Below are 144179 nucleotides of genomic sequence, written 5' to 3' on the forward strand. Positions count from 1 at the left end.
GCTGGGGCTGGCGAAGCTTTTGACGCTGACCTGGAGGCAGGGGACAGGCTGTGGCTGAGCTTTGTGAGAGCTCAGAGCAGGTGATGTGACATCCCCAGAGCCTGCTCACTCCTTTTCTGGGATGGTCAACAGTCCCACAGGCTGGAAATCACTCCCAGCTCTGATTTCGCAGGAGGAGGAATTGATGTTCAGAGATGTTAACAGTGGATCCTGGCCTGTTTTTTTGTTTTTTTGTTTTTTTTCAGGAAGCAGACCCGGGTGCAGTGAGGAGGGTAGGTGACAAAGGGGAGGCCCTGGCGTCTCTACGCACATTCTCCTAAAGCAGCACACCCCACCCTTGCCTGAGAAGCAGCCAGACCAGGCCCTGTGCATTTTTATGGCTGAACATTAGGGAGCAGAAACACAGATTTATCTGTTCCAACTACTGTTACTACAGCCTAGATTGTAACAGGTCATCTTCCCAAGTGGACTCTCTTGGAGAAAATACTCCGAGATTCTGTGGATTAGGAACTGGGGTGTGGCAGCGGTAGGAAAGGCTGTCCTCTCTCTCTCTTGCCCCCAGTCATGTTGGGGGCTCCAGACACGGAAAATGACAGGTAGTGGCTGGACCCCACAAGTCAGCAGTGATGTCATCTGTCTACAGGATCTTAGTGGACACAGCTGAGTGCATTGTAGGGTTTTCGACCCAGAATACGGCAGCAACCTCAACTCTTGTCTCGCAGGAAAGAATTTTCATGAGGACACAGTTTAGTTTTAAAGCAGGATTTATTAGACAAGCTGAGAAAGGAGGCTTCCATCCTACTGACGGGAGGGAGATTTGAGCTAGATAGAAAAGACCCTTACTCCCGGCCACAGTGGCAGGAGGTGGAAAAGAAAGACCTGTATTAATGGTGGGGAAAGCGTCTTTTAAAGGTTCGCCTCAAAGATGCTTCTCCATACACAAAGCAGAATCCCTGGTTTCCATGGTTCCTGGTCTTATGATAAAAGGCCAGAAAGGTGTCACTAGCCAACTTTCTAATGATAAAGAGACCAGTCTGAGGCCCTCCCCCTTGGCAATGGCCAGAGACAGAACTGGGTTGACACTTCAGGTGGGGAATTGGTATGTTAATGGGGATGCATGGTCTTGATATGTTAAAATATGCACGTGTCTCGGGAGAGATGTGCTCTGGCGAATCCAAGATATGGTGGGGAAAATACCCTTTTATATTTGAGAAAAAAAAAGATGACTCAGGGACCCAGAATACCCTAACTGCCTACTGCCCAGTCTAACTCCTCTCTCAAGTGGAGCTCCCCCAAGTGGCTTCTCCAACACAGCAGTATCAGGTGTTTGGGGTTCTTACACACGGGCTGCCTTTCCCTCATTTATGGAATTAGAGTTGCAACAAGAGTATGTTTTCGATTATCTCGTCACCTATAAGATACATCTGGTGTAGTTCTTATAAAACTTCAGGAATGTTCCTGGGTCGTGGAACCCTCCAAAGTAGCAAGCAGGATTCTGGCAGGGCAGGAGCCTGGTGGGAGCTGGGAGTCAAGGGATGTGGGCTGCCTAAACAATGGTAGGGGTCAGAGGTCTGAAAGGCCTGAGAACCTAAGATGAGGAGAGGTGATCCAGGAGGGGAGGTGTGAGCAGTGGGCTGCCCTGGGAGCTGCAGCCAAGGAAGAGAGCTCTCAGCAGGAGAGTGAGGCAGCTTTGAGGAGACCGCAGGCTACATCCCTGGCCAGAGCAATAGGTGGATGGACTTATCTAGGTGCAGAGACTAAGACACAGTGTGTAGAGGAAGGAGGAGCACTTCTTCAGAGCCCTGGGCTAGAAGAAGGTTATTGACAGGTGTCAAGGCTATGGGCTCAGTGGAAATAGCAGGCAGGGAGGTCCCATGTTTGTGTGTGTGACCTATGCAATTCACTCAGCACCCTGCACTTAGAGGGTAGCACTTAACCCTGGCACCTGTGTTAATGCTCTGCTGGCACACTTCTGAAATTATTTATTAATGAAAGAGGGGTCTCGAATTCCCATGTGCACTGAGCACTACGCATTTTGCGACCAAGTCCTGCATGACGGCAGAGCTGAGTAAATCACAAGTTATGCAAATGTGGCCGGAGGCAGGGCCAGTGTGGATGGAGCTGGTCAGGCATGGTCACTTTGTGAAGAAGGCCTTCTCAGGCCAGGCTAATGCCAAGAGCACCCCTGGGCTGCCCAGGAGACAGAGCCTGGGCTCTGCGGCTGCATGGAGCCTGGCCCTTGCGTTCTCAGGTAACAACCCATAGATCTGTGAAGCAGTCTTTCACAGCAAGGCCACCACCCAGGGCACGTGTGACGCTCATCTCAGACAGAATGGCTCAGCTATGAAGTTAGAATTGCTTAGATCACATGCATGGATGGCCACCTGCTTTGTGTGGGGCATGCTCCTGGGAGCAACTCTTGGGCCTCCGAGCATCCCACCACTTCCCTCACAATTCCACACATACTCCTTACAGTGGCGCTGAGAGAGTGAGCCACTGGGAGAACCCTGACACGGAAAAAAAAAAGCTTTTGCCTGGGACAAGGGGTCTTGGGGATGCCTGTGCTTCTAGCTAGCCATGCAGGGCAGCAGCGACTCCTACTAAGACAACGCAGGAGGAGAGGGGAGAATTTTGGGTAGCCTCACATTAGGGGTGTGTGTGTGTGTGTGTGTGTGTGAATGGACAGAAGATGCTATAGGAGACTGTGAAGAGCTTCAGGTAGTAAGAGTCTGTGGTTTTCACCAACAGGCAGCCCAACCTGGCCACATAAGTGAGCCATAGCCAAACTGACATCTCAACTCAAACTTGGCAGGATGTGAGCCAGAAGCACCGAGCCAATCATCCTGGCAAGTCCTGACCCCAGGGCACTGGGAGAGAAGAGATGTTCCTTGCTATTTTAAGCCACTGAGCATTGCAATCATGTCTTACGCATCAGCAAATGACTCACCACAGACTGTTCAATGATGGGTCTCTCTCCCTCAGTCTCCAGCTTCCCAGCAAACGGCTCATCTACGCAGTGTCTCGTTTTGTCAGTCAGTCCCAAACCCGGGATCAGCCTTGGCTGTTCTCTTCCCCTCCCACCCTACTCCAGTGGAGCTTTGAGGGCAACTACTCCTTAATTATACATCACCTGCTCTTCTTCACCCTCACATCCACGCCCCACACCAAGCCACAGTTGCCTGATGCTGGGCTGATGCAACCGAGCCCTCACAAGATCTTTGTATTCCTACTCATCTGTAACACACGATTCTTCCAGCAGTCAGCCAGAAAGTCACTTTCTAAAGATCAGAACATACCACTCCTTTGCCCAAGCCCTCTAGTGGCTCACGCCACATTACAAGCCCAGTTGCTCCTGAAAGCTTAGACTTGGCACCTGCCTCAGCCTCTGCCCTTGCTTCTACTCTCTTGCTCACTCACTTCATGTTGGCTGCTAGGTCCTCCTTGCTGTTCTGTGAGCACCTTCCCAAATATTTGCATTGGCCGTTGTCTTTGGCTGAGGACCCAAGCTTGGCATCCCTGAAGACCTTGGTCTCCAGTAGGACAACACATTTACCCTGGGGGAGGACTCCCAGTTGGCAGCAAGTGAGTTTGCCCAGTGTGGGCATGTAGGGCAAGAGAGCTCATGGAGAAAAGGGGCAGTGGGCTTTGCAGACTGTTGTGGGGTTCCCTTGCTTTCTGTGGTTGTGAATGGAGGTGGCTAGCTGGTGCTGACACCATCCCAAAGCAACTGGCCTGGAGTTGTGGCTCAGCGGGGCTTCTCCTGACCCTGTTTTCAAGTACAAAATCAATGGATTCATCATTATCCTCACCACGGGCCCATTTAGAAATAGAACATTTGAGAAAGCTTGCAGGATTCAGGAGTTGTAAAGGATAAGCTTATCTATAAGTAATTACTGTTTCTAACTTCCTGGTGGGTGAAACACACTAGTTTAAGTATAAACATATTTTGAAATAAACAAAGGCTTATCTTATTTATTTTTAATACAGACAGAATTCTTTCATAAAACCATGCGAGTGTCAATGATGGTCATGGACCAACCATTTCAGATTTATAAACAGCATGACGAGATCTTTATTTCTACTTCTCATCTTCTCCCTGGGATTAGAGACAATTGTTAGCTTACAGATGAGGAAACTGAGGCACTGAGTCATCAAGCCCCTTACCTTAAGGTCATCCCTTGTCTTACTTCTAGGGTGACAGAGTCCTTACTTGTCCTTAAAGCTGTCAGAATTTCTGCATTTATTCCCCTGATATGGGATAGGCGGGTAGCTAGATTAGGGTCATCAGTTCAGAGTTACATCTCTTACCCTAACCCCTGCTCTAGGTAATCCTGTTTGCTCACCTGTCAGTCAAAAGGCCCTTTCCTAGGAGGTATACCCCGCACCTGGAACCTGGGAGCAATATCATAAACTTATGAGAAACCCAACAGTGGCGCCCTGCTCGCTTACTCTCATTCTCTCCCGCTCTCTTCCCCCGACACCCTCATGGACACAGAGGAGGCAAGGTAGAAACAAAACAATCTTTTACATCTTTCCCTTCGTGGTCCTGTTCTGTTCCTGAATATGGCTTGTGTGTGTGTGTGTGTGTGTGTGTGTGTGTGTGTGTGTGTGTGTGTGTGTGTGAGAAAGAGAGAGAGAAAGAGATTGTGATAATTATTTCCTTGTGTGCATTGGTTCCTTATATTTAAAATAAATTTCATCACACTGTGCATTGTATTTGTGCTGGTGCTAGGGATGCTTCCCTAAGTAAGAGATAAAAGCCGAAAATAGGGATTTTAGACTCATTCCAGCAGCAGCACAATTCCTCTCCCGCGAGAGACTCATGTTCTTACCGCAGGGAAGGGTAGACTGCTGAGGGCTTTGTCTGTAATGAAACCTCCCGTTGCCCCTTGCATCCAAGGAGATTAAATCTTAGGAGAGCTGAGTGGGAGCATTAGTCCCCTGCATACACTGCCCAAGGTCCAAGCAAAGAGAAATGGCCTGACCACTAGAGGGGTGCCGGTTCTCAGGCCATGAGGGAGCCGTTGAGAGCATCCAGTCAGAGACCACAAACCCACCGCATCATCTTCAAATAAACAGCGCAGAGAGGGTGGTAAGGCCTGTGGCTGACGGTCTCGCCTGCTCTCTGCCACCCTGGTGTAGGCCACTTGGTGGCAGTTCAACACGACTAAATTTTCTGAAACCTCCAGAGAAGTCAAATTTTCTTCCGTGTCTCATGCGATGGTGCCACGGTCTGATGTGATAGCCCATGAGGCCACGTGGGAGAAGTCCTTGGTCAGTTCTGGTAGTTGGGATTCCTGCAGAAAGCACATTCCACACTGGGCAACTGTAAGCTTGCAGTTGGTGGCAGATGCTATGCAGCAGCCCAGGGCCTGGCTGAGAGGAGACAGGGTTCTCCGTTCCTGGCTTTCCATTCCTGCTTGTACCTCATTCCTTGCCTGTCACCACCGTCACCACCTCACCACTATGTGGAATTGTCCATTTAAGTCCGGGGGATCACCTACTGTTTACTCAGGGCCCATTAACCCATTAAGTGAAAATGATGCCTTGGCAGGTCAGGAAGCTGCGTGATGCATTTTGTAGGGAGGGAAGTTAATTTCCTCTTGCTGGGCAGAAACAAACACCCTGGATACCCATTAAAATGTTCCAGGAATTCACTGCCCTGTTCCCATCCAACAGAACACACAAAGGTGCAACTGCTTCCTCCCCACCCCATGCCAGGCCCACTGATGGCCTCAGTTGTAGTGGGTCCCTGTGGTCCAGTCCCTACAGATCCTCTGCTCTTCCTGGACAGGCTGAAGCGGGTGGGGCCCTAGTATCCCTTATGTTGCCTGAACTGGAAGTTTTTCCAGGCTAGCTTGGCTGCTGTGGTGTTCAATGTCAAAAGTAAGAAGAATACACATGTATGCAGAAAACTGGATGAGAGACTAAACTTAAAGATGTATTCAGAGAGTGGGGCCCAGAGATACAGGCCCGCTGTGACTTTCAGCTACCATTCTAGCTCCCATCAGCTGCCGGAGTTCTGTCCATGCCAGAGCCAGCTTTAGTCCACTTCCCGGCTTTCTGAACTGCTTCCTGGAAATACAATTAAGGTACAGAAACAGTTACGTTGTTGGAATTTGTCTATCAGGTCAGGAAATGACAGTCACGGATCATAAGAATTTCCATAATAGATAGGAAGTCCAGCTTAAGAAAGGCTTGTAAACAGGCAGTTGATTGAATTAGAGTTTTTCTGAATTGGGAAGACAAGTGTGGAAGGGAACTAGATGGTAGCCCTGGAAACAGGGATCTGCCCATGACAGTGGCAGCCGCTGCCGAGGGTGGACATGGGTGGGCTGCGGTTTGTTCATCTGTGGAGGGGCAGGGTGCGAATGCCGCATCCCGGGCTCTGGCTTTGAATGGACCATTTCCCCCCAGGACATTAGAAATTGAGGCTCTGTGTAAGTTGGGGTTAAAACTGTGATGTTTCTATGACTGCCAGCATCCCTGTTATTGAATTACCCCCTGGTTATTGCTCTGGTGTCCTTGGATCCTGACATGGGGAAACCCCCCTTACGTCAGTCAAGGATGCCACTGCATTAAATAAATGAGATATTTCTGGGCCCCTCAAAGCTGAGAACATGATTCCAGATCTGACCTAGCCTATCTGTGGGTCCCCGCCTACCAGGAAGGGATGCCCTCAGGGAGACTTGGGAAACCCATGTCCCTGCTGGGACACGCTGGAAGTTGCTCACCGCTCTTCACTGCACGCCTCCTATCTGCCAGTCTCTCCCAGGCCTTTGGTTCACAGACTCCGAAAGACTATCTGGCCTGCCCAAGCTCTTGCAGTGGTGGTGCAATGGCTGAGGGGACAGTCACACTCGTCTGCAGAGGTCTGGATGTCTCACTGGGCTGCTCACCTCTCAAATTGCCTCTTGGATGGATGTTTTATAAACCACGTGGCCCTGGGAAGTAGCCACTCTTACTTGTTCCCACTCTTCTCCATGAGCCTAGTTCTCCATGGCTTTTCTAGGATCTGTGTAAGTGAATCCTACTCTTTCAAAGCAAGTTGGTAATCTTTTTATCAAGGACAGCAGGAGGAGAGGTTTTAGTTCTCACCAATAGAACTGAGACCTAAAGCCAGGGCTGCTGTTGGTGACTGCCCAGCAAAAAGGGCTGGTGGCTTCTCCAAGTGCTTCTCAGGCGTGGGGATAGGTGCTGAGCCCCCTACTCCATCCTGCAGGGGCCTGGGCTTGGGATAGGTGTAATACAGGCCTGCCTGGCATTATGAGCGGTGAACTTTCTGCTAGGTCTAGCAGAGATGGACTGGGGGAAGTTCTTGTGTAATTCTTGTAGGAGGCTTCCTGGTTTTTCCGAGCTAGGAATCAACCCACCTGTATATATTTACTTCACAGAGAATCCATTAGAATAGAGAAGAAGTCTTTTAAAACAATCGAGGTGACAGAGCACATACGTGTATGTGTGGGTGTGGAAACACAACGCACACTTGGCAGGGCCACAGCTGGATGCCTGTTGTTTTTTGAAGGCAGCAGCTTGGATGATCTGTGAAAGTCACAAAATGTGTGCATGCTTCTCTGTGTGTAAGTTCATGCCTGTCACAGCTCATGTGAGTGACATGTGACAGTCTGCAGAGAAAGAACCAAGGAAGTGGCAGCATCTGGAAGACTCAACCTATTTGGGATGCTGTGACTCAGCACCTGTGAGCTGCACATCTGGTGACACCTAGCAGGTGGGGTTCAAGCTGAGTCTGTGGGGAACTGGTCTGGGCTTAGGTACCATGGGGCTCTACCTAACACTGGGTTTCATTGTGCCGTGCCTGGTACTAGGGCCCATGCTCAGGTTCCTCTCATCTAAATCAAGAAGCCATTGTGCTGTGTGGGGCTGGGAATAAAGGGATGTGGCAGCTCTCTCCTTGCTGTCTTCTTCTGTATCTCTTCTCATATTGTACTAAAACCAGACCTGGCCATCTCTCCACTGGTTCTCATGGCTCCTGTCAAAGCAGACTAGCCCACAGCCAGCTATGTCAATTGGTGTTTCTGTAGGGAAAAGGTTAGTGACGGACCTCTCTCTGTTCCACCTTGCTCTGCCTCCTATATGTGCCATTTTGGGGACCTGAAGTGCTCCCTGCTAGTGCTGAAAACGGGAACAAGACCTGAATAATTGCCTAACCACTTCAGGCCTCCGTGCCTGTCCCTGTAAATTTCAGATATTACTTTGTACAGGGTCACAAGGTTGATACAAGATGAAGAGTCAGTGTTTGGAGGCTGGCATGGCTTTGCTTGAAACATCAAACATACCCAACAAATGCCAGCCACATATGTCGATGGTCTTCCTGTGTTATGCTCAGATTGTAATCCTCTAACCTGCAGGTGAAGCGGCACAGTGTGGACCTATCACCTGCACAGCCCACTGTGACCCAAACAGGATCAACCCCATTGCCACAGCAAATATATGTAAGTTCCTGTGTCCGTGTTTTGTGCTATCTGTAATTTCCACTTGAACAACGTGCTTTTCGCTCTACCTGCTGATTAATGGGTGGATGGGTCATCCTTGAAAGGAAAACCTGTGTATATCTTCTGCGGATGTTCTTTCTCTTGCTACCACTTCTTACCAGGAGTATTTGAGTAGTCAAAACACCCTCAGCTTCTTCTGAGTAGTAGCCCTATCCTAAATGCTTCCAGAAAGTTCTATTCTCTTTGGAAGAGCAGACATTTGCTGTCTATCTACGTGGGTGCCAAATATTGTCAGAACCTTCTGAGCTACTTCACCACAACCACCCCCTCAAACATCCCCATTATCGACACGGACACTGATTCTCAGTGCCAAGATGGCAGAGGGAACAAGACTCCAAGCCAGACCTGCTTCCTCCAGGCTGCAATGCTTCTCCTATCATCACCTCTGCACTGCGTGCGTGATTTGTGCCAGTTTTGTCTCACACACGTAACTATCAACTTACTAGTTTTATTTATTTACGTTGTGACAGTTTTTAATCTAAAACATACATTTCTCTTAAAAATTCACATCAGAGTTGCCCTTTACAAATACATCACAATATCCGTAAAACAGACCACAAACTAAAAATAAACATTGAAAAGTCCCGGAAGAAGAACAGTAGCAGCTGAAGAATATTATACCCAGCAAAGCTATCTTTCGAGAGCAAAGGAGAAAGGAAGACTTCCTGTGATGAGGGAAAATAGAGTAGCACTGAAAGAAACACAAAGGCAGCGTCCGAAGCGAAAGGATGACACCTGTTATCATGAGAGTCAGACCTCAACAGCACAGCAGACACACATGAACGAAAGAGGAGAAAAACCCAACAACCACACCTATGGATTTGATCTGCTACATATTTGATTACGGATTTTGTTCAGCTGCATTAATTAGGTGTCTAGTTCATAACCTTTCCCTCTTGTCTTCATTGGGTGTGATACCAGGGTCATGTTGGTCTCTTCAATGAGTGGGAACATTTGCCCCGTGTTATGCTATTACACATTTTTGAAGTGGTCAGAATTCACCATTGAAATTATTTAGGCCTTTTTACTTAAATACATACAAGACTACTGAAAAAATTCTTTCCATGTGAATTTTCTCAATTCTTGTTTCTGAGATAATAAAATTGCATCTCATGTAAGCTGCCAAAATGGTTGACATAAAATTGTCATTATTTACCTGTTGGAAGGCAGAGTGGTAAAAATAGAAAGGGAAAGACAAGGAGGAACAAAGTTACATTTCCTGGTTCTTTCCCCAAATGGCCATAGCAAGGCAGGCACCCTGAACTCTCCTGGTCTCTCCAATATGAGTGGCAGGTATCACGAGACTTGGTTCATCTTCTGTCTTCTCCGGCATGTGAGCAGGAAGCTGGGTATGAAGTAAAGCAGCCAGGTTATGAGCCAGCACAGTGATATGGAATGGCAGTGTCTCAGGGGGCAGTTGAACCTGCTGTGCCATAATAGTGGCCTCCCACAATTGTTTAACATCCTTAAAATCAATTATAATAGGGAGCAGCTCTATATACACATGATTAAGCCAATGCCTCTGACAACAGTGTTCCATATGAGCATGGGTTTGAGTCCCAGCTGCTCCAGTTCCAATAGCTCCTTGCTTATGTGCCAGGGAATGCACCAAAGAGTGGTTTAAGTATTTGGTATTCTGCCACTCACATGAGAGACCCATATGGAGTTTCAGGCTCCTGGCTTCAATCTGGCACAGCCCTGGTCATTGCAGTCATTTGAGGAGTCAACCAACAGACAGATCTCGGTCTCTCTCTTTCTCCTACTCTTTGTAACTCTGACTTCCAGGTAAATGTTTTTTTTTTGTTTGTTTGTTTATGTTTTTTTTAAAGAGAGCGTCCCTATGATGCAGCAGTTCCCTACTGATTCCAGCCAGCAGAGGCACTGCGTGTACATGTTTATTTTGACACTCTCTACAACAGCCAAGATGTGGAGTCAGCCCTCATGCCCAATAGTGATGAATGAACAAAGAAAGCATACATAGATGTAATGGAGTACTATTCAGCTATAAAAAGGATGGCCCAAATCCCTATAATTTGTGATAACATGGATAAACCTGAAAAACATTGTGTTAGCTACACTAAGTCAGGCACGGAAGACAAATGCCACAGGACCTCGCTGTATCTAAGATAAAAGAGCTGATCTCATAGACATAGTGAGTAAAACAGTGTTTTTCTGAGTGTGTATGTGGGTGGTTGAGGGAGATTAGGAAGAATGTATTCAAAGGTGCAATGTTACAGCTAGGTGAGAAGAGTGGTTCTGGTGAGCTACTGCATAGCAGGGCGACTGCAGACAGCAAATATGCATTGCATGTGCCACAATACCTGGAAGAGAGAACTTTTAGTGTTTATACAAAATAAAACTAATAAATGAGGTGACAGATATGGTAATTATCACCAATTTGATTATTATACAATGTATGAGTGTGTTGATTTAAACACCATACTGTGCTCCATGGATCTGTATAATTATGGGATTTTCTTTCTTTGGAATCACAAGCTACTCAGTTCTCTTGTGTTTAGCAGAAATCGTGGGGTTGCAAATGCAGGCTAGGAAATCTGATTCAGAGTGGTGGCAGTGGGACTTGGGCTGCTTGACACTGCAGGTCAGAAGCCAGTTTGGATGTTGTTAGGAGCATGACATTTTTTTCAGCTGCTCCTAATTACGCAACTAATCACACAACCCCATCCTTCAAGGGGGAAGGCTGTTGCTAGGAAAAAGGCCTGTTGACAGTTTTGAGCATTTAAATGAGATTGCACCTGGGCTAGGTTTGGGTAGAGAAACCAGAGCAGATGAAATAGTTCACATGTGGTTCAGATCCAACTCCCTGCTAATGCATAGCCCAGAAGGCAGAAGAAGGGGGCTCAAGTGTTTAAGTCCTGCCACCCATGTGGGAGACTCAGATGGCATCTGGACTGTGGGCATGGCCCAGCCCTGGCTGTTATGAGCACATTTGAGAAGAGAATCAGAAGACAGATTTTTTTTTCTCTGTGGGCGTGTGTGTGTGTGTGTGTGTGTGTGTGCGTGTGTGTATCTTTCTCTGCTACTCTTTCAAATAATATGTAAACATCAAACCCAACGTAAGTGCATTGTTTGAAACTAAAGAGTTCGGTGTCTTTCTGTAGTGATTACTGCTATATTAAGTTACATGATTATTCCTATCTTATGTTTTTCCATATTTCCTATTTTTTCATATTTTACATAACCTCTTTTTTAAAAAGTTCTAGTAAAAGCTATCTAACATGAAACTTAGAGTCACGAGTGTTTTTAAGTTTATAGTTCAAGCGCCCGGCGCGATGGCGCAGTGGTTAAGGTCCTCGCCTTGCATGCCCAGGATCCCATATGGGCATCGGTTTTAATCCCGGCAGCTCCACTTCCCATCCAGCTCCCTGCCTGTGGCCCGGGAAAGCAATCGAGGACGGCCCAGGACCCTGCACCCGCGTGGGAGACCCGGAAGAGGCTCCTGGCTTCGGATCGGCATAGCATCAGCCATTGCGCTCGCTTGGGGAGTGAATCATCGGATGGAAGATCTTCCTCTCTGTCTCTCCTCTCTGTATGTCTGCCTTTCCAATAAAAATAAAATAAATCTTTTTAAAAAAAGTTTATAGTTCAAGCGTATGAAGTACATCTATGTAGTCATGGTTGTATGACCAACCTCCTGATCTGCAAAACTGGGGTTCAGGACCAGTTCAACAACACTTCCCCTTTCCCCTCCAGGTCCCTGGTAGCCAGCACTCTATTTTCAGTCTTTAGAGCTTTTGACTAGTAAGATTATTCTGTATTGATCTTTTTGTGGCTGGCATCTTTCATTTCATAATTTCCTACAATTAGGTTCTTCTTCCTGTTATAATTTCCACCAATTTGCTTGAAAACAGCTATACAAATTGTGTGTATTTCTTCAGGAAGTTTTTTTTTTTGTTGTTGTTGTTATTGTTAACATGCATACACTACAGAGACAACTCTGTGGCACAGTGGGTAAAGCCGTCGCCTGTGACTCCAGCATCTCATATCGGCTCTGGTTTGAGCTTCCGTGGCTTCATAACCAATCCAGCTCCCCGTTTATGTGCCTGGGGAAGTGGCAGATGATGAACCAAGTGCTTGGGCTCCTGCATTCAGGTCGGAGACCCAGAAAAACCAACCGGGCTGCTGGTTTCAGACTGACCCCATTGGTCTTTGTACCCATCTGAAGAGTGAGCCAATAGCTGCAGGATCTTTCCCTCTCTGTGCTATTTTGCCTTTCAAATAAACCTTTTAAAAAATGTGTATACATGAGTCTAAAATCAATCAAACGGTAGGTTAAGCAGAAACTTGTGACTCCCGCATCCTAAATCAGAGTGTGGGATTGGATCCTGGCTGTCCAACTTCCAATCCCTTTGCTGTTAATGCATTCTGGGAGATAGCAGGTTGTGGCTTAACTGCTTGAGCTTCTGCCCCGACATGGAGATCCAAATGGAATTCCAGGCCTCTGGCTTCAGCCTGATCCAGAGAGAGGAAAAGGGAGAGAAACAGAAAGAGAAAGAGATCTTGCATTGACTTGCTCAATCCCCACGTGTCCCCACACCTCTGGCCAAGCCCAACAGCCCAACACAGAAGTTGGGAAATCTGGATTTCCCATGTGGGTGGCAGGGACTGTCAGCTGCTGCCTTCCCAGGTACATAAGCAGGAAACTCAACCAGAAGTAGGAGACCAGGGACATGACTGCTACTTAGAATGTCTGTCTCAAGTGTGGCAGTGAAACCAGCTGTACTGCAGTGCCCTCCCCTCTCTTTCCATTCTTTATGTAGAATATCACATCTTGTGAGCAGTAGCTGTCCTAGTTACAAGATACCAGAATCCACACATTTTCTCTGCTGTGGTTCAGTACCTACCATCTCTGTTTCTCTCTCCTCCATCTAATAATCGCTCTTAAATCAGAATTACACACACACACACACACACACACACACACACACACACACACACATACACACTTGCTTTCAGCTTCCACTTATGAAAGAGAAAACAGGGTATTTTTCTTTGCGTGTCTTGATTATTTTAGTATTGACTTCCAGCTGCATTCACTTCGCTGCAAGGATCAGGATTTCATTCTATGGTATGGCAGAACAACACTCCATTATGGACATGAACCACAGTTTCTTTAACCATTCATCTGTTGGTGGACACCCAGGTCAACTCCATATCTTGGTCGCTGCACATGTGTTGAAATGAATAGGGGAATGCCAGTAGCACCTTCAAATGCTGATTTCATTTCCTTTGAATGTATTCTCAGGAGTAGGACAGCCGTATCACGTGGTAGGTAGGTCAGACTTTTGGTTTCGTGAGGATGCTCCAAACCACTCCCCATAGCAACTATATGAACTTGTATTTCTTTTTATTTTTTCACATTTAAAAATATTTTATTTTGCTTTGTGATATAGTTCCATGGTCTCTGGAGTTGCCCATGCCCTTCATTTTCCCCACTGATTTCCCATATCGATATAGATATAGGTATATAGATAGATATATCTCATACATATCTCCCCCTGTCTCTGTCTCTCCTTGCATGTCTGTAACTGCCTTTCAAATACAAATAGATAAACCTTAGCTATGGTGTCTGAGATTGCTCTTATCATTTCTTTTTCAGTGAAGTTGCTGTTGGTGTATATGAAAGTTGCTGGCTTTTCAGTGTCGTTGTATCCCTCAGCTTTCCTGAATTTGACGGTTGCAATTGTCTCTTGCAGTCCTTTAGTTCTGCCACAGCTACAGCTGCACCCTCTCTAAGCAGACATGTTTTGACTTCTCCCCTTCCTATGTGTATGCCTGGAGTTTACTTTCAGGTCTAATTGCTCTGAGTAAAACTTCTTGTACTGTTTTGAATACAAGTCACATGAGGAGACATACTTGTCTGGTTCCACGTCTTAGAGAAAATGCTTTCAGCTTTTTCCCATTTAGTATGATGTTGACTATGGATTTCACCATATATAACCTTCATTGTATTGAGGTATGAACCTTCTATATTTAATTTGTTCAAGATGTTTGGATTATGAACTAAATTTCATCAAATGCTTTTTCTGCTTATATTGAGATTTGTACATTATTTTTATCTCTAATTTTATCTTGCAGTTTGCTGGTGTAATGGATTACCCTTGTTGAATTGCACATTTTGAGTCATTTTTGCATTCCCTAAGTTGAGTTTCACTTGGCCGGGGTGAATAACCACTTCTATGTTTTGCTGAATTCATTTATTAATATTTGGTTGAAAAATTTTGCAATTATTTTCATATACTTCAAAAAAATGTTTTTGACCAAAACAATCACTTTGAAAACACTACTTGAGGGCCTGGCGTGATGGCGCAGTGGTTAAGGTCCTCGCCTTGCATGCCCAGGATCCCATATGGATGCTGGTTCTAGTCTCGGCAGCCCCGCTTCCCATCCAGCTCCCTGCCTGTGACCTGGGAAGGCAGTCGAGGACTGCCCAAAGCTTTGGGACCCTGCACCCGCGCGGGAGACCTGGAAGAGGCTCCTGGCTCTGGATTGGCTCAGTTGCGGCCGCCTGGGGAGTGAATCATCAGATGGAAGATCTTCCTCTCTGTCTCTCCTCTCTGTATATCTGCCTTTCCAATAAAAATAAAAATAAATCTTAAAAAAAAAAAAGAAAAGAAAACACTGCTTGAGCTAAAGCCAGGAGCTGGGAACTCAATCTGACCTCCCTCATGGTTGGCAATGACTCAGTCAATCAGTTAGTCACTTAATGTGTCCCAGTGTCTGCAAAAGCAGGAAGATTTGATCAAGAGCTGGAAGCAGGAAACAAACCCAGGTACTCCAGTGTGGGCACTGCACATCTCAACCTGCTTCTTATCCACCAGGCCAAATCCCCAGCCAGCACTTACCCATCAATTCCTTGTTCCACACTTCTTCTATGCAGCTACAGTGCTGGCACTGACTTCTGAGCAAGCAGAGGCTGTGTGCCTTTAAACAGCAAGTTTGTAAAAAAAAAAAAAGTGTTTTCTCTTATAATAGTATGTATGTACTCAAAAGCTTCAATCAAAGGAGTTTGCTGGTTATAAACTTTTTCCTTTGATAAAGCTGAAAGTTGAATGTCTCTATTTGGAAGATCAAATACAAATTAGCATGTAGTTTTTTAAGCTACAGTCTTCAAAGTCACACGTGTGTTCTAGTTTGTAACACTCTTTCTCTACTCTGTAACTGTGAAAACGTTCCTTGAGAGATTTTGTTCAAACTACCCTGCAGTCGTGTGGATCTTGGCATTTGACTGCGTCTCCTCCTTAGGAGAGCTAATGCATGGCCAGCCTTCTTAACGAATTCTCATGTCAATGTGAGGCGTGAAGGCCTAGTATGGAACACAGCTCTTTATGTTCCTAAATTCCTTTCTTTGCGGATGATAATATCAGGCTCACGGTGCCTTCCTCTCCTCTCTGTTTCTCCGGGATTCTCAATTGAGACAGATCTAACAGACTGCTGTAAGCTGAATGGGGTGAAGAGCCTTTCCCTAGGCAGCCCCCCGTGAGTTCAATGCGCTTCCTCTGTCTTCCCAAGTGAATGGAGGCAGAAGCTGCACCTTAGCCCTTCCATCCCCTCTGACCCCTCCCCCACAGAGTGCTCCACAATTGGCAGGAACCAAACATATCAAAATCTGCTGGGGCAGCCGCCTGGATGACCTCTGTTTTTTAAGACTTATTTATTTGAAAGGTGGAGTTATAAAGAGGGGGAGATGGAAAGAGATCTTCTCCCTGCTGGTTCCCTCTCCAGGTGACCAGGGCCACCAATGCCAGGAGCTAGGCACTCCACCTGGCTCTCCCACGCGGGTATCAGGGTCAAGCACTTGTGCCATCATCTGCTGCCTTCCCAGGAGCATTAGCAGGGAGCTGGGGCAGAAGTGGAGCAACCTGGACTGGAACCGACACTCATATGGGATGCTGGCAACTGGGCAGGGCGCCACTCAGCCCGATGGGTCACTGGGCCACCATGCTGGCCCCCATCTGGGTTTCTTTAGACTAGGAGACAACTGAGTGGGCCTGACTGGTGCCTGGTTGATGTAAGTACCTCCAGTTCCCAGCAGGCTTCTCTGATATGCTCTCTTCATTGGGGAAGCCAAGTGTGGGCAAAGAGGTCCTGGCCCATAAGAGAGACTAGAGAGTGAGGCTCCTCGTGTCAGCTGCCTGCACACTGGCTCTGAGGTCCCAGGGCAGCTTCTTGCCTCAGAGCTTGCCCCTGAGGCTCCCACCTGCTCCAGGCAAGCCCAGCTCTGTGGCAGTTCTCCACAGCCTCTCCTTCCTTCCAATTAACTGTGCATAACAACAATGAGAGAAACCAAGTGGTTTAAGTAATAATTTATCATATTCAGTTCCCATTAACAGCCATCTCGTGTTTCCCTGGCTCTTTCAAATGAGCTTCAGCTCTTCGGTGTACTCCTTAACCTTTCGGTGAGCACTGCCTCTCCTCAGCTCCCTGCTTCTCTCTCTGGATCCCTCCCCCTGCCTTCCTCCAGCTTTGAAAGCTCTGTGTCCTGGAAGCAACCAACCCCTCCTGCCTTTCTCCCCCTAGAGTTGCAGGCTAGCTCCTGAGCATGAGCTGCAAGCTGGATGTTGGGACACAATGGGAACAGGACATGGCCTCTGCCCTGGACCAGTTCTCAGCCTCCTGGAAGATGAGGCTCATGCAACATTAGAGGCAGTGTAGAAAAGAAGGGATGCTACTCAGCTGCGGATGGACGCTAGTGCAGGCTGCGAGAGCCAGCAGAGGCCACACCTTACTGTGGGCGAAGGAAGATTTGAGTCAGTTCTGGTGTTGGCATGGACTGCAGGAGGCAGAGACAGGAAAGGGCAGGCCGTGCAGGAGCACAGGTGTGGCCTGGGGAAGGAGTCTCTGGCATGAGGGCTTAAGCATGTGCTGGTGTCCAGTGCCCAGTGAGGGAAGCTCCTCAGCTACCTGCTGCTGGCTGTTCTCTGTCTGTATCAGGATTGCCATGGATCCTGGGTAAGGGACTCCACAGCCTGGCAAGCCCTACAGAAGTTATACCCCAAGAGTGAGCCAGGAGTTCTTGGCTGCTTGCTCATGTCTCTACAGCTCTCACTCACTCCCTGCCTCTCCCCTCCCAGCCCCACTTCTCCCTCCTCAGTATGAATACACCCCCTCTCTATCCTCATCAGGCTCCGGTGTCTGGGCTTGTGGCTGAGCATTGGCGCGAGGGCTAGTATTGTTGCCAGCATGCCAGAACACACGTCTGCTCCTACCTCAAGGCCTGCTAGGCACCCTGGTGGTGGAGGACAAGTCCAGGGTGGAGGAAGGTTAGGAATCTTGGGCTTCCAGGAGAACACCTGGACAGGTTACACTGAAAGATGAAGTGGCCTCCTCCTAGCGGTTACACGGTGAAGATGCACCCACGTCCTACTTTGTCAGGAGGCAGCGCCAGGCCATGAGTTGTGAGTGATGAACCTCCACGGTCTTCTAAGGAGCCAAGACATCAGCACAGGACTTCCCAGGACACAGAACCCTTGGGAGTGAGCTGAGAACAGTGAGTGTGCAGGGAGATCTGATGTGGCCCATGCACTCACCTCAGTATGAGGGTACTCACCTGAGTATGAGGGTAGGAGCGCCAGGCAAATATTCACCTTCATATCCAGTGCCCACATTTAGTTTCTAAAAATTAAGCTTAAGGCTGACAGCAAACTGAACAGCACAGACAGCCTTCGATTACAAATTGTGGCAATCCAGTGAGCTGGAGATTCATTTCTTGACTGGCGTTGATTTTATTGAAGCATATGGCTTATTTAAAGACAGACGGGTGAGTTTTTGAGGTGGAACCCGGGGTTCAAGGAGCTCCTGAGGAAGTACAAAAGGGGGTGTCTCTGCACAAGGGTTCTGTTTGTTTTGTTCCGTAAGAGTGAGACGGGGGATGGGAGTTGGGGTGAGGGATCCAGAAGGAGTCCAGCAATCTCTGTGCTCTCCGGGTCAGCAACATGAGCGAGATGCACGTTGCCCACCCAGGCATTACTAAGAGCCCTTTCAGCAGAAGTGAAGGGCATCCGTCGTGGCTGCAGGCAGCAGTGCTGGTCAGGCAGCTCAGGACTTGTGCCCTGCCTTGAAGGAAACCGTCTTGTCAAGGGTGTCGAATGGCCCAGGGTCCAGCCTGGAATTGTGGGCTGGAACCTGGGAGGCAGCTGGCAAAGGGCTTGCCATCTCAGAACTGAGGGGTTTCTGCGTTTAGCCACAAAGACGAAGCTGAGAGAGGAACGGAGAGAAAGTTCTTCTGATTCCTCCTGGGACATCCGGGGCCTTCAGTCATCCTGAACTTGATTCTCAGCAGACCTTGTCTCTCTCTTTTCCATGCACATGAATGCGTCCAATTCATTTCCAGATGCCTTTCAATGCTTTACAAATAACCCTCAGCAGGCAGGAAGCGCAGGAAGGAAGCTGAGAGGAGCACCCAAAGCAGGCAGCAGACGCATAGGTTCCTTCTCCTTCCATCCTGGCAAGGCCCGCTGACCTGCCTCCTGCCTGGACAGCAGGTGGGACGTGGACTTCATGGGCAGCCCTAGCGTGCTTCTTCCTGTCTCCATTCTCAATGCAATTGCTCTGAGCGTCCCCTAGGAGGCGCCATGCTAGGACTGGGCCGCTGAGGTCTAGTTCAGAGTAGACACCCATACTCCTTTTTTTTCCAAACATGTTGTGGGGCAGCCCCTTTGAAATGATTTCTTCCCCTCTTCCAATCTCTCGGGTGAGGCAGGGCAGGCTGAGAAGAATGAGGCCAGGGTAAATGAGGAGAATATTTAAAGCCCATTAAATGTGGCAACAAGTTTATTGTTGCTTAAGTTAATTACATCTGTCTTGACTTCCAGCCAGTCCCTTCGCCAGGCTTCCATGTAGACTTGGCCAACTCTCCCTGCCTGGGGCTGGCGGCATGCCTGTCTGCCTGCTTTGCTCCTTTCCCTCCGCCCTCCCTCTAGCCACCTCCTCCCCATTCCCTGCCACCCCGGTGAGACAACACCCACCAGGACTGTTACTCCATGAAGGACAAATGAGGCAAAGGCAGTCTTCCATGCCAGTGCAGGGTCCCAAGGCTTTGGGCCATCCTCTACTGCTTTCCCAGGCCAGAAGCAGGAAGCTGGATGGGAAGCAGGGCTGCCAGGATTAGAACTAGCTCTCCTTTGGGATCCCAGCACAAGCAAAGCGAGGACTTTAGCTGCTAGGCTATCACTTTGGCTCCTGGACAATTCTTTTGCAACACCAGCAGTACCCTATCTCAAGGGCCTGCCTTGCTTCTCTGTTCCCATGCTTTCTCCAAAGCAGTGAGAGCTCTCACAGCCCAGGAGCAAGCACAGCCCAGGCACTTGGAGATGGGAGGGAATCCAGGCCCTTCCTGAGACCAGAGGTCCTTCTTCAGCGATTGTGTCTCCAAGGGCTAAGAGTTCTCACAGCATGGCAGCCAGTTTCCTCCACATGGGGCCACCCAAGACAGCAAGGCAGGTGCTGCAGTGCCTTTTAGCACCCAGCCTCAGAAGGCCCTGTTGACACTTCTGCAGTGTTCCATCGGCTATACATGCTGGCTCTGGTCAGTTAAAGATGGACCACACAAAAACTTCTAGCAACTGGGCATCAATGCCGACAGGGCATTCACCCAGAAGACAGATGTCCCAGCCCACACGTCCATGAATGCACCCTACCTGGCTCCACAGAGAGTCCCCAGAGAGACTGAGTCAGTTAGTCACCACATTGAGAATGAACCCCATAATGTAAAGGTAGGACCTTGCCTCTCATCTGTGTCCCTTAGCCAAGGCATTCTTGCCTATGCTTTAGGTGAATCCCTTGTCAAGAGAAATTCACTGAATTAAGGAGGTGGTACCACTGACCCTCCATAATTCTAATCACCAAACTTGAGGGGCCATTTGCTTCTCTGTGAGATATAACCCAATTGATCAAAGTTGTCCAGAGGGGTCTGTTCAAAGGGATTCCAGGGCTGAACAGGAAAATGACAGGTCTAGGGGCAGAAGGTAGCTGTCACCTGCAGGTAGCTCACCCCCCACCCGGACTTACTGAAGCCCCCTTGGGCAGCCATAAATGTTTCTTGAAGAGCGTGACATCGCTAATGAGTCACAGGAAGGGCGCAAGCCCCACTGAGCAACCAGGAACTTGGACGTGAGCGGAGCACGCACCTCTCAGCCCCAGTTTCCATTTATAAGGACGTTTACCCGAACCCCTCAGCCAGGAATTAAGTGATGACTGCCCTGCTGCCTGCTTTCTTCCACCAGCTCAGTGTCAGACATCGGCTCTCTTGTGATGGGACAGGCAGACCCAAGGTTTGGGGGCTCCACAGCAGCACCTCCAGCATGTCTGGAAGCTGTTCTGTACGGTACACCATTTGTTGGCTTCTCCTCTTCACTTTACTCATTTCCTGTTACCACCACCCAAAGAAATTCTTGTGAATCAGCAGGAGTTTAAAGACTGAGAAACTGGGAAAGGCAGCAAGACAAGAGGCCAAGCAAGAGCAGTGTAGACACATAGCTTTGGCAAGACTCAGAGTTGCTGTTGGGCATAGGGAACAGAGGAGAGCTCCGAAGATGTGGCTGGGGCAGGGGCCGTCGGTCTGTGGAGCAGCTACCAGGCTGGGGCAGCCCAGGAGAGCAGCAAGGAGGCCTTGTCCTAGGCAAGATGCAGGACACAGAGGCAGGAGTGAGTAGCAAGACCTGTGAGAGAGGGGCTGGCGGGTCCTCCTTCCTGGTTCCCCACAGCAAGGACCGAGAAGCCAGGTCTAAGGGGAGGCAGCTGTTCCTCCCCTGCTCCAGTCATCAGCAGCAGTGTGCACTGATCTCAGCCTGGAACCCCGAGTCCTCCATAGACACGTGTTGCCCGAGAGTCCACTGATTGGTCAGTGCCAGACCCCTGATGGCAATGCACTTCTGGAGAGCTGTATCCCAAGTGTGTCATTACCCCTTCTTGGGTTTGCTCATTGAGAGTTTTCCACACCATGCTGTGTTTATGTTGGTGCCTTCTCCTTACATCATAGCTTGGCATTGTTCACCTCCCTCACACGGACAGGTCATTGTCTTCTCGAGGGCAACAGAGATGCGTGTTATAACGGAAGACCTGGTGGGCACTCATCAAGTCCAACCCTTCAGAAGGTGCCAGGAGGTGTGTTTGAGTGATGAGCCAAATTCAAGCTCAAACTCCTTAGATATTCCAGGCCAGGAGCTCTGCTCCATCTGGCAAGTGCATGTTTGTGTTTCCTGCAGGAAAGGCAAATCTGGGAAGGAAAGCCTGTTGCAGACCCCGCTCTGCTCCAGTGGCCTGCGTGGTGTTTTAGTCACTGGAGTCCTTATATTGGGAAGTACTTGCATTTACCTTGAAGAAGGAGCTGGAAAGATTCTCTGAAATTGCAGGAAGTCTGACTATGACTTCACAGCCAGAAAAACAACATTTGCAAGGAAATGATACTGTAAAAGACGGGGGCCTTTTAAGATAATGGATCTAGAAGCTCCTACCTCTTCAAGTACACATGTGTTTTTAGTCATGTAGAGGATGTTCAGTCGCTCCGAGCCCCTCTCACGTTCTTTGTCTTCGTTTATTTGGAGATTTGCCATGAGGAGGCAGGGCTCAGAAGTTCTGATTTCTACTTCCAAAAGCCAAGCCAATTACAACATGTCAGACCCAAGGGCTAATACCCAGGGTGCCCCTTCCACTCCCACTGAAACTGGATCAAAATAGTCGATGTGGTGATTTACTTGCAGAATATACTTGCAGCTGGGTTTACCAAGTATTTCAATAATATTATCACACTTGCTCCTTATCAGGAGGAAGTTGTGAGGATATGATCCCATCTCACAGGGAGAAGACTAAGGCTCAGAGAAAAGAAAGAGTCTACTCAGCATTGCACAGCTCCTCAGTGGCACAGCTGACACCAGTTTGCCACATGCCAGGATCCAGATTTGCCTGTGAGTCCCACCCCTCACTCCTGGAAGAACCCGCTTCCTAACACCTGCTCCTACCTTGTACCTCTATGGGTGACAGTGGCTGCAAGCACCTGATGTTGACATTGAATTCTGCCCCCCGCACCCCGGAGTTCTGGGTTTGGTCACAGCAGGGGAGCAGGAGCTCCCCTGGGGGCCAAGGAGTCTTCTTGCCATCCCATGTGGTTGCCACAGTATGTGCGCATGCTATTATCCAACACCCAAACCCCAAATGTTGATGGTACAAGAGGGAAGAAGAAAGGCAATGCTGACAGGGTGCCTTTAGGCAACTGGACACTGTATGGGCCTCCACAGTCCTGGAGGGCAACATCCCAGGACCCTCACCCTCCACCCCAGTTAGCAGCCTGCAGGTTCAGCCAAATGCAGGAGCATAGCTGGGCTTTTCTGTGCTCCCCCAGCGACTCAGATGAAGCCAAAGGAAAAAACAACCTGTTTCTTTATTAATGAAGCTTCCTGCAGTTAGATTAAGCGCTGATTAAAGGCAAAAGCTTCTAAAGTATAAATGTAACTACCCTCTCAGTCACTTCTCCAGTTACAGGGTTTCCTAGGCGAGTCTCTAAAATCACTTTGGCTGTCTTCCCATTCGCCATCCTCCTTGTTCTCCACCCAGCTGCTGAGCTGCTCTCCCAGAAGGACTCCAGGCCACCGGCAGCGGCAGGAGCTCAGATGCTGGTGAGAGCCTAGCTCAGCGCAAAGCCGCGAGGGTCACTGCCATGCGCCTTCTGGAGCCACCTTACCAAGAGGACAGGTAACTCCTTCCCTGGGGCAGCACTGTGCTTCTGCTCTTGGAAATCTGGGACCTGCCACAAAAGAAGGACTGTGGGCTTTTGATTTCTTTTTGTGTTGGGGGTGGAGTACAGACCTTTCAAATCCTGCTCTGATTTGATGTGAAGACCAGGAAGAAGTCACATGGCTCAGGAGAAGGGGGTCTTTGGGGTGGTTCTTCCTACTTCCACATGCTCTGAGAAAGCATAGGCATATGGGGAGGTGGGGCGGGGAGAGGGGCTAGCCTGATTGATGCCTGCAATCTTGGAGGATAAACTTGTCAATAACCGGAGTTTTCTAGAAAAGAGTCCTCAGTCTTGATATGAGGCTAGGGTAATCTTGTACCAAATATTTTCTGAACTCCTCATGGCTAGTTAATAAAAAAAATAACAAACACAATTTCCATGTTGAGGAGCCAGGAAACACTTCTTGGGATTGGCTTTGTATTGAGATCACTGTGGTAAAGCCTGTCTGTGCTCATCTATTTTCTGATTTGATGGTGGTATCTATGAAAGGAGGAGCAGGTTACTTGGTAGCCCAAATTAATGAATATTAATACATCCCCAAGGGTAGGAAGCCATGGGCCACAACCCACAGGAGGCAGTCTGCAGGGCACACAGATGGCCATCAGGCCATCTCACATGGGTGGGTGGGTGGGCAAGAATGTCACTGTGGGATCAAGGGCATGTGTGATGGAGAGGTGGTGGTTAGGCTGTTATCCTGGGGGACGTGTCACATACAATGAAATACCACAGCCTCAGCCCAGCCCAGATGAACTCTATGCAGCGTTCTCCCCCAACGCCCTTCTCCCATGTCCTTGGGGATGCTTTAGCCTTGAGTGTGTAGCACAAAAAGACGACTGAGAAAATAGTCCTGGGAAGTGATTACATGAGCACAAGATCCTTGGGCATTTACTTTTGTGACCATAGGAAAGTTCCTCAATTTCTCTAAGCCCTAATATCTTCTTTTGTAAAATAAGGGTGATATAATAATGCCCGTCTAAGAGATTTCTTGGGAAATTATGATAGATGAGTCGCTGAAAGCATCCTACAGCGTTTGGCCCATCGCTCATAGCTCTTGCTAACTACAGGGTGGCCACCCAGCCCAGGTGAAGGGGTCCATTACTAGCTCCAGGCCATGTGCACTGAATCCAAGCTGTAGCATCTTGCAGAAGCAGTTGCAAGCCTTGTTGTGACCTCCCCAGCAATTCCCCTTGCAGTTAAGGTGCAGAATGAGGCACAGAGTGCCCAGTGTACCTCCTTACTGGAGGGAAATGGAAGTAAAACAATATTCAAAGAAAGTAGAAGGCTATGTCCCTTCAAAAAAGGCCAGAAATAACTAGCCTTATATCCACATAAGCACTTCCTTCAGAGGTCCCCAAAGATGTGTCTTGTGTGTTGTTTTGAGGATTCAATGGGAAATATGTGTGTCCAAACCCAGATTTTTACCTGGAGACAGACACTGTCAAATAGTAGGTGTTGTTGAGAAAAATTGAGCCTCAGGGTTCAATGAAAAAAGGAGAGGGAACCAACACGTAGAATTGCATAACAATGACAATGACAGCAACATAAAATATTCACAAGAGTGCTGAAAAGAAACGCAGCTACACACTCTCACCCAGGAGGTGACGGTGGCTGGTGCGTGAGCATGGCCGTATCAGCTGAAAGCCCAGGCAGGAATCCTGTGGCACATTTGAACTGGGTGTTCTCAGGACGTTTTACTGAGGTGTGAGCAAGGTCAGTAAGAGAACAGGCGATAGAGCAGTTCCCGGGTCTGGAGACAGCAGGTAGCCCTATGTCACATTAGAAGGGACAGGAGAAAAGGGGACATGACCAACTCCTAGAGAGAAGGGTGCGGAGAACTGCTGGTCCTCAGTCTCCCACCTTCTTCTGGTCTCCACTGTCACCTCCAACTGACCCCGTCCAATCAGTAGCCAGACAGTGAGAGATCCAGAAGCAGGCTCCAGGTGGGTGAGCCTCAAGGGCAGGGAGCAGAGTGGAGAAAGACAGTGAGCCAGCTGGGAAGAGGGAGTGACTTTTACATTTAGGGGTAAGGTCAGAAATCAGGGCCCAAGATGCTTGTGCTTGGCTTCGATACTTTCCCCAAAGCGACCTGTGTCCGGGATGCCTTCCTTTTATCCGCAGCATGTCTGGCCCCACACAACCACACCCTCCTATAGGTTTGCAGAGCCTCCAGTAGGAAGCCCTGGTGTCCAGGTTCTTCACACAGTTGTGAGGTCCATGGGTGCTGGGCCAGTGCCCATGTCCCCCTTCATTCCCAGGCCCCCCAGATGACCAAGCAGGCTCTAGCAGTTCAGGTCTGCCTTGCTTCTGTGAAGCTTGCAGATTTGCAGGAAGGCCCCGTGGGGCCCGATCATCACTGCCAGGGGCTTTCTCAGGAAGACAGTCCCTGGGGAAGTGTTTGCTTTCTTACTCTTCTGCAGAGAGTGGGCTGTGATCGGGAGGGACAGGACAGAACCCTCTCTGCCCTCCCTTGCAGGGCCAGCTGAGGCAGTACCTCCCAGGGAGTTTGCAGAGCCTCCTCTGGAATGTCTCACATCAAATCAAGTTGCTGGCCTCCTCTTGCAGAATGACCGGCCGAGATTCCACTTAGCTCCTTTGTGACTAAGGATGGCTGGACTTGCTGTATCAACGCTTTGACTCAGATGCTCTGACACCTTCAAGGGTTCTTACTGTCATTTTCTGGTCTTATAAAAGTAACACATGCATATGATTCAGATAGCCAGACAGGGGAATGCTGGGAAGGACAAAGCGTGAGAAATGACATGTCTGCACTTCTGTCTTTATGCACAAAGTCACTCCTGATGGTCTCAGCTCTGAACTGCTCTGGGCGCTGTTTAACTCAATGCACTCGTATTATCTCCTAATATTCTCAAGTCTAGGTAGAAGTTACTGAGTCATTTGCATGTGACAGATCTTTAGTTTTCTAACCACAATTCCACCACCCTCCCCACGACTTCTGGTTTTTGTCATTTCTGCTTCAGCTGAAGCACACTCCAGTACTTGACTACCTGTATAATTTTAAGGGATAGATACAGTTTATTGTTTGATCTGTGGACTTTCCATAGCAAATCCCAACTCAGTGCTTAAGAGGAAACAATTGATGCCATGAACTCATTTCTGCCTTTTCTCTTCAAATTCAGATGGCAATCCAAAAATGTTTACAACATTTACATTCAATTTTATAAATAAATTCCATCTTCATAGGATAACTACCAACCTCAAAAATTGATAGGTGATATTTATAGCATAAAAATGTGCAAGTGCTATTCTCCAAAACCAAGGGTTTCTAACAAAGGGGAGGGAGTCTAATGTCGCTGAGGAGAAAGTTGAAACATCAAGTTCAAGGGACTCTCCCCTGTTCTGATTGTCTGTTAGCTGCTTGAACCATTTAGTTGGCTTCATGTGTAAACTGACTTCTAAAAATCATTTTTGATGGTGTTTCTAGGTATTTTTACATATACAAAATCCAGCATCTGAATCATATTCTTTGCTACAAAGAGTGTTCTTCATACTTTGAGACACTTTCTCAGGATTCTCTGCCTTGTGATTCAAATTGGACCTTTTCCCCCATGTCTGTCAACCAGTGTTCACCTGGAATATTTTTAATATATATATTTTTGGCTAAGTGCATTATATAATAAATTTCATTAGACCTGTTTTTTTAGTTCCTCATTTGTTACTTGGAAGCACAACCTTAAACATTTTTTTTTTGGTGAAGAGCCATTTAATGTTCAAAAATTGTGCTTTTATATTTGTTAGCAGGATTGAGAAAATAATTGCACTTAGCCATTTAATTCTTGGGATAAATTTTAACGACGAAATCTAGTTTCTGTGCAGAAACTTTTCAGAATTAAGTATTTTAGGAATTTGGATCATTCCAAATTTGACCAATTAATGTATATATCAATTGAATTTCTACTAATTTATAAATACTATTAGCTTTCTGAGTGCAGCCTTTGTTCCCATGGCTCAATTATTTGGCTTCTACTTCTTCCAACCCAGCTTTTTTAATGAATAAGAACATTTTATGCGTGTGTGTGTGTGTGTGTGTGTGTGTGTGCAGTTTCAGCGACTGTCAGCTTTGTTTTGTTGTCTGTATTTTTTGCCACATTGCTTTTCCATGAGAGCACAGGGAGCACACCCCTTAGGGTCCAAACGGCAAAGTCAGAATGCTCGCTGTCTTCCGAACAGTCTCAGCGCTGTGGTGGCAGCCCTCTACTGCGGTCTTTGCTGTAACTTGCTCAGGCTCCAGGTTTTGCAATCTAGGGTCCTTCAGAGCACATCCATTTTACAGAGTTGAGCAGCACCCGTGTACTATTGACTGTCAATGACCCAAATCCTGTCTTTGGTGTCTTTCTGGAGCCCAAGAACCAAATGTGGTAGAGTCCCATCACATGCCCACTTTGCTTCCCAAATTTAATTATGTGTGTTTACAACAGTGAGGGGTGTGTGTGTGTGTGTGTGTGTATGAGAGAGGTTTAAATACTACAAGCAGTTCCACAGTTCCAGCTTCCAAACCCATTATTAATCAATCTGACCTTGAATGGACGTTAGGATAGAATGCCCTGAAATCGCCTGATAAGCTGCCATTAGAACTCCTTATATCCTCCTGGAGTGATATGACAGACTGTGCCAGGTTAGCCCTCAGTATATAAGCAAGGGGTGGACACAGCATGAAAGATAGACAAATCTTTCTGCTTTACCAAATGTTAAAGCTTTATCTTGTGGTCTTTTTTCATCTGGAGTCATTGCCAAAAGGCCTTACAGAAATTTGGTCCAATGGAAGCATGATCCTGTTAGTTTTGAGATGTACTTTCTGTTTTCGTGGTATATCGCTTTACCAGATCTGGATCCCAGAGCTGGCAAAGTTGGTATAGGGTCAGGGGTCAGAGGTGCTGGTGCCTGTGTTGATGGCTCTTGGTCTTTCTTATCCCATTTCCAGAATTGTACTGATCCAATGTGAGAGATGCCCCAAGAACTTGCAGTTTTGCTTTTGCAACCCGTAGTATTCAATTCTCCTTTCCTTTTGTTCATGTTCACACAGTGGTGGCCTCATACCTACCCTCCTCAAGCCCCATATTGACAGCTCCACCAGTTTAGTTTGTCTTGCTCAATGACTCGATGCTTGTGGCTTGGTATTAGACACTGGGCTTCTTTTGATCACACCTCAGCTCCCCACCTACCCCAAGATTCTCCAAGAATGTTGTCCTGCTTGGGGCTTGTCTACGTCAAAATGCCAGGTGTGCCCACAGTGGTAATCACGTCTTCTGATCTGCTTTGCAGCCAACAAGTTCCCTAGATCCTCAGCTCAGCCTCAACCCTTGCAGACCAGGGCAGGCTGCATCGTCCCTACCTCCAGCTACTGTGTGAGGATCTGCAGTTTATCTCTGCCCCGAAGATGATGAAGATGGATGACAGGTGCTACCCTGTGATCTTCCCAAACTCACACAACTTCCGCCCCTTCACTTCTGATTCTCTGGCTGCAATTGAGAAACGGCTCAGCATCCAAAAGGAGAAAAGGAAATCCGGAGACAAGACCGGGCCTGAATGTCCACCTCGACCTCAGCTGGATCTAAAGGTTTCCAGGGAGTTGCCTAAGCTTTATGGTGACATTCCCCATGACCTGATAGGGAAGCCACTGGAAGACTTGGATCCATTCTACAGGAATCATAAGGTACTTCCATGAGCATTCTGGGGTGGGGGCAGGGGCATGTTGCCAGTTGATTTAAAATTGTGGTCACAGTTTCTCCAAACACCGACCTTAGGGTTGCACTTCTTTTTTTTATTACCCTCTCAATGTCCTGAGAACCCCTGTCAGTCCTCGTTTTCTCTGTAACACACATGTTGGGGGAGAAGATGAGAATGAGGAGCAGAAGGTTAAAGCAAGGAAAACATAGAAGATGACAGCTGTAAAGAGGGACTGGACTAGCTGTCAGAGAAGTGAGGTGGAGGCCATTCCACTGATCCTTGCTTTTCTAATCTGTGCAATGTGTATGATGCCTGGAGCTCCTACCCTGCAGCAAGGATATACTAGGTTGTAAAGCATTATATTAACATAAATAATTCATATCACTGTCCAGGAATGCCTATCTCAGTAACTAAATTTTACTGTGAAAAAAAATTCTTGGATAGAAAGCTTTCTAGTGTATTAAATGAGATTTATTAAGGCCATTTCAACACCTGACACTAAGTAGAGCACCATGAATGTTTATCATGAATGAAATGATAACCACGCGGGCACACACAGCTCGTGAGAAAGACCCATGCAAAAATGTGAAAATGTTGGCATTCCATCCATCCCAATGTGGTCCTTGTAGGAAGCTCTTGAAAAGAGCTTCTGAGTGAGAAAATGGGAGTGCTTGGTTACCTGGCTGGCTTGTTAGAGACTGTGAGAGCACCCCCTGAAGACTGCTCCTTTAGGAAAGGTTCTCAAGACCCAGCCATCACCATCATTTCACTGTATGACTCAGCAGAGAATGGAAAATCCACCTTACCCAGACACAGGTTGGAGAGGCAGGAGGATGGGAGCTTGCAGGAAGTATTAGGAATTACAAGACACTGAAAGCCTCCTTGTTTGGCACCATGAGGCTCTGACCTCCCAAAGAAAATTCACCTGGCTGGCATGACATTTAGCTTGGAAAAATCTTAGGACTGTCCCACCAACTGGGACTGTATTTATAGAGAGATCTAGTGTCAGTGGAAAGGACAAGAAGGGGGAGATAGAGAAAGGAGGGACACTGCAATATTTCTCTTGTTTTCAGTTGCTAGGGAGAAGTTACCTGAGTGAGTCCTCCTTCTGCCCAATACTGACAGGAGACCCACGAGCCAGGCAGCATCTTGGTGTGCGTTGGGCTCCTTTCCAGCCTGGATGGAGATCCCAGGAAAATCTTCCTGCCTGGTCCTCCCTTTAATTCATACAACATGACTCTTGTTTTGAGTTCTGCATGACCATAACCCCTGTGGTTGGTACTCTCAACAGCCATGCGAGGTGTATAGGGTTGTTACCATGGATGCCTCTTACAGAGGAGGAAACCAAAGCAAAGAAGGGTAAGTGCTTATACCAGGTCCAACAGCCCATTAGTGGTAGAGCTGAGATTCAAGCCCAAGGGCTCTTTCTGTAGTCACAGGCCATTTCCTCTCTTTTGAAGCCCCCATGTTCAAGAGTTACAGAGAGAAAAGTATCGAGGTGTGCTCGAAGGCACTTCAGCAAGCAAGACTACAGTCTTGAGAACCCTGACAAATATAATTAAAGACATCATTAGCTAAAATATTTAAAGTGATAGAAAAGACATGAATCAAATACCAAAAGCAGCGCCTTACAATTCCACCATGACTCTAGGGTATGGGGGAGTCTCCCTCCAAAATTCATTGGTCACAGAAAGCACACTGGTGCTCTGGAGGTCTTGGGCACGTGAGCTGCCACCTAGAAGAACCCTGTTTCCAGAGTCATTGTACTGTGAAGGTAAAGGAAAATATCCAAATTCCCACCTTTGCCCTGGTCAGATGGCACTGGGCTGGTGAACTGCAGCAATTCATTGATGAAGGCTTGGGGGTCAGCAGTGGCTGAAGTTGGGGTACCTGAGTTAAGTCAACAGCTGCCCAACTTTCTTTAGGATTGTTTACCATCTGAGAACATGCTGGGCTCCATGGTCAAATGAGACTTTCCACAAATCTACTAGGAGCAGTGATATGGGGATGACAGAAACGAAGACCCTACTCTGTGAAGGCCTCTGTGACTGACTGCCTTGGGGACAGGTTAAGGGATAGCCAGACGACAGTAAAATGGAAAGAAAAGGATCTGATGTTAGATGGCTGTAGGTGTTAAGTTATCATCGGAGGGCTGCTTCATTCACAGAGCCCCTGGTGAGCTGTTGGGAGGAAATGGGTTTGATGTTCTTCAATGTGGTCCACGTGGACACCTTGGATGTGTAATGCAGATATGTCCTGTATTCGGCATCCCTGATACTGTCCACTAAATCACACTGCGGATCTTTGTGACAGCAACCCAAAACACACATGCTTCCATGAGTCTTCAGTAGGGAGAGCATTTACCTCTCCAACTGGTTAAGAACCGCAGATACGTTTGACCCTATTTGCATGGGAAGAATGGAACAGTAAGTACTGGAATCTTGGTAATGTTCTTGAAGGTTTTCAAGGTTAGAATTGATTGACTATTTAATGTAGAACTCTTCCAGCCAGCCACAAAACCAAATGTTTCTAAGTTTCCATCAATGAGTAACATGGCTTAAAATAATTACTGAAAGTGGATTTAAAACTCAATTTCCATGCCTTCTACCTTTCTGCTAGCTCTTGTCCCCACAGAGATATATCCCATGAAGTCAACATTACAAAGTTTATTTGCCCTAGTTATTACTCTGTAACTCTATTTTCTATATTTTCAAAGCTCATGTTCTGGATCTCCAGGGTACTCCAAAGAGTAAATGAAACCCAAGTCATGTGGCAGTGTGGGGAGGTATTTGTTGGCTCCCAGAGTCCCAAGAAATGGTCAGAAGATCAGAAAATATCTCAGGCATCAGAATAACGGCTCTACAATCATTAGCGGTACTTCAAGTAGCATGCCAAGCCAGGTCTCCACCCTTGCTTCCACTCGGTTTTCTCTAAATGAGCTCAGGATAAGTGATGTTTTGTCATTGAGTTTAATTTCTGTTGTTGTTGTTTTTCAGACATTTATGGTGTTGAACAAAAAGAGAACCATCTACCGCTTTAGTGCCAAGCGTGCCTTGTTCATTTTTGGGCCTTTCAATTCCATCAGAAGTCTAGCCATTAGGATTTCAGTCCATTCATATCCTTTTTCTGAGTCCAGATCATGTCAAAAGTTCACAAGCTCTATAGGGTGGTTGTTGAGTTTGTGCATACTGAGTTGCAACACACATTTATTCCTTTGACAAATACTGGCAGAGTACCAGGCTTTGTAGCAGGAAGGGCGCAGGCTTTAAACAAGGTCTGCCTGCTACTTTGGCCTTCTTGGTCAGAGCAAAAGGTGGGCAATTTCTACAGTGAGACCGCTACTATGAAAGTGATAGCATAGAGAGATTATTGCTGTGCTTGGGAGACTCCAACATGGCTTCATGTAGGCATCTAAGGTGCCACTTAAGCAACTATAAACTGGCAGCCTGTGCACTGTATTGTTCTGGATTTGTTCAGTGCTTAAAATTTCGGTGACAATTTCTAACAGAGAGTCTAGTTCCCCATGTTCTCAGGAAGCAGGGCATTTGACAAGGCTGGGCCTCACTCCCACCTGGCATAGACTGGTAAAATGAGAAACGGCTACCCATTTTAGAGAGACCTCTAGGCTTTGCCTACCTAACTCAAAAGCTTCCCTGTGGCCCAGCATCAGCCCAATTCACACATTTATAGGACTGAAGATTTAAAATGCAGATGTTGGTGGTAGTAATTAAGCCTGTCTGATTTGTGCAGCGGATGGGGAAGGCAATGGGCTATATAAATAGTAGGCAAAATAAAATATTGAGGACAACAGCAGTCATTTCTGCCAGGTTTTGCAGACACAAAACTGAGCCAGGATTGCTATTTAAGGAGGGAAGCAGAAGGGGACGAAAACAAGAGCCAACTGAGGTTGGGGCCCCAGCTGACTCTGGTTCAGCCTGAGCCCATGGCAAGCTGCAAACCATGAACTGCCTGCAGAATCATCGTAACCCTCCAGCAGGAGGCCAGAGTTTCAAATGCCTGAGTCAGCTAGACATGTGGAAGCGGGCATTTAGCCCTGCAGGTGGAAAAGCCTGCCCATTTGATAGGGAAGAGTTCTCCAGTTGAAGGGATGGTTTCGAGTTGTCACAGTCGAAGGACCCATGTGCCTGCAGAAAAGAAAGTCAGAAGGGATTGCTACAGCTTGCATAACAGGAACAGAGATGGTGTGTCTGCCTGCCACGTTTCTGCCTTAACAGCCGTGGGCCACGCTGTTCACCATGTTCATCATCAGCACTGTGGTCATCAACTGTGTGTTCATGGTGATCACTACGGAGAGCAACAGCACAGCCTCCAACATTCCTGAGTAAGTGTTTCTAAACAAGCAAACCCAGAGAAGAAATTGTGATTGTGCTAAGGCTGAGAAAGTCATGGCGCTCATCATTCCAATTTCCTAATGCAAGTGCTGGCAGAGTCAGTTATATTTCTGTGCATTTTCTTTTTTTTCCTTAAGATTTACTTATTATTTTTATTGGAAAGTCAGATTTACAGAAAGAAGGAGGACAGAGAGAAAAATCTTCCAACCACTGCTTCACCCCCCCCCCCCACGTGACCACAGTGGCTGGAGTTGAGCTAATCTGAAGCTAAGAGCCAGGAGCTTCTTCCGGGTCTCCCATGTGGGTACAGGATCCCAAGGTTTTGGGCTGACTTTTGCTGCTTTCCCAGACAACACGCAGGGAGCTGGATAGAAAATAGAGCAGCCAGGACTCGAAGAAGCACCCACATGGGGTGCTGGTGCGTGTAAGGCAAGGAATTTAGGTACTAGACACTAGGCTACTGCACCTGACCTGCGCGTATTTCTTAGTGGCTTTAAATCATCCTTAAAGTTGCATTTGTCGTAAACAACACACATGCCATTTTATGTCTAGCTTTTAAGTCATCTTATTTGTACTTGAAATCATTTTGATGACTATGTAATTAGTTACAAGGTGACTAGATCATAATTGACCTAATTCTCTTGTATTTTACTATTATACATAGCGTTGCCATGGACATTTTTAAAATTATTTCTATGTAATAACCCTCTTAGGAATGGATCCTTAGATGTGCGTTTCATAAATCCATGTGCATTTATGTTTAAACACACACGTGTGCACACACATATACAAAGTATATCAATAGACTTTCTAAAATGTTTGTGTCAGTTCATTTTGGCATCAGTAACACCGTATCACTTCTTACCAGTTTTGATGTTTTTCTTCCGTAACTTTCACAGTCAAAAATCTTAGCATTTCTTTCATTTCTAACCCGTGAATTGTGTGTTTCCATCATTTTAATTGTTTCCCCTATGAGTTATTTATATAATTAAAATATTAGCTTTGCCCATTTAATTGACTTTTTAGTTGTACAAGTTAATTTTACCATATAAAATTTTTACATACATATCTTCGTTTCAAAGCTAAACTTGTGATGTTAGGATAATTTTAAACTTATTAAACACAAATTATGAAGTAGTACGATTTCCACATACCCACATTCAGCTTCTCTTCTTATTCTCTTATTATTTATATATATATGTATGACATATCTGTCACCACGAACATGCCTAGGTTTCTCTATTACCTTCATCCAAATTCTATCCCCCTCACTCTCTCAGCCTCCGATAATCATCATTGTATTCATACTCAATTTACTTGTTGCTTTTTTAAAAAAACAATTAATTTATTATTCCATGTTATAATTCCATAGGCTCCAGGATTTCCTTTCTCCCTTCCGTACTCCTACCAATTTCCCCCATGTCATTACAACAGTATAGTTCTTCACAAACACTCGTAAGTCCACCATTCTACTGTTTATATATCCTGACACTGTAGACATGGATAATGGCAGAGTCCAGCATCCTGTTGTCAAGATATATCCAACAGTTTCATTGGAAATCCATCTTTGATTTGGAAGCAGGGATGCATGCTGCATTATATCTTCACATCTGTATGTGAGAGTCTCTACTACACAGCTACTATACACACCATTAAATAAAAAGTCATAAAGCAAAATCAACAGCAGAGAAAAAAATAGAAAATTTACAACATGAAATTAAGTAACATGCTACTGAATGATCAATGTATCACTGAAGAAATGAAAAAAATCAAAGACCTTCCTGAAGCAAATGATACTATTGTGTGATCTATGAGTCAGGGAGGAAATTAATAAGAAAGACAAAAACTTTTTTTTTTTGAATGAATGAAAATAAAAATATCAAACCCCTGAGATGTTGCACAAACAATATTCAAAGGACCATCAATCTTGTATTTCGCAAGAAGGTTGCGTTGTAAGTATCAGAGAAAACATATAATTCAGTGTTGGTATCTAAAATCTACCCATTTCTTTTAGTTCTTCTGTTTTGTTTGCATATAGTTGCTTATAATAGTTCCTAATATTTCTGCATATAGTGTCTGACATTATATTTCCTTTTTGCCTTTAATCTTATGGATGCATATATTCTCTCTCCTGTTTTGATTAGTTCGTTTAGTGAGGTGTGTACTTTGTTGATTTTCTCAAAGAACCAGCTCTTTGATTCATTGATTGTATCCATTGCCCTTTTTGTCTCTGTTTAGTTTATTCCCTTCCTTATTTTGGTTATTTCTTTTTTTTTCCTGCTAATCTTGGGATTGCTTTGCTGGTACTTTTCTAACTCCTTCAAATGTATACTTAGCTTATTTACTTGTTTACTTGTTTGCTTCTAATTTCTCCACGTAATTTGACTGAAATGAACTTTCCTCTTAATACTGCCTTGATTGTGTCCTGTAATTCTTCATATTCTGCATTGATGCCTTAATTTGTTTCAAGAAATTTTTTATTTTCTCTTTGATTTCCTCTATAACGCATTGCTCATTTTCTAGCATATTATTCAGTCTCCAGATCTTTGCATGTCTTCTGGGGTGTATTTTGACTTTTTGGTCTCCAATTTTATTCCATGATGACAGGAAAACGTGCATAGTATTATTTTGATTTATTTTAATTTGCTCACGCTTATTCTGTGGCCTATAACAGTTCCACGTACTGATGAAAAAACCAGTGTGTTCTGTGTCTTCAGGAAAAAAGGTTCTATTGATATCAGTTAAGTCCATTTGCTGTTTGCTGTAGTGTCTTGTCAGCTCTGTTGTTTCCTTGCTGAGTTTTTGTCTCATTGATATGTCAGTTGATGTGAATGGGATATTATTAAGATCCTCCACTACTATTTTGGAGTCTGTTTCTCCCTTAGATCCGTTAATGTTTGTTTCACATAGCTAGGTACCCTAGCATTTGGTACATATATTTATTATTGTGATCTCTTCTCATTAAATGGAGCCTTTGATCATTATGTGGTGTCCTTCTTCATCTCTTTTCATATTTTTCACCTCAATGTCTATATTATCTGATATAGAATGGCTAAGCCAGCCCATTTTTTCCCCATTAGTCTGAAATATCTTTTTCCATCTTTCACTTTCAGTTTCTGTATATCTTGGTTGGTTAGATGTGTCTTCTAGGCAACAAATAGATGGGTTTTGTTTTTGGGTCCAGTCTGCTAATTTCTAATGTTTGATTGATGAGTTAAGTACATTTACACTCAGGTTTAATATCATTAGGTAGCAATTTGGTCCTGTTATTATAGTAATGGGTGGTTCATTGATAGATTTAGTCTTTTTCTTTTTTGTCATTTTACTGGAATATTCTCCATGTTTGTCTTTGGTGTTAGAAGGTCTCTGTTAAGAGAACATCTTTGAGTATCATTTGTAGGGCAGTTCTGGAAAAGGCATATTCCTTGAGCTTATTTTTACTGTTAAAATTTTTCTTTCATGTTCAAAGACAAAGGAAAGCTTCTCTGGGTAAGCTATCCTGGGCTGACAATTTTTCAACTTTAAAATCTGGAACATGCTACTGCATTCTCTTCTGGTCTGTTGAGTTTCCTCTGAATGATCAGCTATGAGTCTCATTGGGATTCTCCCATATGTTAATTGATTTTTTCCATGTGCATATTTAAGGATCTTTTTCTTATATTCAACTGTAGAGAGCTTGATACCATATATCATGGCAAAGATTGTTTTTGGTCAACCCAATTGGGAGTTCTGTGTCCTACCTGTATTCTGTTTCCCAATTTCTTCTTTGTATGAGGGGAGTTTTGTTTTTTTATTTCAAGGAATACATCGTTAGATACAGTTTCTCTCTGTGTGCCTTCTGGAACTCCCATAACCCTTATGTTTGGCATTTTAATAGTGTCTTTTAATTCTTGAATACCTTTTCTTTGAGGGGGGCTGGAGTCAAATTGTTTCTCCAGTGTGGCAATATCTTCCAATTCTGAGATCCTTTCTTCTGCCTCACTCATTCCATTACTGAGAGTTTCCAAGGCATTTTTAACTTGCTCGCTTGTGTTCTTAGTGTCTAACATATTCACTTTTTAAAAATCCTTGCTATTTCCTGTATAGCATATTCCTTAACTTCCTTGAATTCCTATATGTGCTTCTCATTGTTGACAAGAAGCTTTATAATGGGTTTAAAAATTCTTTATCCCCCATTTTCTCGGTGTCTTCCTCAGTTAACTCTGAGGTTGACAAGGCACACATCTATGAGGGGGAACATGTGGGATATGCTTTTGTGTCTGAATGATTGCACTATTTCACTTACCATGATGTTCTCCAGTCCCGTCAATGCCACTGCAAACGACAGAACTCCATCTCTCTCTGTTTGTAAAAATAGATGTATAAGCATAGCACATCTTTACAATCCATTCATGTGAGGGTGGACACCTTGATTGATTCTATTTCTTAACTGTTGTGACTAATCCTATGTCTATTAGTCATTTACACCTTGTTATTTTGAAAAATGTCTGCTCATTTCATTTGCCCATTTATTCATAATCATTGAAGTTTCTGAAACTCCTGGATATTGCTCCTCTACCTGTTGTTTAGTGTGCAAAGCTTGCTTCCATTCTGTCGGTTGCATCTTCACTTTGTTTATAATTTTCTTTGCTATACAGAAGCTTTTTAGTTTGATGTAGTCCCATTTGTTTGTTTTGGCTTTGATTGCCTGTGCTTTCGGTGATTTTTGCAAGAAGTCTTTCCCAATTACTGTATCTTGGAGAATGCTTCCTATTTTTTTCTTCTAATGGTTTGATGGTTTCTGGGTGCATATTTAGGTTATTGATTCGTGTAGAGATGATTTTTGTATAAGGTTACAGGTGGAGGTCTTGCTTTTTACCTCTGCAAGCAGCTGTCCAATTGTCCCAACAGCATTTGTTGAAGAAACCAAACACTTTCCCTGGATTATTTCAATTTTGTTGAAGATTAGTTGAACATACATGTGTGGGCCCCTTTCTGGAGTTTCCATTGATCTTTCTGTACCAGTTCCAGACTGTTTTGCTAGCCCTGAAGTCTATTTTGAGGTCTGGAATTATGATTCCTCCAGGCTAAAAATCCTATTTTGTTCTTGAGGATAGCTTTGTCTGGTTATTTGTGGTTTCTTGTGTTTCCAGATGAACTTTGGTATTATATTTTCTATTTCTGAGAAGAATATTGTGGTCTTTTGTTTGGGTCACATTGAATCTGTTTAAGATTTTCAGTAGTATGTACATTTTTATGATGATCCTGTCAATCGAGAAACATGGTAGGGTTCTCCATCTTCAATTTTGTCTATTTCTTTTTCTTTTTTTAATGTTTTGTAATTTTTACCATAGAGGTCATCTACATCTTTGATTAGGTTTATTCCAAAGTATTTAAGAGTTTTCTCTGCTATTTTAAATGGGAGTATAATGACCAATTCTTTCTCAGCCATGGAGTTATTTGTGTATAATAGAGCCATCGATCTGTATCCATTAATTTTATATTCTGCTACTCTGCCAAATTGTCTTATGAGTACAATACTCTCCTGATTGAATCTTTCGGTTCTCTTATGTAGAGATTCATGTCATCTACAATCAGGAAAAATTTTAAATTCTCATTTCCAATTTGAATCCATTTAATTTTTTTTTTTTTGCCTAATACCTCTAGCAAATATTTCCAATACTGTATTGAATAGCAGTGGTGAAAGTGGACATTCTTGTTCTGTCTCAAATCTTAGCAGAACAGCGTCCAGTCTTTTTCTATTTAGTATGATGCTGGCATTGGGCTTTGCATATATTATTTTGATTTCATTTTAGAATGTTCCTTCTGTGTCTATCTTGTTCCATCTTTTTAGCGTTAAGTGGTGTTGGATTTTATCGAATGGTTTTTCTGCATCAATTAAAATGATACAATGTTAATTTTTCAATTTGTTGATGTTGTCTATCACATTTATAGGTTTTTCAAATGTTAAACCATTCCTGCATGCCAGGTATAAATCCTACCTGGTCCAGGTGAGTGATCCATCTGATGTATTGTTGAATTTTGTTGGCTAGTATGTTGTTGAGCATTTTTGTGTCTATGTTCATTAGGGATAATGGTCTGTAGTCTCTTTTCCTGATTTGTTTTATCTGGCTTATATATACAGGTGGTTTGGGCTTCATAGAAAATGTTTGGAACGATTACCTCCCTTTCCATCTTTTTGAACAGCTTGTGGAGATTGGGATTGATATGTTTGGTGGAATTCTGCAATAAAGCCATCTGGTTTGGGCTTTTCATGTTTGGGAGGGGATTTAATTACTGATTCCATCTCTATCCTGGTTATAGGTCTATTTAGATTATTAATTGCTTCATTATTCAATTTTGGTTATATGTGTCCAAAAAATTTATCCATCTCTTTTAGTTCTTCTGATATGTTGGTGTATGATTGCTTGTAATAGTTCCTGATCACTCTATGTATGTCCAGATTTTCCATTGTTATATTTCCTGTTATGTCTCTAATTCTGTTGATTCGTATAGCCTCCCTGCTTTTTTGATATTGGATAATGTCGAATCTACAATGTTGATTTTCTCAAAGTATCAGCTCTTGGATTCATTGATCTTGTGTATTGTTCTTTTGGCTGCTGTTTAATTTCACTTATTTGTACTATTTCTTTTTTCCTGCTGATATTTTGGTTGCCTTACTTTCTTGTGTGTGCCTTCAGATGTCTGCATAGCCTGTTTAATTCTTATTTCATAATTTTTTTAAAAAAACATTCATTTTTGTTTAAAGGCTAATTAGCAGAGATAAGTAGAGACAGAAAAAAAGATCTTCCATCCTCTGATTCCATCCTCAAGTTGCTACATCAGTTGGAGCTGAGCTAGTCGGAAGCCAGAAGCCAGGAACTTATTTTGGGTCTCCCACATGCATAGAGGGTCCCAAGGCTTTGATCCATCCTCCATTGCTTTCCCCAGCCACAAGCAGGGAGTTAGATGGGACATGGAGCAGCCAGGACATGAACTGGCACCCATATGGGATCCCAGCAAGTGCAATGCAAGGATGTAGCAACTTGGCCATCATACCAGGCCCACTGTTTTGATTTCTTAAGGTAAGCATTGGTTAATACTGACTTGACTGAGTCCAATAAGTTTTGATATGTTATGTTGATATGTTCATTTGCTTCAAGCAATGTGCTTACTTCCTTCCATGTTTCTTCTATAAACCACGTAATTTAGCAGCATATTATTCAGTCTTCAATTATTGCATATCTTTTGGGGTATTTTGACTTGTTGGTCTCCAGTTTCAGTACATGGTGGCCTGAGAAGATACATGGTATGATTTTGATTTTTTTTTTCATTTGCTGAGCCTTGTCTTGTGGTCTATAACATGATCAATCCAGGAAGAGGTTCTATGTATTGATGAAAAAAAAAGTGTGTTCTGTGTCTGCAGGATGAAAGGTTCTGTGGATATCAATTAAGTCCATTAGTTCTGTTGTTTCCTGGCTGAGTTTCTGTGTCATCGATCTGTCGCTGAGGTAAATGGAGTATTAACGTCCTCCACTATCATGGTATTGGAGTCTATTTCTCCCTTAAATCCATTAATATTTGTTTCATATACCTAGGTACCCTGATATTTGCTGCATATACATTTATTATGGTGATCTCTTTTCACTGAGTGGATCCTTTGATCATTATGTGGTGTCCGTCTTTATATCTTCAAAGGTTTTCACTTTCATATTTATAGAATGGTTAAGCCAGCTCATTTTTCCGTTGGATTAGCCTGAAATATCCTTTTCCATCCTTTCACTTTCAGTTTCTACATATCTTTGTTGGTGAGATGTGTCTCCTGTGGCAACAAATATATGAGTTTGTTTTTGATCCAGTCTGCTAACCTGATATTCAATTGATGAGTTTAAGCCATTCAAACCAGGGTTAATATTGATAGGTAGTGACTTGGTCCTATCTTTTTTTAGCAATGGATTGTTCTTTGCTTGATTAGTCTTTTTTTTTTTTCTTTTGGCATTTTACTTGGATGCTTTCCACGTTTGCTTTTGGTTTTGGTAGGTGCTATTTCTTTTCTCTGGAGAATATCTTTAAGGGTCATTTACAGGGCAAGTCTAGTAGAGGAAAAGTCTTTGAGGTTTTATCTGCTTTGTTTTCTTTGATTATGAAAGACAAAGGAAATCTTTTCTAGGAAATTACTGTGAGCTGACAATTCTTTCCTTTTAGGATCCAGAATATGTCATTCTATTCTCTTCTGGTCCATAGAGTTTCCTCTGACAGATCAGCTGTGTGTATGATTGGGGTTCCTGTATAAGTTATTTGATTATTTCATGTACATATTCAAGTATCTTTTCCTTTTATTTTAAGATTTATTTATTTTTATTAAAAAGGCAGATAAACAGAGAGGAGGAGAGGCAGAGAGGAAGATCTCCAATCCATTGATTCACTCTCCAAGTGGCCGCAAAAGACAGAGCTGTACTGATCCAAAGCCAGGTGCCCGGAGCCTCTCCTAGGTTTCCCATGCAGGTTCAGAGTCCCAAGGCTTTGGGCCATCCTTGACTCCTTTCCTAGGCCACAGGCAGGGAGCTGGATGGGAAGCAGGGCTGCCAGGATTAGAACTTGTGCCCATTTGGGCTCCTGGCATGTGCAAGATGAGAACCTTAGCTGCTAGGCTACTGTGCTGTACCCATCTTTTCCTTAATGCTTAACTATAGAGAGCTTGATGATGTTGTGTCGTGTGAAGATCGCTTTTGGTCAGCTCTATTCAAGTTCTGTGACCTCCTGTATTTTGTTTCCCAATTATTTCTCCAAATTAGTGGATTTCTCAATTTTTTATTTTATTAAACACATCTTTGAATCTGGTTTCTCTTTCTGTACCTTCTGGAACTCTTATAACTCTAATATTCAGCCTTTTAATGCTATCCCTTCATTTCTAAATGCTTTTCTAACTTGACTCAGTTCCTCTTCCAGCTATATGATTGATTCAGAGTTATTATGGAAGGCTCCTTCCAATTCTGAGATTCTTCTGTGTCACTCATTTTATTATTGAACCTTCCACTGAAGTTTTAATTTGCTATACTGTGTTTATTTTCAATAATCTGTCTTGATTTTGTTTCAATGTTGCTATTTCCTGTGTAACATATTCCTTAAATTCCTTGAAATCTTGTATGTGCTACTCATTGGCTTTAAGGAGTTTTATAGCAATTTAAAAGTTTTTTTTTAATCTCAAGCTCCTTATTTTTTTCCTCAGTTAACTCTGATATTGTCACTGACTTTTGCTCCTGTGCAGGGAAGGTTTCAACAACTTACTCATTCTGCCTATGTCTCTTCTTCTGCCCTTGATCATTGCAAATCTGATTAGTAGATTTTTCTCCTCAGTGATGGTTTTAAATTGTATTGTCCACAAGACTACACGTCAACATTCCTGATCCTGCTCAATGCTTGATTCATTTGCCATTGGCTGTGCTACTTCCTCCAGCGAGTTTCAATCCCAGGCTCCTGTGCCATGCTTCTACCACGGTCTCTGTAAAGCCAGTTCCTGTCTCAACACCCTCCACTCCCTGTCATCCCATGCTGTGGCTATGTCATTGCTGCTCAGCCTTACCCCCATTCCTGGTTCCAGCACTACCCAGGATTAGGGAGACACCAGCTGTGACTTTAACTTAGATCACAGGATTGTCTGTAGTGTCCATTGCATAGATTTTTCCCCCTCTTCTCTTCTTGCCTTAACCTGCTGGCAATTAGGTCTGGCAGCATCCTGCACCAATTTTTAATGGAACCTGTGGCTTGTGAGGTTTTATTGTTTACCTAGGGGCACCAGAGCATTGCACTGATCTGGAGGTGAGTTTTTTTTCCTGGGTTAGTGCACACAGGGTTCATTGTTGTCCCTCCCCTAGAATCTTCTACTCAGCACACAAAATGGTGTCTGATTTGGCACTGGTGGTAGTCTAGTTCCTGTCATAAAATCCATCCTTTGCCCACACTCGACTCCTTGGGTTCTGCTACTCTTTCTGCTCATGGTCAGATTAAACAAATTAACAGAATCTACAGTTTCGTGGCTGGGTTCACGTCCTGAGTTCCTAGTGAACTACTTTTCCCACCTGGCTGCCAGTGGAGCTCTAATCGCTGCTGGGAGTCTCTGCTCACTACAGCACTACTCTGTTGTCTGCTGTTTCCCCATATCTACTGGTTGTAGGTGTCCCTCTGCCATTGGCCTGCCCTCTCATAATTCCTGGGTGTGTGCCCTCTCTATTTTACCTCAACTAGTCCTTCTCTTTAAACATGTCCTCACAGTATCCTGCCATCTTTAAACTTTCTTTAGAAAGTCTTACAGTTCAGGTCTTTTTATCCACCCTGATTTCATTCTTGGTTAAAGTGAGAGTTAGGGTGTAATTTCATCTTTCTACATGTATGTGGCTAGTTTTGCTGGCAACATTTACAAAAAACCGCTCTCTTTTCTCCAATGAGTGTTTATACTATCATTTTCAAAACTCAGCTGGTTGTGTGTTCAAGGAGTTTGGTGGCTTTGGGAGTGTTCAAGATCACCATGTAAGGGCCAGTCTATTGAGGTGTGAGTGAATGGGGGTGGAGGGTCTTGAAATGGACCAAGTTGCTGGGTTGGAGAGGAGAGGTGTCGGGGTCCAGTGTGGTGGTGATGGTTGGGTCTGGAAGATAATGGTCCACCTATTCTTGTAGAAGCTTGTGGACGAGAGTAAGATAAGGGAGATAGTTAGCCAAAGGGGGTAGATTAATACGGAGATGGTGGTTGATGAGGAGTGGGTGTCCATACAGGAGTTCAAAGGGACTCAGGCCTAAGGACTTGCATGGAGTAGCCCTGATGTGCATGAGAACCAAGGGGAGTACAACAACCCAAGAAGACCTGAGCTTCAGGGACGATTTGGTGAGATGATCCTTGATTATTCCATTGGATCCCCTTTGTCTGAGGATTGGGGGCGATAAGGTGTCTGAAGTCTCCAGGTGATGTGTAAGATTCGTGAGACCTAGTGAGTGGTTTCTGATATAAAAGCTGCTCCGTTATCAGATTGAATAGACAGCGGTAGGCTGAATGTGGGGATTATGTGTTTGAGGAAGACTTCCGTGACTGTCGTCAATGTTTCCCGGGCTGTTGGGAATGCCTCAACCCAACCCAGAAAGGTAGCTACTAAGTTGAGAAGGTAATGCAACTTTTGTGAATGGGCATGTGGGTAAAGTCAATCTGACAGCCTTTGCCTGGTTGATGCCCCTCCATTGGTGTGTAAGTAATTTAGGTTGAAGGGCCCCTTGAGGAGAAGCAGAACAAGTAGGGCAGGATGAGTGGATCTGCTTGAGAAGGGTCTGCATATTTGAGCAAAAGAACAGGGGATCCAGAAACCGAAATAGGGTGTTGGGGCCCACATGGAGAGAGTTGTAGACATCAGTCAAGAGAGGGAGGGCATCCTGAGAGGAGAGAGCTGTTTCGTTTTCCATGAAGATCCAGCCCTCAGGTCATTCCTGTCCTCCTGTGTTTAGGAGGTTTTTGCGTTCCTGTGGAGTATAGGTAGGTTTAAGGGGGTAGAGATAAAACGTAAGATGACTGGAGGTGTTTGAGTTGAGAGCTTCCTTGCCACCAAGCCGGAGGAAGACCGATATTCCCTGAAGTGGATGACAGCCACCTGAGCAGGGAGGGAAAGGGCTCGGAGGAGTTTATTAATTAGTGAGGTATTGGTGATGGGCATGCTTTTGGTGGTAAGGAACCTCCTCTCCTGCCAAATGCTAGAATGGGAGTGAGCTATTAAGAAGGTATACTTTGAGTCCACATAAATGTTGGCACACTTGCCCTGGCCAGTGTTAGAACCCTGATTAGGGCATAGAGGTCCAGCTTTTGGAAGGTTCTACTCTGGGGAAGATGGTTGGCCTCTAGTACAGAATCAGAGGTGACCACTACATAGGCTGTGTGGCGGCTATCATCAGGGCCCTTTCCCAAGCTACCATCCACAAAGAGGGTGAGATCAGGTGACTGTAGGAACTGGTCCTCCAAGCCCTCCCTAGGTAAAAGACAGGAGTTAAGGATCTGTGGGCAGGAGTGTGAAGCCGGGGTGACTGAGGGGAGTAGGAGGAGCGAAGCAGGGTTGAGGGGAGGGGACTGGGAAAGAGATATATTTGGATTCTCAATTAAGAGTAGGTATAGTCCTTGGACACAAAGGGCTTAACAGGAGAAGGGTTTCTTGTCCCAGCAAATCTCTCAAGTGGTGAGAGAAGAAAACAGTGATGGGCTGTTGTAGGGTGAGTTTAAGGGCCTCTTTCGAGAGCAGTGTTGCCGCCATGAGAGCCCTCAAACAAGCTGACCTCCCCCTAGCAGTAAGGTCTATCTGTTTAGACAAGAAGGCCACAGGTAGAATCAAGGTGTTACGTGAGAAACTGATAGGACAAGTAGGCCTTGACCCAGGAGGTGATCAATGACAGGCTTGAGCCCTTTTTTATGCTGAAGGGAGACAGGGAACTGGGGGCATGAAGGATAAGAGACTCCTGGCTTTAAAGTAATTTGGATGGGCTCATGGTGAGTGGCTATGGCCAGCATTGAGAGATCCCATACCCAGGGATGAACTTTTTCAGGTGGGAGGGGCCATACTGATGTGGGGGAATCTTGTTCACCTAAGGAGGTAACCAAGGGGAAACTAGACATGCGGATAAATGGTTGAGTAGGTAGAATCTGGGGGCTGTGGGGGCTGGAACCCAGTTGAAAAAGAATGTCAGCAGAATATGAACTTAAACATTTTTCAATCTGAGATACTAGGTACAGAAGCGGACATGGACCCGCAAAATCCCCTCACCTCTGGCCACATCCTGGAGTGGGCACAAATGAGCAGCAGAGTTGGTAGGGTTGTGTGAGTATGGTGAGAGCTGATTGGGGAAGAGAAGCAGGAGGCGGAGGGTTGAGAACAAAGGGCTTGAGAAAATGGCATTGATGCAGGAAGTGAGGGGGAAGGAGTCTGAGAGAACAGCATTGGTGCAGGAGCGGGCTGAAGGATATGGAGGGGGAAAGCCTCAAGCAGGAGGGATGCTGAGTGGCTCTGGAGAGTAGGAGAATGTGGAGGTAGAGGGGTTGAAAAGATTAGGCGGTGCTGAGGTGAGGACAGGGACCCACTGGGATTTTGGACCATTTCTTTCCTTGGAGACAGAAATGAAACAAATCCGTGAGCATCTGGAAATCAAACGTTCCCCTTGGAGGTCATTTGGAGCTATTGTCAAGTCCAGATTTGACCCACATGTATGCTGGCAGGTACTGTAGTTTGGCTTAGTTTGGGCTGTTCCTTGCATTGGTCATCTTGTGCTTATCTGTAGGGAATGCATCTTGACAGAGGAGTTCCCCAAGCTTCTGTATCAGGCCTCCTCCTAGTGGCACATGTCACACATACTGGTGGGTCCTTGACCCAGGTTGACTTTGTCTACCTCGTGTCCTGGGAAGAACAGTGTCCTTGCCCAACCAACCCACACTCATTCCTGTCCTTACTGTTGAATGTTACAGCCCAGCCACACTTGGTCCACACCCATACACAGCTCTCATGTGGTTCAGGAGGAGTCAAGACTAGCCCAGCTCATTCTACACCCATGCTGACTCACACAAGTACCAGTGGGTGCTGGACAGTAGCCCAGTCTATTGTTCCTCAGACCAGTAACCATGTGCAGCCCAGCCTGATGTTCTCAATCTGGCTCTTGTGCTCACCAGTGGGAACCCCAACCCAGCTGGGATGTCCCCTTAGCTCTCCAACCAGGCCTGTTTCCTGTTTCCAGCCACACATCTTGCACATACCAACAGAGGTGAGCCCACATATTAACCCACAGATTCTGCCCCTAGACCTGATTCTCTCATGTGCTGCTCAGTGTCATGACCCAGCCTCACATTAGCCATTCCCTGTTTGACTTTCACTGGCTAGTATTGATAATCTAGCCCTGCCAGATAGGCCCCAAATTTTAACAAGACTAATTTTACAATTACACAAATTAGGCTGCAAATTTTAACAAGACTAATTTTACAATTACACAAATGAAGAATAGCTTTCCATTTCTGTTAGTTTGTTTCTTTCATTGATGCTTTATAACTTTCCTTTCAGAAAATTTTCACTTCTTTTGTTCATTTTATTCCCTAGTATTGCTATTGTGGTAATTACTGTAAGAATTCTTTCTGTTGATTGCTCTTTCCACAGAATCATGACGGTTAGAAAAAGTACTGACTTTTCTTTGTATGGTGATTTTAATTTTTTTTTTTCGCTTTACTGAATTGATTTACCAATTTGACAGGCTTTTGGTGGGATGTTTTAGGTTTTTCTATGGATGCAACATGTCACCTGCAAACATGGCTACTTCGACTTTCTTCTTTCCAGTTTTGTGACACTTGTGTTCTTTCTCTTTCCTAGTGGTACCCTCTGATTCTCCCAGTAGTTCGCTGAGTAAGAGGGGAGAAAGTGGACATCTGTGTATTATTTCAGATAAAGAGGAAATGCTCTCAACTTTTTCCCACTCAACATGATATCTGTTGTACATTTATTACCCAAACCCTTTAAGTTGTGAGGTATATTTCTCTGTATCTAATTTGTTGAGCGTTTTTATACAGAAGAGATACTGAATCTCATCGTGTTTTCCTTTTTGCATCCGTTGAGACGGCAGGGCGTTTGTGCTTCACGCTGGCAATGTGGTTTGTGATGTTTATCAGTTCATGAGTGTTGAACTAGACTTGTATCACTGGGATTAATCCTGCTTGACTGTGAGTACGATCTATTTGATGTAGTATTTGGTTTGGCTTGCTAACAATTTGCTGAGAACTTTTGAATTTACAGTCATCAGGGATATTGGTTCATAGTTTTCACACTGTATTTTTTTTTTAATTTTGGCATTAGAGTAATGCTGCTATCATAAAAAGATTTTGCAGAGTTTTATCCTTTTCAGTATTTTTGAATAGTTTGAAAAGACCGTTGGCTTCATTGTCATTTGGTTCTTTGTCATAATCTTTTATCCTTTGTATTTCAGTGTGTCAGTTTCATTTCAGTTCACTTGTGAAAAATCGGTTGGCGATAGATGGTATGCTTCATTTCTGTTCCATTGATCTGCATGTCTGTTTTTATGTCAGCTCCTTTTGATTACAACTGCTTTATAGTACATCCCGAAGTCTGGCATTGATGTTGTTGTTGCTTCAGATTGCCCCAGCTGTTATTTAAAGAGAAGCTGGGAAAGGGGTATGAAGTGTCAAAATGGACACAGGTGTGACCACACATGTTGGCAGCTCATGCAATCTTTTTTTCTTTGAAAACTAATTATGAATCACTCAACCTTGAGCTGGAAAACAGTAAGTTTCCCTATAATCTGCCATCACCAAATCAAGCCCGTTCCCTAAGGATTTGCTTCCACCTGTGGCAGGAGCTTTCCAGGCACTTTGAATCAAGAAAAGTGAGAAAGAGCCCTTTAAATGTCTGTTTATAATCTACACACAGTAACATCGTTGCTGTAAAAACCTCAGGTGGACAAACTGTGTCTGAAACCAGAGAATGCTGATATGTTAAATTCAAAACCAAATAGCACTCCCTGTCTAAGAGAAGCAAATCCAAGCACAGGCAAGGTGAGTGCTTTAGCCACTAGGCTACCATGCCGGACCCGGAATGCTTTCTCTTGGTCTATCAAAATAATCACATGTTTTTTTTTTCTCATCTTGTTATATGGTGCATCACATTTATTGATTTGCATATGTTCTACTTCCCTGCAGACCAGGATTAAATTCCCTCTGATATGAGTGAATGATCTTTCTACTGTGTAGTGACTAGTTCCATACATTACAGGAAATGTTTTCAGATTTTTGGCATTCAGTTTGATGTTGGTTGTGGAGTTTTTATTTCTAACTTTTATTGTTTTGGGGTTTGACCCTTGTTTAGGCTTTGGAAGGTCAGCTCGTTGTCTCACTGATTCTTTGAATTAGTTTCTCAGTTCCTGCCTTGTTTATTTCTACTCTGATCTTTGTCATTAATTCCCTTTCACTAATTCGGGGTTCGATTGCTCTTGTTTCTTTCAGTTCCTGGATGTACTTAATTAGCTTGTATATATGACATCTTTCCATTGATTTATTATAAACAGAAGACTTAATACTATGAATTATCCTCGTAGTATTATTTTGATGGATCCTGTAAATTTTAATACGCTGTTTCATTTTTCATTAGTTTTGAGGAATTTCATTTCCTTCCTGATTCCATTCGGCTATGTTTCTCTGTGTTTGTATAATTCCTAACTTTCCTGGTGTTCATTTCTGTCCAAGACAGCTGGGCTAGATAAGGGAACCTAAAAGGCTATTTTAATTGCTGAAAAATCCATAAGGGATATTTGTTTGAAGAGCCCTCGTCTGGGAGGAGGGAATGGGGGAAGGTGCCTGTTCTCTCTGGCAGCACTTAGCAATACCTGGGAGGAAACTGCTAAGGCAGCACTCATATAAGGAGGTCCACAGCATTGACCTGCCAGGAGGAACCCCAGGCCATACCATGGGGCCCCCATTGGCCAGGCTTTACAGGAAAAAGAGACTGATGGAGCACAAGAGGTGGCCAGGCTGAAAATGACAGCCTGTGGCTGCTGTCTCATTGGCTTGAAATGAGAAAACATCCCACACATCTGTGATCATAACCCTTTTAAAAAGTACCTAGAGCATTGTACACCTGAGTTTACAGATGAGATTTCAAGGCATATTGTATTTAATCTGATATTTTCATTTGTCTTCTGGAAGATGAGCTGCTCAGACGATGAGTGAAGTGGAGCGGTGCTTTGGCCCATGGCAACCTCTTGATGGTTTCTGATTTTACACTTGGCAGCACTGGGGCGTTCTCAAGTTCCCAACATATTTGTTTCTTTAGCTTTGGGAAGCTAATCCTGGGTAAAGATTCTACCAGGAAACATATCTTTTACTTTGAACTGACAGGTTATTTGATCAAACTGATTATTTTGATCTTCATAGTAAAACTTGTGTGTGCATGCATACAAACCCAGACTTGTTGATTATTGGGGATTATAAGAAAAAAAAGGATAGACTACATTTTTGGAAGAAATAAAAGAAAAGGGAAATAAGATAGAGGTTAGGACAAATTAGGCAATTATGTAAAATTTAGAGAACAACATATTACGACTGAGGGCTTTTTAAAATGTTGGTTAAAAAAAAACCCATGTAATACAAAAATCACATCTTCTCCATCTTTAAGTGAAATTAACTGCCTAGCAGTTTTAAAGATATTTTTATAATATGAGGGCTCTAATACTCAGGAAAACTAACCTCCCGTTTTACGTTTCCTGCACGAGTAGCGTGTACGTGCTCTCCTATAGTGATTTGTGTCTTTGTGTGACTGGCTTACTTTACTGACTGGAAGGTTCACTCATGTTGGAATGAGTGGTGATTTCCTGCCTCGTAAAATGTGATTCATCGCCCGTCCCAAGGAAACCAGATCTTGTTTACTGATTCTTTGAGGTTTCTTTCACCTCCTGAGTACAGAGCAGTGCTGCTCTGTACATGGGTGCACAGAGCCCTCTCTGAGACGCAAGATTCTGTTGTCAATTCTTTTGTACATTTACCTTGAGGTGTAATTTATGGGACATAGGCCAGGTCTGTTTTATATTTTGGAGAAAAATCTTGTTTTATTTGCCATGGAAGTAACATGATGTTTCCACCCAATCAGTATTACATAACGTTTGCAATTATTTTTTATCTCCTTATCAGCATTCATTATTTGTCTTGTGATTTTAATAGCAGCAATCCTAGTGGACACAAAATAATATTTTACTCTGTTTTTTTTTTAAGATTTATTTATTTTTATTGGAAAGGCAGATATACAGAGAGGAGGAGAGACAGAGAGGAAGATCTTCCGTCCAATGGTTCACTCCCCAAGCGGCTGCAACGGCTGGAGCTGAGCCAATCCAAAGCCAGGAGCCAGGAGCTCTTCCGGGTCTCCCATGCGGGTGCAGGGTCCCAAGGCTTTGGGCCATCCTCGACTGCTTTCCCAGGCCACAAGCAGGGAGCTGGATGGGAAGCGGGGCTGAATGAATCAGAACCAGTGCCCATATGGGATCCCAGCGTGTGCAAGGCGAGGACTTTAACCACTATGCTATTGCTCCGGGCCCTACTCTGGTTTTTATTTGCGTTTCTCTGATGCTTGATAACACTTTTTGGCCAAAGACAGTTATATGTCATCTTTAGGGAAACTACTGTTCTGACTTTGTCCATTTTAAACTTGGATTCTTTGATTTTTTTTTTTGTTCTTATAGAAACTTGCAATATATTGCAGATGTTAACCTAATGTCAAATGTACTCTTGGAAGTATTTTGCTGTATGAGTTTCGTTTTTTCAGATCTTAACATTTGCGTGTCTAATCCACAAGTATTTCAACTTTGTGCATCAATGAAGTATCTGACATTTCTATGTGGCTCCCCAGATTTTCAACCACATTCTGAACGGACTGTCCTTTCCCTCTGAGTTATCTTGGCACTCAGTGAAAATCATTTTACCCAGTAAATGAGGCTTATTCTAATCAATTGTCTACATTTATATGTGTTTATTTTAGTAGCAAACTATTCTAACTTCTGTAGCTTTGTGTGACAGGTTTTAATACCAGAGACTGTAAGACATTAAATTTTGTTCCTTTTTAAGATGCCTGGATTATTTGGAATTTTTTTTGAAATCCCATTTAAATTTTATAATTGGTTTATCTTTCAGTCCCCAAAATGTTACCGACATTTTGATGCGGCTTGCCTTGTATCTGTCGAACTTCTTAGTAATACTCACCCTTCTATTTCATGCACACGGAATATACCAAGACTCAGTGGTTTGGTCACTTGTTGTGCTCACAGAACCCTCACCACCATCTCCTTCTGTAGACCGCACCGGAGTGACAGTTCCCGACTGCTGGCGACAAATTACAAGCTGAGGTCCCAGCACCCCAGAGGGACTAAAACCACTCTCAAGAGGAAGGCCGCAAAGTGAGGCACTGAAGGGCAGACAGATAACTTGATTCAGAAATTACCCTGTTCCTCAGACTTGCTCAATGCCAGGACATGCTTTAAAGTGTTTGCCTGTCTGAACTCTAGTTTGTAGAAGGCCAGCATATTAAATGTCACCTTGAAATAGAGTACAATATCAAGGCAAGGTAAGACAGGGGCTTTTTGCTTTTGACCTTACTGACCATTTCCCTCTTGTTCTGGATTATTTGCTTTGTAGATATGTCTTCACTGGAATTTATATTTTTGAAGCTTCGATAAAAATAGTAGCAAGCGGGTTTATTCTGGATGAATTTTCTTTCCTTCGAGATTTATGGAACTGGTTGGATTCCTTTGTCATTGGAGCAGCGTAAGGATATTAAAGATTTTTACTGAAGAGACTTGGGGTGGGAAAGAAGTCCTTCTGCTTCTATTAGGCTTCTGAGTGGGTCCACATGAATCATTGAGTAAGGCCTGCTTACATCCACAGCTTTGAGACTAGTGTTGGATGGCCCTGAGCAGTGCCTTGGAGCCAAGGGGCTGTAACTCTAAGCACAAATCCATAGCTAGGCCAATAATCATATTCATATTTCCTTAGTCCTTCACAAACACTGCCCATTAGTAAGCCAAATTCTGTGCATGCAAAGGGACATGGTTCTCATGAAACTCACAGACCAGAGGGGAAAAGAAGCAACCAATCACAATGTGATATGGTATGTGCCAGTGGATCAGGCTGTGGTCATATAGGAAAAGTCAATGAGTCTAAAAGTCCTAGCTTACCACAGTAGTACAAAGGGCTTCACTCATATTTATACCCAATAGTTCTATTTGAGATATTTTTATATGTATAGGCCTATGGTCCATTGAGAATGGATTACTGCAAATAAATAAATAGGATGAGCTGAGGAGTAATGTTCTTCCTGAGGGTTGTGCTGCTTTGACAACTGCATAATGGGGCAGAGCAAATTAAAATCGAGAGAAGCAGCATGCCATTGCCTATATAACAACAGCCTAATTACTTGTTTGGGCCAGGCATTGTGTTAAGCACCTCAAATATACTTTTCTATTTAGTATTCACACAAGTTGTTGGAGATAAGTGCTACAAATTCAGAGTTTTACATTTGCCCAATGGCTGTGTTCTCTTTGTTACCAACAGGTGGAATAGAGCATTGGTTAAGAGTGTGAATTCTAGATAATTAAGTCCTGGGTTCACATCCAGCCATAGCCATGTAGTGACTGGGAAACTTTAACCAAACGTGTTGGACTCAGAACTTAGCAATCAGTCAAAGCAGTGTGGACAGATTTCTATTCCCACTGGATGTGGCTACAACTGATTGTTTCAATGTATCTTTACCTTTGCCTACTCTGAAGAGTGGCTAAAGACAGCCTCCTGTGCAGTCCATGGTCCACACTAACGGACATTGAGACTCTCAGAAGCTGAGATGAAGGTGGGGATGGGAAGGAGAGCTACAGAGTTTACCATGGTGGGCAAAGAGTCCAGGCAGTTTGAAGGAGTGTGGTACAGCCCCAGGACAGAGCGGGCCTGGGCTCTCCCTCTGCTTTATCTTGCAGGATCATATCCTTTTTTCCAAACATCTCCCTCAAGCTGTTGCCCCTGCGTACCTTCCGAGTATTCAGAGCTTTAAAAGCAATTTCTGTGGTTTCAGGTAAGTCATTCTAACTCTAAATACTGCTTCTTAGCTGGAGAGAATGTTCTACCATTAAATTTCTCAAAATGTCATTGTGGAACCCCCAAACAAACAAGTCAACCGTGCTTTATGCAGTTACTTGATGGTTCAGCCAGTAATTATTTAGCACCTAGTATGTCCAGGCCTGTGCTAGCCACTTCAAGTCTGCTTGTAAGACCAAGGGCCACATGCCCCTACAGAATTGGTGTTTAAAGATGAGGGCTGGAGACACTGAAATGCAACAATCACAAATTTGAATTTGTAAATTACATACTGTGGACAATACTGTTGTAATAATAGAGGGGAAAACAGTGGAGGTAGGAGGGTAAGTGGGGAGGGTGGGAGAGTAAATCCCTGAACCTATGGAACTGTATCATGAAAAATATAACAATTTTTTTTAAAAAAGAAGTGCCATGTAACACAGAAAAGAACAACAATTGAAAAAATAGATAGCATGAGGGCCATGGGAGACCACAGAGATTAGGGGAAACAGGTTGCAAAGCATCCTGAAGGTGTCACAAAGCAAGTGAGAGATGAACAAGGGACTGAAGTTGGAGAAGCAGTAGCGTGCCCATGGGTAAAAAAAAAAGCATCTGAGTCTGGGAGACAGGAGTAACAAGGATGTGGGAAGGGCTGGGCAGGAGATGGCGAGGGTGTTGGTAGGACCAAAGAAGTGAAGGGGAGATGCACTGCTGAGAGAGGGCTCACAGGGCAGTCTCTAGAGCTGTATGGAGAAACCAAAGTCAAGAAGCAGCAGTAGAAGCAAGAAGGCCAAGTAGGAGGCCTAGTGGTTGCCATAGAAACACATCACAGTCAATTAATAGTCCCAGCAGTCACCTCTTTGGATTCACCGTTGCATTCATGCCGTTAGTGCATAGCAGTCGTACTAATGTGGACCCATCTCTGAATCCTTGGGTTCCTCTTAACTGCTTCAGTGCTCCAAGTTCCTGGAAAGACATATCCCACAGCTGCACTACAGTCAATCTTCTTCAGTCTTCTTCCTCTCCAATCCTGCCATCTTTCCCCTTCCCTTTCTTGATGTCAGAAGCCCCTCCCTGATGATTTCTGTTCCTTGCTCCTCATCTTACACAGGTACCCCTTCCCCGACCCCAGCCAAAACTCTCTGGCATCTCACATCCTAAAGTATTCGCCTCTCTTAAACTGAACTGACCCAACAGGCCATAACCCAATCAGGAATAGCAGTACTTTCAGATCATGGGATTGTCCTAGAGTTGTTCAGATTGTGTGAATGGGCTATGGAAACAAGAAGAGTCTGTTATAGATGGATCGGACAGTGTTCATGATGTGAGCAGAAGAGAGGAGTCCAGGGTAATGCCAAGGTTTTTGGCTGGGGTGAATGGGGAGGAGGAAATGGCTATGGAGGCAGAGAACGTTGTGAAACAAGCAAGCTTGACAGATTAGGGACGGCTACTTGGGCTTGTGTTTGACATGACAGCAAGAAAACATAAGGTAGGCTTTTGAGGACACGTGGGTCTTCAGAAAGTTACAGGAAAATAGAACTAACAATGCTAGTTTATTTTGGAGCAAAATGTTTTTCATAATATGGAGGAAATGCACATTAACAAGAAAAGCTATGCACATGTTGGTTATTTTTTCACTGATTATAGTTTTATCTTGGCGGGGGGGGGGCGCAAGTCAAAACAAGTAAATACAGGCTACAACTCTGGACAAATTCTGTATGTTACAAGTAGCCGACACACAAACTGAATCAACGCGTGGAAACAATCAAGAAGCCTTTTATGATTTTAACCAACTTCATCTCGGTTCAAAATGATGGTGTCCCTTAAAAAAGGTAGCTGATCCTCAGTGACAGTCAAAGCAAAACAAAACAAAAATCTTAAGCAACAGTTACACTGAGAGAAAATCCTGATTTTTGTAAAATCATTTGTAACTGCTCATAGAATGCATCCCATATTTTCTTCAGCCATATTATTTTTTTAATATACATTCTTTATTTTTCATGATACAGTTCTTTAGGCTCAGAGTTCCCCTTCTACCCTTCTCCACCCTCTTTCTTTCACTGTTTCCCCCTATACTATTACAATAGTTTAGTCCCCAATAACAGTCACAAGTCCATCATTCTGCTATTTACATGTGTCCTGACATTGTAGGAATAGAGAATGGTATAAAGTCCAGCATGCTATGGTCAATATATATTTGACAGATTCATTGGGAGTCCGTATTTTATTCAGAAGCAGAGATGCATACTATAATGTATCTCCACTTCATGATATGCTCGCCAACAGATCTAGATCTAGGCTCCCTTTCATGCTGTCTGTGACCTCCAGCGGGAAGTTTCCTTTGCTGTCATCAAGTTCTGCCTGTGTCAAGGTGGTATCCTCACTTCCTCCTTAGCCTGGATAGGATAGGGCGGGGATAAAGTGGTCCAGGCTCAGTGGGAGTGACTGCATTGATGATACATAGCTTCTGTGACACACAGATCAAATAAGAGCACAAGGTACCAGAATGCTGATCAGCCCCACTGCCAATCCCAGCCTGCAGTTCTCCTTGACTGTCACCTCTGGTTGGGGGTGGGACGTTCTCCTGCTTATGCCTGTCCTTCTCCACAGGTCTGAAGGTCATTGTGGGGGCCTTGCTGCGCTCTTTTAAGAAGCTTTTAAACGTGATGCTCCTCATCATATTTTTTCTCAGCATCTTTGCCCTGGTAGGTCAGCAGCTCTTTATGCGAAGCCTGAGCCTGAAATGTGTCAGTGCTGAGTGCCAGAATCGTGATGCATTTGATGGTAAGAATAATTATGCTGCTTTCTATGCCTTGGTTTGTGAATGGTTGATTTATCCTGATTCCCACTCAGAAACCCTGGCTACTCAAAACATCCCCTAGGAGTCAGCGAAGGCTTCACCATGGTGTTTACGCGAGCAGATGTATTTCTCAGAGAATTGTTTCATTACTTTACTTGGGGTTTCATGGAGAGGCAAAAGCCCAAAGCCATGTCCATAAAAACAATGCCCGTTCCCGTGTTTTCCCATTTCGAATCTGGCCTGTTTCTTTGTCATATTTTACACAAGTGCATAGAGTGCCTCGATTTGGCCATGGGGAAGCAACATCTTCCAAGCTCCACTCTTTGAGTATTTTCTTTCTACACCCACAGTCTCCACAATGAGCTCAAGCTTACGCCTTTTCCTTGCACTGTCTGTCATGTACTGAGGTTGTTGCAGCCTGTCCGGGTAGCAGCACTGCGCGCGTGACACACCGGGAGGCAAAGTGTGCAGAGCGATGCCACTGCTACCCGCTCCCAGATTCCTTTCCTTCTTTTCCTCTCATCACTTCCTGAAGGATTACACCTCCATTTCTCCTTGGACAGCAACTTTATAATCATGTTAAAAGATTCAAATCATCTGTTTTCAAGTATACTCTGATGTATTTGCTAGTCTTTCTCCTTTCAGTGTTTTTAAAATTTGAATTTGTGGCTTTTTTTCCCCCTCTATTAGAGGATTGCTTTGAAAGACAAGAAAATTCTACAGAATTCAGAATGTGTGGCTTCTGGATGCAGGAAGGGTAAGAGGTTTTGTTTTCTTCCAAGAATGATTACTCTAGATGGGATGTCCCTCAGTTTTGTTGAACTGATGGCTTATTAAAAACCTGCTACAGACTTGGGTTCTTTCAACTTTATAGAGTTGGATGCTCAAGACTTTCAAAGGCAGCACAGGGTGTAATCACTCAGTCCCATGAAGCCATTGTTCCCTATTCAAGGGCATCGCATCATTGCAAGCGCATGTGATCTGCTTCCTTTTGCCACTCAGTTGAGTACCAACTAGATCACAAATAGCGTTGTCGCTCTGAAGCAGAGCCTACCACTGCTGAATTCCACTCTGCCTATCCACAACTCTAAGTCTGCGGATCAGCATCTCTGATTAGAGCAACTGAGCTGCCCAGGATCATCTGACATTGAGAGACAACCTTTGCTATGAAGAAAGCTGAAGCAAAGGAACAGAGAAAGTGGTCATGGGCAAAGTAAAAGTTCAGAGATGCCAAAAGGGTTTTAAAAACCTTGAATAGGGTCCTTGGTGAAATCAAAAGCAATGGTTACTTATGGAAAAAAAAAAAAAGAAGTCATAAAACAGGTGATTTAGAAATTAGGCGTGAATGCCAAAATAAGCAACACTAAAATAAAGTTGAGGAAATAGCCAAGAAATTAGAAATAAAGAACATAAACAGAAATTATGAGAACAAATGTAGGCCTAAAAGTTCCAACTTGTGACTAAGTAGAAATTCCATAAAGAAAGCACAGAAAACACAAAAGAAAGGAAATTGGTGAAGAAATTCTCAAAGAACTTCCCTGGGATTAAGAACACAGGCCCATGTGTGCGCTGACTCCAGCAATTGTTCCATGCTGATCCAACTCCCTATAAACGACCTGAGAAGAACAATGGAAGATACTTCAAGTGTTTAGGCCCCTGTCACCCGAGTGGAAAACCCAGGAGAATTGCCAGGCTTCTGGGATTCAGCCTGGTCCAATCCAGGCAACTGTGGCCATATGGGAAGTAAACTAGAGGATCTCTCTCTCTCTTTCTGTTAACTCTTTCAAACAAATAAATCTTTTTATAAAATGCAAATCATGGGTTGTCAGGGCAGGAATTGTTATGTAGTGGGCTCAGTCTGCTTACAAAACCTGCATTCCATATCAAAGCAGTTTGTTCTACTTCCAGCTGCTGTGCTCCCGGATCCAAGTTCTTACTAGTGCCCCTTGGGGGCAGCAGATGTTGCCTCCAATGCTTAGATCCCTGCCACCCTCACAGGAGACCAGGTATCATCCCTGGCATCAACAGAGCCTAGCCACAACCGGTGTGGGCATTTGAGAAGTAAATAGGCAAACAGGAATCTCTTTCTCTACGTCACTTTGCCTCTCAAATAAACAAACAAACAAATAAATCTCAAGGAATAAAAAGAGAGTGTGAGTCTCGCAGCGCCCAATACAGCAAACAGAAAAGAACCATGGCAACAGTATGATTGTGATATTGGAGGGCAAAAACCTTAAAATCAAAAGGGAAAATGTCACCTACGAAGGAACAAAACTTAAAATGGCTTTAGAATTCTCAAGAGTGAGACAGGATTTAGTCATGCCTTCATATTTCTAATAGAAAATTATTTTCACCCCAGAATTCTACTTCTGACCACATTTATCCATTGATTGTGATGATAAAGAAATCAGACGACAATGTGAGCACTATGCCTGGGGCTATGAAAGTAATAGAACTGCATTTTGTTTTTTTTTAATAGCTGAGTAGTATTCCATGGAGTAGATGCAGTTCTTTGTGGCTAAATGGGCCCAACTGGAAACTATAATGCTAAGGGAAATGAGCGAATCCCAAAAGATTAGATATCACATGTTTGCCTTGATTTAACCTGTAATTTTTTTTTGTTTTGTTTTGTTTGGTTGTTTGTTATTTTTTGAACCTGTCATTGATACTGTCTCAACCCAGATGTTTCGAAGAATGGAACTTGCATTATTTTTAACATATTGTTTACCCAGTACTATGTCAATCAATTAATTCCATGATGTTGTATATTGATACTGAGGTCTTGTTGGGGCTTTTAACTGACCGGATCTTTACTCTGTTAGCCCTACCTTCAGACCAGAGAAGGTCTCCCCAAGAGGCCACTGAACTTATCTGAACAATAAGACGCTGAACTTTATGCTAGGCATGTGTTTGCAAGGAATGAATCTCAACTGAACTTGAACTATGGTTATGCAACAAGGTGGAGGAATCCACCATGGGGGGAGGGGTATGGGAGGGGTGGGGGGAATCCCCAGCACCTATAAAACTGCACCACATAATACAATGTAAACAACAATAAAATTAATTAAAAAAATAATAATAAAAAAAAGAAAGTAATAGAACTACCCTGGTTGTATTTGGAGTGTGTAAATCACGATTATAGGATATTACAATGGGTTTGATTAAAAGCTTTTACATGCTTGTGATTTGTAAGCTGTATGTGTGTAAATTATTTTTTTTATTAAAAATTAAGTAAGTGTCCAATGGATACACTCACTGATTAAGTGGACAATGACCCATGTGCACAGTTATCTATTGTCCAAATGCTTATAGAAACAAAAGACTGCTACCTCTGGAAACTCAAACATTCACAGTTTAGCAGAGCAGTTAAATAAGCTGTAGGTCTCTAAAACATGAGAAGAAACATATTCCTGAATGCTTGTGTGTGAAATGCCTCTTGGCTCTATTGTTCCAGGACACAAGCAAGATGCAAGGGTGTGTTGGAGTCATACTCCCATTTATGTGTGATAAAAGTTGTGTGTGGACATCTGTGTGCCCCTGAATGCATTGAAACATCTGGAGAATTGGTGAAAATGCTGTTAACTTTTTCATCAAGAAAGTGGCACAAAGGGCAACCTGAGGAGAGAAAGGCGTGGCATTCACCATGTGCCTTGTTTTCTGTTCCATGCCCACCATTTCACCACACTTCATTGTTAAATGTAAATGTGCCCATCAATCATTGGAGGAAGAGTCCATAGTTGGTACATTAAGATCAAGACTACCGTTTTTCTGCAGAGGACCTTCTGGTGTGAGCCAGGAGATGGGGTCATGGGGTTGCTGTGTGCAGAAAGCTTGGCTGCAAAGAATGCAACCTTTTTCTGTTTTCTTCCTTCTAACATCTAGTGCCTGTTCCAAACAATATACATGCAACTTCACCAAATTTAATCCTGACTATAATTACACAAATTTTGACAACTTCGGCTGGTCTTTTCTTGCCATGTTCCGGCTTATGACTCAGGATTCCTGGGAGAGGCTCTATCAGCAGGTGAGCTATTTAGAGTCACTTTCTTCTTCCTCCCACTCGCTCCCTCCTCCACCTATCACTTATCCATTTATTATGGAGCTAAAACCTACCATCTATATGTAGTTAAAACCTCACTTTAGTCATAGATTGCTCATCTTTAACAGATGTGCTATCAAATTTTGCTTTAGAAACTTTGCTATACGTGTCACGAAAATTATAAATATAATATTTTGAAGAAAGATGGGAAAAAACCCACCGTGCATTCCTTTTCCTACAAGCACTACCTCCTCTCCAGTCTTGCTACTGCCTAGCATTTTGTCATCAGCACTCTCTTGCCTTTGTTTACTGTAAATTGAAAGTTCTTTGAGAAAGCTGTCGATGATGAAGTCATCAAGCCTCCCATGTAAAGGTCCTCAGTGAGATATGGAGCACCAGGGCCTCTGGGTGCCCAGAGGAAGCTGTAGAAGATGCTACAATGGCTGAACTCAGCAGGGACACAGGGGGAAGCTGCATGCACCATGGGGCCTGTGCTTGAGGTGACAGGCACGGTTCTGTGATGGAGTTGCAATGCCATTGTGTGCTCTGTCCTTGCAGGTTTTGCGCACCACTGGACCCTATTCAGTCTTCTTCTTTGTGATAACCATCTTCCTGGGCTCCTTCTACCTGATTAATCTAACCCTGGCCGTTGTCACCATGGCCTATGAGGAACAGAACAGGAACGTGGCTGCAGAGACTGAGGCCAAGGAGAAGATGTTTCAGGAAGCCCAGAAGCTGCTAAGGGAGGAAAAAGAGGTAGATGGTGAGATGTGCTGGGCTGGGGGCACCCTGGAAGACCCCGCAGGTGGCATGCCTGAGGACTGAGTCTACATCTCAGGATCTGACCTCAGTACATTCTTTCCTGATGTTCTTCCTGCAAATTGACTATACCAGTCTCTTGCCCAGAGTTTCCCAGACAGAAGGATCTTGAGAGAATAGTCTTGATACTCTTTGACCTTCTAAAGCCTGGTCTTTGAGGATAACGCTCAAATTATTGGTTGGAGAAATTACTCCATTGTGAGTCCAGGCTCTGCTCAGTGTCCATGTATAAATCTGATTGTATCCAGGGCCTAAGGCTGGGAGGGAGGGCTGGCTGTAGAGCCACAAGAATGACAATCTCTCTGCTCCAGAAATACCTGTGGTTTTTCGAGCCCATGCTGAGGGTCTCTTTGGTATATTCAAATTTTCCAAATGAAGCTTAGAATTTTCAGGGCGAGACAAGGTTTTATACCCCTTCCCATCCTCTGAAGAGATTGGTCAGTGGGAAGCTCATCATAAATCCGTAGTAATAAACCCACATCATAAGGCATATGCATTTATTGAGTGCCTAGTACATACTAACAGTCTGTGAGTGAAGGTTTGTGGTACAGAGATGGAGCGGCCAACCCCACCTCTGATGGCTTCATCTCATGTTCTCGCCCTCCCCAGACAACTACTGGTGAAGCTTTGTATTTCTAGTAGGTGATCAGTGTAAATGGAGAAGAGGAGAGAAAGCACGCATGAAGGCCAGGGTCAGTAGAAGCATACAGTGTTTCATGGACAAATATAATTTTTCATTAATTACTTTGTTCACGAAGGCTTTGGTTGCCATGGGAATGGACAGAAGCTCACTTAATTCCCTTGAGGTCTCATCTTTCTCCCCAAAGAAGAGAAAGATCTTTGGTACTAGGAAAAAGAAGTCCTTCGCAAGAGAATCGAAAAAGTCAAGCAAGCATCAGGCTCCAGGATCAGAGTCTGACGAAGACCCTACTCCAAAGGTAAAGTTTGTCCCAGGGTCCAGTGATACTACAGCGCACTCATTCATCCATTATCCACCCACTGATTTTCACATAATTTCATGTATCCTTGTGGTTTTTTCAGCTGTGCACTATTTGTTAACCAAGGTTTGCAAGTGTCATTAGCTGTCTATTATATACTAGGGCTACATGGTTCCTACTCTACAGAATCACAGTTAAATATTGAAGTCACCATCATACAGAACAAGTCACTTTCTAGTGACAGAATGTTGTCAATTCTCGGTGAACTCATGAATTCCACATCCGTGTTGAATGCTTTCTTAGTTCATACAGTGTCAATGAAAGGCCGCTACCACCTTTAGCAGGCCTGCCATGCCTTCTCTTACAGCCACATCTCTTAGAGCAAACCAAGCGCCTGTCTCAGAATCTGTCGAAGGACTATTTTGATGAACATGGAGACCCACTCCAAAGGCAGAGAGCCCTGAGTGCTGTCAGCATCATCACTATCACCATGCAGGGTAAGTTCTACCCCCCTGGCCACTGGCACGCCCAGTCCTCCTTTCCTCCATCCCCAAGAAGCATTCTACCAAGGAGACTATTTTGGAACCACCCTTAAATAGTGATGACCACTGTCCCTCTGGAATCTGCAAACAAAACACTTTGAATAAAGTGGACCCCTCTGAATGGGCACTTAGATGGTGGTGGGAATTATGATGGAACTCCAGATCCGTGGCTCAGAGAGGGCCTCGCAAGCAGGCCAGGCCATAAGAAAGGTGATCTGAGTGACAATGAACATCAGCTAAGGAAGTCTGCATGAAATGGCACTTGTTGCTGAAGCTGGAGTCAGGAATCCAGCATGGGCAATGAAAGATCCGTGTAGACAGGTTAGGGTGACCTGATGCACCTGGCTAATGGCAGGTAGGGCCCTGTAGGAAGGCTGCTGCTCAGGAGAAGGATCAGATGGGTTTCTGGTTACCTTTGTGCCCATTTTATCACCTCATTTGGTCAGCATGAGGCATGAGCCCTACAAGGTTGCCAGGAAAATCAAATGGCCTTTATGGCCTGAACTCAACTAGCTGATGGAGTGCTTTGTCTTGTTTCTGTACTTAATGGATGCCTCTATGTGGTTCTCTCTACTTCCCCTAAACTAGCAGTGGGGAATATCCAACCTACAAGGCACTGTAAAGCCCGCAAAATTGTTGAGTTTGGCCCTGCCAAGGCAACCACATCTGGGACTCAAAATTCAGATAAGCTGTAACATCCTAATCTTTAGTTGATAATTTTATATGGTCTGTGAATGGTACTATAACTACCTAAGTGGCCCTTGGCAGCAAAAAGATTCCCCCACATGTGTGTACTGCCTGTGCCTGTTACAGGCATCACCAAGACTTGCCTTCAGAGGCTTTAGTGTAGGCGTGTATCTGTTTCTCACAGGTTCACAGACGGGTATCTCTGACTACATGGCCCAGCTTCTGAGTCCAGACTCAAAAAGTCAAAATTTGATAGACATTCCTGTTGAACATTCTGGTTACATGCCGGAAGTGATCTCTTCTCTAGTGTGATTGATATATGAATCTTTCTGGCTACACAAGTCAGTGCCCAATTTAGTCAATTTGACCAACTTGACCTTGGGAAATTGTGGGCAGGAAAACAGCAGGTAGACTGGTCTAGAGCTAACTCAGCTCCTCAATTGTTCTTTCACTGTTTTTCAGAACAGGAAAAATCCCAGGAGCCTTGCCTCCCGTGTGGAGAAAACCTCGCATCCAAATACCTGGTGTGGAATTGTTGTCCCCAGTGGCAACGCATCAAGACCGTCCTGAAGGCCGTGATGACCGACCCCTTCACTGAGCTGACCATCACCATCTGTATCATCATCAACACCATCTTCTTGGCCCTTGAACATCATGAGATGGACACGAATTTTAAAACCATTTTGAATATAGGGAATTTGGTAATTTCTAACTTTAAAACTTTTGCATTGTAAGCCTTTCGAGGTCTAAATACGGTCAGTGGTCTACAATAACCTAAGTGTTTGGTCCCCTTGCATGGAATAGAGGCATGAAATGACTGCCATGACTTTATTTTCCCACAGTGCCTTCCAGTTATTTCCAAGGCCCTGTCATTGTGTTGTGGTATACTGAGGTTTTCACTTTAGCTTTCCAGGGGCAGCCTAGAAGCAAATAGACATCTGAGAATGTCAACTCTGGTATTTTCAAGGAAATGTTTGCCAAATGGAGAGGCTTGTGTTAGTGACTGCCATGATCCCACTGCTGTCCCCAACCCTATCTGTAACAATGACACTGTTTGTCATAAAGAGATGCAGCTCCCATTGCTAGTATCATTCTTCTTGAAAAGATGAGGCAGGTTCTGGTAGCCATGAAATGCTTGCCTTCACGGGAGAAGGTGTGAAAAGCAGTCAGGCAGTGTGAGAGAAAGAGTGATTGGATTTGAGTTTGCTTCAATGTTTTATTTATTTTTTTCTTTCAACAGCTCTAAGTTTCAGTTAAACTGAGAAAACTACTGTAGAAGACTTTTCAAGTTTTTTGATTCCTGTGAAAGATATTCTTCTCAATGGAAAATTAGTTCCTAAACTATAAGAAACAACAAATAATTGCAATTACATATTCTACTCTCATTAGATTAAAGAATAAGGAATATGAATGATTGGTTCAGATTTTTCATCTTAATAATTTATTTTATTTTCCTGTCTTGAAAAACAATACATACTCTTTAACTTCCAAAAAATAAGAAAAATGTAAGTTTAAAAAGAAGAGACTCAATTAATTTCCCAGCAAAGCTGACACTTTTTTTTTAACACCATAGGGTTTTTTTCTGGCATTAAGTATATATGAGTGGATTTTTAAAAAGATTTATTTAATTTTTTTTAAAGATTTATTTTTATTATTTTTTTATTGGAAAGGTGGATATACAGAGAGGAGAGACAGAGAGGAAGATCTTCCGTCCAATGATTCACTCCCCAAGTGAGCGCAACGGGCCGATACTATGCCGATCCGAAGCCAGGAGCCTCGTCCGGGTCTCCCACGTGGGTGCAGGGTCCCAAAGCTTTGGGCTGTCCTCAACTGCTTTCCCAGGCCACAGGCAGGGAGCTGGAAGGGAAGCGGGGCTGCCAGGATTAGAACCGGCGCCCATATGGGATCCCGGGCGTGCAAGGCGAGGACCTTAACCACTTGCGCCACCGCGCCGGGCCCGATTTATTTAATTTTTATTACAAAGTCAGATATATAGAAAAGAGGAGAGATAGAGAGGAAGATCTTCCATCTGATGATTCACTCCCCAAGTGAGCACAACGGCCGGTGCTGTGCCGATCCGAAGCCAGGAGCCGGGAACTTCCTCCAGGTCTCCCACACGGATGCAAGATCCCAAAGCTTTGGGTCATCCTCAACTGCTTTCCCAGGCCACAAGCAGGGAGCTGGATGGGAAGTAGAGCTGCCTGGATTAGAACTGGCACCCATATGGGCAAGGACTTTAGCCTAGGACCCATGCCGCTGGGTCCAATAGATTTAATTTTAATTTGTCTGCTTCTTACTCAATATTCTGCATAACTGTAAGCCTGTATTTTTCTAATAACCAAAGAAAAAAACAATTTAATTTTGTCTGTGAAAAACACCCAAGTTGGAGATTGTTGTGGCTCTTATCCCTTCCTTTGGTTCTATAGTGCTGAGTCCTTAACTGATTGTTCTGATTCACTAAATCCTTCTTTCCACCATAACCAACCTTCCACCAAATGGGAAATGACGCCATTCATTCTCCTGGTGCTGATGGGCAGGTACCATGGGGGTGGAAAGGAAGAACCAAAGCACCATGAGAGTCACCTCCTGCAATAAATATCCCTATTGCCCAGTCTTTTGAGTATATCACATGAGCCCTACTGATGCTTTATTCCTCTTTAACCTTTGTCATTTCCTCACACCATGCTTACAGCCATGTCTCCAAGAGAGCAACAACTTCGTTTTCTCACTCTTCTTTGTTTTACTAGGTTTTCACCGTCGTTTTTATAGTGGAAATGTGCCTAAAAATCATTGCACTTGATCCCTACTACTACTTCCGCCAATGCTGGAATATCTTCGACTGCGTGGTTGCTCTTCTGAGCCTTGTAGATGTGCTGTATGTACAGCAAAGCTTGCCATTCATGCGTTCCTTCAGAGTGGTAAGGCATTTCCTTTATTCTATAACCCAGCCAACCAGCTGAAAAGCCTTGAGTGAGCTCAATTGTAACGTTGCACTTAGCTTCAAGTTATTCTGCTTTAATCCCAAAAGCAGAACTCTGCTCCCGCTCCAGTCCAGGTCTTTAATAGACTAGAAGATCCTTTTACAAATGACCCCTTTCCCATCCGTGATCTGACAGAAACTTTCAGAAACCAAACTCAAAACTGCATTTGCAGGGTCAGGACTCTGTCCAAGGTTTTGTGCACAATACCTCCAACTTTCTTTTTCCCCCTTGAGCCCTGAAATGAACACCCACACATCTGGGCTCACTGAAGACCACAAAGCCCAGGAGTGATGCTGGCAGGTGCAGGCCTTACCACAAGGTCCTTTCTCATCACTGCCAGCATCACATGCCTGTCCTGTAGTGTCTGCCTTCCACTCACCTCTATGGAGGTATTCTAAAAAACTGTGTCTAATACAAGTTGATACAGGATAATCCCAAAAGTAAGAAAGTGACAGTCCTCAAGGAGTTTTCAGTCCAAGGGTGGCATCAGATTGGATCAGATATGATTGTAACACAGAGCAAAATGTGATGGCGCTCAGGGTGGGTACAGAGAGGAAACTACAGAGAAATTACATCTAAGAGGTAAACTGGCAAACCTAAGGCAGTCATCTTAGTTTGCTTCCTGCTGCTATGGCAGAATACTGTCTATAGACCGGAGCAATGGCAAGCAACAGAAGCTCCAGTTCTAGACTTCCTGGGAAGTCCAGAAATTAAGGGCTTTTTCTGGTAGCAACCCTGTGCTGCATCATGATGTGGTGAGAAGGAATGCACAAGAGAAAAAAATGGGGGTGGAGAGGAACCCACTCCCTTGACAACTAACTCATGAAACAAGCACCTTTGAAGGTCCCAGCTCTCAACACTGTGTCAGTGGTAACTGGATTCCAACATGGGGTATGGAGGGTATATTTACACCACTGCCTTCAGTCCTCAGTCCCTTAAGATTTATGTTGCTGTCACAAAAATGCACTTAAAATCCTTCTTTTTCTCTTCTTTTCAAATTACTTTTAATTAACACATAGCAATTGACCCTATGAACTGTCTATATTGACTTTGTCTAAATACCAGTGGTCCTCCATGTTGGTAATCTCAAAGTCCTAATTCATTCCAGCATCAACTCATACACCCTGGGTCCAGAGTCTCTTCTCGATCTGGTATAGGTGATAATCAAGCCAGGGTTCGTCATGAGGTAAGTTTGCTCCAGCTGTGAGCCTGCAGAGCCAAGCTAACTGTTCATTTCAACAATACAGTTGTGGGGCAGGTGGGCTGAGGATCACCATTCCAGTTTCAAAAGGGAAAAATAGGCACAAAGAGGGTAACTTCAGCCCAATTAGTCCAAGACCATTTAATAGCATAACCATTAAATCTTAAAGCTCAAGAATAGTGTCTTTTTTAAAAAACTTATAAATTTATTTTATTATTCCATGATACAGTTGTTAAACAGCCTCTGAAATTTCCCTTACCCCCTCCTCAAATCTCCGTCTGCTATTCTCCCCAGGTCATTATAGTAGTACAGTCCTTCACAGTTCATCATAAGTCCATTGTTCTGCTATTTAAGTGTATCCTGACATTGTAAGCATGGGCAATGGCAGATAGTCAAGCGTCCTATTGTCAAGATATATCCAATAGTTTCATTGGGAATCCATCTTTGATTTGGAAGTAGAGATGCATATTGCATAATGTCCTCATATCTGGATATGAGAGTCTTCATTACACAGTGACTGTACATCCCCTTAAATGAGAAGCCATAAAACAAAATCAACAACAGAGAGAAAAATAGAAAATTTACAACAACGTGATGTTAAATGACATGCTACTGAATGTTTAACATCACAAGCACTCTAGCGTGTCATCATCTTGGAAGCCCTTTCCTGGGGTGCCACTCTCATGTTTTTGCTGGGATTAGCCCCTTCAATGTTTTTAAAGTCCTTTTGTACCTCATGAAATACCCATCTCCTGATTACTTTTTGACATTTACAAATATGAAAAGTATCCTAGCTACACAATCTGTATATACCAGACGATGGATGAGATCTGGTCCTTGGGGCAGAGTTTCTGACTTGCAGTTTGTAATGTGTAATTGCAAAAGCATTTGTTTCACTTAATAGACTTGTGTACTCAATTATCATCCTGATCTTAAAGTCTACCCTTTTTTTTTTTAGAAAAAATAACAAAATATTTCTATTTTAAAATAATAATGCTCCCTTGGAATTCTGTACCAGAATCCTGACACCATAGACTCGTTTTGCCTGTATCTGAACTTCAAATAAATGGAATAATATATTTTGTAGTCTTCTGTGTCTGGCTGGCTTCTTTGATTCAACACTTTTTCTATAAAATTCGCCTGTATTGTTATATATTGTGATTGCTTTATACTCATTCTGTTAATAAACATATGAACTATTTCTCATTTTGACAATTATAAATAGAACATAAAAAATAAGTATGGACCAGCGTTGTAACACAGTGGTTTAGTCTGCTGTCTGTATGGCACAGACATATTCTAGCTGTTCCACTTCTGATCAAGCTCCCTGTTAATGTGCCTGAAAAAGCAACAGAGGAAGGTCCAAATGCTTGGGCCCTGTCACATGTGTGGGAGACCTGAATGAGGTGCCAGATTTCTGGGTTTAGCCTGGCCTATCCCTATTTGTTGCTAAATCATTTAGGGAATGAACCAGCAAATGGAATCTCACTTTGAAACTCCACTTTTCAAATAGATAAATATACATATATATACTTACATATTTACATATATATTCTGTATCTTTTAAATCAAATCACATATAAAAAGAGGCACAGATGAGTACTACAGTGGGACAGGAAGTTGGTGAACTATGTTCAGGATAGGTTCAACCTTCAGAAGAATTTGAAAATCATAAAGTACTGGTTGAAGGGTAGTAATCAACTGGCTTCTTTTGTTTTTCTTGTTGTCTCTTGTTTGCAGATCCGCGTGTTTAAGTTAGCCAAGTCCTGGCCAACATTAAATACCCTGATTAAGATAATTGGGCACTCCATAGGAGCCCTTGGAAATTTGACGGTGGTCCTGGTCATCGTGGTCTTCATTTTCTCTGTGGTTGGCATGCAGCTTTTTGGCTCTAAGTTCAGTTCTGAAAAGAATAAAAAATTATGTAACACCGAAGAAGAGCTGTGTCGACGGCGCTGGCACATGGGCGATTTCTACCATTCCTTCCTGGTGGTGTTCCGCATCCTGTGTGGGGAGTGGATTGAGAACATGTGGGAGTGCATGCAGGCAATGGACTCAGATGCACCGCTGTGTGTTTTCATCTTTGTGCTTATCATGGTGATAGGAAATCTTGTGGTGAGTCTAGCTTTCTTTTTTCAAATCATTAGAGAAAAGTTATTGCCAATGAATCTCCATTGAATTTTGATAAACATGAGGCAAAGTCCCTTGGTAAATTGTGCTTTTGCTGACTAATGTTCCAACAGTTAGTTTGTTCTAGGTAAGTATTATAAGATAATTGGATTCTCTTTATCAGTGATTTACTGAGGTAAGTATATGTGACTTAATTTGGTCAAAACAATACAAAGAAATATAGAGTGGGAAGATAAGAACCTGTTCTTAATCACAGTCCTTTTTACTCCCTGTGGATCTTTTTAGAACTATGATCTCAGGATGAGCTGACAATATTATGCAATAATGAGATGAAACCGGTTCTAAGGAAAATGGAGTGAAAAGGTGGAACAAAGCTCTTTTTCGTGTCATAATTGGTCCCTGTTTCATTTTCAACCTCCTTGTTATGGTATTTGCTGATGGTGTAAGCTGGACTGGCCCTGTTCCCAGCACCTGCTATTCTAGATTATCTAGGGAGAAGCCAATTGGGTGCACATCTGAAGAGGCAGAAGACAACATGAGGATCTTTGAGCACAGAATCTTCAGAATCAAGGATGGGTTTATGGGTGCAATTCTAAGGAACTATCTACATATGGTAGCTTGCTCCCACAAACCTAGTAATGACATACACCATGAATGATCCAGAAGTTTATAAGAGTAAAATAAGAATACTGCCAATTGAGTATGGAAAATGAGCAGTGAGGAAGAATCTGGTGAAGATACTGTAATTGAGGAAAACACCCAACAGGCAAGAGTGACTTGGCCAAATGGAAGAGATACTGAATGAGACATAGGAATTGGAATGGCCATGGGGAAACGGAAAAGCAGGTCGGATCCATTTACACCAACAAACCGCTTCTCCCCAAAGCTGTTTTCTTTTTTTTTTTTTTTTAAACTGGTGAAAGTTAACAACAAAAGAATTCCAGGAGATAAAGATGATATATAAATATAAGCAAAGAAAAATCAAACGACACAACACACACACACACAAACCAAGTAATAAGCAAGCTATATGGATGATCTGAATTTAAAGTGAAATATCAACATAAATCCTAATTTTTGAGATATTAGATGTCAATAAATGAATCTTTCTGTCTTTTAGAATTCGTGACTTACACTTGTTTTTCTTCACATAAAGTGAACAAGCTCCACATATTTCACAATACAGGTTTAGGAGTGCTGTGATACACTGATTTGTGAACCAAAGAGACTATGCTGAGCGGTTTGGATTCTGAAAACACTTGTAAATCAAAGATAGCAGTGGATAACCATGATTTGTGATTTAGCTACATGAAGCAAGATCAGATGGCTACAAAATAATTGGAGCGAATCTGTTACATAAATATTAAAATTAATTTAAAAAATACAGTGAAAAGTGCTTTTGTGGAAGAGTTGCAGAGTTGGTCTAAATTCCGCTGAGCCTCAATGCCTCGCTGAAGTGAAAGCAGTAAAGAGACTGCCCTGAATAGACCAGCTCTCATCATGTGCAAACAGGACAGCATTGCACCATTGTCACACCCATGCAGGCGGTTGCAGAACATATTCAAGGTCTTGATGCAACCAAGGAATACACACTACTGATGTTGTCATGCAGGCATCCCATTCTACACAACGCTTGCCAAGTGTATACATACATGTTGCTTATATTTATATAAACTGCTTGGATGTTTGCTACTTCACTTTATATTTTGTCTTATCTAGTGGCCATAGTTCCTTCCTCAATCCTTTAATTTTCATTTTATAGTTAGAGCATTCTCATGGGACTGAATGGTATACAATTCTCATTGGACTCTGTTTCGAAATTTGTGGGAAAAAATTTGTCCTGAAAGCCCAATGTATCTGTTGCTAAACAATTAACTTCCTTGTTACCCACCCCTCCCCTAGGTCCTCAACCTCTTCATCGCCTTATTGCTCAACTCCTTCAGCAGTGAGGAGAGACATGGAAGCCTCGATGGAGAGACCAGGAAAACCAAAGTCCAGTTAGCCCTGGATCGGTTCAGCAAGATTTTTGCGTATGTCATTTACGCTGTTCAGAATTTCTGTGACAAGCGATGCAGGAGGCAAAATTTACCAAAGCTAAAGGAAGGGGAAGGAGGCCCTGCCACAGAGAGCAAAGACATCATTCCCCTGGTCTCAGGGAAGAAAGTGGGCCCAGAGACCCAGGAGACACGTGGTGCACCCTTCTCTGGACCAAGGACCCTGAGCATTGGGCACGATGGGACTTGGTTGGCCCCACTCGCAGAAGAAGAAGATGCTGCGTCTCTTGGTGAAGATAATCCACAGGCTATTCCACAGCAGGTCTGAAGGTTTCTTGACTTAGGGGCTATACAAAGCTAGAGTTACCATAGGGCAGGGGTTGCCTTCTTGGCCCAGGACAGTAGGGATGACAAGAAGAATACACAACATGGTCACTGCCCTTAAGTAGCTCTTTGATTTCTCTTGGCTGCATTTCCATGATAGCTGCTGACCGTGAGCATTGTTTCATGTTTTTAACCATCTGAATTTCTTTCTTTCAAAAGCACCTGTTCATGTCCTGTGCCCATCTCTTAACTGAATTGTTTTTTCCATTGTTGAGTTTCTTGAGCTCTTTAAAGATCCTGGATATTAATCATGTCTAAATTGCATAGTTTAAGAATATCTTCTCCCATGCTGTTGGCTGCTTCTTCACTTCGTTGATGGTTTCCTTTGCTTTGGGCTTGATGTAATCCTATTTGTCTACATTTGCTTTTATTGTCTGTGCTTATGGAATCTAAGACAATGGGCCTTTGCCCTTGATAATATTGTGCATAGTTTCCCCAATATTTTCCTCTGATAATTTCATGGTATCAGGAACTAACTAGACTTAGAGTCTTGATTCATTTTAACTTTTTCTTTTCTCTAAGGTCTTGTTTAATAATTCCTTCTTCTTTTTAAAAATCTTTATTTTTTATGATACAATTCCATATGATCAGGGCTCTCCTTTCCTCTCCCCCTAGCTCTACTCACCTGCCACCGATTTCCTCTATATTATTAAAATAGTAAATTATTTCAACAACAGTCACAAGTACCTCTTTTTTCTATTAAGTGAATCATGACGTTTAGGTATAGACAGTGGTATAAAGTCAGATATTCCACTTTCAAGATATATTTAACAGTTCTGTTAGGAGTCCATCTTATATTCAAGAGTAGAGATTCATACAGCTATGTATCTTCATTCATGGTATACTTGCCTCCACTAAACAGTTCCTCTGCATGATATACGTACATAGATATTTACCTGTGTATTTATTGGTCATGTATTTTGCATGAATGATGTCTTATATCAGAGAGAAGATATATTATTTGTCATTTTGGACAAATGCTGAGAATAATGGCTTCTACTTGGGAGCATTTTATTGCAAATGGTACAATTTCATTCTTTTTCATGGTTGGGTAAGACTCCATGGAGTAGATGTACCACAGTTTCTTCATCCACTCCTTTTTTTTTTACAGGCATCTGCTTTAACCTCCTGACCATTAGGCCTGGGTGTAATAGGAACCTATTTTGGATGGAACCTGTAGGATGCCAAGTCAATACTGTTTTCCCTGTGGGAGTAGAGCAATGCATTTGCCAGAAATGAGTTCGCTGCTGGCTTAGAACATGTGCAGCCTGCTATTGTCCCTCCAGCCCCACAGTATTGTTTCTCAATATACAACATGGGGCCTGATGTGGCTCTGGTGAGGGTCTGGGCCATGACATCTACCCTGTTCCTGCACCTGATTCCTTGGGCTCTGCCATTCTGCTTCTTTTTATGGCCCATCTAAACCAGTCAACAGGACCCACAGTTCTGTGTCTGGGTTCATCTCTGGAATTCCCAGTGAACTCTCCTTCCCACCTGGCCACTGGTGTAGCTCCAAATCACCACCAGGGTATCTGATCATTGAAGCATCACTCTGCTGTCTGCTGCTTGCCCATGTCCATGGGTCTCCAGGTATCCCTCTGCTGTCAGCCTGTCCTTCCTGTCTCCTGGGATCACACCCTCTCTGCTTCACCTTGGCTAAAGCTTCTCCATGTGTTTTAATCTGTCCTTACCTTATGGCAGCATCTTTGCTCCCCCTTGTTTCAGACCTCTGTACATGTAGATCTGATTATCTCAGGACCATTTGTTGAAGGGGCTTTTTGTTTTCAGGCAGTGATTTTAGCTTATTCGTTGACGTTTAATTGGTTGCAGAAGCATGAATTAAGCCCTGGAATTTCTATTCTGTTCCACCAGTCTATATGTCTATTTTTTCTGCCAGCACCAGACTGTTTTGATTATAACAGCCCTGCAGTATGTCATGAAATCTGTTATGATAGCTCTCACAGTTTTTCTTCATCTTTAGCTATTTGAGGTCTTTTGTGACTCAAAATGTATTTTAAAAGCATTTTTCTGTCTCTGAAAATAATGTCATACATATTTTGATTGGGGCCATATTGATTCTGTAAAATTGTTCGGGTAGTATGGACATTTAGATGATGTTAATTCTTCCAATCTGTGAATAAGGAGGATTATTTATTTTGTGTCTTTTATTTCTTTTCTTGATAGCTCATAATTTTCAATGTAGAGATCGTTCACATCTTGGGTTACATTTACTCCCAACATTTAAAAAAATTTGTTGCAGCTACTAATGATACTGATCTTTCAAGGCCTCTATCATCTACGGATTACAAATAAAACAAATACTGTTGTTTTTTGTGTGCTGATTTCATAACATACACGTTTGTCAAGCTGTCTTATGAGTTTTAATAATCATTTAGTAGAGACTTTTGCTTCCCGTCTGTTTAAGACCATGTTATCTTTCAGACATGGATAATTTGACGTGTTCCTTTCCAGTTTGTATCCTTTAGTGTTGTGTTCTTGTTTAATAGCTCTGGCTAAACCTTCCTGAGCTACAACGAATAATAATGGCGAAGGTGACTGGCTCTAAGCTTAGAAAGAACGCGTCCAGGTTTTCCCATCCAATACGACACTGACTTTGTGTTTATCATATATTGCCTTGATTATGTTGAGGAATGTTCTGTCTATGCTCAGTTTGTTTAAGGTTTTTCAAACATAAAACAATGTTTTCATTTCTTAAATGCTTTTTTATACATCCATTGAGATAATCATGTTTTTTATTCAGCAATTTGTTAATATGATATACTATGCTTATTAGTAAATCCCAAAGCACCCTGTATGCCTGGGACACGACCTGGTCTGAGTGGATGATCTTTTAAAAATGTTGGATTTGAACATTTTTGCATCCGTGTTCATCAGGGATATTGGTCTGTAGTTCTCTTTCTTTGTTGTGTCTTCTGGTTTGGGGATTAAGGTGGAGATGGTCCTAGAACAGGTGTTTGGGAGTATTCCTTCCTTTTGAACTGTTTTGAATAGTTTAAGAACTGGAATTAAATTTGATAGAGTTCAGCATTGAATCCAGCCAGTCCTGGGCTTGTTGTTGTTGTTGAAAGGAGATTTATTGTTGATTCAATCTCCACGTTGCCTATTGGTCTATTAAGATTTTTCTATGTCTTATAGACATATGTCTATGTATCCAGAAATCTATCCATTTCTTCTAGAATCTTCAGTTTGTTGGCATACGGCTATTTGTAGTAATTCCTGATGATTTGCTTTATTTCAGTGGCATCAAATGTAACCAACGAGGGTCTTCCTCTTCAGTATTTTAGGATAGTTGGGCCAATGATTTGTCTAATTTATTTATTCATTCATTTTTAAACCAACTCTTCATTTTCCTGATTATTTGTACTTTTAAAATTCATATTTTTAAGTGCATTTTCAAATTTTATTATTTCTTTACTAATTTTGAACTTGACTTGTTCTTTTTCTATAGCCTTTAAAAGATTTATTTATTTTTATTTAAAGGCAATAAAAGGAAGAGAAGGAAAGAAAGAAGAAAACTCTCCTATTTGCTTGTTCACTCCCCAAATGGTTGCAATTTTCAGAGCTGAGCCTGTGCAAAGCTGAGAGCCAGGAGCTGCTTCTGGGTGTGTGCAGGGTCTCAAGCCTTTGGGCCATCTCCTTTTGCTTTCCAAAGCGATAAGCAGGGATCTAGATAGGAAATTTCTTATGCTGTTAATTTTGAACTTAAGTCTATCATGATCAAAAAAGATACATGGCATGATTTAATTTTTTAAAATTTGTTGAAACTTTTTTATGGGTTAGAATATGGAGTTTTCTAAATGGTCCATGCACTAATGAGAAGAATTTGTTTTCTTTGGCTGTTGATGGAATTTTCTGTACATGTCAATTCCACTTGGTCCAGGCGAGTGATCTTTCTAATGTGTTGTTGATTAACCAGGATTCTGTTCAGAATTTTTGTATCAACTACATTCATCAAGGATATCAGTCTATGGTTTTCTTTCTTTACTGTTCCTTTTTAAGTTACTGGAATTATGATCATAGGAATTTGATTTCCTTTCAGTTATTTTGAAAAGTTTGAGAAGAATTATAATTAGTCCTTCTTGAAAAGTTTGGCAGAATTTAGCAGAAAAGCCAGCAGGTCCTGGGCTTTTGTTGTTGTTTAAAGATTTATTTATGTTTTTTGGAAGGGCAGATTTACAGAGAAAAGAGATATTCCATCCATGGTTCACTCCCCAAGCAGCCACAGTGGCCAGAGCTGAGCCAATCTGAAGCCAGAAGCCAGGAACTACTTTCAGGTCTCCTTCGTGGGTACAGGGCCTGAAGGCTCTGGGCCATCTTCCATTGTTTTCTCATGCCATACGCAGGCAGCTGGATGGGAAGTAGAGCAGCCTGGGCAGGAATTGGTGCCCATATGGAACCATGGCATGTGCAAGGTGGGATTTAGCTGCTGGGTCATCATGCCAGGCATGCTTTTATTATTATTGTTGTAAGATCTTTACTACTGATTTAGTCATTGTCTTAATTGTTGGTCTATTTAGGTTTTTTGTCGATATGCCTCAGTTTAGGTAGATTGTATGTGTCCAGAAAACCATCATTTTTTTCTGTTTTCCAATTTGTTGGCACGTGGTTGTTTGTAGTAATACCTGATGATCCTTTTTCTTATCTGGGTTGTCTCATTGTTACATCTCCATTCTTATCTCTGATTTTATTGGTTTGAATCTTCTTCCTCTTTTTTGGTTAGTTTGACCAATGAGAGTCAATTTTTAAAAATTTTTATTTAAACAAACTCTTTGATTAACTGATACTATGTATCCTCTTTCACATAAATTGTGTTTGTTTCTGCTCCTTTGGGTATGGTTTGTTGTTATTCTGTATCCTTGAGATGCATTGATAGGTCATTTGTTTGATGCATTTTTCAATTTCTAAATATAGGCATTGCTATGAACTTCTCCCTTTACATTGCTTTTGCTATATTCATAGTTTGGTATATAACGCTGCATATTCATTTGTTTCTGTGACATTTTTGTTTATCTTTTGGTATCTTCTATGCTCATTCAGGAGCATGTTGTTCAGTCTGTACATGCTTACATAATTGCTAGAGTTCAATTAGCTATTTCCAATTTCCTTCCATTGTGGTTAGAAAAGATACATGGTATGATTTCAATATTTTTTTCCGCTTACTGAAGCTTGCTTTATGATGTAGAATATGGTCTATTCTAGAATAGTTTCCAAGAATTGATGAAAAGCATTTGTGTTCTACATCTATGGGATGAAATGTTCTGTAGGTATCATTTAGGTCCATTTGGTCCATAGTATAGACTAGCTCTTATTTCTTATTGGTTTTCTATCTAATCAATTGTTGAAAATGGAGTGTGAAATCTCTTATTATTATTGCATTGAAGTCTATGTCTCCCTTTAGATCCATTCATGATTTTTTTTAAAGCCAGATGCCCTAGCGTTGAGTGCATATACATTTTCCATAGTTATTTCTTGTTGTTGAATTTATCTTTTATTCACTGTGTGATATCTTTCTTTACATCTTTAAGCAGTCTCTATTTTGTCAGTTATAAGAAAGGCTCTGGCTACTCAGTACTTCTTTGCATTGGCATGAAATATATTACTTTCATCCTTTCACTTTTCAGTTTGTGTGTATCTTTGTTGGTTAAATGTGTTTCTGGTAGGCATTAAACACATGGGGTCTTGATTTTTGATCCATTCAGCCAGGCTATATCTTTTGAAGAGGGAATTTTGACCATTTGTATTCAGGATCATTATTGAAAGGTAATAACTTGGTCCTACCATTTTGCTACAAACATTTTCATTGTTTTCTTTGGATTTTCTTTTTTACTTTTACTGATTTTTTTCAACCTCTCATTCTTTATGGCGATTATCTTTCTCCATTTTCATGTGTAGCACATCCCTAAGCATTACTCATAAAGCTGAATGGATACTGACAAATTCTTTAAATCTGTTTGTTTTGAAAGGTCTTTATTTTGCCTTAACTTATAAATGGGATATTTGTAGGATACAGTACTTGGGTTCCCTATTTCTTCTCCTAGGTCCTGGCATATGTTGTCCTGTGTCTCCTAACCTATAGGGCTTATGGTGAGAAATCATATTAGTCTAATCATGGATTCTCTAAAGGTAAGCTGGCATATTTCTTATGCACATTTTAGAATTTTTTCCTTATCTTTTCCTGTTGAGAGTTTGACTGTAATGTGTCATGGTGAAGGTCATTTCTGATTATGCCTATTAGAAATGCTATGTGCTTGCTGTACTGGGATGTCCCCTTCCTTCTCCACATCAGGGAATGTTCTCTGGTTACTTTGCTGAATAGTCTTCTAATGTATTCTCTCCTTTCACACGGTCAGGAATTCCCAAGATATGTATACTTGTTTGCTTTATAGTGTCCCATAAATCTTGAACACTATTTTGAGTTTTTAACTTTTTCAACTTTCTTTTTATTAGACTGGGATGTTCTTGTTTTTTCTTCCCCAAGCCTATTGTTGAGGCTTTTCGTTTTCTACTTGACATATTGAATTCTTCATTTCTAATTATTTTCACTTGATTTCTCTTTTCTTAAGATTTGGTTAATATTTTTATTGGAAAACCACAGGGAAAGATATTTCATTTGCTGCTTCACTCCCCAGGTGACCTTAACAACCATAGCTGAGCTGATCCAAAGCCAAGAGCCAGAAGCTTCTTTTGGTTCTCCCACATGGGTGCAGGATCCCAAGGCCTTAGGCTATCTTCTACAGCTTTCCAAGGCAAGAACAGGAAGCTGGATGGGAAATAGAGCAGCTGGGACATGAACCAGTACCCACATAGGCTCCTGGTGTAGGCAAGGCAAGGATTTTAGCTACCAGGCTATTGTGTCACGCCTTGATTTCTCTTTAAAAGCTCAATCTCAGGCCTGGTGCAGTAGCCTAGCAGCTTAAGTCCTCGCCTTACATGCAGAGGGATACCATATAGGCACCAGTTCTAATCCTGGATGCCCTGCTTCCCAACCAGCTCCCTGCTTATGGCCTGAGAAAGCAGTAAAGGACAGCCCAAAGCCTTGGACCCTGCACTCACATGGGAGACCTGGAAGAAACTTTGGGCTACTGGCTTCGGATCAGCTCAGGTCTGGCCATTACAGCCACTTGAGGAGTGAATCAGCGGACAGAAGATTTTTCTCTCTGGCTCTCCTCTTTTATGTATATCTGACTTTACAATAAAACAATAAATCTTTGTTTTTAAAAAAGCTCAGTGTCTTTGAGGAATTTTTGATCCATATCGTGTGCATTTATTTTATTATTTTATGATGCAGTTCCATAGGCTCTGTTGTGTGTATTTCTTTATCTCAGTAATTTCTCTGTATTTTTTAGGAATCCTGTGATAATTTTTTGTACTTATTTTTAGATATTTCTTCAGTCTCTTCATCTTCACATTTTAATATTGGAGTAATTATGCTCCCTTTTTCGGAGTCATAATGTCTTCCTTGTTTTTTATTTCTTGTGTTTCTGTATTTATTTTTAATCATCTATGTAAGCATTTGTTGGCTTTCTCTTGCGGTGGTTGTTATCGTTAATCTATGCCTCTTTAGTCTGGTGAAGTGACTGCTCCTTCAGGTATGTTCATGTTAAGGCCGGGGCCCTCAGACCAGTGCTCAAGTATACCCTGAGAACACAGAGCGATACCCAGTTGGGCGTGGTATGAGCTCTTCATTTGTCAGGATTAGCCCACCGTGAAGAGCTGCTTTGACACATCATGATCACGCAAAGCTCCTCTCATGCTAGGGCCCACTCTTGGTGTTGCAACCCACAGAGTGTGGGTTAAGACAAGTAGGTGATGACATGTGTCCATCACTGAGTAGTTCCACTGTCCTAAAAGCCCTTATGCACCTCTTGTTTATCTCTCCCATATCCAACCACTGACAACCTCTGTTCTTTTTACTCTCTTTATAATATGAAGCTTTTTCATGTTGATTTCTTTCACTTAGTGTTATGTGTTTAAGCTTCCTCTGTGTCTTGTCTTGACTGAATGGCTCGCTTCTTTCTATCACAAGTTCTATTTTGTTGTCTAGATGTATTACAGTTTATCTGTCTACCTCCTTGAGAACATTGTGATTGATCTGAAGCTTTTCAAACATGAATGAAGCATCTGTGCCCATCCACATGTAAGCCTGTGTAGGCTGAAGTTTTGGCTCCTGACCAAGTGCCCCTGTTACAGTTCTAACTTTTTTCCTACCTAAAATTTCTGCTGATGGATTTTTGTTGCAGTAAACTGTGGTTCTCCATATTTGCTTGTCTCGCTAAGTGAGAGGGAATATTCTGCCCTATGACCTAATTTTTCTTATTTGCCTAGGAAAATTTGTTGCTTTTTCAGTTCACTCTTGTTTTTACTTGTTGTTAAAATTGTGTGATGACCTCCAGGCTTTATGTGTGCTGGAACAGGGGCCAAAGTCTCTGTGAAAAGTTTTCATATGACACATAAATTCTCTTTACTTGCAATGGAGCTGTTTCTATTTTCCACTCATTTCTGAGTTTATTTGGTAGTTTGTGGACTGCTGACATATGCACTCCACTGAAGCTTTCTAATTTGTTGACATATAGTAACTCACATTATTTTCTTTGTAAAGGGGATAGTGGCATCTCTCCTTTTACTCTAGATTTTAGTAGCGTGGATCTTCCCTCTTTTATCATGATCGTTCTAACATTTAAAAAATTTCCTTAGTATTGTTAACCGATTTTCAGTTTCATCATTTTCCTATTATTGTTGTATTCTTTCTTTCTTCATTTCTGCTCAAGCATTAATCCTCACTATTTGATTTTAAGCTTCTTTTCCTTTTTCCATGCCTGGAGATGTTAGATGATTTATTTTAGACCCTTTTATTTCTTGTTAATGCTGTTGTAGTTGTTGTAGATGCTTGTGACCATTAATTTCCTTCTGACTATTGTTTAGCTGCACCATTTTGAAAATGGAATATTGAGGTATCAACTATAATTCTCATTACATTGCCAGGTTTTGCCTTACATATGTTGAGGCTCTTCTGTACATGTTTTCAAATATTCCATCTCCCCAATGCCTTTTTATGAAGTGTCCCTCTTTATCTTCAATACACTTTTATTCTGAATCTTAGTTTACCTGCTATTAATATGATCACTGCAGGTTTCGTATGATCGCTGTGTGAGTGTAGTTTTTCCATCCTTTAGCTTTCCATTTACTTGTATTTTAAAATCTAAATTGTGTCTCCATGTATAGTCTGATTATACCTGGCTTTGTTTTCTTACCCAGTCTGATGGTTTCTGGTTTCTGACTGGATGGTTTAATTCATTCATACTTAAAACTATTATTGCTATAATTTATTTCTAACATTATATGGCTTTTTATGTACTATGTACTTTCCTTTTCATGTCTCCCTTATTGCTTTATTTGCACTAAGTGAATATTTTATAGTATAACATTTCCACATCTTTAATTGTTAAAAACATGCCTTAATTTTTATTGCTTGCTTTAGAACTTTCCATATACATCTAAGATATTAGAATCTGTCTCATCTTGCACCCAACTCAGTTCCAGTGAGATACGAAACACGACTCAAAGCTCTATTTTCTTTTTTCTCATTTTGAAACATTTTCATTTTATGCATTATATCTATGCATGTTGAAACTCAAACACCACATTTTATCACAATTCTTTTATGTAAGCATATGTCTACTAAAAGCTAACAATTAGATGTAGTCATAGAGTGCACTGACCTTTGTTACCCATTTTAGTTTCTGTTCCTGCGAGTTTGAGTTAATTCCAGGTGTATTTTTTTACTCTAATGCAATGTTGTTGCTACCCACTCCTTTGTGCTGTTATTATGAAATGTATTTTCGTATGCTGCTGCCCAACAATACCATTTTGTACATATTATTTAATGGTCAATTTTTGGTATCAGCTAAAGAAAAGAAGTAAACATTTTACCTTTTGTAGTTACATAATTCCTTTGCTCTTTTCAAGATGTTTCACTTTTTAGTAAACAGATAACATTAAGTTTCTTATGTACACCATGTTGTTTTGAAGGTCATATGCATCGGGGAATGGTTAAAACTAATTCGCGAGTCTGACTGCACCCACATTTTGTTTTGTTGTAGGGAGAACACACATTATTCACTCATTTTACATTTTTTTAGGTTCCCACTAGACTGTCACTGGCTAAAATCAGCTTGTTGTATCATATGCCCTTGAAGTTTATTCATGTATCCTTTCACCACTGTTTTCTCACTCCAGCCACCCCAACCTCTGGTAACTACCATTCTGTTTCCCACTTTGGTAGGAGTAGCTGCTAATGGTTACATGTGCATAAGACACGTGGAGCTTGTCTCTTCATGTCTGATTAGTTGTATTTAATATATTATCCTCAGATTCATCCACGTTGTTGCAAATGACAAATTTATTCTTCGTATGCCTAAAGAGTACTCAATTGTGTACAGACACCACACATTCTTCATGCAAATATTATTTGATAGACACTTAGATTGGGTCCACATTTTGGCTATTTTGAGTACCCTTGTGGTACCACGTAAAGGTCTCTTCAACTTACTGGTTTCAATTGCTTTAGACATAAGTCGAGCAATGGTGTTACTGAACCATATAGAAGTTCTATTTTTAATTTTTTGAGAAACCTTCATGTAATTTTCCATAATAGCTGCACTGATTTGTATTTCCATCAGCAGTGTATGAAAGTCTTTTCTCTACATTCTCAACCGCACATGTTATCTTTGCTCTTCTTATAACATTCATTTTCATTAGAGTGAGGTGACATTTCATTGTGGTTTGTATCAACATATCCCTGGTTATCAGTAATATTTGATAGATATATTTTTCATATACCTACTGGTCAATTGTTCATGTTCTTTTTCATTTTTTAATATTTTAAAATAAATTATTTATTTTTCATAATAGAGTTCCTTAGGCTCAGGGATTTCCCCTTCCACCCTCCTCCACCTTCTTTCCCACACTGGTTCCATCCATATTGTAACACTAGTCCAATCCTTCAAAATCAGTCACAGATCTGTCATTCTGCTATTTAAGTGTATCCTGACACTGTAGATATGGAGCATGGTATAAAGTCCAGCATTCTATTGTTAAGATATATTTAACAGATTCACTGGGAGTCCATCTTTTATTCAGAAGTAGAGATGTGTACTGCAATGAATTGCTACCTCATGATATACTTGCCTACATTATATAGATCCTATAGATAAACATATGTGTATGTATATATATATATATATATATATATATATTTACCCATATATCCAGGGATCTTGTATTTTACATGAAGGTTGCCTTATATCAGAGACAGCATATAATATTTTTGCATTTGAGACAGGCATATTCAAGAGCTTGAGTGCATATGTGGGTGTTGCAGCAACAGGGAAATTCTAAGTTCAGCCTGAGTGATTTTTTCTTCATTATTTATTGTGAAATGGGGAAGCTAGCTTTGTTTGCCTGGGAATATTGATTTCATAAATCTTCCAACTGCTGGTTCACTCCCCAGATGGTTGCAAGACACAGAGCTGGGCTGAAACTTTGAGCTGGGAACTTCTTCCAGGGGCCATTTGAATATTTGTAGCATCACTCATGGGCCACACAGCTTGATCAGCTTAAAAATCAGTCTGCCATGGCTTTATTTATAGACTCTGAGCCCTGCTTGCAGTTGCCTTTGCTGAGCCAGACACAATGATTTCATGGGTAAACATAGGAGCCATGCGCAGTGTCTCGCCCACCTTGGACAGAGAGCAGGATGAAACTCTCAGCAAAGATCTGACCTTGTACTTCCTTTTTAGATACCCTGCAGATCCTCAGACCAAACTTGTATGTAGAAATGCATTTTCATATTTTCCCTTATTTTTCATTTCTTCTTTTACTAAAGAAACAGCCTCTGTATATTGAAGGATAACAAATTATTTTCTAAATTTGTATTCTAACATTTCCACTTATTTCTTTTGACATGACTTATTATATAGCTATGAATTTTGTTTTACTGTATTACAGTATTGCTTGCCAATTATTAAATTGTATTATTAAATTTATTATTATTTAACCATTACATCAGAAATTCACATCCTAAGCTATTTTAAATGTACCATATAAGTTTCACTAATATGGTAGTGTTGCAACAGAACTACATTGCTTTAAGTCTGTAACTCTACAATATTTCAACCCTAACTATGGTTCCTCTATTTGTCTAGCATGGTTCATGTTGAGTATTTCCAGAAGCAGTTTTGAAAACAAGAAAAAGTCATTTCACAGACTATTTTTTGTGATGAATAGAAAAACAAATAGAATTCATACCTAGTTCATCACAAGTGAAATGTCCAAAAGGAATACTAGTTCTTCTCTCGGCTTTCTTTTTTTCAGGAGACCACGAAGCCCACCAGCCCTGGAATTCAGAGTGTGGAAATCGATGTATTCTCTGAAGATAACTACTCAATTTCACGGAATATCCAAAAGGTGACTTTTCTAGGACCTTGTGGGAAGGACCATGTTGCCCATCCACAGCCATTGTGAAAAACTTCCAGAGCTGAACTTAGAGCAAAGTCTAGGGCAATGTCTCACACACCTTTCCACTATTACACTTGGGTAAGGACAATTTATGGGGGGAGGAGGCTTCCCTGAGAAGGTTAAGGATCTTAATAGCATTCTTGGCCTCTACTCACTAGTTGCCAGTGGCATCCCTTGGTGAGGTCATCAGATATGATGTCCAGAAAGAAAAGAAAATCAACAGAACCACTGACTGGAACCTAGCATTCCCACAGTCCAGAGAAGTGAACAATGCGCCTCGGTCATCCTTAGTACCTGACTTCCCTGCCTGGAGCCAGGAGGCCTATCAAGATTTTGCTTTGTACAAAGGGAAATGTTAAGGGGCTGGGCCTCATACACATTACAGTTGCTCCAGTAATCAGTCAGTCAGTTCTTTCTTGAAGTCAGGGCCATCAGAGGACTCAGAGAAGCACAGCACTTGCCAGGTGTTTCCCTGACATTCTTCACACTTAGAAGCCTTTGACCAGTTGGAGTCATCCCTTGCAAGTCAGAAAAGGAAGACCTGGTTGCATCGTGGTGAGGTAAAGTCTCACAACTCCCTCTTTGCTCTGCTCTGACTTGCAGAAGCCTGACACTAACAGTGTCCTCTCTGAATGTAGTACCATTGATCCCCAGGACACCTTTAGGTGGTTAACTGAAATGACTCCCGCAAAGCAGCCAGAGAGATGCTTGCCCAAAGGTAAGTACCAGTATTCCTGAACACAATACACAGAATCATTGCATGAGATTCTTGTTCTTCTTTGAAGCTCTGTCATTTGGGTAGATGTCTTCTTTATCTTTTTACCACAGCAAAGAGAGGGCATCTATAAAGTTAGTATACAGGTAAAAGAAGTTTGAGTAACTTTTGTTTTTATGTGGGCTTCACTCATACAACCCAACAAGCAGGAGAGATGCTCTATGAAGCTCGTTGGGTCAGCATGGCTGTGAAGTTTCCCATAATTCATCATCCATCATCAGAATATACTATTGAGGTAAGATGAACAAATAAATAAATAACATAAGTTGCTCCATAATAGTCACGGAGCATTAGTGGCATAGACTAGTAGCCATGTGCCTTATCACTGAGCTGATCTCAACTGTCTCTGTCTGCGGAATTTGGTTCACTTTCTTCATGCAAGTGGCATTGGGTGAGATCAGTGATCTAATCCGGGATCAACTGGTAAGCATGGCTCTGCCTGGCCTGTCTATAACTGACTCTCAAAACCAATGAGTTGGCCCGACTATGCCTTTTCCCCCTCTTGAGTTAGTACCAGGCATCAAGTGGAATGTCTTTTGAAGGCCTAGGTTTGAAACTGAACGGTGTCACTTCCAGTTCACTTGAGTGTCCAGTCAACTGGTTTAGCCCATGTTCAAAGGGTTGGGAGGGTCACGACTCCTTTAACAGGGAAACTGCAGGCCTCGTGAGCAAGGGTGTGAATACAGGAAGGGTGGGGACTTAAGGCAATTTACTACAGAACACTAATGGTGGTGCTACTACTGATTTCTTTCAGGCCTGTGTTCCTACTTTCCATGTTGTAGGGTGGACAAGAGAAAGTCTGCCTGGGTCCTTTGGTGGAACCTGCGGAAAACCTGCTATCAAATAGTGAAACACAGCTGGTTTGAGAGCTTTATTATCTTTGTGATTCTGCTGAGCAGTGGGGCACTGGTAAATTATCATGGTCTTGTGGGAATGCTGCGTATTAGGGAATCTGGGGAAGCTACATGCTCTGATTTGGCTCTTCCTGGAGCTGTGAATGCAGATAGACCAGAAAGCAGCAGAATCTGCATCATGGCTTACTCAGGGAGCTGATTTTTATACAACTATGCACATCATCTTAGGTCTCATGTGTTTCCATAAAAGCGAGTGCAAGCTAAGCAGAACAGGACTGAACACACATGCAGAGGTGGCCAACAGTGCAGCCCAGATCATTTCATTGTGCACATTTGTAGAGAAAGGAAATAAGAAGCATCTGATCTACCACCACCATATGTGGTCTACAGTCCAGCAGCGTCATCATTGCTGGACAGCTTGTCACAAATGCAGAGTTGTGAGCCCACCACAAACCAACCAGACGAAAATCTACATTACATCAAGTTCCCTTGGTGATTAGGAGCTCGTTGGAGTTTGAGAAGCTCTGTTATCAGCAGCTGTGTTCATCACAGGGGTGTCCTAAGCCAGGAAACACCTGTCACCATGTAGGAGTCCCTGAAGTTCATGGACTATGGTCAACCTTCTCAGTCCACTGAGCTGACCCGCACTCTCTGGACCCACCTGTCTCTATCCTGTCTGTCCTCAAGACCAGAACACATGAGTCCCCTGACCTCCAGGAGCATGGAGTAGAGAAGGTAGAGGAGCCATTATAAACCAGGGCCACAGTGATGTGATCAGAGCATATAGCATGGAACATGTAGCATGGGCACCTACCTGTTTTTCTGGAATAGAACAAACTCCGACAAAAAAAAAAAGGGGGGCAATAAAGCTGAGGCTGTTGTTTTAAGACATATTTTCCTTTTTATTGGAAAGGTAGATTTACAGAGAGGAGAGACAGAGAAAGATCATCCACCTCCTGGTTCATTCCCCAAATGGCTGCAATAACTGGAACTGAGCTGATCCCAAATCGGGAGCCAGGAGTTTCTTTTGAGTCTTCCATGCAGGTGCAGGGTCACAAAGTTTTTGGCCATCTTGTACTGTTTTTCCAGCTCAATAAACAGGGTGCTGCACTGGAAGTACAGCAGCTGAGACACAACCAGGGGCCATGTGGAATGCTGACACTTGCAGGCAGATGATTCGCCAGTTGAGCCATCACACTGGCACCTGAAGCTGATATCGTAAGGCTGAGAAGGAATAAGGAAGCGGGAGGAGATGCAGTCTCCAGTGAGGGCCAAGATTGTTTCTTAGAGACATTCTGTTGTCCCAAGCACCCAACACCAGGGCTGATTTCCTTCCCGTCTTCAAGTTTGTCTTAATAGCTCAAGTAGATTTAGTATCAGGCCCCTCTTCTCTCCTTTCTTCCAATCCCAATAATTACAGAAAGGCCACACCACACAGTCTACACCTGAGTTGTAAAGAGCCTCCAGAATCATGCTCATCTTCTACCTGAGTAAACATTTGCACACAGCAGCCAAAAGAATCTCAGAAGACTGGGATATCTAATTTTTACAATCACATTGAATGAACATTTAATATTTGAGGCAGCTCACATGAGGTCCCAAACTTCCCAAATTCTGCATAGAAGCCTCAGTGGCAAACGAGCATGGCTCTTTATGGTGAGAGACATGGCCTGGGGTATGTGACCTCAAGGCTGCAGGAAGTGCAGATAACACTGAAACGGCCTCTGGAGATGGCCTGTGCTACCAAGTGGTTCTGGAAACGTCACCAAGACACACTTGACAAGAGTCGAAAGGATTAGGACATCTAGGGGCCCGGCGCGGTGGCCTAATGGCTAAAGTTCTTGCCCTGAATGTGCCAGGATCCCATATGGATGCCGGTTCTAATCCCGGCAGCTCCACATCCCATCCAGCTCCCTGCTTGTAGCCTGGAAAAACAGTCAAGGACGGCCCAAAGCCTTGGGACCCTGCACCTGCGTGGGAGACCTGGAAGAAGTTCCTGGCTCCTGGTTTCAAATTGGTTCAGCATCGGCCGTCGCAGTCACTTGGGGAGTGAACTATCAGATGGAGGATCTTCCTCTCTGTCTCTCCTCCTCTCTGTATATCTGACTTGCAATAAAAATAAATAAAAATCTTTTAAAAATAAAAAAAGGATTAGGACATCTAGGAAATGTGGTGGGAAGATGATTGTATGTATGGAGGGCCAGTAATGAGGGGCTGGAGAGCCTTAGAGACCCACAGGTGTATGAATGGTATTTTTCTTCCTCTGTTTTCATTGGTTCAAGGAATGATTTCCACTAAAAAAAAAGCCCAGTCATAACGTCTTTGGAGTAAAACTGTATTTCCAAGAAAGATGCTAGCTTTTAGTTACATAAGGAAAAAAAAAATGCATCAACTGGGAGTTTTTTGGTTTTTTTTTTTTTTTTTTTTTACAAATATTCAGTCTGGCCTATGGCTTTCTTTATCATTTCAGGTATTTGAAGATGTTCATCTTAAGGAACGGCCCAACATTCAAAAGTTACTCAATTGTACAGACAATATCTTCACGTTTATTTTTATCCTGGAGATGGGTCTAAAATGGGTGTCCTTTGGATTCAGAAAGTATTTCACCAGTGTCTGGTGCTGGCTCGATTTCATCATTGTAATCGTAAGTTCACCATGTCTGTGTGCCCAGCAGGCTGAAGCTGGGGTGGGGTGGGGTGGGGTGGGGAGCAGAAAAGGGGATTGGCATGGCTACCTCACAGAGGGTTCACAGGAAATGCAATTAAAAGTTTACCCTTGTGCAAAAATAAATAAATAAAAATTGAAATTAAATAAAGCAAGCGAAACCTATACATAATAAGGGGTCTTCAAAAAAAAAAGTTCATGGAAATGAATGTTTTGAAACAACTCTATATGGATTTCAAAACTTTTTTCACTAAAGATAAACTTAGTTTTAAATTCCATTTTCCAATATATATATAAACTTTGGGCATTTTCTTGCCTGTAAGCTTCACACAGACACCTCTCCAAAGTATCGCTTTATTGTCATCGTGTCTTCACAGTACCTGCAAATGGCTGTCACTTGTCCATCAGGAGGCCAGCCTTTCCCAACTCCAGCCCTCCCCACTGCTCAGCACACACACATACTGTGCTTCACACACGAACCATTCCAATCTCGTCCATGGTGATGTTGACCCACTTCTCTCCACAACCATGACAAACATGGCAAGCACACTTGGAATAATTCCAAGTATTTTTCACTTCCCCATCCCCTTCTCACTTTTCATGCCTTTTCAAGACTTCTCAAAACTAGTCATCACCAACAGATTGGGCTGATCTCAATCTTGAGTTTTCACTAGTACAAAAGGATTTTTCACATATAGTCTTTCATTTAATCTGCACAATGATGTTCCAGCTTACAGTGCATTGTACAACTGCCGTGTGACAGATGAGGAAACCAGAAACTCAGCATCAGCAATTTATTTCTGCTCGTGGAACCTAAGTGATGAAACTGGGATTCCCACCTCCATCCATGAATTGCCAAAATTGATAATAATTCTTGTGAGGCACATTTGTCAGTTGATTACAACAGCGGTTCTATCATGAATTCCATATGTGTATTCTCTTATAATTATCATAGTAACTCTTTGGGGTAAGTACTATGATTTTTCCTATATTCAGAGGAAGAATAATAGTACCTATCCCAAAATGTGAGACAGTAGTAGATAAAAAAACACATTTAAGATTGCTGTACTTAGAAAGGGTAAATGTGAGATTCAAACCCATTAAGTCTCGCTCCAGAGTGCTCAAGTTTACACATACACTGTTTCTACTATGAGCTAATACTTTGTCCCTGCTGTTTGAGGTAGTGGATGAGATAAATGGCAAGAGCACAAGCCATGTGGTCAGCAAAACCCACTTGAAATTCACATCATTGGAGGAAAACAGATGGGTCATTGGTTCCGGCATTGTAGAAAGGCCTCAGTGCTGAAGGAGCTCCAACTCAAGGATGTGAACAAGAACAACTACTTGTCATCCTTATCAATGTCCACAGTGCTAAGAATTCCACACCAGTTAGAATCTAAAACACGTGGGAGCATCTTCATTAAAGGATCCTGTGCATACTGGATACAGCCATCGGCATAGGACACTGAGTCCTGAAGTTAGCTTGCCTGCTGTCTTTCTGAGTTACGAGCATTTTTCCTTTTTTGGCATTAACTTTCTCATAGGTAAAAATGAGGATGTGCACTATAAACTGGCCAGATAAACTAAATACAAAATAGGAAACATAGATGTAGCAATAACCCTTCCCAACATCGAAACAGTGATTCAAACTCATGCTGTCCAACAAAGGGCAACAGGCCCAGACAGGTCTAGGGGCGAGATTTAGTAATCTTCAAAAGAGCAGTTAACTTCAAGAAAAGAGGAAAATCTTATAAAGCAATTAATGAAGCAAGTATAATCCTGATAACAAAATGAATAGAACAAGAAAATAAAGCAATCTTTCTAAGCAGATTTATTCCATTTTTGTTTGAAAGACAGAGTTACAGAGAGCGGGAGAGAGAGATCTTGAATTCCATCAAAAAACACAGGTTAGCAGAGAAAACACATTAAAAAGAGATTTTTCTCTTCATTTACCAGATTGTCAAAAAATTTAAAGTTAGATGGTGCCTAACATTGAGAATGAGATAGGAAAGCAATTTCCAATCACTGGTAATATTTTAATTACTACAACCATTATGAAGAAAGTCTTGCATTATTGTAAAATTACAAATAAGCCAATCGTTTCTCGGCCTTATGGCTAGATCAAGTGTAAAATTACAAATAAGTCCAACTTACAATCCATTAATATAACTTTCTCTTACATATCCAAGGGAAATTTTCATATGTATACCCTGGAAAAGCACACATTTGTGCAGTTAACTGCTGTTCATAGTAACAAAACATTGAAATATCCCAGATATTCAACAAGGGAAAATGGATCTGTAAAACACGACAAGTCGTATGTTCTAATATTACCAACACTTAAAGGAGCAAACTACAGAAATATAAGCTGAAATGCATAAAAACTACAGCAATATAAATTTCAAAACCAGTGTACAGTAAAAAAGTAGCATAAGATTTCCCACATGATGAATGCCATAGGATGGAGAAGAAAGGAGATGTTTTTGTGTGAGGGCCTCGTCTGTGCCACCAAAGTTGGTGGAAGTGAGCCAGGGAGAGCTTTCAGGGGGAAAGCTTGGTGACTTCCTTCTTGGAATACCTTTTCCCCACCGTGAGGATGGTGATGGTATTGCAGAGTAGCCTCTCCATGCTCTTCCCCTTTCTGCCGGCAGGAACAAGGTAGCCGTACATGTGCAAAAATTGTTCAATTAATTCTCCAGATGAGCAAAGCTATCACAAGCAAAAATCCTGTTTTTAAAAACCACTATGAATAAAAACATCTTGGGTTGCATGTACCTTTTGGAATCTCTCAGTTCTGTCCACCGTAACTCATTTAACGTATCTTGGTTGATGGATGTGTTACTGCTGCATTGAGGCTGGCAGGATGACTAGGCAGTATCTCTAGGTTAGAATGAACTCTGGCATCAGCTGAGTCGTCAATATGCTGACTCACTTCCTGTGCAGATAGGCAGCTTTCAAGGTGAACCTGCGAGGACCCACTGTTCGCTGTCCGGCAGCGATGGACTCAGTGCACAGAGCCGATAACAATACACACAAGGACTACTGACTGATGGTCATTAGCTGAAGTTTATTAACAACATCAGACTTTTAAAGACTGGGGGGTCACATAGACACAAGCATTAGGGAGTCTCCTTTCCTTGCTCTGCCTGGAGCGGGGAAGCACCTCTCTTTGTTTTTTCTATACAATTGTTCTCATACAAATGATATCCAATCAATTGTTGTCATACAAATGATAGCTAACCTATTATTCCCAGGCAAATGATATCCACTCAATTATTGTCATTCAAATGATATCCAATTAATTGTCCTCCTATAACCCATAATAGTAAGAGTGGTTGAGGCGCTACAGAGAGTCATCTCCAAACTGGAGTTCATCGTTCTGGGAGGTTTTAACTTCAAGTACTTTCCAGTTTTTCAGTCCATAGTCCTGTCCTCCCAGGGAGAAAAAAAATACTTTTTTAAATTCCTCTCTCCCCCACAAAGGATCTATTTGAGTAAAGGGAAAAAATCAGTGAACAGGCAACTTAGTTTTCTTCCTGATTTTTCTTCTGCTATCATTCCAAGCTTACAGACAAGTTTCCAGGAATGGGGGAACAAGCTGCTCCCGGTGGCTCAGGTGCCATCCGGCTGCTAAATTGCTTTCCTGCTCTATTTTTTGTTTTTTTCTAAATGGTTTGAGATTCAGTCACAACAATCATACCACTTGCCTGCGAAACACCTCAGTTTGTCTTTCCTAGCCAGGGCACTGTCTCACAAAGTCCCGGTACAATGACCAATACTAGGAAATTCCGCATTGACTCAATATGGAACCCCCGTGTGTCTGCTTCCCACCACCATAGCAACGCAGGAGGCAGTTCAAGAGCCCATGCTATCCATCAGCCAAGGGTGATTTCTTGACACTCTGAATTTCTCTGATTTTCTTTGACTTTCATCAAAAACAACAATAGTGGAAATGCATGACTTTTGCTTTTGTGAATGGTAGCTTTGCCAGAAAGTCGGAAACATGGCGGCTCCCTCCACCCTCGCCCTTCAGCAAGGTCTCACTGTTCCTGCGGATACAATGCTTCTGTCTCCCAGCAAGGGAGCTCAGAGCCCTTCTTCACTGGCTTCCCTGGGGCCCACCGCGGGCACAACACCTGTAGCTTCTCCTTCCGCCAGGTGTCTGTGATCAGTCTAATCAACGTGAAGAGCTTGAAGTCCTTCCGGACTCTGCGAGCGCTGAGGCCTCTGCGGGCACTGTCACAATTTGAAGGAATGAAGGTACGTTCTCCAATGGGATGGGAGTTCAGCCAACAGAGGAAGGTGACTGCCCTGTGGCTGAACTGTCCTTCAGACAACAAGACTTCCCTTTTATTTGTACCTCTGCATCTCGAGGCATAGACTTTGAGAGGCAGAGACACTACCACCAAAGAATCTGCATGACAACTCAAGTGAGCTCTGCCTTCCCTTGGGAATCCCAGGGCAAGTGTCTCTTAAAACACCATCTTCAATCATGCTTCTTGAGTTGACTTTGCAGCCATATGAGCAGGGAAGGTCATGCATAAGGGGTAGGTGATACAGAGAGGAAAGCTGGAGCTCAAGCCGACCCATCTTGGAGAGATCATAAGCTGCATATGCTCTAGCCAGCTGGTACGTTTTTCTTCCTTTTCGTTTCCCTCAGGTGGTGGTCAACGCTCTCATCGGCGCCATACCTGCCATTCTGAATGTCTTGCTTGTCTGCCTCATTGTCTGGCTCATATTTTGTATACTCGGAGTAACCTTTTTTTCGGGGAAATTTGGCAAATGCGTTAATGAGACAGATCCAAATACACCTATCAATCATACCATCATTACAAACAGAAGCCAATGTGAGACTGGCAATTTGTCCTGGGTCACCCCAGAAATCAACTTTGACAACGTGGGGACAGCTTATTTGGCTCTGCTGCAGGTGGTAAGTACTGTATGTATGACTGCACTGAGAAAACTCTTAAGAAACACAGATCACTTTGAAGGTAATACAACTGCAGTGACTTCGTTGAGATAACAGACCCAAATCCTAGCTCCTTGTGTGGGACCCAAGGCCTCCTGGATTTGTCCTACTGAGCGCCTCCCTCTGTTGCCTGTTGAATCTTACTCCCCAAGTGGTATCCCTTAACTATCCATAGTACCTTGCTCACCCTCAGGTCATAACGTTTTAAACAGATGCTAGGTGTGGTATATGGAAGTTGGGCCATATTTTGTTTAACACTTATTGTTAGCAATGCCTTTTATTTTTAAACTTTCTATTTTGTGAAAATTTTAAAAAGAAAAAAAAAAATCCAAGAAATTTATCCTCACATTCCCTTCTACTAGCATTTCGTGTGAACACCCTTTTCGGGCATGACGGGGCCTCGTTTTATCTATATTGGCACACTAGGCCTGGTCTTTTTGCATTTGTCGGTTGTTGACAAGTCTGCAGCCACATTTGTGTATTTCTGCTTTGGTTGCAGGCAACATATAAGGGCTGGATGGATATTATGTATGCTGCTGTTGATTCAAGAGGGGTGAGTCTGTTATTCCATGTTCTAGAATGCTAAGATTAAAGCAGGGATATCATGAGCATCGAACAGCCCAGAACTTCCTGCATGCAGGTTTAATAACCAGGGTTCTCCACCTCATTTCCCTAGGACAGAACTTTGAAAACAACCACTGCCTGATTAAATGCATTTATATGTATCTTCCTGTGTATTTCTGATACCCCCAACATTTTCACAAGTGCACTCTTCTGTCTCCATGGAGACCAAAGGCAGTGTAGGAGGTAGACCTAGAAGCAAGAGAGAACTACAAGATACCTTGATTTGGTTCTCATCGCTTCCCTAAATATATAGACACGCAGAAGCCAAATTTCCAAGAATTAGAGAAAAAGACTAAAAAGACTAAAGTCAAACAAGAGGGAGCTCCATGGTTGCTGGTTCCCTGGAGACAAGGGGAGTTTCTGGAGATTTTCGACTGTTGAATTCTCATCACAAAGTAATCAGATTTCCAAAGTTGGAAGAGTAGTCAGCCATTTACCCTATTTTCTAGTTCTCAGATGAGTAAATTGAGGAATAGAAAGGTGTGAAATTGGCTGATGGCATAGAGGTTAGCAAATAGTCAAGTCAAAAAAATGGAATCAATGGAAAATTGGTTAATTTGTTCCCCCCTGCCCTAATGTATGTGTACACTCCACTCTGGGAGTCTGCAGAGTTAATGCCTGGCATGCAGTATGTGCTCAACAGGTGTGTGCTGTAGCAGTAGCTGAGCTGGTACGAGTGAGAGTTAGTCCTTATGGCTGTCCTAGTGTCTCAGGATGAGTTAATATGTGGAAGATGCATAGTAACAAATCTAGACCAGCTTAATCTTGCTAATGAAATCAAGTTTCTGGAAAGGCACAGCTAATAGATGTGTTTTTACTGTTTACAAAAATTACAACTTGGATTGTAATATTTACACAGAATATAACTGCATAGTCAGTCATACATTGTATGTACAATCTAATTTCATAATTACAATTTATAGCAAGTGTTTTAACAGTAGCAATGCACTCATTCCTTCCATGCTGCAAGCTTGATCAATTACCAATTCATCCATTTACTATTAAATTCATTCTATGCCTATTGACGGTCTACATATTGCAAGGTATGCTACAAGAGTGAAAGGACACAGCTAGAATAGAACGGTGGGCTCTGTATAAAGAAAGTCATAGCTCCTCTGGTGGCTCCCTCTAATTGAATATCCATGTAGATATCCTACAGATTTTTTTTTCAAAAGACAAAGGTGATTAAGCTGTTGTTGATTACAATGCTTCCCCCATGCTGACAATAAAAAGTCCAGCTCTGCCATGAGCAGGTATACTACACAAACTAAGCTGGGGAAGAACAGCTCTCGAAGAAGGGCTATGGCAATGCAAAAGAGGTTATAGACGCTTTGTTGTCTAGACAAAAGCAGTCAGGATGGTGCATATTATCTGCCGTAATCCTGTTTTTCTTCCGTTGAAAACCCCCCAACAGGAAAACCAACAACCAGCGTTTGAAGCAAATCCAGCTGTGTACTTCTACTTCGTAGTTTTTATCGTTTTAGGCTCGTTCTTCACCCTGAACCTCTTTATCGGTGTTATTATTGACAACTTCAACCAACAGCAGAAAAAGATAAGTATGTTGACTATCCTGATTTAGTAGTCTCATGTCCGATCTCCAGGAACTTTCGTGGAAAAGGTTCTAGTCTAAACTGATCTAAACAATTTTGCAAAGCATTCTTCACAGTCTGCATCAAGACAAAGAAACTCGCCACCCCTGTTGGAAGAGGACATTGAAGATAAGGCTAGGGAGAAGCTGCAAACATGGGAAGGGGTGGTTATTAAGCTAATTTTTTTTATTATCTGGCTTACAGTTAGAATCAATGAACGTTGTATTTGTCTGATTCTACGTCTGATCCTAATTAAACCTTAAGAGAACAGCTCTCAGGATTAGTATTTATGACACTACAGTAAGTCTTTGTTTTTGTTTTCACCGTTGTTGTTATGGGGGGGGCGGGTAATGGGTTTTTGTTTGTTTGTTATCTACAATAAAAATAATGACTGTTCCTCATTCAGCAAACTTGCCTCCTGGTTTGCAACACTCGGCCTTAGCAGATCTACTGAACTACTTAGAATGACAGTGACTGGGGAAGAAGAACAAGCCTTTGTAATGAATAGCTGTTTATTTTGCTGGTTCCAAAATCCACAGGCTCTTTGTAGTAGATAGGGTAGAATTAAGAAAATTTGAAATCACCTTACGGCGACACCCAATGGTAACCATTTCAGGCAATGTCTCTTGTCACTTTGGTATAATCCTCTCCGGTTAATTTCTAGCCAACTTCTACCTCGTTGGGATGACCTTATGTCTTTAGTTCTATAGTTCTGAGTCACTATCTACAAACCTTTGTGATAGACCGTCTCTACTTAAAGAAAATGTGTGGCTGAGCTATATCTCACATTATGCATGGGCCACAGTTTATCCTGAGGGTTCCCTTCTTCAGTCAGATCATTTCTAAATACCTTGCCCTGCTGAAAAAAAAAGTATTTTTAGATATATGAAAGTTTTAGAGTTATTTTTTTTCTGTTGATTATTTAGCCAGGTGAAATTCCAAGAATTAGAGAAGTGGAGGCAATAAAGACATTTTGTAAAATTCATCATTCTGGTTGTTATAGTTGCAGTTGTCATTTATGGATTGATAGACAAATGTTTGTAATTATTTACATGATTATCAATGAGGTTACACATCTCTCAAAGGGTTAATGGGCCACGAGTATTTCTGTTTTAAGATTTGCTTCTTTACAAACTTTATTCGTTTTGGGGACTAGAATTGAGATCTTTTTCTTAAGCATTTTAAATACTTTGTCCAACTCATGACTTCATTTTTATGTTTCTGTAATGATGTATTGACTTCCAGATACTAGCGATTTTCTTAATTCAAAATCTCATCCTTTTTTAACCTTTTTTCTCACATTATGAATTGAAAGCACTTCTCAAACTAGAAGTCATAAAAGTGGATATTCACCTTTTATAATCATTGTTTTCATTTTTGGGTTAATCTCTTATAATTTATACTAAGTATATCTCATTAACAACCTGCCTTCAGTCATCGATATTAGGCAGCTGTCTCAATCTTCCTTTCAGAAAGTGTAATCATCTCTGTGGCCGATACCAACCCCTTGGATGTCAGCTGCTGTGACTTCAGATCTAAGTTTGCATCGGAAGTCCCTGTTTTGATCAGCTCACAGCATCCTTGTTTTGCTGTTTTGTTTTGTTCTGGAAAAGTCTAAACACCTACCAAAGCATAGGGGATTGAGTCTGTAAGCCCAGTGCACAGTACCACACACAGACTCAAGAACTCCCTGTGTCATCTGTGAGCTTCCGCAACCTCACATTTATTTTAATGGAACAAATCAAAACATCACATCATACCTTTTCTAAATGATCCGCACATTTCCTTTTTTCTTAACAAGAGTGTGTCTTGTAGTTCAGGGTTCAGGCACCTGTGAAGCCAGCATCATATCAGAGTACCTGATTTGAAACCCAGCCACTCTGCTTCTGATCCAACTTCCTGCTAATGTACCCAGAGGACAGTAGATGATGGTTCAAATATTTGGGTCCCTGCAACTCATGTGGGAGACTCAAATGGAGTTTGGTGATTTGGGTTTTTCCTGGCCATGCACAAGCTGATATAGGCAGCTAGGGAGTGAATCAGTAAATGGAAACTTTTGCTCTCTACTCCTTTCTCCATCACTATGTTTTGCAAATAAATACATAAGTAAATAAATTTTCTTTTACATATTATATTTTTAAATTTATCAAATATACAAATCCATAATCAATTTCCCTGAGCCTTAAATTTTCTTAGCACTTTTTATCCAAGCGTATTTATTTATTTTTGTAAGATTTATTTTATTTTTATTGGAAAGGCAGATTACAGAGAGGAGAGACAGAGAGGAAGATCTTCTGTCCAATGGTTCATTCCCCAAGCAGCCTCAATGGCTGGAGCTGAGCCAATCCGAAGCCAGGAGCCTCTTCCAGGTCTCCCACGCAGGTGCAGGGTCCCAAGGCTTTGGGCCGTCCTTGACTGTTTTTCCAGGCCACAAGCAGGGAGCTGGATGGGAAGTAGAGCTGCCGGGATTAGAACAGGTACCCATATGGGAATCCCGGCATGTTCAGGGGGAGGACTTTAACCACTACACTATCACACCAGGCCCCAAGTGTACTTATTTTTAATAATGTTTATTTGTTCAAATTTAGGTTCAGGATCCTCATGAGTTGGTCTGATCAGACAGCTCTGTCATTCTGACACAGTCAGATCCACCTGGCGTAGGTTGTGCCCTACTGACCTGCTCTGGAGCCGATCATTTCTCTAAGGTTTTGATTGCAAATGCTCCTCCAAGATTACAGTGATCTCCCATACCTGGAGTAACAAATGACCAGGTCAGCCTAGGTCCCTGCTTACAATCCAGTAGATTATAAGTACCAGGGTGATTTTTTTTTTTTTTGTACAGGATGATTTCAAATTTTCTTAGTTCAACCCCATTTATTACAAAGAGCCTATGGATTTTGGAATCAGCAAAATAAACACCTACTCGTTATAAAATCTGATTGTCTTTCATCATCAGTGGGCAGATGCTGCTTCTAATCCATCCTCTCCATTAGAAAGATTCAAATTCCTTCAGGGATGCTGGTGCCTCTCCTTTGGCAAAGCCAAAAAGCCAATTGCTTTAGTTAGTTAGTATGTTAGAGTTACACAGGCTCAGGGATTTCCCCTCAATCCCATTGCCCCTTCACCTGCTGATTCCCCTATATTATTGTAATAGTATAGTCCCTCAAAAAACAGTTATAAGTCCATCATTTTGCTATTTTTTTGTATTTTTGTATTTTGCATGAAGGTTGCCATATAGCAGAAAGAACATATAGTATTTGTCCTGTTTGTATTGCTTTATCTCATTGAGTATAGTGAACTCTATTTGGAATAATTTCATTGCAAATGGTGAAATTTCATTCTGTTTAATGGCTAGATCGTACTCTATTTAATGGCAAGATAGACAGTACTTCATAGATAATTTATCCACCCCTTTTTTGTACAGGCATCTGGGTTGTTTCCATGTTTTCACTATTGTGGATTGTGCTGCTGTAACTACAGAATTATAGGTCACTTTCTCATATGCAGGTTTCATTTCCTTTGGATATATTTCCAGAAGTGGGATATCTGGATATTATAGTAAATGAATTTTAAGGTCTCTTAGCACTCTCCATACTGATTTCCATAGTGGTTACACTAGCCTACACTCCCACCAACAGTGAAGGAGGGCACCTTTCTCCGCGCATCCATGCCAGCAGGTGTTGGTAATAGAGTTCTGAATGTAGACCAGTCTCACCTGAGTTAGGTGGAACCTCAATGTGATTTTTTTATTTGTATTTCCCTGATATCTAGGAAGCCTGAGCTATTAGTCATTTGGATTTGTTCTTTTGGAAAATGTCTGTTCATTTCCCTCACCCATTTCTTCACAGAGTAGTTTGTTTTGCTGTCATGTAGTTCTGAAGCTCTTTATAAACCCTGTTGTGTAGCGTGCAATGATTTTCTCACATTCTGTTGGTTGCTTCTTCACTTTGTTGATCATTTCATTTGCTCCTTAGTTTGATGTAGTTCCATTGGTTTATTTTGACACCCTATGCTTTAGGTGACTTTTCTAAGAAGTCTTTCTCAATTCCTATGTCTTGGAAAGTGCTTCTTATTTTTTTTTCCTTCTAATAGGTTTATAGTTTCTGGGTGCAGATTTAGGTCTTTCTGATCTATGTAGGACTGATTTTTGTATAAGGTGAGATATGAAGGTCTTGCATCTTATTTCTGAAGGCTGCTATCCAGTTCTCCCAACAGCATTTGTTAAGATCAGATTTTCCCTGGATTATTTTCAAGTTATCTTGTTAATGAGTTGGTTGCACATATGTGGGCTGCCTTATGGGGTTTCTGTTTTGTTACATTGATCTCGTTTCTGTACCAGCACCAGACTGTTTTGATCACCACTGCCTTGCAGTACGTCTTGAGATCTGTAATTGTGATTTCTCCAGCTTGGTTTCTGTTCTTCAGGATAGCTTTGCCTATTTGTGCTCTTGTGTTTCCAGATGAACTTTTGCATCATTTTTTCTATTTTTGAAAAGAATGTTGTTGGGATTTTGGTTGACATCACAATGACTTTGTATATTACTTCAGTAACATGGACATTTTGATGATGTTGATCCTGCTCATCCAGGAACATCGTAAATTTCTCCATCTTTAAATGTCTTCTTTTATTTCTTTTCTTTTCTTTTTTTGTAAAGATTTATTTTACTTTTTGTTGGAAAGGCAGATATACAGAGAGGAGAGACAGAGAGGAAGATCTTCCATCTGATGATTCACTCCCCAAGTGAGCGCAACGGCCAATACTATGCCGCCGATCCGAAGCCAGGAGCCTCTTCCGCGTCTCCCACGGGGGTGCAGGGTCCCAAAGCTCTGGGCCGTCCTCGACTGCTTTCTGGGGCCACAGGCAGGGAGCTGGATGGGAAGTGGGACCGCTGGGATTAGAACTGGCGCCCATATGGGATCCTGGGCGTGCAAGGCGAGGACCTTAACCACTTGTGCCACCGTGCCGGGCCCTCTTTCTTTTCTTTTTTTTTTTTTTTTAATGTTTTGTAATTTTCATCATAGAGGTTTTTCACATCTTGGTTAGGTTATTTCCAATGTGTTTAAGATTCCACTATTTTAAAAGGAAGTACATTTACAAGTTCTTTCTTAAAAGTTATTTCTCAGCCATGGAGTTTTTTGGTGTATGCTGGGGCCGTGGATTTATGCTCATTAATTTTGTATCCTACTACCCTACCAGATTCTCTTAGGAGTTCCAATACTCTGCTGGAGACCAGCTTCAGCTGAGTTCGGAACTCAAGAAGGGTGTGTGGAACAGGCATAGAAAGAAAAGAAACGGACCACTACAATTTCAGGATCGTAATGGACAATGCGAGAAAGCTGTCCGCTTTATTTATACAGAAGCAGTCACCAGCTCTGGCACAGACCTTTTACATCATGGTGTTGCATCCACTCGACTGCAGAGTGTGGGCCCCGAACATTACAATTACAAAGTTTTCTTTAGGGGCAATTTGACATAGCTTCAAGGGGGGCACAATTTACAACAGGTGAGTGAGGAAGGATTATAGCATTTTTTGCTTATCTCAGCTTGCCAGCCCCTGCCTGCTCTGCTCAGGCATGGACTCCAACCTTGGCACCACCTATGACAACTAGACCCCAATCTTGAATTATCTATGGGTTAATAAGCCTGGGGCCTTGATTTATGGATATTGGGGTCATTGGCACTAGTTGGCCTGCAAGCTCACACTGTTTGTTAGCCAAGCAAGTAAAGCAGGAGTTACAAAGGCGAAAAGAAATGCAGTTAGCAATGAGCCATGTCTAATCCATTTTGATTTTAGCTCTACAATGGACAAGTGGGTGTTTCCAAGGATAATTCTGCCAGTTGTTTCTCATTAAGTCAGGGCATTATTCATTCTGAAGTTGTAGCCAGGAATTGCTCAGTAGGCAACACATAGTAATCAATATTACACTCCTACTACAATTCTCATTCTACAACTTATCAGTTAGAGGACAGAAAATATTACAGAGGGGAAAAGATAAAGATAAGAAACAGAAAAAGTACAAACATAAATTCCCATTACAACTACAGACTCAATAACCCTAAATTAGTTTGAAAACATGTATTACAATGTTAGTACAGACATTCTTGAGCTCTTCCAGCCAAAGGGCCATAAAAGCAACCCAGACAGCTTACATTGTTAAAGGTCCGTTCACCAGGACAAGATGTTATCAGCAACATTAACTTTCAAGCTCACAATGGTTATAAAAACCATCTCACAGGGGCAAACAACAATGCCTCAATAGATTACAGAATTCTTAGCGGGGTGGTCGAGTGTCCTTGCCAAGGGAGATGGAATTGCATTAAGGTGGTTACTGAAAGCTCCCCCGGGCTCTGCCACACAGGGGAGCTGTTCTCCTCACACCTTCCTGTCATCCATACCTACTGCATGGACTCCAGCAACTCTCCTGATTGAACCTTTTGGTTCTCTTATGTAGAGAATCATGTCATCTGCAAAAAGGGATAATTTTAATTCCTCAGTGCCAATTTGAAGTTTTTTGATTTCTTCTTCTTGCCTAATAGCTCTGACAAGGACTTCTAATACTATATTGAATAGCAATAGTGAGAATGGACATCCTTGTCTACTTCTAGATTTTTGTGGAAAGCTTCCAGTCCATCCCGTTTAGTATGACTTGGATTTTCTGTGTATTGCTTTGATTATGTTGCAGAATGTTCTTTCTGTGCCTATCTTGTTTGCACTTTTTAGCATGAAGTGTTGGATCTTATCAAATGCCTTTCCCGCATCTATTGAGATGATCATATATTTTTTTATTTTTCAATTTTTGATGTGGTGTATCCCCTTTATTGATTTTCAAATGTAAAACCATCCCTACATGCCAGCGAGAAATCCTACCATGTTCAGGTAAATTATCCCTCCGGTGTAGCGCTGGATTCTGTTGGCTGGCATTTTGTTGAGGATTTTTGTCTTTATGTTCATCGGAGATATTGGTCTGTAGTTTTCTTTTTCTGTTGTGTTTTATCTGGCTTTGGTGTTAAGGTGATTTGGGCTTCATAGAAACAGTTTAAAAGGATTGCCTTCCCTCCTACTATTTGGAATAATTGTAGAAGATTGGGGTAAGTTCTTGAAACATTTGGTAGAATTCTGCAATTAAGCCATCTAGTCCTGGGCTTCTCTTGGTTGGGAAGAGATTTAATTACTAATTTGATTCCACTCATTGTTATAGGTCTATTTAGATTATTAATTGCCTCATGATTCGACTTTGGTAGATTGCGTGTGTTAAAAAAAAGCTATCCATTTTTCTAGTTCTTCTGATGTGTTGTTGTATGATTGCTTGTTCCTTATTAATTTATGCATGCCCTTGGATTCTATCATTATATTTCCTTTTTTTGTCTTTGATCCTATTGATCTCTATCTCTGCCTCCTTTTTCTTATTAATCGGGATAGTAGGGGATATATTTTGTTATTACATATGATCAAGAATCAAAGAGCTGGTACTTTGGGACAGCTTATTGCTTTTTTTTTTCCATGACCCCTTCATAATTGCAAAGATTCAAAATTCTGTCTTAAAAGGCAGAGAGTCAGAAAAAAGATCTGCTGTTCACCATCCACTCCCTCAAATGCCTGAAATAGCTGAGATTAGGCCAGGCTGAACCAGAAGCAAGGAACTTCATCCAGATCCAGTTGGCAGGGACCCAACTAATTGAGCTCAGCGTCTACCACCCAAGCCATACGTTAGCAAGAAGCAGGAATGGAGCTGGGACTTGAATCCAGACCCTCTGATAAAAATGCCAACATGTCCAGAAGCGCATCAACTCCCAGCCAAGCACCTGCCCCAGCTATATTTTTTTCATCTCCTAATTTCCAGATCCCAGAGATTATTTTTTATTTTAATTTTTATTCAGACTTAACTAAACTGCTAAAAAGAATTTTGTTGTATTATATTCAGCATTTCTAAACATTTTCCACCATTCTTTTCCCAAAATGAGAATCTTAGTCCTTTTTCTACTTTTTTTCTTGTTTGGTGATCAAAATATTTAAAACTCTGTTCCCTTCTCTGAGAATGACTCTGAAGAGATTTTATGCAATTGACTTTATTAGTGATATGTGCTTATTACTTTAAGAGAATTTAATTGCCACATTGTGGGATGTTGGCTAAATATTCATTATTAATTTCTATTTTCATTGCATTGCTACTTAATATGTGCAACTAAATATATCCAGATTTTACAGCAAGTCTGTGAATGTTTGCAAAGAATTTACGATCTTTATATGATAAAAACTGAAATATAACTAGTGTCACCTCCATTTTTCCTGTTCATTAACTTTACAACTATTTCCTTTTAGCTTCTTCCAGGGTTCGGCTTCTTTTACTTCCCTTGTAATTTGCAGGATTATGGATAGAATGTAATGTAAATTTAAAATTACCTCTAAAATTTTAGAACCTGACCCCAAAATCAAGGTAATCTCTTATCTTCTCCATATACTTAGGTGGTCAAGACATTTTTATGACAGAAGAGCAGAAGAAATATTATAATGCCATGAAAAAATTAGGAACCAAAAAGCCTCAAAAACCCATTCCGAGACCTCTGGTGAGAGCAACTGAATGTTTCTGAAAACAAAACTGCATGGGTGATTATTAAGAACTCAGATTTCTGCCATGCCACTCTCCAGTAACTTTTAAGTTTACAAACATCAAGATCGCACAAAATCCCTAATGTGTTTCTATCCTCAGATGTTCAGATTCAATAGTAGCAGCCGAGGCAACCACTGAAATGTCATTTGTAGTGTGCTCGCAGTAGGTGGTTGGTAGACTCATCACAATAACACAGACTTAACAGTTTAAGTTGAATCTCAATCAGTTTGAAAAGTATTCCTAATATCCTTCACCAGGTTTTGTTTGGTGTAAGAGGTTGAATTTATGCATATGCAATTCATCCTTACAAATGTTTACGATAAACTGAATTCGGTATTGACAAATTTCTCCTTTGTAGAATCAGAAAGCAAATCTTCCCATAGGCTTAGATATAGCCTCAACATCACGGTGAGGAACAAAAGGAACCATAGAGAATAAAGAGCCGATGAATGTGGCTGTTTAGAGAGGGGGAGAGTGATTTCCTGTCACTCATGTGCCATAACATTGTCTTCATCTTTTGCATTTCAAAATAAGAACTAACCCTGTGAGCATGAGCTGTACCATAGCAGGTCACTGGCTGCATTTGTCCAGTGGGTCATGGTTTGCTGATCTCAGGTCATTCAGGGCAAAATAGGATCAACACGAGGCTAGAAACTGGCAGTCCAATTGTAAGGCTGGGGGACTGTATACCCATTTGAAAGGCTGAGATTAGAAAGCACAGATTGAATTTGAACATCTAAAATCCTAAGGCATGACACAAAATGTTCCTACACCTTTGCCAGTTTATTTCAATGTGTGAATGAACAAAAGTTACAATACACGGTCAAAGCCTGGTCCCTCCACTGTCCCAGCCTTGTTTGTCTGCCAGAAATGACATCAAGTCACAACCCTTCTGTGTAACTACAGCTCACCAATCATTCCTATAACCGCTGCTCATTTGTCTTGGCTTCTGTATTCCAGAGAGAGTATTACAGGACATCATTTCAACACTTTATCACCTGACATTCATACGTTTGAACTAAGACTTCAAGTCAGTCCATTACACACAGCTCTTGACTCTGAATATGATTTTTTTTGACTTTTGTAATAATTTAATAGCAACCAAAAAGGGAGAAAAACCCAGCTGTTTTTTAACCAGAGCACTCATACATTTCATTTCCAGCCATAAAGGGATTTAGCCATAAGGGATTTAGAATAATTTCTTCTTTCTCTTGATGTGTCCCCACAGGGCAACTTTCTTGCTGGGTTTTAAATCATACTGAAACATAAGAGTAACTGTACATTTTAGAGTCACATAAAATGCTTTTTGATCATTCACTACTTTTGATAATTTTATACTTCTAATCCCCATTTGCCTCAATGGTGCCGTTAACTATAAAGCCACCCACACTTATCACCCCTTACTCTACCTCCTATATGAGTTCCCAAATGCTTCCTCACGTAAGCGGTGCACTTGACCTTCAAGTGTCTTCTCCAGATTTCTTAATAAAAGCCTCAGGGATCCCAGCACATGATCTAAAAACCCTGACTTGAATACAGTCCCTGCCCTGTGTCCAACCATTGCCCCAACTCTTCCTGAATTCACCGTCATGGTTTTAATTCATATTAGTATTAATACCACTGAAATCCACCTGTCATTCCAACTTCTGCTCTAGGCCCTTGGATAACCTCCTGGTAACCAAAACTGAATCTGTTCAGGCCAGATCTGATGAACTACCTCTAAAATCTCTCATCTTCTGGTCTCAGACTGATAACCTCAGTATCAATTTTCCTACAGCCCTCACATACAATCACGCTCATTGTGTTTCCTTCTGCCTGCCTATTAGCTCTACCACCATTATTCTACGGCTTTATCTCCTGTTATCCCCGTGAGTCAGCACCATCTGTTGCCTGGGTTACCAAAGCAGGTCCTTGACGGTTGAAAGATGAATTCTTAAGGTTCCATAAATTTTCTACATAGAACAGTGTGTGCACACTTTGATTAGAAGATAGTATAATATAAAATAACCCAATACACGTTTATACTTCTAATCCCTATTTGCCTCAGACAACTAATTTATAGTAAGGAATGCCATATGCTTTAAATGTCTGAGTTTGTGTTCAGGAACAGCATTTCACTGAGTGATGATTCACAGCCATTATATTCAGGAAAATCATGAAACAATCTAGTCATTTCACCACACATGACAGATTAGACTCACAAAATCAAATTAGAACTTATATCACAACAATTAGAGAGCAGTATACTTACCTATATAGAAATCAATTCCATCAATAATAATATCAAAGAATGAGATTTTTTTGTTCCCCTTTTTAATAATCATTGAATAAAATCCCATTTAAAGTGAACAAAAGTTAGAAATGTGGCAATAAAGATTTGCTTGAATAGAAGAATTTTGATTAAGCATAAACTCTGTCGATCTGACCTGGCAAACAGACCCTGAGGGACATTAAATCCAATTTGCCAAACATCTGAGTGTGACCAAGTATTCTCTGTACTAACATGATTGCAACAGCGATATATAAGCAGATAAAATACAGTGACCAAGTTTCATCATTTTTATTATTGAATCCAACATGAGCTGTTTTAATCCAGCAAAACAACATCATCAATCACATCATATATAACTTGTTACTAAGACTTTTTAAAAACATTTTTGCTTAAAGTGAGATTAAATCTGCATATCTAAGCACTTGATGCCAGTTAACATATTAAATAGGAGCTGTACAACAACTTCTGGGTCTATAAAAGCCTCTTGCCCTTCAGAAAGGATGTGTGCATTTTCCTTCAAAAAAGATGTGTGCTTTGATCAGGAGAGAAACCAAACTTTATTTTCTTGATGTACATGGCATCAATGTACATGGCATCATTTTCACAACTCAACACGATCTATTATTTATTGCTACCATAAAATTCTATTATTTTGATCATGTTTACATAGTTAAGAAGGATGGATGCCCTTTGAATCACTGATTAGGGTAAAGAGCGTTGAGGATTAGAAGAAAGTGGATGAGACAACTTTTTCCAATCTCCCTTTGTTTTCCCCCTGTATCTGGAGAAAGTGGGACGGAAAGGGAGAGGACTGCTCCCAGCAGCCCAACCATATTAGAACCTAGAAATGGGAGCCAGTCAACAGATGTCATCCCAGGGTCCACTCTGTAAGGCATGTTCTGATGGTATTGCTTAAGTGGTTTTTGTAGTTCTGAGACATTGTTGATTATGTTGCTCCAAGGTTGAGGAAATCCTTCCAAGTTTCATCAGTTGACCTCAGAGTATCCACTTGTCCACAAACTCACTGTTAAAGTTTGGCCAATACAGCTGTTATTCCTACAACTAAAAATGATCTATTATTTCTTTTATGTCTCCTCAGAACAAATGCCAAGGTGTTGTGTTCGACTTAGTCACAAGCCAAGTGTTTGATATCATCATCGTCATTCTCATTATGCTAAACATGGTTAGCATGATGGTGGAGACAGCTGACCAGACCGATTCTATGGCATCCATCCTGGAGTATCTCAATGTAGCCTTTGTGGTCATTTTCACAGTAGAATGTCTCATCAAAATCTTTGCCTTGAGACAATACTACTTCACCAGTGGCTGGAATTTATTTGATTGTGTGGTCGTGGTTCTGTCCATTGTTAGTAAGTAAAAAAAATCACAGCTTGGGGAACTTTAAACTGACCTCCAGAAGTAAAGTTGGAAATATTAGAATTTGGAAGTATTTCCAAACTGTTCACAAAGCAATAAATGTGGATTTAGGTGGTTCCAGAAAAAGAAAAAAAAAAAAATAGATAGATGTACCAATGCCTTTCTTTGCTAGGGAGTTGTCAGGAATTAGAGAATAATTTCCATTCCTTTGACTATATGCAACTTTGGAATAGAGTTAATTAGGTGGATAACTTATTCAATGGAGCCAGGCAAAATTCAGATAAACTTGGTAGGTTTTTGTGGTTTAATATGACTTACAAAGGTTATGGAGCCAGTTCTACCCGTCCTCTGCAACTATAACCCCTAAAGTCTATTTTAAAGTTTTAAGGATTTGCATTTAGTGATGTTTTCTCTCTCACTTTGAAATCCTCATGGATGCCAGATCCAGTTGCTGTTTCCCTGTAGCACTGGTGTGCCTACCTCAACTGCTATAAAAGACCCATGGCCCACCTGAGTCTATATGTCCAACATTATATCATATAGGCCAGCAGTGCTTTCTGTTTATTTGTGTCCCATGTCAACTTAAACCACGTCACGAACTATGCTTCTCTTGACTACTCTGATCTCACTCATCAATTATCCCCTATATATAATCAGTATATTTTTCCCAATCATAGGTAAGATGATTGACGGGTTTATGAAAGGAAAAATAGAAAAGAAGGATGGCTATTGTCAGGTTTCTTTTACTAAAACACACACATAAATCATCTGTGAAATTAAATTCTTTATGGCTGAGCCATAAGAATTTATTCTGGGTTTTTAAACTCTTGTTTTATCCAAAACATTAATTGGACTTTTCATAATTGCAAAAAGCTCCCATGAGCCCTTCTCACAGTTCAAAAAGCCACAAAGACAAGGAAAAGCAATTTCCCACCCTGAAGTTTCTGTGCGGTCTCAGAAGGAGTATACCAAAAAGATAGGCTAGATCAAAATATTTTGGCTCCTTCTGCCACTACAACTATGCAGATGTTCCAGAGAACAAAGAAGTGTTATAGCTTTGGATCATCTCTGGTTCCTGGGCCATGAGGATCATGTAGATACAGTTTACCAGTAGATCCTTCCACATATTTATAGTTGAGTAGACTGTAACCCATATCACTTAATTTCCAAACACATATACTGATGAAATGGACAGCCCCTATGACAGCCCAAAGAGCTGTTCCTTTGAATAGACCAAAAGGAGCTCATTTATTCCACAGCTCTTTCCTGGAAATACCAGAAATCACACAGTTTGTGGAAACATCTCTGACTATCCTCTGAACAAATGCTAGGCAATGGCAGCTACAAATGCTGTGCATGGCATTTTTCTCTGATGAATGAGACAAAGAGCACATGAGGCAGAATCCTACTCACCAGTGTGGGCAGAATTCTGATGCCTTTGCCAGTCTGACTGCCATCCCACGCTTAGTCTTGCCACTCCTACAGGCTCCTTCTAAAGCTTCAGAGTAGTACAAAATGCTGTGAGTTGCAGTGAATCTTCTCTTGGAGTTCAGAATACTGTCGAAGTATAACAACTTTAACTGTCAGAAAAAGAAATTCACTGAATGCCAAATCACATGGAAACAGAGAGCAATGAAGCTCAGGGAAATGATAGATCATCGTGGGCTTGATTAGCCAGACACATCTCCAAGAATGTGGGTCTTACAGGATAGATGCTGCTGAACTGCCAGGGGTGGCTGCTCCATTAGCATAGTGGTACAACTCAGCTGTTAGTGAGACATCATCAACTGATCATCTTTAGTCACTAGGTGACTAAAATGCAAGAGCATTGTAACTGCCATGACTCTTCATGACCACAGAGGATCACCGCAGTAAGAACAAAGAATGCCATGTCCACACAAGACAAGCATGTGCCAGCTGTCTTACCATATTTGTCCCCAAATCTGAGTTGCATTAAGTCCTTGTATTCAGGGAGAATTTTTAGGGCAACTATTCAGGTGTTGGCACAAAGTTCAACTGAAGCTTCTATTTATAGGGAATCTGCAACAACAGAGAGAGGGTCTCCCCATTTTTGTCAGTTTTGGCACTTGACACTTCTTGGGATGTATATGGTTGATAATTATGAGACTTGTGGACCTCAGCCAAAGATGAGCACCCATGTGGCTGCCCTGCCTGCCCAGCCCTACACACGTGGTTGTTCTTGTGATAGATAAATTGTCCTTTCCCACCTCGGACTGTCTTCAGACTTCTTCACTAACACAAAATTTAAAAGGGTTTAAGGAACTTTAAAGTCAGGGGCTCGCGATTTCCACTGGCAGCTCAGGTTGAGCCAGCATTCACCGGAAGTCTCTCTTTTTAGTCTAATCTAAGAGATTCAGAACCTAGTGTTTCAATTGTTTGTCATATTACGTGTGGATATGGATAGCTTTGTGTTTGTTTCACATAAGTGACTTTTAAAACCCAACATAGATAACTACCTCCAAGTTCATCAGACAGTTATCCCAACAGCCTTTCAGACACCATATTCCTGTTGCTGATGGATTTTAATATTTTAGACATCTTATCCCATCTAAAGTTCCACCTAAAACTGGATGGAAATTATTTTCCAAGTTAAAGCACAGATAAAGTCTCCCTTGAATTTGGCAATGAAAATCGCCACATTTGAGCACAGATGACTGGCTGGTTATTGGTGGGCGGTTGGTCCTGCTGGGATTCTGAGGAGGGTGACAGGCTTGAGGCCAGTGGGCCTGGCAGGAGTGCTCTGACAGTAACCCTTCTTCTCCTAAGGTGCCATGATTTCTGGTTTGGAGAAACAGAAACACATCCCTTTCCCCCCGACGCTCTTCAGAGTCATCCGCTTGGTCCGGATTGGCCGCATCCTGAGACTGGTACGGGCGGCTCGTGGAATCAGGACTCTCCTTTTCGCGTTGATGATGTCACTCCCTTCTCTTTTCAACATCGGCCTGCTCCTTTTCTTGGTCATGTTCATCTATGCTATATTAGGCATGAATTTCTTTTCTGAAGTGAGCCCACAGTCTGGAATCGATGACATACTGAATTTCAAGACTTTCGTCAAAAGCATGCTGTGTCTTTTCCAGATAACTACATCAGCAGGTTGGGACTCTTTGCTCAGCCCCATGCTGAAAAGGGAAAACTCCGCAAAGAACCGCCACCTTCCGGCAATAGCCATCTCCTACTTTGTCAGTTACATCATCATTTCCTTTCTCATTGTTGTCAACATGTATATTGCTGTGATCTTGGAGAACTTTAACACAGCCACTGAAGAAAGTGAGGAACCCTTGGGTGATGATGACTTTGAAATATTCTATGAAGTGTGGGAAAAGTTTGACCCAGAGGCAACACAGTTTATTGAATATTCTGCACTTTCTGATTTTGCTGATGCCCTTCCAGAGCCTTTGCGGGTGGCAAAGCCAAACAAATTTCAGTTCTTAGTAATGGACCTGCCCATGGTGAGTGGAGATCGTTTGCACTGCATGGATATTCTTTTTGCTTTCACCACGAGGGTCCTCGGTGACTCCAGTTATCTGGACAGCATGAAAGTCATGATGGAAGAGAAGTTCATGGAAGCAAATCCTTTCAAGAAGTTATATGAGCCAATAATCACCACCACCAAGAGGAAGGAAGAGGAGAGAGGTGCTGCCATTATTCAAAAGGCCTTTCGAAAGTACATGACCAAGATGACAAAAGGTACCTCGGAAGACAGACCTCCTCCACCACTCCAAATGCTGTGCAATGGAGAATTGCCCAGTGTTGAGGTAGCTAAAGGCAAGGCCCACTATGACTGAGCCACTCTCCTCTGTCCCCTACCTCACAGCCTTGCTTCTAGCCTCTGAGCTTCATGGGTCTACAGCTCAATGAGTGAACAAGCAGCAGACTTGGAAAACTAGTCATTCCGTGTTTTTCTGGGTTGTTTTAAGTGATATTTTAACACTCACTTTAAGTCATTTCTGCTGAGATCTAAAATAAAGCTGCCTGACTTTTGACTACCACTTCAACAAAAAGAATAGACGACACACTATTGTTAGGATTGAAGTAGTGTTCAAACTCATCAAAACAAAATAATAGCGGAAAACACACTAAATTTTTAGATTGTCCTTTTACATTGGTTTCCAGGCACATTATTCAGCACCTTTGATTGTTTTAACCAATGGAAAAACGTGTTTTATCACAGCTCTTTTGCATGCAAAATGAAAGCTCAAAAATTCCAATAAACAAATAACTTATTGCAGATACGTTTATCAACATTAACTCTTTTGAGTTTGTTTAAATATGAAAATATTACATTGACTTGTCCACTCTTTTCTTTCATAACCTACAATAAAGATATGGAAATTTGAAAAGTAGGGGGCTGACTTTGCGGTACAGTAAGATAAGCTGCCACCTGCAATGTTGGCATCCCATGTGAATGCTAGTTTGAGTCCCAGCTGATTCACTTCCAAGGGTTCTTGTTACTATGTGGAAGTACTGGATGGAGTTTTAGGTTCCTGGCTTCAGCCTGATCCAGTCCTGGTTGTTGATGACGTTTAGAGAATGAACCAGTGAGTAGACAATCTCTCCTATTCTTCCCTTTCCCTATAAATTTGTCATTCAAATAGACGCATCTTTTTTTTTAAAGGAAAATATAAATTTGAAAAATAAATTTTCAATTTTAATTTCTTTCAGATAGCTTATTAATATTTCTGTCTTGTTCTATGGTTGTTTCAGTAGGAACTCAATGGTATTTTTTGCTTAAAATTCAGTGCTGGATCCAACAGTGTACCTGTCAGCTGTTTAACAATTGGTTCTTCAGGACAAAAACAGTCTTGTTTTGTAGCACCTTTTGAGTTCTGTGATGTGAATATTTCCATCATGACTGATTTCAAACTGATTTCACCCTCTTATTGGACAAGGGACTGGGGAGAGATGCTCAGGATGATTTCTGAAAAGCTAGCCTTGGCAAGTTGCAGTACAGCACTTGAAACTCATTGTTGTACAGTGTGTTATGGCAAGGTCTGCAGTGCTGGCATCTATATGGATGCCAGTTCAATTCCCAGCTGCTCTTACAATTCACCACAAGTACTTGACTACCTGCCATCCACATGGGAAACCCGGATGGACTTCAAGGCTCCTGACTTGAGCCTGATTCAGCCCTGGCCACTGCAGTCATGGAAGCCATTTTGGGATTGAAGTAAATCTGTCCCTTTTTTGTATATAATGCTGCTTTTCAAATAAATAAATAAAGCTTTAAAATAAGACAAAAAGGAAAGAGATCCTCATAGAGGACGCTGGATGGAGACAACACTATTAGCCACGCCTGGACCACTAGGTTGGGGAATTAACCAGGTGATCTTAGCGATTTGTTCAGTCTGGTGTTCAATGCAACCCAGAGAAAAACCTAAGCCCATCAAAAGAGTTGAATACCAAGAGTAGTCTGGTCCTTCTGCAGAAACTGTAGATGACCAGTGGCTACTCATTCCCAAAATGGCTGGGCTGGGGAGCAAAGAACCTGCACTGTGATCATCTAGGTGAAGAGGAAAGCTTCAGAGAAGTATCCTTGGAATTCTATGCCTCACACAGGTAGGAAGAGCTGATGCGTCAATCAGTAGCAGCCCAAAGTCAAGGCTTTGATGCTCAGGCCTCCCCATCCCCACAACCACCATATGGCAGGAGGAAAAACAGCATGACACCTGAGCGGGTGGCGGACAGGGGCAAGGCATTCCTTGCCAATGTGTACAAAATCCAAGCATGACTTGATGTATTCATAAGTAAGACCTAAACTTTCCAAGTTTCGTAGATAGCCTGTGTCTGCAACACTGATAAAAACCACTCGTGTCATCAATAGCTGGTGTTCATTTGGCAGCTACTGGGCTTCAGGCACCAGCAAAGCATTTATTATGAATAATCTCATTTGTACCTCTTAACTACCCAATGGTGAAAGGATGTCCCATTTAAAAAGGAAAAAAAAAAATGGAGAGGCTGGGTGACACACAGTTATGCGCCCTATAGAGCATGAGCCTTTGTGCCCTGCTGGGGAAGGGGAACAGGTGGTTTCAGGAACAAAAGAAGAAAAAATTGGGATGGGGGATGCTCCTGTACAAAACTGTGAGGGCCATGTGAAAACATCAGTCTTGCAATTGTCGCCAAAGTCTCTTGGAACACTGAGAAGGGCTTCTGGCTCTCCGAAAGGAAGCCCCCGATTACGAAGTGTTTATAGACCCCTACCAATTCTTCTGAAAAGGCAACCGATCATTCCAGCAGGGGTATTCCTAGGCTTGGGGTGCCGATCCCACACTACATGGGGCTTGAATAGGATCTGCTCAACGCATAAATGCTGGTTCCTCCCCACATCCACCCATGCACCCTCACACAGTGTGGTGTGGCCAGATTGAAATCCTAGAGCGGTTGAACCACACTTCCTTCACTAGATGGCAGCAAAGGTCCAACATGCCCTTGACTGAGCGCTCTGTGGCACCCACCTGTGTGAGCCCTGAAGGAGGACAGCCATGGCAGAAAGTGGTAAGTCATCCACACCCTGCAGGGGTGTAAGGAAGCCCAAACTCACCAAAGGGCCTTGCCACTGGGCAAGCATTAAATATACTCCCAAAAGGCAGGGCCTTGGGTGTGAGCTCTGTTATGCTGGGGCCACACTTAATGCCCCTAGCTAACAGCCCTATAGGCACATGAAGAGAGTATCTTGCTTTCTCTTCTGGTAAATCAGACCCTGCTCCTTGGAGCAATGTGATACAATCTTTCAGGAACTACTTCTAGCCAATGGATACGTTTTCACAAAGCATTACAACCACTGCCATAGGGACATCTCTCTGTGCTGAAAAGTCACATCTACCAAGAGGATTCATGAGAAAGGGGCATTTGAGTCAAACCTGAAAGATGTGTGGAATTTAGACAGGTGAAAGTAGTTGAGCATAGTTGAGGCAAAGGAATTTGCACAGGTAGCATCATGTAGGCAGGAAGCTAAAGATGTGAAGAAGTTTGAGTTGATGGATTGACTGCACATCAAGTGTGAATAGAGAAGTGGCAAGGACTGAATATTCGCAAGACTTTTTGTGAAGAGCCTCAAACATCAGCATGAAAAATTATACTATACATGATGCCAGGGAAGCATGGCAGGTGCTGGGGTCTAGGAGAACAGCTAACTACAAAAGGTGTGCAGAGTGGAATGGAAAAGATCATTGCCCTGTTCCTGGTGGAAAAGAGACACTGAGCCAAGAAAGAGGGCCAACCTGGTGTGGCTCCAGGATGCTTGGCTTAGCTAAATGGCCACGGTGGTGGCAGGCATCTGGGGAGAATCTTGAAAGTTTGGGTTGTGGAGATAAGACAGGTAACATTTCAAATCATCATGTTAGTAACCATGAGAGGAGCCAGGTTATTTTGGCTTCATCCTGCTTGTGATGACCCCTGAAGAGGAAGAACTTGGAATTACCCAATTTGTTTTGTATATTGTAAGTGGCAATGTTCACATGGAGCTGGAACTTGAGGACAGGCTGCAGAGAGAACCCCTCACCTCCAAAGAGCAGGGAGTCACCAGGAGCAAATGAATGTATGTGACAGAGGGCATGCTCAGCCCTGGGAGGAGACCGGTGACTTGACCTGGAGCCAGGCTTCCAGAGAATAAAGAGGGATGAGACAGTTCCAAGGACGCTGTAGGGAGGTGGATGAAGCAAAACAACACAGCAGCTGGCCTGGACACAGTCAGCAAGGTGAGAATCTCAGAGCTACCTCTCCATCAGTTCCATCAAGCCAGTTCCAGAAGTGGACGCCACTCCTCCCGTTTCATCTTTTTTTGGTAAGTCAACGGTGAGAGCTTTCCTTACAAACAATCCAGGCTCAGAGGCCACCTCATCCAGGCAGCAGTCTTGGAATATCAGCTAGGAGCACCCAACACCCTTGAGGAAGCCGAAAGCCTAAGCAAGCCCTTCTGCTCAGAGAGGTAAAGCATGCCCACTCTCTGGCAAACCCAGACAGAACCTCTAGAGTCATTCAGTGGCCAACCCTGTCCCTTGATGCACGAGGAGTAACCAGAGAAGGAGGGAAAACGCAAAGGCTATTCCGGGCCAGGTAACAATTCTAACCACATCACCTTCCCACAGCAGGTGCCAGGTAGAAACTATTTCTGACCATAATGCAGATAAGGAGACCAAGGCACACATAGGCAGTAAGAGGCTTATGGCTGCAGAGCCCATAAATGACCCTGATCTCAAGTTACAGTGGCTGTGCCACAGACACAAGGAGCAGGGTGGTACCAGTTGGAGACAGGGCATATGGCTTTCCCAGTGGCATCTGCAAGCCTTGCACTACCACGTCTTCTCTGAGGATAAAGCATAGCTGGCTGTAGAGCTCTTTTCACAGCACTGGAAAAAGGCTACACTCCCTCCGCACTTTCAGCAGACTCACTTCTGCTGCTCTGTGTGGTTCTTTGATGTTCTGACAGTCTCTAGCCTTGTACCATGCCCTTCACTTCCCCAGGTACGTTCTGGCTAATCCATCTCCTCTAAGACAAGGTACAGCAGTACGGACACTTTCTCTTCCCATTGGACACCATACTTACGTTTACGTAGAATGTGTGGATGCTAATCAGACAATGAGGGGTGCCAGGAGTATCCTCCAACTTGAGACACACCAAGTGCAAATGCAGGCCAAGGCAGACCCTGTGTCTGCTCTACAGACATTTCTCCCTCTGTCCAAACTCTGAGCTCTATTTGGAAATCACTTCTGCAGCCAAATCATGCTGATGGCTCCTATTCTATTGATTTGCCAGTCCCAGTCAGATTTCCAAATAGTTTTTCTCAAAAATTAATGCTTTAGAGTACCATACTTGGAAACAAATTCTTATCTAAAGGGAAGTCTCATAAAAGTTCTGGATTGCTTGTGTGAGCAGTTAAGTTTAAAGGAAGAAGTTTCTGATATTCCAGGAGGGGTGAGCAGAGCTTCAGGCAACAGTCTACCCAAGGACCCTGATCAAGACAGGAATACATTGCCCCAGGATCAGATCGTGTAAGAATATAGCAGAAATAGAGGGCTTGAATAAAACTGTCAGGAAACTCACTCTAATTGAACTTAACATGAATAAAACCATATTGTGTTCAGCCACATAGAGAAAATATCCAGAACCATAATCCCATATGGGTGCTGGTTCTAGTCCTGGCTCTTTCACTTTCAATACCACTCCCTGCTAAGGCACCTGAGAAAACAAAAGATGGTCAAAGCGCTTGGGCCCCTGCATCCACATGGGAATCCTAGATGGAGTTCCAGGATCCCATCCAGCTCCCTGCTTGTGCCCTGGGAAAGCAGTGGAGGATGACCCAAAGCCTTGGGACCTTGCAACCACGTGGGAGACCCAGAGAAGGCTCCTGGCTTCAGATCAACTCAGCACCTGGGGAGTGCACTGGTGGGCAAAGGATATTTCTCTCTGTATGTCCTCTCTGTAAAATCTACCTTTCCAGTAAAAATGATTAAATCTTTAAAAGAGAGATGGGGGGAATGGGTGGGACATAGCTAATGTAGTATGCACAGGGAAATGTATAGCACTAAAATGTTATGTTGAGAAAATAGCGAAGGCCAAGAGAGGTAAGACTACATAGTAGCTGAGCAAGCCTCTTTCCAATACTCACCCCAAAGAGACGCCAATTTAAGCAGAAAGTCAAGTTCCAGCATACCTTTACAAGAACCAGGAAAATCAGTTGACAGCCCATGCTACCTGCTTTCAGTCTAATAATAATAAAAAAAAGAAACATGTGTAGCCACAGCATTAAGATGCAGAATGTTGAGCTATTGTCAGTGATAGCATGCAACACTGGCATCCCATATCAGGATGTCTGTTTGCGCCACTTTCTTACAAAGCTCTCTGCTGATGCTCCTGGGAAAACAGAGGAAGACAGCTCATGTGGGAGACACAGAGGGAATTCCAGGTCAGGAAGGTGAGTACAGGACAGACATTGCAGAGGAAGAAAATGTTGTGTGAAGAAAGGGATTAAGCACACAGATTTGCCATTCCATCTCTCGAGAGCAACACTGAATAAGAGGGACCTCACTTGGCAGAGAAGAGCAGGCAGGATGCCCTTGGGGTCCTAAGAAGCTCCCCAGACCCAGTCTTTGAGCCAGCCAAGAGGCACCTGCCACCTTCCGTGGCTCTGGAAGAGCCTGGGTGGCACACCCTGAATTCACTTGTCCTGAAGAAGCTCCCAGAAGAGATGAGCAGCCCCACCTGTCCTTCTGCCACCCCAGAAGCATCCTGGTTGCTCTTCCCCTGCAAACCCAGACCCAGGAGGCATCCCTGAGTGGGTCATCCCACAGAAACTCAGGTAAGCAAATGGACATCCCCATCTAGTCACCTACAATCCCACAAAGCATCCAAACTCATGGCCTGGGAAGCAGCCGGGTGACTCCACCAACCCTCCCATGACCCTGAAAAAGAGGTAGTCAATCAGTCTGTTCTCATTCATGCAGCCTACAGAGACCTTAAGAAGCAACACTTGGCCCTGATCAACAACTCTCAGTCTTGGGAAACAGTTGGGTACACGTCTCCAAGGAGATCAGTCCCCTGGCCTTGTGAAGCCATCCATGCAGCCCTCAGAACTGATGGGTGCTCTGTGCAGACACCCTGGGACATCCAGACGCTGACAGGCACCCACTCACTACCAAACAGTCACACACTAACCTACAGAAATGAGTGAGCAGCCTGTAACTGTAGGTGAGCACACGGACTACCTGCCTCTCCTATGGGAGCTGTCTCCCAGCTTCTGGTGCAATACCTCAACCCCTACTCGCACTGCAATATCACCAACAATGACTGCAGAAGAGACAGTTATAACAGCATTGCCCTAAAGAGCTCACCACAACAAAGTTGACACAGCAGATTCAGCCACTCCTCAAGACATCACCAGAAAATCTCTCACTACTAACCCACTCTGTAGCATGGGCAGGAACAGCTGACTCATCCAATGCACAAAACATATTGTAGGAGTACAAAAAGCACAAAAAAGCAAGGTAATATAGTCCCCATAAAAACTCACTAACAAAAGACCTTGAAGAAGAGAAAATCAACAAATTGTCCAACAAGCCAATCAAAATAATGTTTTAAGGGAATTTCATACCCAACAAGAGGATACAGACTGACAATTCAGTGGCATTAGAAAGACAACTTGTGACATGAATGAAAATTCTGGCATAGAAAAAACAAGGAACTCATCACAATTTTTGGTGATTAAACCTCAACAAATGACAATGAAAGTACAGTTGAGAACCTTAACAGCAAGATTGAACAGACAGAAGAAACAGCTCCTGCACCTGAAAGCAAGACTGTTGAAAAGCACATTTAAGACAACAGTAACAATAACACTAATTTAAAAGAACAAAGACAGCCTTTGAGAGGAGGAACGGCCTACTCAAGAGAGCTCAAATTTTTCCAAGTCTTGGGAGAGATCCTGACATACCACATCCAGGAAACCCACAGAACTCCTAATATATGTGGACCTGGATGATTCTTCCTGAGGTCTATCTCATTCAAACTGTTAAAAATACAAGACAGAGGTCGTTCTAGAAGAAGCAAAAGAAAAGATCAGGCTGCTTGCAAGAAAATGTCCAGCCATTTAACAGCAGATTTCTCAGTAGAAACTTCACAAAGAGCAAACAGGATGAACCATTCCAAGTCTTGGAAGAAAACAAAACAAACAAACAAACAAACAAACCAAAAAATATCAGTCAGGAATTCTCTGTCAATGCTGTCCTTTATTAACAAGAGAAAAAAAAATTGTCACAGAAAACAAGAATTTCTGTGACAAGCGAAACTCGAGGGGATACATTATCACAAGATGAATGATACAAGCTATGCTGGAGACATGCCTACATCAGCAGTGAAGGGTGGTGTGGGAAATGGTACAAACGGTCACCCCGATACAGGTTGGCAGTGTGCTATGGCAGGTTAAGCTGCCACTTGGGACACCCCCATGCATGTTAGAACGCCTGGGATCAAGTTCGATCTTGTCTTTGCAATACACTTTGGAAACTGGATGACAGGTCCATTGCTTCAGTCCCAGCCACCCAACCGGGGAGCCTCAGATGGAGCTTCTGCCTCCTGGATTTGGCCCGACCCACCCCTGGCTGTTACAGGGATGCTTGGAGTGAGCTAGCAGGTGGAAGAGCTCTCTGTCTTCCCCCTCACTAACTTTGCCTTTCACCTTCTTAAAGAAGCTAATACATGATCATCTCATCATCACAAAAGAATGGAACAGAATAAATCTAACAGTAGACCAGATAGACAAATGAGAAGAAAAATCTCATCACTGATACATATATTTTTCTTTTTTCCTTGATTCATTTGCTCATGTTGAGCTAGGGTGTTTTCACCTGTATTACGTGCATCTTAATTAAAATTTCAAAATTAGTGTTCTAATTTTTTTCCTGTGCTCATTAATTCTGATATTAGGGTTATGCTGGCCTACTGAAACAAGTTGGAAAGCATTTGAGCCTTCCCTATCTTGTCATAAAACATGCTATTAAATGTTAAGAAGAATTCACCAGTGGAATTACTTAATGCTTTAGTTTTCTCTGGGAGATTTTTAAAAGAAATTTGAATTTCTTTATTATAAGGAACTATTAAAAATATTTTCTTCCTGTGTCAGTTTTCTGGATGTATTTTTAAAGAAATACTTTTATTTTACTTAAGTTGCAAAAATAGTTGACATAAAATTATTTTTCTTTAAAAGCTAATTAAAAGTAGGACTACCCTACAATTCAGTAGTTCTAGTACTGGATTCTGCAGAGCAGTAGAAGTCAGCTTGTGGAGAAGTCACGGGCAATAGCCAACATGGAACCCATCTACATGACCATTAAGAGACGAATAGCTAAAGGCAACGTATAATACATGCGTAACGAAAGACTGCTCGGTCATAAAAAGGATGCAATCCTACCATTTGCAACAACCTTCATTCATGACAACACAAGCCAGGAACACAAAGACAAATGCCACATGACTTCATTCATATGTGCAGTCTTAAAAAGTTATCCCATAGAAATTAGGAGTAGAGCAATTATTACCAAAGAGTGGAGAACGGAGGGGAGTGTGAGAAAGGGGTACTGTTAGTGGGTACAGTATGGCACTTAGTGGTGTTCTACTGTAGGTGGACTACAATTAGCAATAATGCATGTATTGAAGTGAACTCAAGACAGAATTTGCAATATTCTAAAGAAACAATGAATATTTGAGGTGATGAGCATGCTCCAATTATATTCATTACGTAGTGTACACATGTCAAAGAATTGCATTATACCCTCAAAACACGTATCATCATGGGTCATTGTACACTTTTTAATGTTGAAAGGCAAAAATAAAGTTTCCAAATCAATGGTTTTGGCTCCAGTCATCACTAACTACACACACACACAAAGAATACATTAAACTCATAATAAACGTAAGAACTGAAGGCATAAGGATCAGAGACAAATCAGCGAAACACAAAACAGAAAAATACTGAAGAAAATCAATGAAACTAAAAGCTAACTCTTTGTGAAAGCCAATAAAATTGATATCTCTATCTAGCCTAATCAGTGAAAAAAAGAAAAAGCATATAAAGGACGCATATCAGATAGAGAGAACAGATATCTCCCCATATCATTAGATATCATTAGATATCTCCCTGGATAATGATAGGATGAGAAGGGGCTATTGCGGGTGATCGTACCCTGGCAAACAGCTTAGATGAAGTGGAAAAAAATCTTCAGAAAACACAAACTAATCTTACTCAAGAAGAAACAGATAACATGAGGAGCAATCTTTCTATTTTTAAAATTTAATTTGTAGTTAAAATGCTTTGTACAATGAAAACGCTGGGTTTGCGTGGCTTTAGATGGCAAATTCAGACATAAAACCAAGAAATCCAATTTTACCCGATTTCAAGAAAGACAGAGAAATGAAAATATTTCCAATTCATTTCAGGAGACTCTGATATGAAAATCAAAGACATTTCAAGGAAAAAAAAAGTGGCTCATGTCGTGGTAAAGTAGATAAAGCTAGTTTGTATTCTGGCTGCTCTACATCCAAACCAGTTCCTTGTTAATGACTTCAGAAAAGCAATGGAAGATGATCAAAGTGTTTGGACCCTTGCCACTCCTGTGCGACACCTGAATGTGGCTACTAGCTCATGGTGTTAGCATGACTCAGCACTGGCTGCTGAAGTATCTGGAGAATGAAGTAGTGTATGGAAGCTCTCTGCCTCTCCCTGCCCGATGTGACTCTGAGTTTTAAAAACAAATAAATCTTTAAAAGACCTACAAGTTGGCAAATCCAATCCAAAATTATATTTTTAAGTGATAAAATCACAATGAGTTTGACCTCATCTAGAAACGCATGGATGGTCTAATGCTAAAAATCAGTGTGATACACCATTTTGATGAATTTAAAAAAAAAGCTATATAGTCAATTGCGAAGATGCACAAAGAAAAATCATTGATCAACATTTATCCATTTCTAAAATTAAGGAAAACAAAACTCTTAGCAAATCAGGAAAAGACAGGAAGGAGCAAAACTTGATGAAGGATCTGAAATAAGTCACTGCTAACTATGTGATGACACATAGGTCAGACCCTCAGATCAGGAGCAAGGCCAAGAAGGCAGCTCAGACCACTTCTATTCGACACAGCGCAGGAGACTCTAGCTCTCAAAATAAGTCAAAAAGGAAACAGAAAAGAAAAAAGGAGACTGTCGACTTCCGACATGACAATGTGGAAAGGCCTATGGAATTCACGAAAGAGTGGGATTGCCATGGCAGCCAGGCACAAGATTGTTGATTGAAGATTGATTGTAGGACCGCAAACTAGCAAAGAACAAACGTAAATTATAGTTCAAAGTACCACTTACCAATTATATGAAAAGACATGAAACACTTAAAGATAAACAATATAACTTAGGTGCAAGTCCTGTGTACAAAAAAACTACAAAACATTGCTGAGAGAAGTAAAGCAAATATTGCCTTGATCGTGGGCCAGAAGAGTTTGATATTAACATCAATTTTCCCTGAAATCAATCTCAATCAACGTCTCTGCAGGTTTTCACAGATAACAAGGTGATTCTAAACTCTGTGGGAAAATTAAAGGGACCTAGGATTCAGAAAACAATTTTGAAAAAGAGTAAATTTGAAGAGTATGCCACAATCTGAAGAATTATTATACAGCTTTACCAATAAAGACAGCGTGTAGCAATCACACTACCAGTCACGTCCCCACCCCAGCATTAACACAGATGAAACAGAACGGGATGCAGAAGTAAACCCACACATCACTGTTCAACAGGTATTTAATAACGATGGCAATGTGATTCAATGAAGAAATGGGTCTTGTTAAACAGAACATGGCTCTATGAGCCCAGAATAATTGGATAAACACAAAGAAGGGTCCTTGCCTCATATCACATGCAAAAAATCAATCCAAAATAGATCATACACCTAAATGTAGCCGAGCTACAAACTACACACTGGAAAACACAGGGGAAATTTTCAATCTTGAACTTGCAAAAATTTCATAAATACACAAAAAGCACTACATTTTGATGAAAAAAAAGAGAGAGAAATCAATGAGATTTCATCCAAATCACAAAAAGAAAAAGGAAATGAGTGCTGCCAAGTTTTGATGAGTATTTGAGCTGCCATACATCGCTGACGGGAGTGCAAAATAGTTTGTTCTTTTGGAACATGGTTTCCTGGATTATTACACAGTTAAACACAGACCTACCAACCAGGACACCCGTGTCTTTGTGTGGGTGTGTACTTTCAGTTCCTATTGGGTAGGCACTCAGGAACCACTCCACCCTGAGTGTTTACCCAATAGGAACGAAAACATTTGTGCCCACACAAACATTTGGGTGTGAATGCTGGGACAAGTTTCATTTTTAACTGCCAAGAGCTGGAAGCCACCAGACGTACATCACTAGGTGAATGGGTCGATAGATGGAGATACATCTGCCCGATACCTTATTCACTGGCACACACATCCTTATCTGAGATTGGAAAGAGAATGTATGTTCAAGAATATGTACACTCAAGTATATTGGCAAAAGGTGAGTCAGTGGTAACCGAGTCTGAGCGCACAGTTAATACGAAAGGCAGATAGCAGGTCCAGGAAGCTTTGGAAGATGATATTGTGATCCCCGATTGCAGCAGTAGTTTCCCCAGTGGCTAACACTACACACCATGTGTCAAACTACACATTTCCTTTAAAAATTTTTATTTGTTTGCAAGGCAAAGTTACAGAGAGAGAAAGAAAGAGAAAGGTTTTCATACCCTGCTTCCTCCTGGTCTCCCACCACTTGGGCCATCCTCTGCAGCTTTGCCAGGCACATTGACAGGGAGCTGGATCAGAGGTGGAGCAGGCAGGGCTTGAACCAAGGATGCTGACAGTGCAAGTGGCAGTTTTGCCTGCTAGACCCCAGTACCGGCCCAATACTCTCAATATGTACAGTTGTTCTGCAGCAACAAGCCTGTAAACACACACACACACACACACACACACACACACACACACACACACACACACACACAATCCAGACCTTGGAAATGTGGAGTCTAAATGGACATCCCCAGCACCACAGCCTGAGCAGGAGGTTGTGAAGCTTCTTCCTGCCCCTACCTGTTTGGAGAGAGACATCCAGCTGAAGGCTGCCTGGCAGAGGGAGACTCATTGCCCAACACTGGAAAAGGTCCTTTGGGTGAGAGTTCCAGAAATGCCCCTGCTAGTGAATAACAGAACCTCAAGTCTGGATGTGTGCTGGGCCAGATGGGACCATTCAGGCACAGAGGATGTGGTGACAAATCTAGGGAGAAACTGGTGATGGTCAGCACAGAAGGGGGCTGGGTTGAGCAGGGACTGCTCTCCATCTCTTCTCCCCGCCTCTGCATCTGTCACTTGCTGCTAAGAGAAGGGCACCTTGAAGACCCTCAGGTGGGTGGATTTAGCCTTTCTCCCCTCCCCACTCAGTGCTGGGGAGAACAGCTGGCCCCTGAGCTCTCTACATCCTGCCCTGTACCCTCTCCTGGGACTTGGCCCTCCTTCTCTCTCCCAGGAGGGTGCTCAAGGATCCTCAGGCTGCGGGGAAGGGGGAGAAGAGCTCCCTGCACCCCGGACAGCCATCCCAGGAGGCAGGAAATGCCAGGCACTTTCCCAGTCCCTGTAGACAGTGTGAGCTCATGCTGGTAAAAGTTTAATGCCTGAAAGTCAATTACACTTAAGAGTGCTCTGATGAGCCCAATAGCAGCTTGTTCCCAGAGCCATGGGGGCCCGCAGCCACCTTCCCGCTCCTGCCTTACTATGCTGAGATCTCCATGCATTTGTCCCAATGCGGTGGGCCCTGGGCCCTGACTTCCCACCATGTACTGCATGTTCTGCATGAAGCCCATCACCTTTCAGAGCCAGGTTTTGACACAAATGACTTGAAAGGGCTGGCCCAGATATTCTGCAGGGTGTGTGCTGGGTTCACCACACCTCCAAGGCTTTTTCCTGGGCAGGAAGAACAGAAAGGCAGGACTACCTGCCAGGCTGAAGATCTGCCGAGGAATGTTCAGGAGTAGGAATGCCCAGTACCAGAAGCACTGAAAATGAGGGAGCCATTCTGGGTGGGTTTCTGCCCATTTAGAGAACATGCCACAATGGACATGCCAAGGATTACACATAAAGACAGTCCTGTAGTTTACAGGGATGTGGCCAGCCTTCTGTGCTGCACCTACCTCCACCTGCCACCATGACCTTGGACCAGCCAGCCCAGGTGTATCATGGGTAGCTCCAGGTATGGGCTAACAGGCTCAGGCATGCCCCAGGAAGGACAGAGAACCAGGAACTTCTTTTGCAGGCCATGTTGGACATTCTGTCTCTAATTCACTCTCTTGTTGCTTCCCTAGTTGGACCCAATCCAATAGATACAATCCTGGTGTCTCCTGCCTCTGCAACCTCCTTGTACCAATCAGCTCCATGGAAATGCCATTCTTGTTCCTTTCCCAGTGTGGCACAGAAACGTCTCTAAAAGGCTAACTCCTTTCTCTAAAGATTTATTTTTTATCTGAAAAGCAGATTTACAGAGACAGATCTTCCACCTACTGGTTCACTCCCTAAATGGTTGCAATGGCTGTAGCTAAGCCAGGAGCTACTTCTGGATCTCCCAAATAGATGTAGGGGCCTCTGCTGCTTTCCCAGAACTTAAACAGAGAACTGTATTGAAAATGGAGCAACCAGGACTAAAACTGGTGCCCTCGTGGGATGATGGCACTGTAGCCAGAGGATTAGCCCGTTGAGCCACTGTGTTAGCCCGTCTTCCTAGCTTCTTTCCAGGCTCACTGAGAAAGGTCTCTCTCTGATACCATATGGCTAGGACTAAGATTAGGAGGAAGTTCTGTGCAGGAACATGGGCTTAGTATGCTATAGTTGATCAGTCTCTTGTACCACTGCCCACCACTAAGACCTACAAAGCATGCCAAGTCACATTTGTCTCAGATCCAACACAGCAATTCTTTTGTGCCTAGGGAACCCTTCCGTGGTGGAGTTCAGAGGTTGTTTTTGCCCCATGTGGAAGCTGCTTTATAGCCATAAGTGGACATCCCTCACTCAATTCTTCCTTGGTTCTCTGATTAAGTTCGAATTATTTTCTCTGCTATCTGTTCTGGCCAGGGATGATGTGTGCAATATTTTGCCTCTGATGAGTCCTGGGCCCTGGCCAAACAACACAGAGATCATCACTGAGTGCTGGAGATGGTCCTCAGAACTAGCCAAACGGGAGGCAGGGAAGAGGTGGAGGAGAGGTGTGGCTATTGGACTCCAGGGACCTAGAGGCACAGAGGATGAGGCTAGGCAGCTTGAGTGGCTCCAAGGGGTTCAGAGGTACTATAAGGCATCAGCTAACCAAAACACCCACCTCAGATGACTCCCCACATTCACCTTGATGATCCATGTCCAGGGAGATAGATCTTTCAGGCTGCCTGAGCTGGGCTCCTTATCCAACTGACCCCCACATCACTGGCTTGGACAGTGGGCAGCACCAGCAAAGAGCCCGAGGGAAGGAAATGAAAGCCATAGGGGAATTCTCACCAGCTTCTCCCCTGTCCTAGGCTGTGGCTGTGTTCCTCCAGTGCCACCACCCTGTCATGTGTTCCTTTAGCATTGCTTCAGTCCTTCCATGGCTTCACTCACGTTCTCCCTCCCTCCCCCTTGAGCCTTCCAGTCAAAGAGTGGGAATAGGTCTCTGCTCCTGATGGTCCCAGAAAGTCCTGGAGCTCCTGCCTTGCACAGTGGCCCCCAGAGCTTGCCTCCTGATATTCATCCTATGTCACAGCGTTCCTGGTTTATTTAGGGCAAGCAACAGAACTGAAGTGACTTCTGAGACTAAGTTGCCAAAGCTTGGGACTTGAGTATTGGCAAGGTCTCACTGAGATGAGACAAGGTCTTGTTCTATACAGAGAGACAAGGTCAGAGTAATTCAGCATTTCCAATATTTCTGGTCAGGAGTGTTAGCTCAACTCAGGTGGGATGGTAGTCATTTCTGCTCTGCCCAACCTAACTCTGAAGAGTGACTCCAACATCAGCACCAAAGATTGCTAAGAACCTGCCACTTTAGTCTCAGCACCATTTCAAATTGATAAGAACAGATACTACACTTGATCTTAGCCAAAAGACCGAGAAGCGATCAGCACCATTTTAAATATGTTTGCCCTAGGTCTTGGCTTTCTAAAGGGTCGTGCCTTAGTATGTTAAAATTGTGTTGTCCACCAACCCAATGTAACCTTGTAACCCTGTTCCCACCATGGTGACCTCAAGGCACTGCACCTAAAAGCCCTTTCCACCAATCCCTTGTGGCCCCTCCCCCTGGTACCTGCCTACTGCTGCATCTACCAATCCCCTGCAGCCCTGACAGCCCTTTCCACCAATCCCTCCTTGTCTGGGTTTGTGGCTCCAAAGGAACAGAGCTAACATTAAGACAGAAACGAGCTAAGACCAAAAAGAGCTAACACTTGACTCAACAGCTGTCTTGTAGTTTGGCTTCCTGGCCCCAAGGCCGGGGCCACTACAGGACCTGGTTTCATCTAGTCACAGCCACGAAACCCAGACCCACACTCCCACAAGTCACCTTCCATCTTCCCCAGGTGCCTTTACTGCATCCAGTATCACAATATGTGAGTTCCCCACTGCCATGCTTTCCCCTGGGGCTTCGAGAGTGACCTGGTACGTTCACGTTCCCCTGACCTGGTCCAGTTAACTACTACTACTCAGGGTTCAGTTTGCTCGCTACATTTTAAAATCCTGGATCAGGGGTACTGAACTCTCCTGTTCCTTGGCCCCCATGTTGCAAAATGACAACTTCTGTCATGGGTCGCCCTAATTCGGGGTTTCAGCCCGCTCCGGACACAGTGGTGGTGATGACCTCTGCAAGGGCTGCATACACTTCAGACCAAAAGAAACCTGGGGACGCACCTAGTTCCTCTACATGTCAGTCGTTACTGGACCTCATTAACAACCACTGCTGCCATTTCTTCCACTCCCCTTGATACCCCCTTGGGCTGCCTTGTAGCTAATTCTAAAGCCCTTCAATTAGACCTTTATCTAAAACAAGACACTCTCATTGCCCTTGTAATATGGACTAGCCTCAGTATCCCTTGGATAATTCCTCCAAATGGCCCCTTAACGCTCCTTGGACCCAGACATACTCCGGAATCTGGACAGTTGCTTTTGACGTGCAGGAAAATGGAAGGAGGTCCCCTATGTTGGAGCCTTCTTTGATCTTTGTCCAAAGTCCTCTTTTTGTACTTTGTACCCTCCTCTTCATACTTTGCTTTAGGAACCTTGGAACAACAACCCAGACCTTCCTTCACTTCAGTCGCTTACCTGTCAAAGAAGCTGGATCCCACAGTCCTGGGGTGGGTCCCCTGCCTCTGCACCCTGGCAGTAATGACTCTCTTCATCCAAGAATCCAAAAAGCTTGCTTGTGGTTTCCCAGTGACTATCTTATCTGCTCATCATCTTTCTGAACTATTTACCTATAAGGGTCTCCAAACCTTCCCCTGACCATACAATCTGACTGTCCAGCCTATTCCACACCCACTGTGGCTCTCATGAGCACCAGAAGGTGCTGGAGTCTATCCCAGTCTGATGTGCTCCAGAGCCAGTCCAGACCCATGCCAAGAGAGACTGCAGCCATGTCCAGCCCAGAACACCACTCCATCCTGGCTCTCACACTCACCAGTGGGAGTCACAATCCATCCAGGGTTTTCTCGTAGCTCCCCAAACAGGCCTGTTTCCAGTCACAGATCTTGTGCATGCCAGTGGTTACTTTGACTGAGCTCAGCATAACCCATCCCCCATCTCAGCCTTTGCCATCAGATGCTGTAGACCCAGCCTTACCCCAGTCCCAACTCCTGCTGGTAGATGCTGCAGTCTAGCTCTGCCTTGTCTGTTCCCATCCCTGACTATTGCAAACTGGTAGTTGTGAAACTCTTGCCCAGCATGACCCATACTCCATCCTGGCTCCTGCACATATCAGTGTGCTAAGATTTGGTCCTACCCTGCCCAATCCACCCCCTTTCAGAACCAATTCACACACTTGCTGTAAGATTCGTCGACCACCAGAATACCTCATCTGAATATATACAAAGAATTTAGGTGGCCTTATTCTAGAGAGCCATGGTCACGGGCTTCCCTTCCCCATGTCACAGAAAGAGATGTGAAGGAGAGGGCTATAGAGGAAGAAGAGCCAGAAAGAGAGATATAAGGGACTTTTTGAACTCCCCCTGACACAGAAGCTGAAATGGGGATTGCTTTGGCCCTTCTGTGGTGGAGCAATGACTTCACTGCCATAGGCATCCACCACCAGAATTCCCTCCTTCTGGGTTGCAGAAGCAAGCTCTGCCCTCCCCCAGTTACCAGGGCTACCATCACTTGCCAATGGGTGGAACTGTCTTGCCCAGCTCGACCAACACCCAGGCCTGAATCACAGGCTCACCAGCAAGAGCTTTGGCCCACCAACAGAATTGTTGAAGTTCCCCCAACAGGCCCACTCCCAGATCCAAATCTCACATATGCCACTGGATGCTAGGCCCTTGCCTGGCATATTCTGCACTCTTTGTCCTGGCCTGTGTCTAAGCTGGTAGGTGTTGCAGCCCATCCTGCCCTACACCCTATGCTTGGGTGCACCTATGGGTGCTGTTTCCTGAACCAGCCCAGCCTGTACCCTACCCCAGTACTCATGAGTGCTGGAGGGTTCCATGGTTATGCCTAGCTCAGCCTGTCACCTCCCCTTCCCCCGCCCCCAGATCTTAAGCAAACCAGTGGAGGTTGCAGTTCCACAGAGGTAAGCCCATATATCCCTCCACAGGTTCTACCCACAAACCTGATTCTCCCACTCTGGGCCTGTGTGATGGCCCAGCCTAACACTACCCGTCCCCTGTCCCCTGTTCTGACTCTCACTGGCGGGTACTATGATCTAGCCATAGTAGGTTGGCCACCATCCCTAGCTTTAGTGTATGCCAGTGAGTGGTATTCAACAGTGATCGATGCTAACTAGCCAAGCTTAGGTCTCCCATGTTGGCTGGTGTTTCAGTCTGACCTTTAAAGGTCCTCCTGTTTTCCCTTCCAAACTGCTCATCTGAGTGTCCTCGCTTACTTGGAAGTACAGTGGCCTCGTCAGTGGAAGTCCTTCAGTAGTTGTTCCTCCCCTGTAGCATACTTCCTCAAGTGTCCCCTCCTCCGCACATCTCCTCACCCTCTTCCCTGGACAATCTGCCCTCCCTCCTCTGGTAGTGAATGTCGTTTGCAGATGGTGATGGACTGCTATATTATCTATGTGCATCTTCGTGCACTCTGTCTGAGCCATGAGGAGGCTCAGATCTGCAGGAACAGGGGCTTTGTCAACGCAAGTCCCTCTGAGATTATTCCTCACCTGGACATGGGCCCTCAGGTCCCTGCACACCTGCACCTGTGCCCTCCCTCAGAACCGCTGCAAGCCCACACCTCTCAAGCTCCCAGAGCATGTTACCAGGCAACCTGAGAGCTTGGCCCAGGCATCAATGGCACCCGGGCTGCATGACCTGAATCCTGTCAGGTCTCCCCACTCCCAGGGCTAGTCTGCCCTGTTGCCTTCATGCCAGTAAAAGGACCACGCCAGGGGATCTAAGTCCTGCCAGCACACTCCCTCTCCAGTCCCCAGGACGAGCCAGCCTCACTGCCTCCATGACAGTCAAAAGACCCAGGCAGGGGACCAGAGTCCGACCAGGCCTCCCCGCCCCTGGGGCTAGTCTGCCCAGCTGCCTGCACGTTGATCTCAAAGGACCTAGACCCTAACATTATTCTTTCCACCCATTTATATTCCCAGCCTTATCTCAGACTGCTGGCTATGCACAACCTTACTTGCTTCATAATATCTCTCCCACTCTAATGCAATTCCAGCTCCCAGCACTTTGGGGGATGGAAGCCATGGTCATCTCCCTATCCTCTATTGGATTAGCAACAGAGAGTTTGGGAACTTCACTTACCTCAATCCAGCCATTGTCCAATGAGTCAAAGAGAGGCCTAGACATCACTACCTTCTCCCTGGCCTTTCTCCAGCACCAGCTCACCTCTCGGGCATAGGTAACCCTCCAAAACAGGAGGAGCCAGAAAAATGAGACACCTGCATGTTGCTTCAAGAGGAATGTTGCTTCTACAATAATTAATCAGGGTAATTGAACAAAATGTTAGAACCTTATTATACTTCAAAGCTTGCCTCCATCAATCTCAAACCAATGACAACTCCTGGTTTTCCCAGACTCAGTCTCTTCTGATACCTGCTTACCCCTCTCCTCTCCCTATAATTACTCTTCTTCATCCTCGCTACAGCCTCTTGCTTTATCTCTTTCTTTCAAAAGTTTATCCACACTCAAATGCAGAAAATTTCTAATAAAACCTTTAACCAGTTTCTTTTACAGGAATACCAGACTCTTTAGACCTCCCAGTCCTCCCCCAATCACTGTGAGACTGTTGCCTAGAGAACACTGCACCCAAACTCAGCTCGAAGAAGCTATGGAAGAGAACAACACCCCTTTCCCTTTATATACAGCCAAAGGGAGGAATGCAAGGAGTGATTCCAACATCAGCCCCGAAGATTGATAAAACCCCGCCATTTTAGACTCAATACCATTTTAAAATCTGCTTTCCCTAGATCTCAGTTTTCTTAAGGGTTGTGCCTTTTTATGTCAAATTGTGTTGTCCACCAGTCCACTGTAACCTTGTAACCCTGTTCCCACCAATCCATGGTGACCTCATGGCACCATACTTAAAAGCCTTTTGCACCAATCCCGTGTGGCCCCTCCCCCGGTACCTGCCTACTGCTGTATATACCAAACCCCTGCAGGCCTGACAGGCCTATCCACCAATCCCTCATGGCCCACCCATGGCCCCATCCATCAGTCACTCACGGACTGTATTCCCAGTACCAACCCCCCGGCCATAAAGGCATGATCCCATGTGCGAACCATCCCTCTTTTCCCTGCCTTCATTCCTTTCCTTGCAGCCATTTTCCTTAGCACCAAATAAAGAACCCTGGTGTGACTCACGGCAGCTTGCCTTGGGGTTTGTGGCACCAAAGGAGCAGAACTAACATTAAGACAGAAAAGAGCCAAGACCAAAAAGAACTAACACGTATAGGCTCCAGGGGGAGGGGCGGGGGGAGCTGGGAGTCTCCAAGCTGGCAGCTTTGAGCAGTGAGTAAGGCATTTCCTCTATAGGAGTTTTCCTTAAAGAGCCACTTCCTGGCTCTGCTGTGGGCATTTCTGCCAGGCAGCATGCCTGGGCCGGGGGGGGGGGGGGGGGGGGGGGGAGGGAGCCTCACAGAGCAGACCCTGCCCAGAGTGGATGAGCAATGTGACACTTTCTTGGGCAGGGCTTGTCCCTCCTGCCACTGGCCAGGGCTAGTGGCCAGGCCTTCCCTCGCAGGGGACTTTGTGTGGCTGGGTGGCCCCAGGGAGCCCTCCCCTGAGTCATTTCCTGTTATTGTCCTCCGGAGAGGTCCTGCCATTCTTTAGAGCCAGATCTGACATTTTTACAGAACTCACTTCTGAGGCCTTTTGGTCAAGAAGAAAGCATTGGTGGTGGGAGGGGGTCCTTTCTTTCATATTTACAAAGTCATTAATTGGCTTCTTTATAAAATTAGGCTCCATTATGAGCTCAATTGGAGTGGGAGCATAGCTTTATTTAGTCCAAAACATCAAACAGTTTTAAAGGATTTTTTTTTTTACTAATCCATGTTCCATGGCAAGAAGACCAGAGAGGTGGGTTCTCTTTCTCCAGCTGTGGAGAAAGCAGGTGGAGCTGGCTTGGGCTCAGGGCACCCCGGGAGCTATCTAACCCCTGGAAAGAGAGGAAAGGAGTGGGAGGCATGCCCCAGAGCCCCTGCCCAGCTCCTGCAACTGGTACCAGGTGTCATTCCAGAGAAGGGACACACCACGACTCTCCTCACCCCACCTCCCAGCCCCGGTCCTTACTCCCGAGCTCACTCCAGCCTCACTGTCTGCCACAGGGCTCCCTGCACTTCTTGTACCCTGACCCTGGGGCTACCAGCCTAGTCTGGCAAAGGGAACTTATCCTCACTCAACCCAACTTGCAGAGTTGCAAGAACCAGTTCTATATCACCCACATTCTAGTCTGGAAACCTGGCACCAGTTGCAGAAGTTCTGGATTGTCCCTCGTCAGGACACATGGAGTCCCAAGTGTGGGCTTCCTCATTCCTGAATGCACATGGCACAGGCTATCACTTGGGCCCTCCTCGGAGCCACACTGAGGCTGCCTGGCCATAACCTCGTGTTTGTTCTACAGCAGGAGTCTGGGCAAGCCATCCAGTTTACAGGTGTGAAGCCTGAATTCAGGGCAGGACAGTGATTTTCCCAACTATTCAAGCCAAGTGGAGTACGGGGTGGGTCTCTAGTGAGCTCCACTGTACCTGGGACTGGGCCACAGGAGAACACTTCCCAAACTTGGATGTGCACAGGAACCTCCCAAGTACCTGTCACATGCAGGGTCTGATGACGCAACTCAAGCAGGCCAGAGGCTTACCTTTTGCCCTCCCAGGCAATGCCAAAGCAATTGTTGTCTTGGAGCTCCAGCAGGGCAGCAAGGTCACACTGCGTCTCTCCCAATACATGGGCTGGAATTTAGTCCCTGTGGTACCATTAGTAAAAGATGGGACCCTTGAGAGGAGAGCAGGCTATGGAAGGATGATTCTGACTCCTTCCATCTCTCTTAGTCCTTCTGATTTCCGTGACCCACAACATGAAGTCGCTGTCCCATGGTGCAAGGGTCTTTAAAAAAAATTATTTTTTTTCCTGGAAAGTCAGATATACAGAGAAAAGGAGAGACAGAAAGGAAGATCTTCCATCTGTTGATTCATGCCCCAAGTGGCTGCAATGGCCGGAGCTGAGCTGATCTGAAGCCAGGAGCCTCTTCCAGGTCTCCCACGCAGGTGCAGGGTCCCAAGGCTTTGGGCTGTCCTTGACTGCTTTCCCAGGCCATAAGCAGGGAGCTGGATAGGAAGCGGGGCGACTGGGACAGGATCCGGTGCCCAAATGGGATCCCAGTGCGTGCAAGGCAAGGACTTTAGCCAACTAGGCTTTGGCACCGAATCTGGTGCAAGGGTCTTGACCTTGTTCTGGCCACCTCCAGATTGCCCACTCTGAGTTCTCTGTCCTTGCAGCACAGAACAAATGAAGGCCCTGACCTTGGGACCCCAGGAAGTCTGCCCCACTGAAGCCCACAACTGCCGCAGAACATGGTGAAGCCAAAGCCTATGTTCTCCCCACCATAGACAATCCGCACTGAAACCCAGCCTAGGGAGCAGCCATGCAGCCAAGGCTGCCTTTGGAAAGAAGTGAGTGAAGAGATACACTTGTCCCAAGGTTTCTGATGGAGTGTATTATGTAAAGAGTCCCCATGGTTATCCTTGGATAGATGAGGGTGGGGGCGGTCTGGGGAACTATCCCAGCCCGGCAGGGTGTGTGTGTGCTAGTCACCACTGAGCCTCTGGGTACTCATGGTAAGGCTTTCTTATGTTCTCTGAAGGTGGGCCATAGGCAGACAAGGACGCCAGCTAGGACTCATGGTCACTCTCCCAGCCAGCTGCAGTTCAACCCCAAACCCCCCACCCTGTCTCTCCAAGGCTGAAATCATTTAGAAAATGCGGGCAATTACCAGGGGGCGGCGGCAACATCGAGACCCTGTTTCTTTTGTTAGCTGTTTTGATTTTAATTTTTAATGAGTTTTTAGCAGATTAACGGGATCTAAGAACATAATGGCATTCTCTCTCCCTCAGCCCCTCACTCCCTCCCTTCTCTCTCACTGGTGCTTTTCATTCTGCATGTGTGTCCGCCCAGTGCTGAGGGCGCTGGCGGGACCTTTCAAAGGTGACAACAGAGCAGCCCTTACCGAGTGTCCAGTCTCGGTCTCGGAAGGGCCTGCCGCACACCATGGGCTGTTCCCATGCTGATACAGACACAGTCGTGGGGCTTCAAGCCAGGGGCATTCAGCACCCAGCTGCAGAGGCCTTCGAGGAACTGGCTTTCTCTGTGGCTTACCTATCTTTCTCTTGGAAAAAACACAAAGTACTTTAAAAAGTTGTCGGAAAAGGAAATGAGAAGATGTTGTTGATTCTGGTTTCGGAATATTTTTAGAATCCATGCATGGTTGTTTACATATGTGTGTAAGTGTGTGTATATGTGGCATGTGTGCTTGTGTGTACATGTGTATGTGTGTATGTGACTGTGTGTGCATGTGTGCAGAGGTATGTGTGGGTATGTGTGTATGTATGTGTATTTGTGGGGGAATATGTGAGTATGTGTATATATGTAGCTGTGTGTGCTTATGTGTATCTGTGTATGGGTATCTGTGCATGTATTGGTGTATGTGGGTGTGTGTGCATGTGTGTATGTTTATATGTGTGGGTATGTGGGTGTGTGTATATGCAGGTGGGGTGTATGTGGGCATATGTGTATGTAAGTATGCGTGTATGTGCATGTGTATATATGTGTGGATATGTGTGTAGGGAGTATGTGTGCATGTGGGTGTGTGTCTATGTGAGTATGTGTTTATTGTGGGGGGTATATCTGTGTATGTGTGTATGTGTGCATATGTGGGGGGTATGTGAATATGGGTATGTATATATGTGGGGAATATTTGTGGGTATGTGGGTATGTAGATATGTGTGGGGGTATTTGTGTGTGTGTGTGCACGTGTATGTGTTTATACATCTCCCACGATGTCAACCCAATTTTCTCAGTTCTACAGTGAAGAGGAAGAAGCCATATGCGTCTCCTGGGCTGGGACAGCTCAAGAAGGATCTGCGGGAGAAGGGGCTGGGCACTCATGTGACCCAGAACACTCGGTCTGTGTCCAGTGCCGATCTTCCACATGGAGGTCACTGCTGATCCCACCTCCCTGGTGTCTCCCCTACACCTTTCTGCAGAACAGCCCACTTGCCACTCCCACTTGCCATGACCTTCCCAAACCTTCCCCCCTCTCCGCCTCCCAGGGCTGCCCCCAGACAGCAGGAGTATCCCTCCTGGAGCTGGACATGGAGGGAGGGGATCCCAGCACACAGTCAGGACATATAACCTCTGTGTTTGCCTGCTGCTCAGGCTATTCCATCAGAGGAACCTGGGAGAAGCTGCCCCAGCCCCTCCCTTGTGCTCCAGGTAGATACATCACTGAGCCTATCCATCACAGCTCCTCAAACATCATGCATCAAACCCCTCCCCGACTCCAAACAGCCCTCCATCCTGGTGCATGTTTGATTAGAGAACTGATATGAGATGATGCAGGAGAGGTCCTTGGTGTACACTCAGCACCGTGAAGGGTCAGCTGCTATCACTGCTAGCCCTGTTCATATTGTGCTCATTCTCACCCCTCTGATTGGTTGAGTTCTCTCTTCTGATGGCGGGAAGCAGATATCGGGAAAATCCAAGGGACTCCTGTGTTCTGGTCAGTTCTGTTTAATGAGAAGGTACGGGATCTCCTTTGCAACCACAGCCTCCATTGGCCAGCTCTCCTGCCTTCCCTGCTCATGATGGTGTGTCTACAATGGCTGCAGACACTGACAGGTGTTACGGAGTTACTCATGCCAAACCATTTGCTCTGTGGTAGGCTCCCCCTACCAGTGTCCTCCTCTGTGTAGCCTTGACCCTGAGACCAGCATCAGCCTCCAGCTGTGGTTGCAGAGTTGGCTCTTGAGTCAGGAAAGTCCCACCTCTGTCCTGGGGTTGGAGGAGGGAGCGACAGCTGCCTGACCTCACCAGAAACAGACTCCTCCTTATTAGTATCCCTACCCAGGTTGGAATCTTATTCCAGTGATCAAGCAGCGTCTTTCACCATAGGAGACCTGGGAAGTGCAGGAAATCATGCTTCTTTGCCTATTTCAACTTCACGCATTCATTCATGGAGCAAATGCCTGCACAAACTGTTTTCTCCCCAAAGAAGTCTACAGAGGGGGAAAACTCAAGCCACAAAACAAACCTCTCCCTCATTTTTGATTTAAGACTTGTCATTCACTTCAATTAAATATATATTGTACTGAAATGCTCCTTGGACTCATGTTTCATCTTGGATTGAAATGCCCATTAACATCCATTCTGCATTTCCTTTGTCCATTTAGATTAAGTTGTGTTCCGAGCTCCTGACTCTCCTGGGCACAGGAGACCTCTTAGCTCACACCCTTTTTCTTTCAGCCCATCTGTGAGTTTTTCCTCCAGCCGAGGGCTAAGAGCTTTGAGATCCCAAATGTTTTCTCTTCTTATAAAAACCTCTTCATCCAGCTTGCACTAAGTCCCCATCAGGCGAAGCATTTTCCTTCGAACAGAGACCTCTATAAAATGCCAGGCTATTGTCTAACAATTCAGCTTTCACTGCCCTGCCATTGCTGAATGTCTTTTCTCCCATCTACGTCTTTCACTCCCTTTGAAATGGCAACAAGGACCGATTATGACTCTCACGCAATTGTCATGAAAATGAATATGAATCCATCTCAAAGATAATATGAGCAAGAGTACAGCTCTCTCACCGGCACCACCCCCATCCAATCCTATTGTAATCAGGGAGCTTGGGGTGCAAAACAAAATCTCTTTAATATTCAAATTAATAGACCTGCAGGCAAGATCAGGGATGGGGGTCTTTCTTCCCAAGCCCCACCTGTTCAGGCAAAGTTCAAGGAACCCCAGAGGTTCTGGAATGAGTCTCACCTGGAATCTTAGGGACTAAATCAAGTTCTCAAAAATGGCCCCTGTCCTCTACATAGAATGTGATTCTCTCATCTAGCTGACCTTTCTCATCTCCAGAACTTGGGGTGTAAGGACTCTCACACAGTGCCTCGTTTGCCTACCCAGAACCCTGAGCCATCCCCAGTCCTGAAGGGGTTCACAGGAACCCCCAGTGTTGCAGCCAAACTTGAGTGCTTGATCCTAGCTCCAGCCCTTATTCAGGGACAATCTTTCTGAGCTCCAAGTTCACCACCCATCATCTTTCAGGGAGGGGCCGCCCAGGCTCAGTCACAGCTCCTGGAGCAGGTACTCCTCCCCTCTTCTACAGAGTAAGGTTTTGTTTGGGAAAGTGACCCGTAAGGCAGAGGAGGCCAGCACACCAGGGCCCCAGCACCACAGCCTTGGAAATCGCTACATTCATATAGGCATCCCAGGAAGATGAGCTCCGTGAGGACAGACAATCTCCCCAGTCAGAATAGGAATCTGCCTGAACTTACAAATATGCTCATCTACACAACTCTGGCTCATCCCAACTGGCAAAGCCAGATGGGATGCATTTGGTCCCCAGTTAGTGTCACTCAGCCTTGGCTTGCACGTGTTCCCCAATCCAACCCGCCTCCAAATCCATCCTGAGGTTCCAGGTCAAGGGTGCCCTCACCCTGACCTTCCTCCAGCCTGATGTGGCTTCCCCTTTTTCCTGCTCCAGCCCACAAGATTGCATCCTGCACCTCTGTAATTCTTACTCCTCCCATCTAGATGCTCTGCCAATCCACTCAAGACAAGGGAGTCCCAGGACAGGTTGATTGAGATTTAGTCCTGCTTCATTCCAGCCATGTGGCCCAGACTAGCTGTGTACTGCATTTGAGACTCAACTCTCTTATGTGAATGGGCAATGGTAGGGGTGGGTGAAGTGGCACAGCTGTGGGGTTAAGGAGCTGCGTGGAACACCTGTAGCCTACATTAGAGTGCCAGTTTGAGACCCACCTAGTCCACTTCCCATCCACTTTCTTGCAGATGTATCCTGGCCCCTGTCTCCCATGTGGGAGATCATGATGAAATTTCAGAGTCTGGCTTTGATTTTACACAGCCCCAGCTGTGGCAGTTATCTAAGGAAATAACCAACACATGGAAGCAGGAAAGATGTCTCTCTCTCTCTCTCTTTCTCTCATCTCTGTGTGTATGTGTCACTCTACTTTCCAAGTAAAAGGAATTAAAAACAATAATAAATAAAAACATTTCCCAAAACGAACATGACAGCACTTGCTTCCCAGGGCTATAGTGAGGTGAGATGCAGTCCCACTGGCCAGTCTTGTCCCAGCTGCTAGGTGAATGGGAGTGGCCATCTTTCCAAGGAAGTAGCTGTCAGGAGATGGAGAGGAAAATAGAGTTCACCCTCAGATAACATGGGTAAGAGATGCACATACAGATCCCAGAGGGAGGGTGGCCCAAATGACTAAAATCTTTGGTGTTCAAGTGTTGAGTGCTGTGGTCCTAGGCAGCTAGTTCAGGGTCACCAGCTTAGAAACCACTCCTCCCACCACCACCACTTATGTGGTCCCTTCTGCCTACCTGTGACCCTTCTGCTATTATCAACTGGAACCTGAGAGGGGGCGGTATTGCATGTTGTATAAGCACTCCCCTTGCAAGCCCCCATAAAGGCCCAGATGCAGAAGAGGCTCACTTTCTTGGTCACATGCATCCCTTGCTCTAGCACTCTGACTCTTGGCCTCCCCAGCATCTGTTTGCTCTCTGGCTTCCCACAGACAGACTCTGAAGACAGGTGGTCCCTGAGCATGGCCCCTGTATGTCTGTATTCCTCACCCTCTATTCACTGCTCGGGCAGGACAGTAAAGATGTTAATGCTAAGATGCTTTGTATTTCTAATTTGTATACTTTCAAGAGTTCCAGGAGAGGTGAGGCCTAGCAATAATGGAATGTGGGCAGAGGAGCCAAGCAAAGGTGAATGTCTGCAGATTTTGTAAGTGTGTCCAGGTTGTTTGCTGCATGTCTCTTAGGATAACTTATATAACTAGGGGAGCTGGGTCTTGTTTAACGAATGGGCTTCAGGGTAATGATCTTTTGTTCATCTAGGGGTTTTGATTCAGACTGGATCGCCATATGAACTTGTCATTTGCTAACTTCTGGTGGGCCCTGTTGTCACCAAGCTTGGTTAATAAAGACTCCTTGATATACCCTAGACTTGTCTGGCATGAGCTTGCTGGCAGCCTGCAATATTTGGAGCTCAGTCCTTTGCGCTCTCCCACATTCAATGACTGGGTTTCTGCTTGGAAACCAAGCAGGTACCCTTCCACTGCCAAGGCCCCAGAGACAGGATCCCTAATCATGGAGCCTTATGGAGGCAGGGGATAGGTGGGGAAGGGGTCTTGCACACCTCTTCCTGGGAGGTGGGAGGAAGCCCATTGACACACCGGGGCTCACATAATAGCTCACCTACTTAGCCTTCCCCAACCCCCATCTTCCTGCACCCTGGACCCATATCTGGAATTCCTGTGTGAACCTCCACGAGGGAGACATAGGAGCTGGATGGCTTTCAGAATTCTCCTTAACTATTCATACCCTCCCACCCCAATCCCAGCATCTTCATCCAAGGGGAGTGGTTATCTCCTGGGGAGAAAAAAGGTGGCACAGACAGCATACAAATGGCCAGAGCCTATACACCCAGGATAGGCATTCAACACATGCTAGAATCTTTGCTGGTGTCACTACCTCCCAACATTAGTGTGAGGAGTCACATGGGCTGTTGGGGTGTATGGCCCTTAGTGAACTACTTTTTGCAAATATAAAATCTTGCTTCTCCTCCATTTGTTATCCCATGACTGTCTTGGCTGCCTCACTGGAGTCAGGCCCTCCCAGTATGGCCCACATCCAGCCAACAGCAGTGGCAAGGGCATGGAGGCAGAGCCACCCCACCTCCAACAGGAAGCTCAGCTGCAAAGCTAACTCACAGCAGTGTCCTCTGGCCAATCCTCAGCTCCACAGGTGCTGGTCACAGGGCACTGCCTCCATGCTGCCCTCCAGCTCTGAAGGTCTTTCCAGGAGCCTTTGCCTGAGCAAATATTGGCCCATAGCTAGAGCTCCCCAGATGCCACCATTTCTCACCTGGCTTGTAAGCGATAACATGGCTGCAGCCTTAGTAAAATCTGTCGCTGACTTTGGAGTCCTTGGTGAGGCTTCTGCAGCATCTCCTGTCCTGCTTGAGGTGCTGTTGTCTACTTGAGCCTACACATTGCTATTTCCACCTGCCAGGATGACCCCTGTTTTCCCATGGGGTGAACCCCAGCCCCAGAATCTCTCGCAAAGGAGGCTGGTTTTCACTGCCCATCTTCCCTTCTCCCTCTCTGCCAGCCTCCTCTCCCCTCCTTGCCTGCCTCAACTCACCCCCTGCTCCTGTTGTGATCCCACAGACCCATTCCTTCTCCTAATGCAAGAATGTCCACATCCCCAGCCTGGAATCTCTCCCCTAGACCTCTGAAATGCTCAGCTGGAGAACCTCCTGGATTTCAGGCTTTGAGCTCCACACTGTACCGCAGCAACCAGTGTCTTTAGACCTGGCACAGAGGGAATGCATCCCATAATCCTAAATTCTGAAACCCGCCTGTACTGTGAAAAGAGGATGGTGGTTGGGGATGAGGCATCTGCCCCTCACAGGCTCTGCGTCCCCTCCAGCTGCCTGCCTGCAGGCCAGCGCTGATACAGGAATCTGACCACCACCGTCCCCATGGGAACCATGTCCAACTGGCCTCCAGGGCGGAGCAAGTAGCTGGCCTTGGGTCTCAACCCCCTCCCACCTGCTACAACCCTGGAACCGGGTGTGGACTTGCGTGGGTACAGGACTGGCTCAGGGCACCCACAGCCCTGACTGCAGGGGCCTGAATTGGGGGCTGCAGCTGCTGGGACCCAGTGGGCAGGTTGCCATGGAAACTGAGCTATTTGTCTTTCTCTGCTGCATGGAGCTGTGACAAGGAGGCCAGGCTCCCAGGGTGATGCTGCTCTGCAGGGGACCTCCTTACCCTTCCAGCCTGAGTCCAGGGCACATTGTCAGGAATATATGGAGGGCTAGGGGCTCCAAGAAGCAGGAGCAGCTCAGGAAACAGGAAGCTGGCCACCATCTTTTCCCTCCCACTTCATCTGGCCACTGTCGTAGCTCCTGGGGCCATTCCTACCTAAAAAGAATTGGTTGACCCAGGAGGCACACCAACAGAAGGTGAGAGTCCCATTGGGAAATTCATAGTGACAGGAACATCTTCCTTGCTCTGACACTTTACAGCGGGGAGTCCCTGATGAACCCCCTGTCTCCTCAATTTCAAAATAAGGGTCATCTTACCCAACAAACATTCGTCAGTTATGGAGTCCTTATTACTACCACAGGTTAGCATATAGCCTGTATGCAAAGGAGCTAGAGGCATGCATTATGTGACAGGTGTTGTGGGTAATAATAAAGGGCACACTTTCTCCTCCCCCTCGTCAGACATGGAGTCAAAGATCTAGAAGCCAGTCATACACCTGCTTTACAGGAATCACCAGAAGTGTTTCTATGTGTACCCAGCAACCTATTAAGTATCTCAGAAGAGAAAGAGTCACACTTTTCTCAAACAGCACAGATATATCCAGAGAGATAAGTAAGAGACAAGCACATGTGCAGCATGTAGAAAGGAGAGTGTAATCCAAGAGGAGGAAAGATTTAATGAACATCTTTGTTAGGAACAGAGACGTTGCTGGGATGTGGCATAAGACAAGGTAGAGCCAAAGAAGACAAATACCAGTCAGGGTCAGAAAACTTTCCAGTTATTGACAACAAAAGAGATCTTGCAAATACCTTGTTTTCTGGAAAATTATTTTTAAAGGTACATTCCTCTGAAAGGCAGAGTTGCAGAGACACAGAGAAACATAGAGAGAGAGAGAAAGAGATCTGCCATCTGCTTGTTCACTCTCTAAGAGCCCGCAACAGCTGAGGCTGGGCCAGCATAAATCCAGGTCTCTTACGTCTGTTTCAGTGGCCCAGATATCCAGCCCATCTTCAGCTGCTTTCCCAAGCATGTCAGCAAGAAGTTGGATTGGAAAAGGAGACTCAAACCTACGCTCATGTGGTATGTGGCTTAACCCACTACATCACAAACCTGGACACAGTGATTCTTATCTTCAGAGTGTGTTTGTTGATTTCTTTAGCTGCTTATTTTCTAGAACAGAAACTCCCTGAGAGCAGACTCCATTTTTTACATT

At 43.5% G+C, this 144179-nt stretch overlaps 1 protein-coding gene and 1 pseudogene across 1 annotated transcript; one reads left to right on the forward strand and one right to left on the reverse strand.

Moving 5' to 3' along the window:
• The first annotated feature begins 28669 nt into the window (after positions 1 to 28669).
• Positions 28670 to 112490, forward strand: SCN11A (sodium voltage-gated channel alpha subunit 11). The gene is made up of 27 exons (XM_040965457.1): positions 28670 to 28936; positions 31947 to 32065; positions 33197 to 33292; positions 52471 to 52599; positions 53802 to 53896; positions 56509 to 56682; positions 57389 to 57455; positions 60581 to 60722; positions 61296 to 61493; positions 62315 to 62494; positions 62862 to 62991; positions 64186 to 64424; positions 66471 to 66641; positions 69646 to 70020; positions 71938 to 72351; positions 79142 to 79170; positions 84803 to 84899; positions 85554 to 85668; positions 86480 to 86634; positions 89050 to 89223; positions 93402 to 93503; positions 93904 to 94173; positions 94712 to 94765; positions 96251 to 96392; positions 104891 to 104991; positions 108407 to 108677; positions 111472 to 112490. Exons 1-27 carry the CDS (start codon positions 28670 to 28672, stop codon positions 112488 to 112490), a joined length of 5325 nt encoding a protein of 1774 aa, XP_040821391.1.
• Positions 112491 to 128237: 15747 nt separating this feature from the next.
• LOC121146261 lies at positions 128238 to 128360 on the reverse strand (annotated as a pseudogene).
• Between the last annotated feature and the right edge of the window lie 15819 nt (positions 128361 to 144179).

This window comes from Ochotona curzoniae, unplaced genomic scaffold (assembly GCF_017591425.1).
Source record: "Ochotona curzoniae isolate NIBS_2020 unplaced genomic scaffold, NIBS_Ocur_1.0 contig_1302, whole genome shotgun sequence".
NCBI lineage: Eukaryota > Metazoa > Chordata > Mammalia > Lagomorpha > Ochotonidae > Ochotona > Ochotona curzoniae.

Bases quoted from the DNA above. Each gene is read 5' to 3' on its own strand.
- SCN11A (XM_040965457.1), top strand. From the start codon at position 28,670: ATGGATGACAGGTGCTACCCTGTGATCTTCCCAAACTCACACAACTTC. The intron at 66,642-69,645 runs GTAAGGCATTTC...TCTTGTTTGCAG, and splicing joins TCATGCGTTCCTTCAGAGTG to ATCCGCGTGTTTAAGTTAGC. The intron at 85,669-86,479 runs GTAAGTACCAGT...GATTTCTTTCAG, and splicing joins AGAGAGATGCTTGCCCAAAG to GCCTGTGTTCCTACTTTCCA.